Source organism: Leiobunum rupestre, chromosome 1, assembly GCF_980474605.1.
Source record: "Leiobunum rupestre chromosome 1, qqLeiRupe1.1.hap1, whole genome shotgun sequence".
NCBI lineage: Eukaryota > Metazoa > Arthropoda > Arachnida > Opiliones > Sclerosomatidae > Leiobunum > Leiobunum rupestre.
Window position 1 is genome coordinate 82,109,534 of NC_143384.1, and position 141,813 is coordinate 82,251,346.

The 141,813-nt window shown below is 27.5% G+C and overlaps 1 protein-coding gene and 137 non-coding genes across 138 annotated transcripts; all 138 read right to left on the reverse strand.

Annotated features, from left to right (window-relative positions):
• Positions 1-4,334: 4,334 nt before the first annotated feature.
• On the reverse strand, positions 4,335-83,283 carry Naglu (N-acetyl-alpha-glucosaminidase). Its single transcript, XM_090154631.1, has 22 exons — positions 83,195-83,283; positions 80,086-80,149; positions 79,783-79,934; positions 77,765-77,943; positions 76,416-76,563; positions 75,721-75,791; positions 36,189-36,350; positions 36,049-36,117; positions 33,484-33,547; positions 27,909-27,979; positions 26,978-27,052; positions 25,557-25,791; positions 24,236-24,381; positions 22,111-22,183; positions 18,785-18,871; positions 15,952-16,043; positions 15,358-15,462; positions 15,170-15,290; positions 12,761-12,823; positions 11,717-11,760; positions 11,484-11,650; positions 4,335-4,580 (listed from the first exon to the last, which is right to left on the reverse strand). Exons 1-22 carry the CDS (start codon positions 83,216-83,218, stop codon positions 4,402-4,404), a joined length of 2,391 nt encoding a protein of 796 aa, XP_090010757.1. The 5' UTR covers positions 83,219-83,283; the 3' UTR covers positions 4,335-4,401.
• TRNAI-AAU (transfer RNA isoleucine (anticodon AAU)) lies at positions 37,962-38,035 on the reverse strand. Its single transcript has one exon. It is a non-coding gene; the product is annotated as a tRNA-Ile (tRNA).
• Positions 38,256-38,329, reverse strand: TRNAV-AAC (transfer RNA valine (anticodon AAC)). The gene has a single exon. It is a non-coding gene; the product is annotated as a tRNA-Val (tRNA).
• On the reverse strand, positions 38,549-38,622 carry TRNAI-AAU (transfer RNA isoleucine (anticodon AAU)). The gene has a single exon. It is a non-coding gene; the product is annotated as a tRNA-Ile (tRNA).
• On the reverse strand, positions 38,992-39,065 carry TRNAI-AAU (transfer RNA isoleucine (anticodon AAU)). Its single transcript has one exon. It is a non-coding gene; the product is annotated as a tRNA-Ile (tRNA).
• Positions 39,286-39,359, reverse strand: TRNAI-AAU (transfer RNA isoleucine (anticodon AAU)). Its single transcript has one exon. It is a non-coding gene; the product is annotated as a tRNA-Ile (tRNA).
• Positions 39,434-39,507, reverse strand: TRNAI-AAU (transfer RNA isoleucine (anticodon AAU)). The gene has a single exon. It is a non-coding gene; the product is annotated as a tRNA-Ile (tRNA).
• On the reverse strand, positions 39,581-39,654 carry TRNAI-AAU (transfer RNA isoleucine (anticodon AAU)). The gene has a single exon. It is a non-coding gene; the product is annotated as a tRNA-Ile (tRNA).
• TRNAI-AAU (transfer RNA isoleucine (anticodon AAU)) lies at positions 39,727-39,800 on the reverse strand. Its single transcript has one exon. It is a non-coding gene; the product is annotated as a tRNA-Ile (tRNA).
• On the reverse strand, positions 39,874-39,947 carry TRNAI-AAU (transfer RNA isoleucine (anticodon AAU)). Its single transcript has one exon. It is a non-coding gene; the product is annotated as a tRNA-Ile (tRNA).
• Positions 40,169-40,242, reverse strand: TRNAI-AAU (transfer RNA isoleucine (anticodon AAU)). Its single transcript has one exon. It is a non-coding gene; the product is annotated as a tRNA-Ile (tRNA).
• On the reverse strand, positions 40,316-40,389 carry TRNAI-AAU (transfer RNA isoleucine (anticodon AAU)). The gene has a single exon. It is a non-coding gene; the product is annotated as a tRNA-Ile (tRNA).
• TRNAI-AAU (transfer RNA isoleucine (anticodon AAU)) lies at positions 40,759-40,832 on the reverse strand. The gene has a single exon. It is a non-coding gene; the product is annotated as a tRNA-Ile (tRNA).
• TRNAI-AAU (transfer RNA isoleucine (anticodon AAU)) lies at positions 41,788-41,861 on the reverse strand. Its single transcript has one exon. It is a non-coding gene; the product is annotated as a tRNA-Ile (tRNA).
• Positions 41,935-42,008, reverse strand: TRNAI-AAU (transfer RNA isoleucine (anticodon AAU)). The gene has a single exon. It is a non-coding gene; the product is annotated as a tRNA-Ile (tRNA).
• Positions 42,082-42,155, reverse strand: TRNAI-AAU (transfer RNA isoleucine (anticodon AAU)). The gene has a single exon. It is a non-coding gene; the product is annotated as a tRNA-Ile (tRNA).
• On the reverse strand, positions 42,229-42,302 carry TRNAI-AAU (transfer RNA isoleucine (anticodon AAU)). The gene has a single exon. It is a non-coding gene; the product is annotated as a tRNA-Ile (tRNA).
• On the reverse strand, positions 42,522-42,595 carry TRNAI-AAU (transfer RNA isoleucine (anticodon AAU)). The gene has a single exon. It is a non-coding gene; the product is annotated as a tRNA-Ile (tRNA).
• On the reverse strand, positions 43,698-43,771 carry TRNAI-AAU (transfer RNA isoleucine (anticodon AAU)). The gene has a single exon. It is a non-coding gene; the product is annotated as a tRNA-Ile (tRNA).
• Positions 44,726-44,799, reverse strand: TRNAI-AAU (transfer RNA isoleucine (anticodon AAU)). The gene has a single exon. It is a non-coding gene; the product is annotated as a tRNA-Ile (tRNA).
• On the reverse strand, positions 45,167-45,240 carry TRNAI-AAU (transfer RNA isoleucine (anticodon AAU)). The gene has a single exon. It is a non-coding gene; the product is annotated as a tRNA-Ile (tRNA).
• On the reverse strand, positions 45,313-45,386 carry TRNAI-AAU (transfer RNA isoleucine (anticodon AAU)). The gene has a single exon. It is a non-coding gene; the product is annotated as a tRNA-Ile (tRNA).
• On the reverse strand, positions 45,460-45,533 carry TRNAI-AAU (transfer RNA isoleucine (anticodon AAU)). The gene has a single exon. It is a non-coding gene; the product is annotated as a tRNA-Ile (tRNA).
• TRNAI-AAU (transfer RNA isoleucine (anticodon AAU)) lies at positions 45,902-45,975 on the reverse strand. Its single transcript has one exon. It is a non-coding gene; the product is annotated as a tRNA-Ile (tRNA).
• TRNAI-AAU (transfer RNA isoleucine (anticodon AAU)) lies at positions 46,049-46,122 on the reverse strand. Its single transcript has one exon. It is a non-coding gene; the product is annotated as a tRNA-Ile (tRNA).
• Positions 46,195-46,268, reverse strand: TRNAI-AAU (transfer RNA isoleucine (anticodon AAU)). Its single transcript has one exon. It is a non-coding gene; the product is annotated as a tRNA-Ile (tRNA).
• TRNAI-AAU (transfer RNA isoleucine (anticodon AAU)) lies at positions 46,343-46,416 on the reverse strand. The gene has a single exon. It is a non-coding gene; the product is annotated as a tRNA-Ile (tRNA).
• Positions 46,637-46,710, reverse strand: TRNAI-AAU (transfer RNA isoleucine (anticodon AAU)). The gene has a single exon. It is a non-coding gene; the product is annotated as a tRNA-Ile (tRNA).
• TRNAI-AAU (transfer RNA isoleucine (anticodon AAU)) lies at positions 47,076-47,149 on the reverse strand. The gene has a single exon. It is a non-coding gene; the product is annotated as a tRNA-Ile (tRNA).
• On the reverse strand, positions 47,814-47,887 carry TRNAI-AAU (transfer RNA isoleucine (anticodon AAU)). Its single transcript has one exon. It is a non-coding gene; the product is annotated as a tRNA-Ile (tRNA).
• TRNAI-AAU (transfer RNA isoleucine (anticodon AAU)) lies at positions 47,962-48,035 on the reverse strand. Its single transcript has one exon. It is a non-coding gene; the product is annotated as a tRNA-Ile (tRNA).
• On the reverse strand, positions 48,550-48,623 carry TRNAI-AAU (transfer RNA isoleucine (anticodon AAU)). The gene has a single exon. It is a non-coding gene; the product is annotated as a tRNA-Ile (tRNA).
• Positions 48,844-48,917, reverse strand: TRNAI-AAU (transfer RNA isoleucine (anticodon AAU)). The gene has a single exon. It is a non-coding gene; the product is annotated as a tRNA-Ile (tRNA).
• TRNAI-AAU (transfer RNA isoleucine (anticodon AAU)) lies at positions 49,434-49,507 on the reverse strand. The gene has a single exon. It is a non-coding gene; the product is annotated as a tRNA-Ile (tRNA).
• TRNAI-AAU (transfer RNA isoleucine (anticodon AAU)) lies at positions 49,728-49,801 on the reverse strand. Its single transcript has one exon. It is a non-coding gene; the product is annotated as a tRNA-Ile (tRNA).
• TRNAI-AAU (transfer RNA isoleucine (anticodon AAU)) lies at positions 49,877-49,950 on the reverse strand. The gene has a single exon. It is a non-coding gene; the product is annotated as a tRNA-Ile (tRNA).
• On the reverse strand, positions 50,024-50,097 carry TRNAI-AAU (transfer RNA isoleucine (anticodon AAU)). Its single transcript has one exon. It is a non-coding gene; the product is annotated as a tRNA-Ile (tRNA).
• On the reverse strand, positions 50,171-50,244 carry TRNAI-AAU (transfer RNA isoleucine (anticodon AAU)). The gene has a single exon. It is a non-coding gene; the product is annotated as a tRNA-Ile (tRNA).
• On the reverse strand, positions 50,318-50,391 carry TRNAI-AAU (transfer RNA isoleucine (anticodon AAU)). The gene has a single exon. It is a non-coding gene; the product is annotated as a tRNA-Ile (tRNA).
• TRNAI-AAU (transfer RNA isoleucine (anticodon AAU)) lies at positions 50,612-50,685 on the reverse strand. The gene has a single exon. It is a non-coding gene; the product is annotated as a tRNA-Ile (tRNA).
• On the reverse strand, positions 50,905-50,978 carry TRNAI-AAU (transfer RNA isoleucine (anticodon AAU)). The gene has a single exon. It is a non-coding gene; the product is annotated as a tRNA-Ile (tRNA).
• Positions 51,197-51,270, reverse strand: TRNAI-AAU (transfer RNA isoleucine (anticodon AAU)). Its single transcript has one exon. It is a non-coding gene; the product is annotated as a tRNA-Ile (tRNA).
• Positions 51,345-51,418, reverse strand: TRNAI-AAU (transfer RNA isoleucine (anticodon AAU)). The gene has a single exon. It is a non-coding gene; the product is annotated as a tRNA-Ile (tRNA).
• On the reverse strand, positions 51,492-51,565 carry TRNAI-AAU (transfer RNA isoleucine (anticodon AAU)). Its single transcript has one exon. It is a non-coding gene; the product is annotated as a tRNA-Ile (tRNA).
• On the reverse strand, positions 51,639-51,712 carry TRNAI-AAU (transfer RNA isoleucine (anticodon AAU)). Its single transcript has one exon. It is a non-coding gene; the product is annotated as a tRNA-Ile (tRNA).
• On the reverse strand, positions 51,787-51,860 carry TRNAI-AAU (transfer RNA isoleucine (anticodon AAU)). Its single transcript has one exon. It is a non-coding gene; the product is annotated as a tRNA-Ile (tRNA).
• On the reverse strand, positions 51,934-52,007 carry TRNAI-AAU (transfer RNA isoleucine (anticodon AAU)). The gene has a single exon. It is a non-coding gene; the product is annotated as a tRNA-Ile (tRNA).
• Positions 52,081-52,154, reverse strand: TRNAI-AAU (transfer RNA isoleucine (anticodon AAU)). The gene has a single exon. It is a non-coding gene; the product is annotated as a tRNA-Ile (tRNA).
• TRNAI-AAU (transfer RNA isoleucine (anticodon AAU)) lies at positions 52,228-52,301 on the reverse strand. Its single transcript has one exon. It is a non-coding gene; the product is annotated as a tRNA-Ile (tRNA).
• On the reverse strand, positions 52,374-52,447 carry TRNAI-AAU (transfer RNA isoleucine (anticodon AAU)). Its single transcript has one exon. It is a non-coding gene; the product is annotated as a tRNA-Ile (tRNA).
• On the reverse strand, positions 52,522-52,595 carry TRNAL-AAG (transfer RNA leucine (anticodon AAG)). The gene has a single exon. It is a non-coding gene; the product is annotated as a tRNA-Leu (tRNA).
• On the reverse strand, positions 52,670-52,743 carry TRNAI-AAU (transfer RNA isoleucine (anticodon AAU)). The gene has a single exon. It is a non-coding gene; the product is annotated as a tRNA-Ile (tRNA).
• Positions 52,817-52,890, reverse strand: TRNAI-AAU (transfer RNA isoleucine (anticodon AAU)). The gene has a single exon. It is a non-coding gene; the product is annotated as a tRNA-Ile (tRNA).
• On the reverse strand, positions 52,964-53,037 carry TRNAI-AAU (transfer RNA isoleucine (anticodon AAU)). The gene has a single exon. It is a non-coding gene; the product is annotated as a tRNA-Ile (tRNA).
• Positions 53,111-53,184, reverse strand: TRNAI-AAU (transfer RNA isoleucine (anticodon AAU)). Its single transcript has one exon. It is a non-coding gene; the product is annotated as a tRNA-Ile (tRNA).
• On the reverse strand, positions 53,257-53,330 carry TRNAI-AAU (transfer RNA isoleucine (anticodon AAU)). Its single transcript has one exon. It is a non-coding gene; the product is annotated as a tRNA-Ile (tRNA).
• On the reverse strand, positions 53,405-53,478 carry TRNAL-AAG (transfer RNA leucine (anticodon AAG)). The gene has a single exon. It is a non-coding gene; the product is annotated as a tRNA-Leu (tRNA).
• Positions 53,553-53,626, reverse strand: TRNAI-AAU (transfer RNA isoleucine (anticodon AAU)). The gene has a single exon. It is a non-coding gene; the product is annotated as a tRNA-Ile (tRNA).
• TRNAI-AAU (transfer RNA isoleucine (anticodon AAU)) lies at positions 53,700-53,773 on the reverse strand. The gene has a single exon. It is a non-coding gene; the product is annotated as a tRNA-Ile (tRNA).
• On the reverse strand, positions 53,846-53,919 carry TRNAI-AAU (transfer RNA isoleucine (anticodon AAU)). Its single transcript has one exon. It is a non-coding gene; the product is annotated as a tRNA-Ile (tRNA).
• On the reverse strand, positions 53,994-54,067 carry TRNAI-AAU (transfer RNA isoleucine (anticodon AAU)). The gene has a single exon. It is a non-coding gene; the product is annotated as a tRNA-Ile (tRNA).
• On the reverse strand, positions 54,287-54,360 carry TRNAI-AAU (transfer RNA isoleucine (anticodon AAU)). The gene has a single exon. It is a non-coding gene; the product is annotated as a tRNA-Ile (tRNA).
• TRNAI-AAU (transfer RNA isoleucine (anticodon AAU)) lies at positions 55,464-55,537 on the reverse strand. Its single transcript has one exon. It is a non-coding gene; the product is annotated as a tRNA-Ile (tRNA).
• TRNAI-AAU (transfer RNA isoleucine (anticodon AAU)) lies at positions 56,200-56,273 on the reverse strand. Its single transcript has one exon. It is a non-coding gene; the product is annotated as a tRNA-Ile (tRNA).
• TRNAI-AAU (transfer RNA isoleucine (anticodon AAU)) lies at positions 56,494-56,567 on the reverse strand. Its single transcript has one exon. It is a non-coding gene; the product is annotated as a tRNA-Ile (tRNA).
• Positions 56,788-56,861, reverse strand: TRNAI-AAU (transfer RNA isoleucine (anticodon AAU)). Its single transcript has one exon. It is a non-coding gene; the product is annotated as a tRNA-Ile (tRNA).
• On the reverse strand, positions 57,227-57,300 carry TRNAI-AAU (transfer RNA isoleucine (anticodon AAU)). The gene has a single exon. It is a non-coding gene; the product is annotated as a tRNA-Ile (tRNA).
• Positions 57,815-57,888, reverse strand: TRNAI-AAU (transfer RNA isoleucine (anticodon AAU)). The gene has a single exon. It is a non-coding gene; the product is annotated as a tRNA-Ile (tRNA).
• TRNAI-AAU (transfer RNA isoleucine (anticodon AAU)) lies at positions 58,109-58,182 on the reverse strand. Its single transcript has one exon. It is a non-coding gene; the product is annotated as a tRNA-Ile (tRNA).
• TRNAI-AAU (transfer RNA isoleucine (anticodon AAU)) lies at positions 58,256-58,329 on the reverse strand. The gene has a single exon. It is a non-coding gene; the product is annotated as a tRNA-Ile (tRNA).
• Positions 58,699-58,772, reverse strand: TRNAI-AAU (transfer RNA isoleucine (anticodon AAU)). The gene has a single exon. It is a non-coding gene; the product is annotated as a tRNA-Ile (tRNA).
• Positions 58,993-59,066, reverse strand: TRNAI-AAU (transfer RNA isoleucine (anticodon AAU)). Its single transcript has one exon. It is a non-coding gene; the product is annotated as a tRNA-Ile (tRNA).
• Positions 59,141-59,214, reverse strand: TRNAI-AAU (transfer RNA isoleucine (anticodon AAU)). The gene has a single exon. It is a non-coding gene; the product is annotated as a tRNA-Ile (tRNA).
• Positions 59,288-59,361, reverse strand: TRNAI-AAU (transfer RNA isoleucine (anticodon AAU)). Its single transcript has one exon. It is a non-coding gene; the product is annotated as a tRNA-Ile (tRNA).
• TRNAI-AAU (transfer RNA isoleucine (anticodon AAU)) lies at positions 59,435-59,508 on the reverse strand. Its single transcript has one exon. It is a non-coding gene; the product is annotated as a tRNA-Ile (tRNA).
• Positions 59,582-59,655, reverse strand: TRNAI-AAU (transfer RNA isoleucine (anticodon AAU)). The gene has a single exon. It is a non-coding gene; the product is annotated as a tRNA-Ile (tRNA).
• On the reverse strand, positions 59,876-59,949 carry TRNAI-AAU (transfer RNA isoleucine (anticodon AAU)). The gene has a single exon. It is a non-coding gene; the product is annotated as a tRNA-Ile (tRNA).
• Positions 60,169-60,242, reverse strand: TRNAI-AAU (transfer RNA isoleucine (anticodon AAU)). The gene has a single exon. It is a non-coding gene; the product is annotated as a tRNA-Ile (tRNA).
• On the reverse strand, positions 60,462-60,535 carry TRNAI-AAU (transfer RNA isoleucine (anticodon AAU)). The gene has a single exon. It is a non-coding gene; the product is annotated as a tRNA-Ile (tRNA).
• On the reverse strand, positions 60,610-60,683 carry TRNAI-AAU (transfer RNA isoleucine (anticodon AAU)). The gene has a single exon. It is a non-coding gene; the product is annotated as a tRNA-Ile (tRNA).
• On the reverse strand, positions 60,757-60,830 carry TRNAI-AAU (transfer RNA isoleucine (anticodon AAU)). Its single transcript has one exon. It is a non-coding gene; the product is annotated as a tRNA-Ile (tRNA).
• TRNAI-AAU (transfer RNA isoleucine (anticodon AAU)) lies at positions 60,904-60,977 on the reverse strand. Its single transcript has one exon. It is a non-coding gene; the product is annotated as a tRNA-Ile (tRNA).
• TRNAI-AAU (transfer RNA isoleucine (anticodon AAU)) lies at positions 61,052-61,125 on the reverse strand. The gene has a single exon. It is a non-coding gene; the product is annotated as a tRNA-Ile (tRNA).
• On the reverse strand, positions 61,199-61,272 carry TRNAI-AAU (transfer RNA isoleucine (anticodon AAU)). The gene has a single exon. It is a non-coding gene; the product is annotated as a tRNA-Ile (tRNA).
• Positions 61,346-61,419, reverse strand: TRNAI-AAU (transfer RNA isoleucine (anticodon AAU)). The gene has a single exon. It is a non-coding gene; the product is annotated as a tRNA-Ile (tRNA).
• Positions 61,789-61,862, reverse strand: TRNAL-AAG (transfer RNA leucine (anticodon AAG)). The gene has a single exon. It is a non-coding gene; the product is annotated as a tRNA-Leu (tRNA).
• Positions 61,937-62,010, reverse strand: TRNAI-AAU (transfer RNA isoleucine (anticodon AAU)). The gene has a single exon. It is a non-coding gene; the product is annotated as a tRNA-Ile (tRNA).
• On the reverse strand, positions 62,085-62,158 carry TRNAI-AAU (transfer RNA isoleucine (anticodon AAU)). Its single transcript has one exon. It is a non-coding gene; the product is annotated as a tRNA-Ile (tRNA).
• On the reverse strand, positions 62,233-62,306 carry TRNAI-AAU (transfer RNA isoleucine (anticodon AAU)). Its single transcript has one exon. It is a non-coding gene; the product is annotated as a tRNA-Ile (tRNA).
• Positions 62,380-62,453, reverse strand: TRNAI-AAU (transfer RNA isoleucine (anticodon AAU)). The gene has a single exon. It is a non-coding gene; the product is annotated as a tRNA-Ile (tRNA).
• TRNAI-AAU (transfer RNA isoleucine (anticodon AAU)) lies at positions 62,527-62,600 on the reverse strand. The gene has a single exon. It is a non-coding gene; the product is annotated as a tRNA-Ile (tRNA).
• Positions 62,673-62,746, reverse strand: TRNAI-AAU (transfer RNA isoleucine (anticodon AAU)). Its single transcript has one exon. It is a non-coding gene; the product is annotated as a tRNA-Ile (tRNA).
• TRNAI-AAU (transfer RNA isoleucine (anticodon AAU)) lies at positions 62,968-63,041 on the reverse strand. Its single transcript has one exon. It is a non-coding gene; the product is annotated as a tRNA-Ile (tRNA).
• On the reverse strand, positions 63,264-63,337 carry TRNAI-AAU (transfer RNA isoleucine (anticodon AAU)). Its single transcript has one exon. It is a non-coding gene; the product is annotated as a tRNA-Ile (tRNA).
• TRNAI-AAU (transfer RNA isoleucine (anticodon AAU)) lies at positions 63,412-63,485 on the reverse strand. The gene has a single exon. It is a non-coding gene; the product is annotated as a tRNA-Ile (tRNA).
• On the reverse strand, positions 63,560-63,633 carry TRNAI-AAU (transfer RNA isoleucine (anticodon AAU)). Its single transcript has one exon. It is a non-coding gene; the product is annotated as a tRNA-Ile (tRNA).
• On the reverse strand, positions 63,707-63,780 carry TRNAI-AAU (transfer RNA isoleucine (anticodon AAU)). The gene has a single exon. It is a non-coding gene; the product is annotated as a tRNA-Ile (tRNA).
• On the reverse strand, positions 63,855-63,928 carry TRNAI-AAU (transfer RNA isoleucine (anticodon AAU)). The gene has a single exon. It is a non-coding gene; the product is annotated as a tRNA-Ile (tRNA).
• Positions 64,592-64,665, reverse strand: TRNAI-AAU (transfer RNA isoleucine (anticodon AAU)). The gene has a single exon. It is a non-coding gene; the product is annotated as a tRNA-Ile (tRNA).
• TRNAI-AAU (transfer RNA isoleucine (anticodon AAU)) lies at positions 64,739-64,812 on the reverse strand. Its single transcript has one exon. It is a non-coding gene; the product is annotated as a tRNA-Ile (tRNA).
• TRNAI-AAU (transfer RNA isoleucine (anticodon AAU)) lies at positions 65,033-65,106 on the reverse strand. The gene has a single exon. It is a non-coding gene; the product is annotated as a tRNA-Ile (tRNA).
• Positions 65,180-65,253, reverse strand: TRNAI-AAU (transfer RNA isoleucine (anticodon AAU)). The gene has a single exon. It is a non-coding gene; the product is annotated as a tRNA-Ile (tRNA).
• On the reverse strand, positions 65,326-65,399 carry TRNAI-AAU (transfer RNA isoleucine (anticodon AAU)). The gene has a single exon. It is a non-coding gene; the product is annotated as a tRNA-Ile (tRNA).
• Positions 65,474-65,547, reverse strand: TRNAL-AAG (transfer RNA leucine (anticodon AAG)). Its single transcript has one exon. It is a non-coding gene; the product is annotated as a tRNA-Leu (tRNA).
• Positions 65,621-65,694, reverse strand: TRNAI-AAU (transfer RNA isoleucine (anticodon AAU)). Its single transcript has one exon. It is a non-coding gene; the product is annotated as a tRNA-Ile (tRNA).
• Positions 65,769-65,842, reverse strand: TRNAI-AAU (transfer RNA isoleucine (anticodon AAU)). Its single transcript has one exon. It is a non-coding gene; the product is annotated as a tRNA-Ile (tRNA).
• Positions 66,212-66,285, reverse strand: TRNAI-AAU (transfer RNA isoleucine (anticodon AAU)). Its single transcript has one exon. It is a non-coding gene; the product is annotated as a tRNA-Ile (tRNA).
• Positions 66,360-66,433, reverse strand: TRNAI-AAU (transfer RNA isoleucine (anticodon AAU)). Its single transcript has one exon. It is a non-coding gene; the product is annotated as a tRNA-Ile (tRNA).
• On the reverse strand, positions 66,949-67,022 carry TRNAI-AAU (transfer RNA isoleucine (anticodon AAU)). Its single transcript has one exon. It is a non-coding gene; the product is annotated as a tRNA-Ile (tRNA).
• TRNAI-AAU (transfer RNA isoleucine (anticodon AAU)) lies at positions 67,243-67,316 on the reverse strand. The gene has a single exon. It is a non-coding gene; the product is annotated as a tRNA-Ile (tRNA).
• Positions 67,390-67,463, reverse strand: TRNAI-AAU (transfer RNA isoleucine (anticodon AAU)). Its single transcript has one exon. It is a non-coding gene; the product is annotated as a tRNA-Ile (tRNA).
• On the reverse strand, positions 67,536-67,609 carry TRNAI-AAU (transfer RNA isoleucine (anticodon AAU)). Its single transcript has one exon. It is a non-coding gene; the product is annotated as a tRNA-Ile (tRNA).
• TRNAL-AAG (transfer RNA leucine (anticodon AAG)) lies at positions 67,684-67,757 on the reverse strand. Its single transcript has one exon. It is a non-coding gene; the product is annotated as a tRNA-Leu (tRNA).
• On the reverse strand, positions 67,831-67,904 carry TRNAI-AAU (transfer RNA isoleucine (anticodon AAU)). The gene has a single exon. It is a non-coding gene; the product is annotated as a tRNA-Ile (tRNA).
• On the reverse strand, positions 67,979-68,052 carry TRNAI-AAU (transfer RNA isoleucine (anticodon AAU)). Its single transcript has one exon. It is a non-coding gene; the product is annotated as a tRNA-Ile (tRNA).
• On the reverse strand, positions 68,570-68,644 carry TRNAI-AAU (transfer RNA isoleucine (anticodon AAU)). The gene has a single exon. It is a non-coding gene; the product is annotated as a tRNA-Ile (tRNA).
• On the reverse strand, positions 68,865-68,938 carry TRNAI-AAU (transfer RNA isoleucine (anticodon AAU)). Its single transcript has one exon. It is a non-coding gene; the product is annotated as a tRNA-Ile (tRNA).
• TRNAL-AAG (transfer RNA leucine (anticodon AAG)) lies at positions 69,013-69,086 on the reverse strand. The gene has a single exon. It is a non-coding gene; the product is annotated as a tRNA-Leu (tRNA).
• Positions 69,161-69,234, reverse strand: TRNAI-AAU (transfer RNA isoleucine (anticodon AAU)). Its single transcript has one exon. It is a non-coding gene; the product is annotated as a tRNA-Ile (tRNA).
• Positions 69,308-69,381, reverse strand: TRNAI-AAU (transfer RNA isoleucine (anticodon AAU)). Its single transcript has one exon. It is a non-coding gene; the product is annotated as a tRNA-Ile (tRNA).
• TRNAI-AAU (transfer RNA isoleucine (anticodon AAU)) lies at positions 69,455-69,528 on the reverse strand. Its single transcript has one exon. It is a non-coding gene; the product is annotated as a tRNA-Ile (tRNA).
• TRNAI-AAU (transfer RNA isoleucine (anticodon AAU)) lies at positions 69,601-69,674 on the reverse strand. Its single transcript has one exon. It is a non-coding gene; the product is annotated as a tRNA-Ile (tRNA).
• On the reverse strand, positions 69,896-69,969 carry TRNAI-AAU (transfer RNA isoleucine (anticodon AAU)). Its single transcript has one exon. It is a non-coding gene; the product is annotated as a tRNA-Ile (tRNA).
• Positions 70,190-70,263, reverse strand: TRNAI-AAU (transfer RNA isoleucine (anticodon AAU)). Its single transcript has one exon. It is a non-coding gene; the product is annotated as a tRNA-Ile (tRNA).
• On the reverse strand, positions 70,484-70,557 carry TRNAI-AAU (transfer RNA isoleucine (anticodon AAU)). Its single transcript has one exon. It is a non-coding gene; the product is annotated as a tRNA-Ile (tRNA).
• On the reverse strand, positions 70,631-70,704 carry TRNAI-AAU (transfer RNA isoleucine (anticodon AAU)). The gene has a single exon. It is a non-coding gene; the product is annotated as a tRNA-Ile (tRNA).
• TRNAI-AAU (transfer RNA isoleucine (anticodon AAU)) lies at positions 70,777-70,850 on the reverse strand. Its single transcript has one exon. It is a non-coding gene; the product is annotated as a tRNA-Ile (tRNA).
• TRNAL-AAG (transfer RNA leucine (anticodon AAG)) lies at positions 70,925-70,998 on the reverse strand. The gene has a single exon. It is a non-coding gene; the product is annotated as a tRNA-Leu (tRNA).
• Positions 71,072-71,145, reverse strand: TRNAI-AAU (transfer RNA isoleucine (anticodon AAU)). Its single transcript has one exon. It is a non-coding gene; the product is annotated as a tRNA-Ile (tRNA).
• On the reverse strand, positions 71,220-71,293 carry TRNAI-AAU (transfer RNA isoleucine (anticodon AAU)). The gene has a single exon. It is a non-coding gene; the product is annotated as a tRNA-Ile (tRNA).
• TRNAI-AAU (transfer RNA isoleucine (anticodon AAU)) lies at positions 71,811-71,884 on the reverse strand. Its single transcript has one exon. It is a non-coding gene; the product is annotated as a tRNA-Ile (tRNA).
• TRNAI-AAU (transfer RNA isoleucine (anticodon AAU)) lies at positions 72,105-72,178 on the reverse strand. Its single transcript has one exon. It is a non-coding gene; the product is annotated as a tRNA-Ile (tRNA).
• On the reverse strand, positions 72,253-72,326 carry TRNAL-AAG (transfer RNA leucine (anticodon AAG)). Its single transcript has one exon. It is a non-coding gene; the product is annotated as a tRNA-Leu (tRNA).
• Positions 72,401-72,474, reverse strand: TRNAI-AAU (transfer RNA isoleucine (anticodon AAU)). Its single transcript has one exon. It is a non-coding gene; the product is annotated as a tRNA-Ile (tRNA).
• Positions 72,548-72,621, reverse strand: TRNAI-AAU (transfer RNA isoleucine (anticodon AAU)). The gene has a single exon. It is a non-coding gene; the product is annotated as a tRNA-Ile (tRNA).
• Positions 72,695-72,768, reverse strand: TRNAI-AAU (transfer RNA isoleucine (anticodon AAU)). The gene has a single exon. It is a non-coding gene; the product is annotated as a tRNA-Ile (tRNA).
• On the reverse strand, positions 72,841-72,914 carry TRNAI-AAU (transfer RNA isoleucine (anticodon AAU)). Its single transcript has one exon. It is a non-coding gene; the product is annotated as a tRNA-Ile (tRNA).
• Positions 73,136-73,209, reverse strand: TRNAI-AAU (transfer RNA isoleucine (anticodon AAU)). The gene has a single exon. It is a non-coding gene; the product is annotated as a tRNA-Ile (tRNA).
• Positions 83,284-141,813: the final 58,530 nt, after the last annotated feature.

Consider the following 141,813-nt stretch of genomic DNA (forward strand, 5'->3'; position numbering starts at 1 on the left):
AAATAAAAAAAGGACAACCTTTTTAGACTTATAGTTATAGATACTTGCATTTTAGTATAATTTTTGTGTAGTTTGTTTATATTTTTATAAGTTTATTTAAGAATAAACGTTGTTAGGATTTTTTTATTTGTCCGTAGCAGACGCTAGATCATAGGCGTAAAGTCGGAGAAGCTAGCGCCACCTAGACTCGTGTCGGTCACGAATAGAACGGCAACAATATTAATTCGTTGTCAGGAAAACCGTCGGCTCTTCTGTAAAGTTTCGAGGGTGAGATATTGGAAACGGCAAAAACGATATTCGCTAGGTTCTCGTTTTCCCCGAGAGGTCACGAATCCGATCTCGGCAGGCTGTCAGGAGTCTTTCAAAGAGATAAATTGTTTCTGATTGCGCAATGACCCCAATTAAGCAAATAAATCGCTACGCTGCACTGATTGTTTTCGAACTAGAAATAATAAGCTATTAATTATGAAGAATCTAAATTTTTTCAGATCGACAAATCGTAGGTCGCTCTATAGGTGTGGCTTATTTTGGTTGCCACGGTAACGATTTTTTATCGGCCATGACATTAGGACGCTCATGGTGGTCACCTAATTATTTACAAACGGGATCGTGTGGTGTTTTGCTTCGTGATTAGTGAGTAATGACGTAGAATAATTTAATGACGTATGACGTGGCGCCGAATATAACCAAGAGCGACATAAGACCCAAAAGTGTGTCAGAAAGGCAAATCGTTCAGTGGGAGGTTGTTGCACTGACGGGAATGAACTGGGATCGGGGAGTAAGAGTGACGTGGAACTACGTCATTACAATTTGAAAATTTCTCCACTCCCGCGCCGCTGAGTGAGGCGTTTTAGAACGTATGTCTACGGGCGAGATAATCGCGCCAAACCATAGACTAAATATAATGTTGCTAGTACTATTCCTACTAGTAGGTTATGTAGTCTATTGTGAGACTAGCTCTCGCTAGATGTTTTAGCAGGCGCGAAAGTAGGATTGATACGCTTTTGGGTCTTATGTCACTTTCGATATAACACGAAGGAATATTCTCGTTCTAATATTTTCAATTTTTAATGTGAAATTTAAAATACTCAGTTAAATTAATGTCTTGCGTTAAACAATTAATTACTTCCTTCCGCGTCTTGATGAAGGCTCTTAATTTTGGAATTAAATTACTTTTTAATTAAATGTAAATGGTAAACGTAACTGAGTTTGGTTTTAAAATACCAAGAATTTATTTATTGATATTGAGTGAGAATGGGGTGGCGGAGTGGTTAGCCCTTTCGCCTCGCAGCAAGAGGAACAGGGTTCGATCCCAACTTGTGGCACTGGGTGAAAACTCGGAACAACTCGTTCCGCGTTGAGTTTGCAAGTTCTCTCTCCACTGGTTTAAGGGGTTTTCCCCCGAGTTCTTCGGTTTCCCCTTCCATAAAAACTTGTTGAGGTTAACGGTAATAGTTAGTGTAGGGAGCTGTTGGCTCGCGTGGCATGCAGGGCTTGCCACCACCCTCCTACGCATGGTAACCCGGCCACCTGAATTAAAGGCTTTAAAAGTCGCATGATGACTTAGGCCTAAGGTGGTGCCTTGGGTATTAGCCTAGCTGATTATTTTTTTAAAAAAAAGGTTAAGTAGACCTTCATGTACCTCGAAAAGTTGTCAATGGTCATTCGTTTAGCCATGGCAATCAAAAATGTTTTTCACAACTCAATTAGTTTAAACTTTCTCTACGTAAAATAGCATGGCAAAATCATATTTTCAAAAAATTAAAATTAAAAATTTTGGCAAAACAAATTGGGTAAAATTTATAAAATTGGGTAAAATCAATAACATTTCGGTCAAATCGAATGGGTTTACAATCCGTTATTTTGCCATGCTATTTTACGTTGAGAAAGTTTAAACTAATTGAGTTGTGAAAAACATTTTTGGCTGCGATGGCAAAATGGATGGCCATTGAACTTTTCCCTTTAGGAGCTTTCAAGGTACATGAAGTTCTCCTTGACCCGCGAGTTTGAAAACAATCGGGGAGAAACACCTCGGGACGTCTACTTTTAAGTTTAGTTTAGACCAAGGTTCTTACAACTTACAAGCGGCACTATGAGTTTAGACGATCAGCGCAGGCCTCATGGTATCATCCCCCCCCCCCCCCCAGAGAAAATGTCACCGGCGTGCACTTCAATGGCGACCAAAGACGTCAGTTTGATTTGATTATTTTTAGGGCGTAGGAGCTTACTCTTCTCAACGTGGTCATTATTCAGGGGTGGCAAGAGCCAGCCAGACTAGGTAAAACCACCCTGGTTTAACCAGGATTTAACCACCGAATAAATTCCATGGATAAAAACCACTTTTTTAATTAAACAAAATTGAGAAATTAATTTGAAATATTGAAAAAACTAAAACTTAAAATTCACTTTTTGTCGCAAGTAATGAGAGCTAAATATAAGCAACTAGGAGATCTTCAAATTCATTTTGCGCGTGAAAATACGCTGCCGTGTTAGGGTATAAAAGCGGGTATATAAGTCTGCTATACCTCACATTGTAAAGGTACTGTCACTCGCCAAAACGTAATATTGAAATCGGCAATTTGAGAAATGAGGGCTAGATATAAGCAATTTGAGCATTGTTTTATTAATGGTTTTAATCCGTTTAAGCAACCGGTTACAACCGGATTTTTAAATTAAAAAAAGGCGGTTTTTGCCAACTCTGTCATTATTCCTCTGTATAATTACATACATCAATTTCGGTTATCATAGCGAAGTAATTTACATTGATTAAACACTTTAAATGAACTGATTACGTATTAACTATTTAAAATTCGGTAATTTAGTTAACTGTTATTGACAATAGATCTGTACAAGTAACTGTGTATTGAAGGTTTACTAATTGATTTCACTGAATGTTAGCGATATTTAGTTTTTGACGTCACAGTAAAATTAAATATTACAGGGTAAATGCGTTATAACTTACTGAATTCTGGTAAATAAATTGAACAGAAATAGGTAATTGTTGTCAAAAAATATTAATCTATGTACATATTAGCTATTATTGCATAGAATGAACTGAATCGAAGTAAATTTGTTATAACTTTATCTACTTGAACTTGGAATATAATTTCATTATTATTCCAATAATTTAAATTATTTAATTTAATTTCTTACATTAAGAAAACTAATTATAGATAAGGAATATAAGTATTAAATTGGTCATTAAAATAATATATATCGTAGGTTCAGGTATAAATTTACTATACGTGACGTAAGGTATTATGCTGACCCCTTAATCTCCTCCCCCCTGTGTACCAATCACATCCAACATTACGGCTTTACGTAGTTCATTATCTAATTTATAAAGATTTGGTTTAAATTAATTTCAAAATTTAAAAGTATTTAAATATGAAATAATTCCGAATCATCATTTATAATGCTTATTGTAATACCGAAATATTATATTACACATAATACCAAGCTAACATCAAAGTCATTTATCGCACTTTTATTAAAAAAGCAGTGTAGTTCACTTCATTTAAATATATTAAATAAGGAATAGGCGAGTTATTTTATGTTTTGAATTGAAATATTTCCAGATTTTTTTATCGGAGCCATGGTTTTCAGGATTTTTGGCTAATTACCAAAGATTTCCCCTATATCTATAAACTTCTTTTGATTCCAAGTGATTTTATGATTCACAAATAATCTTGGAACTTTAAGATTTCCGTATTTCTTTGTCGAAGCCATAATTTCTAGGACATTTGAGTGATTACGAATGATTTTCATGTTTCCGGTGACTAAAACCAGTGACGGCGATTCCGTGGGGGCTCGAGCCCCCACAGGGTAAAACAAAGGAGGGCAGAGACCCCCCAGAAATAAAATTATTCAAAAATAGCAATCAGGGAAAATTTTATTATCTCACTGGCTTTATTTGGGTTTGAATTCAGTCTTTTTACAGAAGTTTTGAGATTGCAGATGCGAGTAGCATTAAGATGATATATAATTGTAAAATTGATTTCGATAGATTCGACCAAACAGAAAATCACCCCATCGTGTACCCCATTTTACCTAAAATACCTTCGTAAAAATTATATATAGTATTAAACATTTCGAGCTGTACATTTTCTTGCTTAAGTTTTAAATATATGAATTTTTGGCTAAAACACAGAAATGTTTTCCGATCGCCGCCGCCGTCTCCAAATGATTTTATGATATCTAAAATAATCTGATTTTTAAGATATGCAATAAATATTTTCGATTTCTTTTTCAATTTCACAAATTTCTTATAATTTCGAAATATTTTGGAAATTTTATTGATTTTCTTGCGACCGATTAAATAAATCATAAATATCTGAGAAATAAACAGTTTAATCATGATTTAAGATACAATTTGAATTAGATTTGATCGTATTGAAGTTTTTAAGAAAATTCTTGGTTCGGTTTTGGTTTCCTTGCTTTCTTATTTTTCTTCCACTTTCTAGACGCTTTAAGCTTACACACCGGTTTTTTCTTGGGACGAAAATCTGGTTTGATCGATAACAGCGCGTGCAAGCTCTCCTGGTTTCGCTTCATAATACTTCTTGGCAGATCTAAAGAACCTTCACGACGAAAGAAAATTGAATTTCATACCAAGAATGTATATATTTCTACTTAGAGAGAATGACTTTGTTGAGACCAATTTAAGAGTCGTTGCCAATCCCACTCGCGCTGCCAACAGTCCGTTCCTTCCTCTTAAACCGAATCCATCTTCGGACGCAGGAATCCAAACCTCTACTTGGAATGCTTACCCTGCCGTATCGCGTATGGTAAGATCACTCTGATGGCTTTGGCCCCGCCTACGAGAGAAAAAATCCCCTCTGCGCGCTTCCCTCTCACGTTGTTGTTTGGTAAGTTAACATAGTGACATCAAAAAGACCGTCAGCCACATCGAGACGAAAATCTGCCGCGATAAGCATTCCAAGTAGAGGTATGGACTCCTGTCCGACGCCATTGAAGCCCACGCCGGTGACGTTTTTCCACCCCACCCTCTCGTGTCGGGGAAAATAGTCCTTTCTATAAAATAAGCTACGCTTGCTGAACTTATTTATATGTAGCTCCTTCGTAACGAAATACGTACAAGTTCAGTTCAGCTTATGCTTAAAAACAGGGTGCCTCATCGAATTTACCCTTATATCCAGGGCTTTTCGTAGTAAGACGTCATCGATACGTCACCCGTGACGCAGCAGCAACGTCAAAACAAGAAAGCCAATGTTACTAATACGTCACCCGTGACGCAGCAGCAACATAAAAAAAGAAAGCCAATGTTACTGATACGTCACCCGTGACGCAGCAGCAACATCAAAAAAAGAAAGCCAATGTAACTGATACGTCACCCATGACGCAGCAGCAACATCAAAACAAGAAAGCCAATGTTACTGATACGTCACCCGTGACGCAGCAGCAACATAAAAAAAAGAAAGCCAATGTTACTGATACGTCACCCGTGACGCAGCAGCAACATAAAAAAAGAAATCCAATGTTACTGATACGTCACCCATGACGCAGCAGCAACATCAAAAAAAGAAAGCCAATGTTACTGATACGTCACCCGTGACGCAGCAGCAACATCAAAAAAAGAAAGCCAATGTTACTGATACGTCACCCGTGACGCAGCAGCAACATCAAAAAAAGAAAGCCAATGTTACTGATACGTCACCCATGACGCAGCAGCAACATCAAAAAAAGAAAGCCAATGTTACTGATACGTCACCCATGACGCAGCAGCAACATAAAAAAAGAAAGCCAATGTTACTGATACGTCACCCGTGACGCAGCAGCAACATCAAAAAAGAAAGCCAATGTTACTGATACGTCACCCATGACGCAGCAGCAACATAAAAAAAGAAAGCCAATGTTACTGATACGTCACCCGTGACGCAGCAGCAACATCAAAAAAAGAAAGCCAATGTTACTGATACGTCACCCGTGACGCAGCAGCAACATCAAAAAAAGAAAGCCAATGTTACTGATACGTCACCCGTGACGCAGCAGCAACATAAAAAAAAAGCCAATGTTACTGATACGTCACCCGTGACGCAGCAGCAACATAAAAAAAGAAATCCAATGTTACTGATACGTCACCCATGACGCAGCAGCAACATCAAAAAAAGAAAGCCAATGTTACTGATACGTCACCCGTGACGCAGCAGCAACATCAAAAAAAGAAAGCCAATGTTACTGATACGTCACCCGTGACGCAGCAGCAACATAAAAAAAGAAATCCAATGTTACTGATACGTCACCCATGACGCAGCAGCAACATCAAAAAAAGAAAGCCAATGTTACTGATACGTCACCCGTGACGCAGCAGCAACATCAAAAAAAGAAAGCCAATGTTACTGATACGTCACCCGTGACGCAGCAGCAACATCAAAAAAAGAAAGCCAATGTTACTGATACGTCACCCATGACGCAGCAGCAACATCAAAAAAAGAAAGCCAATGTTACTGATACGTCACCCATGACGCAGCAGCAACATAAAAAAAGAAAGCCAATGTTACTGATACGTCACCCGTGACGCAGCAGCAACATCAAAAAAAGAAAGCCAATGTTACTGATACGTCACCCATGACGCAGCAGCAACATAAAAAAAGAAAGCCAATGTTACTGATACGTCACCCGTGACGCAGCAGCAACATCAAAAAAAGAAAGCCAATGTTACTGATACGTCACCCGTGACGCAGCAGCAACATCAAAAAAAGAAAGCCAATGTTACTGATACGTCACCCGTGACGCAGCAGCAACATAAAAAAAGAAATCCAATGTTACTGATACGTCACCCATGACGCAGCAGCAACATCAAAAAAAGAAAGCCAATGTTACTGATACGTCACCCGTGACGCAGCAGCAACATCAAAAAAAGAAAGCCAATGTTACTGATACGTCACCCGTGACGCAGCAGCAACATCAAAAAAAGAAAGCCAATGTTACTGATACGTCACCCATGACGCAGCAGCAACATCAAAAAAAGAAAGCCAATGTTACTGATACGTCACCCATGACGCAGCAGCAACATAAAAAAAAGAAAGCCAATGTTACTGATACGTCACCCGTGACGCAGCAGCAACATCAAAAAAAGAAAGCCAATGTTACTGATACGTCACCCATGACGCAGCAGCAACATAAAAAAAAGAAAGCCAATGTTACTGATACGTCACCCGTGACGCAGCAGCAACATCAAAAAAAGAAAGCCAATGTTACTGATACGTCACCCGTGACGCAGCAGCAACATCAAAAAAAGAAAGCCAATGTTACTGATACGTCACCCGTGACGCAGCAGCAACATAAAAAAAAAAGCCAATGTTACTGATACGTCACCCGTGACGCAGCAGCAACATAAAAAAAAAGCCAATGTTACTGATACGTCACCCGTGACGCAGCAGCAACATCAAAACAAGAAAGCCAATGTTACTGATACGTCACCCGTGACGCAGCAGCAACATCAAAAAAAGAAAGCCAATGTTACTGATACGTCACCCGTGACGCAGCAGCAACATAAAAAAAAAGCCAATGTTACTGATACGTCACCCATGACGCAGCAGCAACATCAAAAAAAGAAAGCCAATGTTACTGATACGTCACCCGTGACGCAGCAGCAACATCAAAAAAAGAAAGCCAATGTTACTGATACGTCACCCGTGACGCAGCAGCAACATAAAAAAAAAGCCAATGTTACTGATACGTCACCCGTGACGCAGCAGCAACATAAAAAAAAAGCCAATGTTACTGATACGTCACCCGTGACGCAGCAGCAACATAAAAAAAGAAAGCCAATGTTACTGATACGTCACCCGTGACGCAGCAGCAACATCAAAAAAAGAAAGCCAATGTTACTGATACGTCACCCGTGACGCAGCAGCAACATCAAAAAAAGAAAGCCAATGTAACTGATACGTCACCCATGACGCAGCAGCAACATCAAAAAAAGAAAGCCAATGTTACTGATACGTCACCCGTGACGCAGCAGCAACATCAAAAAAAGAAAGCCAATGTTACTGATACGTCACCCGTGACGCAGCAGCAACATAAAAAAAGAAATCCAATGTTACTGATACGTCACCCATGACGCAGCAGCAACATCAAAAAAAAGAAAGCCAATGTTACTGATACGTCACCCGTGACGCAGCAGCAACATCAAAAAAAGAAAGCCAATGTTACTGATACGTCACCCGTGACGCAGCAGCAACATCAAAAAAAGAAAGCCAATGTTACTGATACGTCACCCATGACGCAGCAGCAACATCAAAAAAAGAAAGCCAATGTTACTGATACGTCACCCATGACGCAGCAGCAACATAAAAAAAAGAAAGCCAATGTTACTGATACGTCACCCGTGACGCAGCAGCAACATCAAAAAAAGAAAGCCAATGTTACTGATACGTCACCCATGACGCAGCAGCAACATAAAAAAAAGAAAGCCAATGTTACTGATACGTCACCCGTGACGCAGCAGCAACATCAAAAAAAGAAAGCCAATGTTACTGATACGTCACCCGTGACGCAGCAGCAACATCAAAAAAAGAAAGCCAATGTTACTGATACGTCACCCGTGACGCAGCAGCAACATAAAAAAAAAGCCAATGTTACTGATACGTCACCCGTGACGCAGCAGCAACATAAAAAAAAAGCCAATGTTACTGATACGTCACCCGTGACGCAGCAGCAACATCAAAACAAGAAAGCCAATGTTACTGATACGTCACCCGTGACGCAGCAGCAACATCAAAAAAAGAAAGCCAATGTTACTGATACGTCACCCGTGACGCAGCAGCAACATAAAAAAAAAGCCAATGTTACTGATACGTCACCCATGACGCAGCAGCAACATCAAAAAAAGAAAGCCAATGTTACTGATACGTCACCCGTGACGCAGCAGCAACATCAAAAAAAGAAAGCCAATGTTACTGATACGTCACCCGTGACGCAGCAGCAACATAAAAAAAAAGCCAATGTTACTGATACGTCACCCGTGACGCAGCAGCAACATAAAAAAAAAGCCAATGTTACTGATACGTCACCCGTGACGCAGCAGCAACATCAAAACAAGAAAGCCAATGTTACTGATACGTCACCCGTGACGCAGCAGCAACATCAAAAAAAGAAAGCCAATGTTACTTTATAGAAAGACCTATTGTAACAAATTAAATTAAACAAACAAATCCCCAATGTAACACTTAATTGGGGAATGCTTTATGTTGAAATCTGCGAAGAGCAATCTGACCATTTTTGAACGGTTGTATCCTAATGGACCAAATCCCATTGAATCGAACATATTCGTCAGTGGCGTAGCTAGGGGTGAGCGGGGGCGGCGCGTTCGGGGCCGTTTTGTGGGTGACACCCGACCGTGACAAAAATAAAACCTTTTTGACTAGTTAGTAACACACCATGATATCCGCACCGGGTTTCCCCCATGCTAGTTACGCCACTGTATTCGTAATGTATTTTCGTTTCTAACCCAATATGGCGGGATTAGGTTGAATGATAATTTAATATACTGATAACCTTTCGTAGATTTAGTAAATTTTATGCTTATTTTTCCTAATGCATTTCGGTGCGAGTAGTTAGGAAATTGGTTAAAGTGCGTTTGTTTTATAAATGAAAAAAGAAACACACAATCTAAGCGGGACCAGGTTTAAAAATAAGGGTTTTTGGGTGGGAAAATTGTGATTTTAATGGGAATTCAGTGTTTCTCATTGGTTAGTTAGGTTTGGCTAGGTTATATATGATAAAAAATTCAATATGACGCAAACGAAACCTTGCCTATTATTAAATTTAAGAAAAGCTGCCCAAAACGCGGTTTTCGGTCGAATGGGATTCGGCATAATGGTATAATTCGGTCGAATGGGATTCGGTCCAATGGTATACAAACTTTTTGAACATGTAATCTTAACTCCATTCAGTGTTTCAAAGTGAAAAAATCAATGTGACCAGTAATCGTGTGAAATTCTGATCTGGATGAAAGTGAAATTAGTGGCTAATTTGTTCAAAAGTGGTCAATAATTGTTTTTACTACAGTGATGTTTTCTTCTTGGAAAATATTAATCCTAACATTGTTCAGTATAAACTAAGTTATATTCGCAATAAAATGAATTAAAACTTTATTTATTAAACTTAAATATGACTAGTTTTTATATTATATATAACACGTTTGTTGACTTTTCCCACCCATTGAAATAATTATTACCAGAAGTTACCAGATAATAAGTATCCACCTAGGTCAAGCACCGGTGTGTGTATCACGGCCCAACATTTATATTGTTTCGCATAAAGATGTAAAAATTATTCTAAGTAGGCATACTTATCAACCATATTTTCACGAGTTAATAGCATTTCGCTTCGAACAGTTTTTTCTACAGAAATATATATATTTTTTAAATTGACGGGAGCTTACAAAGATAAATGTTCCAAGCGAGTAATATTTGCAGTAGATGGAGCTGATTACTTGGCTGCGTTCAGGAACAAATATCGGATCGAATCTTTTTTATGAAGTTACTATTCGATTTGTTTCAAAGTTCGCTTTCCTAGCGTAGTGTCGTCTGATACATTGGGATAAAATGACAATGCTCCACTTTTGTATAATAAATCTTCTTAATAGCCGGGAGTAGTGGCGTACTCCTATAATCCCAAGCGTCTGGGAGGCAGAGTTTGTGGATAGGGTGTATTCTCGTGACGTCATCATCGCTGTAGTGGAAGGCTAGCGTCATCCCCCTTTCCCCCATGACTATCTACCTTAGTGCAATGGCCGCCATCTCCTCGTGAATACCACCTATGGCCGTGTGAGGACGACCACCAATCCCCCAACGGGTGGTCGGAATACTTCTGCCACGGGTGTCCCTACCCCTGTCCCAACGTATCCCCCCGTTGGCGTGACCGTTACACATATCTCAGGTGGACGAGCGGACTGAATTTGTCCCACACGTTACAATCAAATAAAAAAAATGTTTTCACTTTAAAATTAAATTTGAAGTGGATTTTAACATTAAAATTCCACTCTTACTCAAGAGTGAGAGTGAACCAATTAAAAATCTTCACTCTTTCGCACTCTCGCTTTTCGTCACTCGCCGAGTGCACTCTTCCCCAAAGAGTGACATTTCGCAAGGTCACCAATTTCACTCGTAATCTTAGCGGGAAACTGGAAATTTGAATTCGGTCCAAAAAGTATATTTTAGCCTTCTTTGCCGTTAACAGATGGCACCACGCTCTCCAATAAAGAAATTAAATTCAAATTTCCCGCCTTCTTTTAAAAGTCTTGAAAATCGATGAGAGTGAAAGAGCTGATCTTGACTACCTTCACTCTTTTCACGCGAGCTCACTTCGCGAGTGACGAAAAAGTGAACACTCTACTCGTAAGAGTATCTTTTTATTAGAGAGTGGAGTGAGAAAAGTGAGGGGAAAATCACTCCAAGTTTTGCCCATGTCTGCCCTTGTCTCGTATGCCATATATGACGTAGTTTCGTTGTTACCTGTGGGTGTTCCATCAACAGCGGATGTTCCGTCAGTTTGGTAAACAAAGGGCTCCTCGACAAACCAGAGCACTTTCTTGTTGAAGTCATTTTGGTGGAAGGGAGTTCCTCTCGTGATGCTGTTCGACAGAGTGTCGAAGAAGAGTTCCCACCTCGGTCGGCAATACCTAATCATTTTACGGGTTCATTAAATCTGAGGACAAACTAGACAATTGCGAAATTCGTTACATTACCCAGATACGACGCCGGACCATTGTTTAGTGGCGTAGTCAATCAACTATTACAAATAATAAAAATTCATTTGTAATTAATAAAGCTTGATCATAGTGATACCACTATTGCTTAGTAGCAGGTCTAAAAGCTTTAGAATAATAATAATTGATATTGATTTTAGTAAACCTATGAATAAATTCGACGATATTAAATTAACTGTTTTTCTAATGTGATCAACCAGAGGTGGACAAAGGGGCTAACTAACAATTCCGATTATTATTATTTTTAGTTAATTAAGTGCCTTTCGAGCTAATATTTTGGTCAAACGGTGTTGGTAGAGCATAGTGGTTTTCAACAACACCATTGGATTATTTCTAGAGAAATGGTTGAAAGCACATTAGTAAAACTTCTCTATCATAACCGACAATTAAAATAATTGATGCGAAATAATTGAAGGGATTTTCAACTGGCTTTAACTGGGTTTTAAGCTATAGTTTGAGCGTTGCTTTAGCTAATCCTACGTTTCATATGAAAGATTTAGTAAACTTGCTCTGTCGTAGCTTGTCTCGCGCTTGGAATATTACAAAAACCATTATACCATTTTAACGCAATTAATCTAGATTATTGACTTCACGTTTTCTAAATTTAATTAATAAAATAGTATCTTCTAACTGATGTTGTGACACATATGTTTGTTGGTCTGTATAGAAAAATATTTCCCATAATAATATACTGATAGCAACGTAGAATAGCTCTTTAAATAAAATACGATAGGTCACGTGATAACGTTAGATTCATCGTGCAGTTAAAGTTAGAGAGCGCGCGCATATTTTTGTTTTTGTTGAGCTCGCGCGAAAACGCGCGAAAACGCACGAGACCCTCTACACAGAAATATTAGGAAGCGCGCGCTCCAAAAAATAACACTTTTTATACATGTATGCGTATATATTATTTTATAGAAAGAGCTATTGATTTCATTATCAAATCGTAAGCGCCTCTGTGCATAAAAATACCCAACGAGGCAAAGCTTCCGACAAAACGTTATTAAAAATATGGTTTAATACCTGTCCAGTTGGTCCCCAGAGAGTTATTTGGTTTCTGGCATTGTACACCAGTTGAATTTCCTCCTGAAATGACAAGAAACGATACGTGGTTATTTCATCTCTAACTAACAACATATTCGGTGGTATACGACCCGCGAACATTGGATGCCTGCTCGTATAGCGTCGGACGCTTACATCGTAGCTAAGCCCCGCCTTGAAATGGCCACCATGACATTTCACGTCACACATAAGAAGGCCAAACACCACACGATCCCGCGATGCAAATAATTACGCGACCACCATGGGCCTAAGCGCGATACCATGGCAACGAACACACCCACGAGCCAGCTACGAATGAAATATTTTGACGTATACGATTGCAAGCTATCGGCTGGTAGAACAGAATTTGTACGTCTAATGAAAGCTCATATTTCATCTCCGAGGGGCTAACCATTTCACATTTTTCTAGACACCGATTCCGTTATCAGCAAGCGACAGCCGCGATTACGGAGTGATTATGGAGCGATTATGGAGCGATTATGGAGCGATTATGGAGCGATTATGGAGCGATAACGGAGCGATTATGGAGCGATTATGGAGCGATAACGGAGCGATTATGGAGCGATTACGGAGCGATTATGGAGCGATTATGGAGCGATAACGGAGCGATTATGGAGCGATTACGGAGCGATTATGGAGCGATTATGGAGCGATTATGGAGCGATTACGGCTGTTACAAAATTATTCTGGAATGATTACACTAATGATTTCAACCAGAGAGTACACAGATTACAGTAAGCGGTCAGTCATTCGCTATCTCGTACGTGTAATTGCAACTTGCATTTTGAAGGAGCTGACCTAGAGACTTTTACCAACGCGTAAATCAACTGCCACATAGAGTAGCGTTTCCCAAAAGGTGTTCCGCGGAACCCTGGGGTTCCGTGGAAGAGTCACAGGGGTTCCAAGAATTCGCAGCGTGGCCATCTTTGTTTGTGTCAAGAGTCTTTTAAGATGATTATAAAAAAATGAGTTGGGGTTCCGTCAGAAATAGGTGGATAATTTTGAAAATTGGGAACCGCTGTCATAGGGAAACCTAGTAAACGACAATTTTGGATAATTAAAGTGATTAAATTCCAATACTACACCTACAATGGCACACCTACTGAGAAATACTAATTCGCCAAAATATTCCTGGTTGTGTGATACCAGAAAATACCACTTACGTTACCATAAGAAATAATGTTCATCAATATAAAGAATCTAGAGCAGTGGAGTATCATTTTATTTGGTTTTGCTGTGAAACAGCCGAGCTGTCTACATGTGCTATATCATTAGTTATTTCAATTAACACATTTGAATAAAACTCTGTAACATAACTACTCATTTTAGTCTTAAATCAATAAAGATCGGGTTTCAAATCATATAGGCGCTTCTATAAAACATCTCCAAGGAAATCGCCAACAAGTAATTAATCAGAGAACCAGGACCTGCAAGTTACTGTTTAATTGGTGCTTGAGGAAATTATGGAAACTTTTCACCGGTAAAAAGGCTGTAAACAGAACGTCGTGTTTTTGCTAAGCCTTAAAATGTCAAAAAAAGCTGAAAAGTTTCGATTATTTCAACAAGTACTATATAAAAAATTTTAGTCAGCCCAATGTAGCTTTATTGAAATTTATAAACTCGCTCGGTTTGTGCGCATGAAGTTCAATAATGAGTAGTTTAGAAGAAAAAAAGGTTTGGAAAAATGACCAATAAGTGATCGCTTTCCGAAAATGGAAATCAAGTTGATTAGTCCATGATCCAAACTTGTAGATGCCCCAGTAAAGCTCAACCTGAATTTCAACTATTTTTTCCAATAAACCTGCTTCTTTTATTTGACCATGCAAATTTATTTTAAAACCTGAGTCTACGAGAACTTCATTAATTTGCAAATTAATTTCATTAACAGCACTTGACAGCAGACATGCGCAAAATCGCTAGTGATATTTAGAGTTTCACTCTCACTCAAGAATGAGAGTGGAACTCAATAAAAATCTTCACTCTTTCGCACTCTCGCTTTTCGTCACTCGCCGAGTGCACTCTTCCCCAAAGAGTGACATTTGTCAGGGTCAATAATTTCACTCGTATTCTTGGCGGGAAACTTGAAATTTAAGGCGGGAAACTTGAATTCGGTCCAAAAAGAATATTTTAGCCTTCTTTGCCGTTAATAGATGGCACCACGCTCTCCAGTAAAGTCATTAAATTCCAATTCAAATTTCCCGCCTTCATTTAGTAGTCTTGAAAATCGATAAGAGTGCAAGAGCTGACCTTGACTACCTTCACTCTTTTCGCGCGATCTCACTCGCCGAGTGGCGAAAAAGTGAAAATGTCAATAACGATTTTGCCCAAGTCTGATGTCAGTACGCCAGTGCTTAAATTTGGTGTACATACTTCGGGAGTAGATGCCCATTTCTTGGCCGAAGAGACCCACGAGTCCAGCCTGAAGTGTTCGTCGGCTGAGAGCAATGAATCCAGCTCGTTCAAAATCTGCAGCATCGAGGACGTCGCGTTTCTTTCGTAATAAACATTTCGCGTTCAATTTATTTATTTATTTTGAAATAAATATGAAGTTAACTTACTCTAAAGCGTTGAGGTCTTTTTCATTGTAAGCGTTTCTCAAATTCAAGTACTGATTGGCGAATGCCAGCTGGAAAACTTGCCGACCAATGTCTATGAAGTCGTACCTAAAGGGAAAAGAAGGACTTATTTAAGTTTGCCATAAAATAATTATAATTAAGGTTCAACAGAGACCAACAAAGCCTCAAATAAAAAGCGATCAATAAAAGCTATTTTTCCTGAGTTGAACTTTTGTTAACAATTTTACATAAAACATAGTTTAAAATGGTTTTTCCAATAAAGCAATAAATATTGAAACCCTTCCCACCAAAAACTGTTAATTGACGCCATCTAGTATGAAATAAAAACATCAAGATCAACCCTCTAAGGACTCCGCTTTAAATGTTTGTTTCCCTGAGCGAAATTTGTGAATAGATCTGTTCGAAACTTTATAAACAACAGTATATATGAACCGCAGTTATCTGGACGAACAATTACATTTTTCACTATTAGTTTTCGGAACCAATTCAATAATTTGGTTTTATTACGTCCTGTTCTAAAAATAAATGAAGACCAAACCTCACTTACTGGTGGTTTTAAAAGTAGAAGTAACTCACCTGTAGGTTTCTTGACTTTGCAAATGAGTATCGTTTTCAGATTTTTGGAAGTATATCAAAGCATTGTAAACGTCCATCGGATCATACCACAGCTAAAAGTACTTTTTTTAAGCGCAATATTTATTTCACGTGCAGTATTTAAAAAGATTAGGCCTAACTAATGATATGTGTGCAGTGGTTTACAAACTGTGTATCGTGAATATACATTTTATTATATTTTGTTGAGCTTCTGACTTTTAGTCTAGTCTAATATTTTATATTCCATCTTTCGCGGGTCGTTTAGTACCAACATATTTTTAAAAACCAATAAATTCTATGATAAATAAAACTGCTAATCGAGCTATTCGTTTATAAATAATTCCATATTTTACGCTATCTTGTGTAAATATCTTATTATATTTTGATCGGAGTTTCAGCATTTTTAGTTTAGTCTGAATTGTTGTTTCGTTCTTCGCGAGTTTTTCATTATTTAACGTTTTATAAAACATAAAATTAAGTTGTGTTCGGCCAAGGTTAGTAAATTTTAGGCTCTAAAAAGTTGCCTCGATACGCTGTGGTTGCTAAGGGCTAAGGCTGGTAACTTCGTTGCTAACGAACATCGTGACGTCACTGAGATGAGATCCTACTAAACTTCAATGGGATCTCATCTGGGTGACGACAGCAACAGACGAATTTTGGAGGCAATCCAAAAATTCTTTCAAACCGTTTCTCGATCGAGACCCCGTTGGTGTTAGGCAAACTTAAGAGCACGAACTATGTACAAAACTGCCGAATCTACGATCTTCAAGCATTCGTCTAATTATTAAAACGATTTACATAAATAAGAAGGAAAAACAACTGGTGAACGATTTCCGGATTAAAATAAAGGATAGAGTATTAGAAACTAATTAGGTTAAGCCAGTTAGAGCCATGGCACGGGAACGTGTAGGGGAAACTTGTAGCCGAGTGGATTACATGTATCTTAATTCTGTACAATCTAATCAAGTTCCGCCTACGCGTTTCCGAGAGTTAGCTTAACCAAAGATAATATAGAACTCCGTACCCTAGATTCGAATTCTGAGAACTTACCGATTAACGGTATTGTAACGAAGCGTTTACCTACTTCGGACAAGTGACCTCCGAAAAATCGGCCTCCATCTGTTGCTGCCATAGATTTATCATGGCTAACTTTGATGACGCGCTGTTGCGCGAACTGCACGTCATCAAATTTGGCCGTAGTATTTTTTTATAGTTAGTTAATTACCACGGTCTCTATAGAGCAAATTGTTTCCGAGTTCCGGCAGGAAGTAAGTAAACGCAGGAATCCATACCTCTACTTGGAATGCTTATCGCGGCAGATTTTCGTCTCGATGTGGCTGACGGTCTTTTTGACGTTAACTATGTTAACTGAACAAACAACAACGTGAGAGGGGAGCGCGCGCTGAGGGGATTTTTTCTCTCGTAAGCGGAGCCAAAGCCATCAGAAAGATCTTACCATACGCGATACGGCAGGATAAGCATTCCAAGTAGAGGTATTGATTCCTGGTAAACGGTATTGAATACGTGCGGGGCTGTTTTTAAAAATCTAGGGTACGAGGTTTATATTATTTTGGGCAGCATACAGATTGGGCTTAACCTGTATATTGAAAGTTTTAAATTATAGTAATAGCTTAAAATTCGTCTCCAGGAAAATTATAATATACACGTGGAATCATGAAAAAGCAGTGAATTAATTTATAATTAAAGTAAGGCGATACGCGGGAATCATGGTCAGATTTTCCCCTGGCACGAGTGCAGGAGCGAAGGAAAAACGTCACCGATATGGGCTTCAATAAAACAGCTTCAAGGAAATTGCCAAGATGTAATATTTCCGAAAACCAGGACCTGCAAGGAAATTTCCAAAACCTGCAAGTTACCATTTATATAGTGCTTGTTGAAATAATGGAATTTTTTCACGTGTTCGGTAAGCAACGTTCGAGTGTTTCCTTTTAACCAAGTAGATTTTCTTACATATTACAAGGCTTAACCAAACACACGACGTCCTATTTACATTAGCAAAGTTTCCATTATTTCAACAAGCACTATATAAATGGTAACTTGCAGGTTTTGGAAATTTCCTTGAAGATGTTTTATTTAAGCGAATGTCGCCATCTAAGTTACAGTTTTGTGATGGATTTACGCGACGAAGTGTGAGAGGATAGTACTATAGGCTAATGTTATACTAGTACCTGAATGCACTCTGGCTTATTTATAAATCGAACATTTATAGTTAGGGTAAACAAGTGTAATGTTAAAGGGCCACAGAATCATTTGAAAATTGAGCCTGAATTTTAGGTAACTCCTCCCATTCCGCACCTCGGACTAGCAAGTCCAAGACAATCACATTCTGGTATTAACAGCCCTATTTCCGGAAAGGAGCGCGGGAAACTAGGGAAGTTTAAACGAGTATGTGTCCCTTTAACTTGTAGGGATAGCTATAACGAAAGAACTTACCTACTTCAAAATATGTTAATTTACATACATACAGGTATTTTATATGAATATTGTCTTTCAGTTTTGTGTAATCGAAGGGATATACATGTAAATATTCGATTTAAACATTTGGAGCTAAGCCTCGGTCACTACATCCGGTGATTATTCAAAGCTCGACCAAGAAATAAGTTCCTGTTTTCTCCATGGATTGTCAATCCATGAGCTTCTTATAAAGATTTTAGCTAATAAATGTCTCAACATAGCCATTTTCGGCAATTTCTCCCTAATTTGAAATAATTAAATTCTTACCGAAACTCTCAATTACCGAGTACAAACTTCAATTTAATATCCAAAGAATGAGAACGTGTTAAACGGCTCTTACCAGTGGTTGTTTGTTCAAGCTGGGTCTCGTAACTATGATGTATTGGCCATGATTTATGAACGACGAATTTGCATTGTAGACGCTCCTCTAGGAAATAAAAGAACAAAGTTTAGCTCATTGAATCCAAAATTTCAAAACCACACCAAATAAACACAGTTATTTGTACAACATTAATATTTGGGTCATAATTATCAAATGTCCCGTACTACACCAAAATCCATTTAAGGGATCAAACTCTCTTTAGGGCTCACAATTATAAACCTTTCTACAAATTCTTAGCTTATCAGGCCAAACACTTTCTTTAAGACAACATAGCACTACTTCAGTAGGACTTGCAAACTTATTTATTCTTTGGTTTTAAAAATTCTGCTTATGCACATTCCTATTTGATTAGTTTATCCTGAAGTTATAAAGTTGATTTTCAAAATATAGCTAAGGTAACCTACGTGAAGATAGTATATTTCAAAATATAGTAAATCCATGACTGAACTATTTATAAGAATCAATGCAATATAGTAAATTAACTATTTATAATGGTTTGTATAAAACTATAACCGTTAACTGAGTAGGATTTTGATCAAAAATCCACTATTTATCCAGACAACTAGGTTAGCAGGTTTGCCAGATAATCCTTTTTTGAGCCTCCCTGGTTCATGAAAAATCGGGCCAAACCTTCGGCCTCTCTATACCCAAAAGTAACTAAAAACATAAGTAGTATTTAATGTATTTTATAGAATGGTGTATTTACTGGCCAAATTATACAAGATATTTATTTAATTATAAAACAAATATTTGAATATATTTAATAATAAATATATGTAATTAGATTTAAAAAGTTCCTTTAAGGCTTCCTTTTAGTCCATTATTAACCTTCAACGTTTCACTTTGCATGAACCTTTATTTAGTCTTAAAACGAAATGTGTCAAACGTCCCAATTTTGAATGGGTTTAAAAAGGATCTTAAACATGGTTTTTCATTCATATCTACGTTTGTTTTGAATTATGACATTAAAGGCACGGATATTAAAAAAAAATAAAACGTTTCTATGCAAATTTATTATCCCAGCGATCGTTTAGGCACAATCTCAGTTTGAAAATGGTGTGTTTAGGCATCGCCAAATAAATATTTATTTATCTATGGTTGAGGCGCTTCTCAGGGATAACATTCAAAATGAAATGGCGCGAAAACGATAGAGTGGATGATAAATTTGCGTAGGTTTGATTTTGTAGGAAATTGTCTGATCATTAATTTATAATCGTCGTTAATCGACTGGGTTCATACACGACCTGTAAAACCTGGTAAAGTCAGGGAATTTGAAATGTTTCCAAAGGTCAGGGAAAAGCCAGGGAATTTTAGAAGGTTTCCAAAAGGACAGGGAAAAGTCAGGAAATTGGAAAATGATTCCAAAATATCAAGGAATTATAAAATGACCCCAAAAATATCAGACAAATAAATTTTTTAAAGAAAATATCTTTTAAGATTTTTACCTCAAACCATTCATTTATTCTACAAAAATGGTCAGAGAAAATTTATCAACTTAATTGGTGAGGGAAAACATGGAAATTTCAACGAATTTAATTCCAGAAATTTTATGCGAACCCTGAACGACGATACATTTCTAAATTCATAAAACTAATTTTGGCCGAAATTTCATGCCATAACAAAATTACCGGACTTTTGACACATTACGTTTTAAACCTAAATAAAGGGGGATGCATGAATAACATTAGCAATAAGGATATTCAATGTTTTTAATTTCGTGGTCGGACCCTTTTAACAATCTACTGAATTCACCACTTCAGTATTTATTGTGGCGCCATCTACCGAGAGCAGATACTATTTAAATTTCACTTCTATAGATATACTAAGCTTTAAAGGAAGTTCAGACTATACAACGTTTTAACTTTATTCAACTAATTAAGCAGTGTGAATAGCAAACGTTGGTATACTTTTTGGAGGTCCAACACATGTACGCAACGTTTTTCCGTTTGAGACACACAACTATTTGAAATTCAACCAATGAAATTGAGCTATTCCGTTACGTCACTGACGCGGGAACTTTGAAACATTTGACCCGTCGTCTGCTTATTATATAATATTGTTATTATTGAAAAGCAGTCAAAGTAATTTTGAGAGGTTAAACCTAAATTTCATATACGAAGCATTATAGCAGACGACAATAAACCCAAATCGTTAGCCGTCTTGCGAACAACTGTCATGCTATTGCGTCCCACAAAAATGTAATATAAACGCAATATCTGGTCGAACAGTGTGAAGAGCGTAGGCTTAATTAATTGGTATATATGAACCACTTTTTTGGAACAAAAAAAATTAAATGGTATTTAAGTGTGAATTTGAAGACATTGATGGAAATTATCAAATGAAGCCAGAAGACTCAAAGGGCCACTCCAGCGTTTGAAAAAATCTGGGTTAAAATTGAGTAGCTCCTCTTTTTCGATAACTCGTGATAGCAAGTATGGTAAATCTTACATGGCCTTTAAAACACAATGGGAATATATCCTACGTGGCCTTTAAAGCAAGTGTCTACTCAACCTGAAGTAACTCTTTTTTAAAACAGATGTCGCTAGCGTCGAAATCAAAACAAGATGCTTAAGCTACATTTTGACCCAAAAGGCGGAACATAAAATTATCCCTCGTGTTGATGGGTTTGTTTGTAAATTTGACAATAACTTAAATTATATTTATTTTATATGGGATATATAATTTAGGTTAAAGTCCACCAAGTAGGGTATAAGTTGTCTAATTATAATTTTTATAAATGGTTCTCGGACGACCTTATGGTTTCGCTATTTTGAATTTTAGCTTCCTTTGCCATTAATAGATGGCACCACTCTCTCCAGTAAAGTCGTTTCTTTCGAAGAATCAGATAGATTCATTGCCATCTCTAATATTTTGAATTTTAGCTTCCTTTGCCATTAATGGATGGCACCACGCTCTCCAGTAAAGTCGTTTCTTTCGAAGAATCGGATAGATTCATTGCCATCTCTAATATTTTGAATTTTAGCTTCCTTTTCCATTAATAGATGGCACCACTCTCTCCAGTAAAGTCGTTTCTTTCGAAGAATCGAATAGATTCATTGCCATCTCTAATAACAAGGGCCATATCATAATGGAGGTGGCAATGATAGAGCCGACAGTTGCTTTAAAATCCAAAGGGGAATATATCCTACATGACTTTTCTTTCGCGATTTCTGAAAAGGTACAATTAAAGTTGAATTGGGCTCTCTTTCACTTTAAGGTAACGTATGGGGAAACACAATACGCTATAACAAAATTTTAATGTCAGTTATAGAAATTGCAATTACCCTGAGAAGTTTCCAAGCTTGGCTTAAATTAGGGTCGTCCTGGCCGTAACGACACTTGGCGTAATATGAAAGCCTGTAAATAAAATGGGGTATTACATTGCGTACCATCTCTTCCATTGACAAAGTGTTGCAAAAATTTTGGGATAGCAACTGGTGGTAGTAATTTAATTTGTAATCTCCATTTCACACTACGTATTCAAATCTACACTTCCGTATGGTATAATAGGTATTTTTGTATATAGCAGGATTTTCGTTGATCGAAATTATTTTTCAGTAAGACCCTTAAAGTCAATCAACAGCGCTACTAGCGGGAAAAAATGTGAAAATCGTTGAACCCCACCATAAAAATTTCTACTTTATGCTCCCATAGAATTTAACCAATAAATGATAACGATATTGATGAGACTTTAAAGCAAGTGGCAGCTCTATCAAAATAAGTATAAAAAACGTTTACAAAAATACTTCTAAAAGCGCTTCTAGATGGCAGCACCTTCCAGGGAACCAAAGCGAAAGGCAAGTTGTATGTCATCTATTGGCTTCCCGAAAACACGTGTTTAATAAGTTATTAATTAAGTGTTTCCCAAAAGCCAATCAACGCGAGAAGATCCCAATTGGCCACATCTAATAATAATAGTTAGTGTAGGGAGCTGTTGGCTCGCGTGGCATGAAGGGCTTGCCACCACCCACCTACCGGCCACCTAAGGTGTGCCTTGGGTATTAGCCTAGCTGATTATTATTAGATTTTGATGCTTGCTCAACTTGTTTTGATTAATACGCTGACGACATCTAGGGCGAGCGAATGCAACTAGACAAAAGCCGCCACTTGCTTTAAATGAATTGTATCATTTTGTTCATAATGGTATCATAAGTGTATAATATTTTTACATAAGTGTGACACTTCCTATTCTTCACATGCAACAGTTTTACTGAGAGCTATTCACAAGACAGACTGCATTACCGGCTTCGTCGCCGTTTCGCGTCCACTTGCTAACGCGTCACACGTAGCCGTTGACAGCACCTCGCTAGGGGGAGATTTTCTTCTTGTGATGACGTCGCTTCGTTACTAGCTCTCAGTAAAATATTCCCTAAAGTGACAAACTTTTAAAACAATATTATAGACTTATGGCGGTATCAAAAATGGATTTGTTTCTACTTTGGGATAATGACTATATTAAGACAATCCGCGCGGCCATCTTGGTGGAGACGGTCGGGGGAAACGTCACCGGTGCGTGCTTCATTCGCGTCGGAAGACGTTAGTTTTAGGGAACCATTGAGATTTATTTTTTTTCAAGGAGCTGACTGTTCGAGCGTGAGGACTATTAGGACAATGCGAAAAATATTCATTCTAAATACATTCTTGGATGTCCATGTATTAAACAATATTTACAGAATAATAATGAGGTACTTCAGAGCTTCAGTGTCACGAACTATAACGGAATCAAAAAGGCTTCACAAATAGAACCCACTTTTCATTTGAAAGAAATTTCAACTAAGTACTGAATTTTGTTTTTAATATTCGCAATGCCACCACGCGAGTGGAAGAAATGCATTGTGGATGTTCGCCTTTTTAGACCAATGACGTCACCTAACTATTTGAAAAGAACTAACTGAAACATCTCAAAAAGAGAGACAAAAACCTCTCAAATAGTACACAAAAACAATTCAAAAAGAGAGACAAAAATGTCTCAAAAAGTGACAAAAACATCTAAAAAAGAGAGACAGTACATCTCAAAAAGAGAGACAAAAACATCTAAAAAATAGACAAAAACGTCTCCAAACGAGAGACAAAACATCTCAAAAAGTGAGACAAAAACCTCTCAAAAAGAGAGACAAAAGAGAGACAAAAACATCTCAAAAAGAGAGAAAAACATCTTAAAAAGAGAGACAAAAACGTCTCCAAAAGAGAGGCAAAAAGGTCTCCAAAAAGAGACAAAAACATCTAAAATAGAGAGACAAAACATCCCAAAAAGAGAGACCAAAACGTCTCATAAAGTGAGTCAAAAACATCCCAAAACGACAGACCAAAACATCTCAAAAAGAGAGACAAAAAGCGAAAACCCACAATTAATTTTGTGGTGTCGCTAGATGGCGACTTGTCTATTAGTGTAAGAGAATACTTTCCCACCATTCGTCAATGTCGGAGACAGGTTCCTGGCGCCAGGCCATTTCATTCATGAATTCGAACATGACGTCATTCTTCTCGATGCCCTCGGGAGTGAGCCCGGTCCCGATCATCGTGCTGTTGGCGAAATTCCTGGCCAGAAATGGACCCTTCCAAAAACAAAAGCATACGGTCAGTGTCTTATTACATTGATTATACAAAGTTCAGAGTGAAAATTTTATAGGTAAAATAGGAATTTTAGAGGCGAATTATAGGAAAATATAAGAAATAAAATAGGTAAATTATAATAAAATATAGGAAATAAAATAGGCCAATTCAGGAATCCATACCTCTACTTGGAAAGCTTTTCCTGCCGTATCGCGTTTGGTAAGATCACTCTGACGGCTTTGGCCCCGCCTACGAGAGAAAAAAATCCCGTCTGCGCGCGCTCCCCTCTCACGTAGTTGTTTGTTAAGTTAACATAGTGACGTCAAAAAACCGTCAGCCACATCGAGACGAAAATCTGCCGCGATAAGCATTCCAAGTAGAGGTATGTATACTTGGACTCGAATCAGCTTGCATTTTGATAATTTTCTGTACACTGCTTTCTTTCATTATTTGATCACTTAACGGATTTGCAAAGTCTATGAATTTCCAGATTTGGTTCGAAAGTGGCAGTGTTAGAACTAGATGTTCAATGACACGTACAATAAAAAAGTTCTCTCATTTGCAAAAAATCTTGGAACAGCGGCGTAGTTAGAATCACGGGGACTTATAATGGGCTTTTCCAGTCAATTAGCAAATTACAAGGACCTCAACAACATTTTTATTTGACTTTTTTCTCGCCTTTTGGCGTAGTGATAGATATGTGTGAACCTTAGAGCTAGTAATATGCCGAAATTTTATTGCACTGATCTGACCCAAAAATATGAACGAAATTGTCTAGGGCCCTTCAATTAGTTTTGAAATAGAGGTAACCCTATATTATAGAATTATGGTATTTCTCGCATTTGTAAGCACTATCGGGACACCAGCTACAACGTCAAACTACTTTTATTAAAGTTAATAAAATCTTATAATTTCGAAACTATCAAAACTAGTATTAAGGCAGCAACTTCCACAAAAAAGGGACTACAGCGAATTTTTTGTACTTCCACCTTTTTTAAATTTGATTAAAACTGGTTTATTTTTCAAATCCGCTTTCGTGTTTCGATATTAAAAATCACGACAGTCACGAACACAGTTAAAATGTTTGGTATTTTTATAATTTTTCAGTCAGTATACTGTGTTTTCCGATTTTAAATTTTTCCCACATTCTCGGTCTGCTTTGAAGACGAAGCCTTACCTGATTAACGGGATCAAACGCTCCGTAAAGACCCAAAACACCGCCGAAATTATGAAGCATGCACCAAATAAATGGTTGTCCATAGTAGGATTCGTAGCGTTCATACTGAGGAAAGAATTCAGCTTCCAGATCCAGTATGAGCATTCTTCCTCGAGGAACAGAGGTCAGCAGAGCTTTGGCCTGAGGGGGCTGCCACAACACCGGGTCGTTTACGAAGATCCAACCCTGCATGACCCTAAGGAAAGAGACACCAAAGCCACTATTTATATCATTCAAGAACAGGTGCGTGATAACTTACGCATAGAAATCTCATAGGTAACTAGAATGCTGTCACCTACGGCCGAGCTTGTCGCCAGTTCGTTTTGAACCTTCAGCCAATGAGAGTCCGTAGAGTGGTTCCGCCAAGGAGGAAAATAATCCTCCTTGGTTCCGCTACTATCGCGGGAGCTAGGTGACGTCATTCTCTCGGGTGACATTAAATTCTTGGCAGAACCACTCTTTGAGCTCTGATTGGTTGAGATCTGGCTATCGTCTGCCACGGCGTTTGGTCCATTTGCCAGTTACACGGCAGTATTCTAGATACCTATGAGATTTCTATGAACTTACGTGAGGAAAAAACATTACAGTGTTAAATAGGCTGCGTCCGAAAAAATAAACAACAAAACACAAGGGCGTCGCATGTTTAGTCAATATGTCGCGTTGACTAAACATGCGACACCGTAAGAGTCCTTCCGTGGCAGATTAAGTATCCTGAACTAAAGTTAAAAACGTTTTCACCTTGTGTATATTGATAAATAATTAAAAATTAGAAATCGGCTTTTACACAATAAAATATTTTAATTAAAACGCACTAAATGTTGTGCGCTCAAAATGAAACTCTTTCGGTTTTAAAATTTGAACAAATGAGTATTCGGACATTTGCAACACGTTATGGATGAATTAAATTTGGACAAACGCTACTATCCCTCCAGACATTGGTAATGCATATAATATAATATTATATTATATGCATTACCAATGTCTTCAACCGAATTAGACCGACAAAAATAGTGCACCAAGAAATATACCAAAAGGTAATTTTGCACAAACTATCACCCAAGAAAATTCCGTTAACATTTAAATTATCTGGATTAATTTTCTTAAGTATGCCTAAAGTACAAATTTTCTTTCATGAATCTTTGTTCACAGAATATGACGTAAATTGCGTCCCGCCTGGTAACGGTCACCATGACGTTATTCCACGTCACAGATCACGAGGCCGAACACCACACGATCCTGTTTGTCAAATAATCATGTGACTACCATGGGCGTCTTAATGTCATGGCTGACCTCAGCGCGTTACCGTGGAAACGAACACATCCATGATCAAGCTACGAATTGATGTATGTTACGTATGGTTTTAGAGAGAAAAGTGAGATTACCAGACGGCTTTAGGGTCCACCAGAGTCAAAGAATCGAAGACGGCTTTCCCGCAAGATGCCAGGTACTCGGGGTCGCTGTCACAGAACGAGATAAGCACTTTGTTAACTAAATACTTCAGGAAAGCAGGGCTTCCGGACAATGGTGCTCAGAAATATAAAGGATAATTAAAGGATAAAAATTTCAAAATTGTGGGACAAAAATAGGATAAAAATTAAAATTATGGGACAAAAATAAGATAAAAATTTCAAAATTATGGGACAAAAATAGGATAAAAATTAAAATTATGGGACAAAAATAAGATAAAAATTTCAAAATTATGGGACAAAAATAGGATAAAAATTAAAATTATGGGACAAAAATAGGATAAAAATTTAAATATGGGACAAAAATAAGATAAAAATTTCAAAATTATGGGACAAAAATAGGAAAATACAGGAATTATATAATCTCTGACAAGGAGAGTACCTGGGGTGTTTATTTCCGATTTTGCTCAAAGTCGGTCGTAATGTAGACTTATATGATATATGAAATTTCCCAAAAGGAGACGTTGCACTACCCATTCGAATGTTTTTGACCACTTAATACCAAAAATCTCCATTTAAAAAAGCATAGGATTTTCTCGGTTTCACGAAATGGGTAATTTAGACCACATTTTGGTAAATTTCATAAAGTTAGGGTAAATTGTAACATTTTTGGGTTAAAATCGTTACAATTTTTGGGTAAAATAAGGAAAACATTTTATTTTGGTTTTAAGTGGTCAAACCCATTTTCGGTTGCCATGGCAAATCGAATGGGTAGTGCAACTTCTCCTTTTGGGAAATTTCCTATCTCATATAGGTCTACATTACGACCGACTTTGAACAAAATCGGCAATAAACAGCTCGGGTAATCTCCTTGTGAGTACCGTTGTAAAGTAGAAACGGCACGTACCTCGACGGAGACGGCATTTCGTTGAAAAGATCCGTGTTGTACACGTGGCTCGTTCCAAACTCTTTCATATACTGAGATCAAAATACTTAGTTAATTAAAACCAACTGGAAAGCTAAGTTTACACTTCGGCGTCTTATGCTTTGGTTCCACTAGCACTCACGCCAAAACGAACGTACGTGCTCATGTAATTCGCGCCAGTGGAAACACCTTAAAGGGAGTATAATCCCTCTTGTTAGGTAGGGTGCGCTTAGACTATATCGAGTATTTTCCATAAGCCTTCCTAGCGAGATGTGGCAAGGAGTTAGTTTAGTTAGAGTGCACTGTTAAAAATAAAGTTTTTATTTAAGACCTCTAAAGTGGTTAAAACTTTTTCCAATATTTAAGACAATTCAGGGTTTTATCATAAAACATATTTAAACCTTCTGCTACCCAAATTCAGTTATTTTGTGGAGTGTTTAAGTACTCATTTTACACTCTTTTATTTTATTCATTTTACTTCATAAACAGTAAGAGGTTAATCCTTTATAACTTTATTTTCAGTCCGTTGTAGGCCCTTGATTAATTATTTTTTTTTGTTATTCAATTCGACTCAATATATTAAACATTAACAGGGCCAGATTAGGCTGGTTTTCGTCCGGGGGAAATAGCCGAATGAGCGTCCCTGAAGTCGTTGAACGAAGGAAGTTGGTCACGTAAAGTATCATTTAATACTTTCAGTTTTTGATATACACCTAGCAAGAATTAGTTGGTGCTGATATTTGGGTTGTCATAGTTTGACACCTTAATCAATATTCCCTATATCTAAAATCTGTTATCAAATTTTTAAAGACTTAACATTAGTTAAATATTCCTGGTGATTGGAATTTCTTCGCATTTTGTTATTTTAAAGAAAACATTGAAAAAAGAAATAACTTGAAAGAAAGAACATGACTTTTTTATACCTTTACCACCAGGACTGGAAAAGGTTTATTCTTAGGGCTCGTTCCCTTTCAATACTCCAAAAGGTATTGTATTCAACATGACAGAGTAAAATGGGTCTACAATAATTGATTAGACCGTATTTAGTAACCAAATGGTTTGAAATAAATGGAAAGACCAATTTTGGTCGTTTTATAAACCTTTATTTTTAACAGTGTGTATAACGTTTTTTGGAATTTGTGGGTAAAACCCTATCAAACTAACCCCTTGCCGCCCGTCACTAGGAAGGCCTGTGCAAGCTACTCGGTATGGTCTAAGCGCACCCTACCAAACAAGAGGGGTTATACTTTTTTTAAGCGTAAGTGTCACTGACAATTTTGAGTAAGTTAATTAGAAACCGGACATTCGGGCTTTCCATATTTGAGACACTAGGGGCTCTGTGTTGAGAACTAAACCTTTTTTGCAGAATAACTAATAATAATAAGTTATGACTAATACTCTGATATCGGTGCGGTGTTAAATTTTTCTAATTTTCATAATTATGGTATAAACGTTACCAGGAATCCCTAACGTCAGGCACATGTAACATAATTACTCATAAGTATAACATAAAGATGTTTTCTTTAATGAAACCTTGTTCACGGGGTTTTGACGTCATGTATAGCCATGGTCAAACGAAAGATTTCACCTAAGACATGACTGCCAAATTTTAAGTAGCTTCGCTGAAGGATGTACCTCAAACCATACAGGTAGATCTTTACACTGACGTCGTGAGTTCACGTTTGTTTTATGGCTTACTTTTTACGTTAGAAGTAGATTTCAAACGAGATTGGTTGGTAACTATGGAGATGGGTTCGTTCGATCCAGAAAGCAATCTATTCCTCTAGGGGGCGTTCGCAACATAAATCAAACAAGTCTTCGTTTTGAGGTAAATCCTTTAGTGAATTAATCCATGTACACTCTGTTTGAAAAGTCTTCGACAGCTGAAATTTTTGCCCTCTGTTTAATTCTGCTAGAAAACTATAATAGATAGCTCGATGAAACCAATTGCAATTTTTATTTATTTTCCAATATCTTTCGTTATTTATCGGTTTCGTCCGCCAAAAATTAATAGTTTGGCGGGAACCGTCAAAACTCATTTTTGGCAACTGTTTAAATATTGGTTCTACGGCACTGACTCGCGCGTTTTTGAATTCACAATGGTCGGTTCATATTTAGAAAGTGGGAAAATTATCCCTCTACAACCAACGGTTGAGAAGTTATCGCGTTTCCAAATTGTCGTCGAAGTTGCGTTATTTATAATCGCTTGATGAATTTTAGGTGTTTCCTAGTTTCGAGGAAAGTTTGGAAACGCTATAATTTCTCAACCGTTGGTTGTAGAGGGATAATTTTTCCACTTTCTAAATATGAACCGACCATTGTGAATTCAAAAACGGGAAAGTCAGTGCCGTAGAACCAATATTTAAAAAGTTGTAAAAAATGAGTTTTGACGGTTCCCGCCAAACTATTAATTTTTGGTGGACGAAACCAATAAATAACGAAAGATATTGGAAAATAAATAAAAGTTGCAATTGATTTCATTAAACTATCTATTATAGTTTTCTAGCAGAATTAAAAAGAGGGCAAAAATTTCAGCTGTCGAAGACTTTTCAAACAGAGTGTACGTATAAAGAAAGCTACGTATAAACGCTGTCGTTGTTTTAAAAACGCGTCGCTGTGTCAGAAGCGAGGGGCTAACCACTCTTAGAAAGTCTGTACACCGATTTCGCTTAGATTAGCACTGCCAAAGGCAGGGACTTGGAAGACTACGCATAATCCCATTAGTACAGTCAAAGGTACGGCTCTGTACACCAATTGCGCGGAGTGATCAGCCCCTCGGTCAGAAGCGCTTGAAATGGGCGATGCACCCCAATTTAGATCAAGCTAAAGGAATTAGCTTGAGGTGATTACACTAATGGACGTTTTTCTTGTGGTACGTTTTTTTCCGGATAGGTCATGTCTGTTTGGATTTAATGAGCTACATAGATGTGTCGTTCACAAATTAGCTTCCATGCACGATCTTTTTCTCAAACATATCCAAATATCTAAACAAATTATAGTCTTTATAACAGACGAATGGGTTTAAACCGATTTAAAATTAAACAGATCGTGGGTACTTCCCAGTTTTAGAGGTTTCCCCAGTCCGGTTCGGGTAAGGTACTGCCATTGACCTCTAGTCATGTACACTGTTAAAAATAAAGGTCTTATTTTAGACCTCTAAAGTGCTTAAAACATTTTCCAATATTTAAGACCATTCAGGGTTTTATCATAGAACATATTTAAACCTTCTTTTCCCCAAATTCAGTCCTTTTGTGGAGTGTTTAAGAACTTATTTTACACTCTTTTATACATTTTACTTCATAAACAGTTAGAAGTTAATCCTTTTCACTTCATTTTCAGTCCTTTATATGCCCTTATTTAATCCTTTTTTTCATTATTATTCAATACGACTCAATAGATTAACCATTAACATGGCCAGATTAAGCTGGTTTTCGCTAGGGGGAAATAGGCGTTGAACGAAGGGAGTTGATCACGTAATGTATCATGTACTTTCAGTTTTTGATATACACGTAGCAAGAATTCTGTGGTGCCAATATTTGGGTTATAATAGTTTGACGCCATATTCAATATCGCCTATATTTAAATCTGTTATCAAATTTTTAAAGACTTAACCTTAGTTAAATATTCCTGGTGATTGGAATTTCTTCGCATTATGTTATTTTAAAGAAAATATTAAAAAAAAATAACGTAGTATTCAAATACTAGTCTCGAAATGGGTCCGTATAATTTTTTTCTTCGTTTAAGGGAATTAAATGGGTAGTCAAAAGGATTAAATGTTAGAACATAACTTTTTAATACCTTTACCAAAAGGACTGGAAAAGGTTTATTCTTAGGGCTCGTTCCTTTTCAATACCCCAAACGGTATTGTATTAAACATGAAAGAGTAAAATGGGTCTAAAATAATTGATTAGACCGTTTTCAGTAACCATATGGTTTGAAATAAATTAAAAGTCCAATTTTGGTCGTTTTATAAACCTCTATTTTTAACAGTGTATTTCCATTAAATCGAATCCCATTGAACCGAATTGTTCCCGCATACTTTACCAGATTATAGCACAATAGGGTATTTCGGTGGATTCGTAAATTTGTTATACATTATATAAGGTTTGGTTGGCAGTGGCGTAACTAGGAACTCCGCGCCCCCCCCCCCCCCCCACGAAAAAGGACTCGGGGCCCTTTTACATAGTACCGATTTTGGGAGCCCCTTAGTTCTCGCCGCCCCCGCCGCGGGGCCTGCAGGGGCGCTATTTACGCCACTGGTTGGGCCAAGTAAGGTTAGGTTAGGTTAAGCTAGGCCTATTTTTCTAACTTGTTTCTGTAGTTTGCCTAGACTAATACTTAGTTTCAGACAACCGCATTCCAGTTGAAATTCCAAGCCAGCATAATTTGCCTAACATCCACGGGGGGGGGGGAAATCGGTTAAATGAGCAGCGGTCGAATGGGATTCGTCTTTCATTGAATACTCGCGACTTTATTCGAGAAAGCCGTATTTATGTCGAATTTGTTTTACCAGAAGTGTATAAAGGCCTGATACTCACTTACACAGTAGAATTTAGTGAGTTTAGAGACTAAAAATTTAGAAAAAGTTACCGAAAAGTAACTAAATAGTGACAGAAAATCTACCAAAAATGATAAACAAAATACTGTTTAATGGCGTGTTTTGACTAGTTAAGGCCTTTTCACACGAGCCAACTTTTTGACCCAACTAGATGAGTCAACTTGAGTTGAGTCAACTAGTTGGTTCGTGTGAATAAAAGTTCGATGAGTTGATCCACCAAAAAAGTACGCGAGTAAAAAATGGATCACTGATCCATTTTTGCTGACTCAGCATTTTGATTTGAAAAGTTGGCTCGTGTGAAAAGGCCTTTACACAACCAAAATAGTGACAATTACTATTTCGCCTTAAAAGTGTTAATACGGGATACCCGCGAAATTAAATGAGCGGACGTACTTTTTACTACACCCCCTCTCCCGGAGCTTCTCAAGTACCGCAGCGCCAAAATGAGCAATTCATTAAAAGTAAATTGATTTGGTTTTATTATTTGTAAAAAAGGGTTGTAAGACAGTTTTCTAAGGTTCAATGCTAAGGAAATCTAAAAATTTGAGAAAAGTGATAAATAGTAACTAATTTTGGGAAAAGTAACTTTTAGTGACAGATTTAAAAAAAAGTGATTTTAAGTGAGAAAAGTGACTCAGTATCAGGCCTGTGTATAGTATATCTTCCTATACTTCTCAAGTTGTTCGCCTGAAACATGTACGTTCAAAATGCTTTTAGGAAGAAAAAATAGTGGAAAATGGTTTATTAATTGGTATGCAGAGTAATTTTAACATTTTAAATGGTTAAATACTCGCGGTATATTTGGAGCTGTGTAAGCTTCCGCGATAAGCCGAGGAAATTAATGCCCAATGGATCTCGCGTCCATTTTTATGGCCTAAATGGATACCTCTCTAGGAAGAGGTACATTATAAACTTGTGGTTTTACGCTTTTTAGCATTTCTACAATGGCATGCCTGGGAAGACATGGATAGATAATTAACATTTGAAGGGACCAAATACCTCTGATAAGAACAGGCTTCCAATAGTTACAAATAGCGGATCTTGAGGTTCCAGGAACGATGTACTGAAATAAAGAAAATATTGGAATCGAAATTATTTCATCGTGTTTCGTTTTCCGCCTAAAACACATACACACGCTCCTAAACGTAAATATTTTCTACCCTTCGAAATTCTACCGCAGCGCCATCTCAATGTAGGTAATACAAAACATATACAGGGTGTTTCAAAAGGTTATTAAATTTTTTAAGGAGTTGTAGGGGGTGAGTTGAGAAGTGTGCCTGTTATCTTCCCATTTTCCTACGATGAGTGAAAAGAGCGACAGAGAGCTTCAAAGAGTGGCCTACTAGCCCCTGGAAGTAGGCTGCAACAAGCGCAAAATCAAGCAGTGGGGAAATGCGAACATTAAGGTTTGGGTTCGTGTGATAGGTAAAAAAGGACTTGGTAAACAAATCAAGCTAACCAGCGTAAAAAGGTAACTTAAACAGTATTTAAAGTCCCCGCTAAGAAATTCCTAGAATGATCACTCGTTTTTGGTAGACTTGAGATGAAGTCGTTAGGTCTAATACGTGCACTTTGCCTCTTGGTCATAGAGAGCGCGCTGAGAGCCAGACTAAGGCGTTGGGCCAGCTAGGGCTTATCTTTTTGGGTATGACGTCATAGCTATCCTTTATTATTTAGGCAAATTGAGGCACTTGTACGTAATACAAAAGTGGCATAATTAACAAAAGTGTGTCAATCGGAACTATTTCATAATGAATGTTACGAGCGAAATACAAGTTGGGAGGGGAGAAGGGAGAGTATGCCTTGGGGAGGGATGGAAGTTAAAACCAACAAATAACGCCTCGTAGTGAGGAACGGAGGAACTAAGTAGCACTGGTCAAAGTTAGTGTATTTTTTGATTTTTCGTCGTTCTGTGGAGATGCTATCGTCATCTACCTACGATATAATACCATAGACTAAAGAAAGATCCGGAAAGGCGACAATAAATAGTCTTTTATGTGATCGATCTCGAGTTCGAACATTCATTAAACCTTTTAGCATACGAAAGTACAGGGATTGTCACACTTTTGGTAATTATGTTACTTTTGGTAATACGTATAATCTGTAAAAATTTCAGATTATTGGGTTTTTCACTTACGAAAATGATTCGATCCATTGTCCAAATTTGGATTTAATTGGAAGTTTGACACATTCCAATCCGGTTCGTAAAAGAAAAGGATCAAACCATTTTGATCAAATCGAATTAAAATAAAAATTTATGCACGGTAATTGGATCAATTCTAAAACTATTTTTAAAAACCAATCTCGATCAAAGTCAAATACAGATCTTCCCAAATTCGGATATAAATATTGAACGAAATTTGATGAACCATTTTCGTATGGGCGGGTCGGCCAAAAGAATCTATAGCAAGATGTCACGGACATTTAAGTACACACCATTCCCCCGATTTATTAAAAACATTTCAATATTAAATATAAATTTGGATAAATTTTCAATTATCTTCTACCCAAGAGGAAAGTTGCCTAAAATGAGCGTTTTCTCAACCATCCTGTATGTTAAAAACAATATCTCAATCACCTTGTCGTTTAACATAAGAACATCGGCGCCATTAAAGGTACCCAATATATCATAGCCAAAATTGTATAGCAATCTGACATGGGGAAAATCGTTAGTGATATATTTAGATAAATAAATGAATAAAAATGTTCACTCTTTCGCACTCTTCCCCAAACAGTGACATTTGTCAAGGTCACCAATTTCACTCGTATTCTTAGAGGGAAACTTTAAATTTAAGGCTGGAAAATTGAATTCAGTCCAAAAAGTATATTTTAGCCTTCTTTGCCGTTAACAGACGGCACCACGCTCTCCAATAAAGCTTTCTTCTAATAGTCTTGAAAATCGATAAGAGTGAAAGAGCTCACCTTGACTAGCTTCACTCTTTTGCCGCGCCAATTAACCAGAAATCTCACTTAAAATTTGAATTTGTTAATTTAAACGTAAAAGTAGTTCGGAAATGATCAGCACTTACTAAAAATATAATTTTCAATCAAGTCTAAAATCGCCCAAAATCACTAAAATGGGCAAATAACCACTGCTTGGGCTCCGATTAGAAAAACAATTAATTGGGCTAATTAGGGTTTCATACTGGCTGTCGATTGTGTATCATTTACCACATTCCTTCCAACTTGGCGAGAGTTATGCTCCGAACTTCGTCGGTGGCTACTAAGCCTACGTACCAAGTGAGCGAGGGGCTGACTACTATCCGTAATCGGTGTACAAGCCCGTAGTTTGACTATACTAAACTGATTACGTAATCGATAACACATTTAACACTACCAAAGGCTGTAATCACTGTAATCGGTGTACAGAATTTAAGGAAGTGGTTAGCCCCTGGCAAGTGAAAATAGTACACACAAATCTCTTAGGGATTCTGTGTAAAAACTAGAGAAACAGATTGGACTAAATTTGCCTAAAAGTGTAACTTTAAAGTCTAAAGAAATGCTCATCTCACACAGAAATATGAAATCATAAAATATAATAATTTATATTTATCACATAATTACCAACAGTAAGGTGGATCAAAATTACCCCAATGACCAGTCTCGTTAACAATCAGAGCATCTGGAAATAATCTGAAAATTTCAAAAAATATTTCGTAAAAATTGTAATTAAAAACTACAGGCGCATTTAAAATAGTTCGAACCGTGAAAATGCAGCGGGAACTCTACCAGCGAAAGCTGGTAAGACTGGAATCATCCCGTATTCCTTCATTCGACCCAGGATCTGATGCTGAAGGGCTACTCTCTTCGCGTGCCACGCTTCAGATAGAGGGCCGCCGAAACCCTGCATGTTCCCCATTCTGTTCCTATAATAATCAATTATCAATAAAAATTAATAATAACTATATCAAAATTATTGAGCGGGGCGAGCGAGCGAAGCTCTCATTGCAGCAACTTCTATTGAAATAATGATGTGCGTGCGTCCGTCGCGTTTCGCGGGGAGAAAAGGGTTGTGGCAGGGACTGAAAAGAGCCGTCGCGGTTCGTGGATGGGGGGAGGGGAGGTCTTCAATTGAAGATTGAGGATGGATGGGTCTTCAATTGAAGCTCGTGGGGATCTCAAATTGAATCCCGTGGGTGGGGGTCTGCAAATGAAGCTCGTGAGGGGTCTCCTATTGTAGCTGGTGGGTGGGGAGGTCTCCTATTGAAGCTTGTGGATGGGGAGGTCTCCAATGAAGCTCATGGAGGGGGCCTCCAATTGAAGCTTGCGGGTGGAGGTCTCCAATTATAGCTCATGGGTGGGGTCTACAATTGTAGCTCGTGGTTGGGGGTCTTCAATTGTAGCTCGTGGGTGGGGGTCTCTAATTGAAGCTCGTAGGTGGGGAGCCTCCAATTAAAGCTTGTGGATGGTGGGTCTCCAATTGAAGATCGTGGTTGAAGGGTTTTCAATTGAAGCTCGTAGATCGGGAGGTCTCCAATTGTAGCTCTTGGGTGGGGGTCTCCAATTGAAGCTTGTGGATGGTGGGTCTCCAATTGAAGATCGCGGGTGAAGGGTTGTCAATTGAAGCTCGTGGATGGGGAGGTCAACAATTGAAGCTCCTGGGCGGAGGGGCCTCCAATTGAAGCTCGTGGGTGAAGAGTTTTCAATTGAAGATCGCGGGTGAAGGGTTGTCAATTGAAGCTCGTAGATAAGGAGGTCTCCAATTGCAGCTCGTGGGTGGGGGCTCTCTAATTGAAGCTTGTGGGTGGGGTCTCCAATTGAAAATCAAGGATGGAAGGGCCTCCAAGTGAAGCTCGTGAGTGGGGTCTCCAATTGTAGCTCGTGGGCGGAGGGGCCTCCAATTGCAGCTCGTGGGTGGGGGCCCTCTAATTGAAACTCGTGGGTAAGATCTAAAATTGTAGCTCGTAGATGGGGAGGTCTCCAATTGAATATCGTGGGTGGGGGTCCTCCAATTGAAGCTTGTGGATGGTGGGTCTCCAATTGAAGCTCGTAGATGGGGGATCTACAATTTAAACTCGTGGGCGGGGGTCTTAAATTGCAGCTCGTGGGTGGAAAGGGGTCATATTGAAGCTCGTGGATTTACACAAATCTAATAGCTCGCACCGCTCAAGTCTTTGTTGAAAATACCGTTTGCGGTTTTTGCAACGTCCTAGTAAAATATCGAATATAAGAAACAATATATGATGTGGCAATTTATAATTTATTTAAGAACAATAAATACTAAAAATAAATAAATACAAATACCAAGAATGTATTTATTTCAACATCGGGAAAGGACACTGCTGAGACGATTTTTAGTGTTGCTGCCAATCACCCTCACGCTCGAAGGGTAAACTCCGCCCCCCTTGAAAAAACTCAATACGCGTTATTAGCACGACGCTCTAACCAACTGAGCTAATGGGCCGATGCCTTCGGTTTCGATAAAATCTTTCCCGCCTTCTTAAAAACAGTCGTTTCAATAAATAAATTCTACTCCTTGGCCCATGGGGGGATTGAACCCACGACCTTCGCGTTATTAGCACGACGCTCTAACCAACTGAGCTAATGGGCCGATGCCTTCAGTTTCGATGAAATCTTTCCCGCCTTTTAAAAACAGTCGTTTCAATTAAAGTAATTCTTCTCTTCGGCCCATGGGGGGATCAAACCCTCGACCTTCGCGTTATTAGCACGACGATCTAACCAACTGAGCTAATGGGCCGATGCCTTCAGTTTCGATAAAATCTTTCCCGCCTTCTTAAAAACAGTCGTTTCAATAAATAAATTCTACTCCTTGGCCCATGGGGGGATTGAACCCACGACCTTCGCGTTGTTAGCACGACGCTCTAACCAACTGAGCTAATGGGCCGATGCCTTCAATTTCGATGAAATCTTTCCCGCGTTTTAAAAACAGTCGTTTCAATTAATAAATTCTTCTCCTTGGCCCATGGGGGGATTGAACCCACGACCTTCGCGTTATTAGCACGACGCTCTAACCAACTTATCTAATGGGCCGATGCCTTCAAATTCGATGAAATCTTTCCCGCCTTTTAAAAACAGTCGTTTCAATTAAATTAATTCTGCTCCTTGGCCCATGGGGGGATCGAACCCATGACCTTCGCGTTATTAGCACGACGCTCTAACCAACTGAGCTAATGGGCCGATGCCTTCAATTTCGATGAAATCTTTCCCGCCTTTTTAAAAATAGTCGTTTCAATAAAAATATTTTTTCACTTTGGCCCATGTGGGGGATCGAACCCACGACCTTCGCGTTATTAGCACGACGCACTAACCAACTGAGCTAATGGGTTTATGCCTTATATTTGATGAAATATTCCCCGCCTTTTAAAAATTGTCGTTTCAATTAAATTAATTCTTCCCTTTGGCACATGGGGGGATCGAACCCACGACCTTCGCGTTATTAGTCTGACGCTCTAACCAACTGAGCTAATGGGCCGATGCCTTCAAATTCGATGAAATCTTTCCCGCCTTTTTAAAAATAGTCGTTTCAATTAAATTAATTCTTCCCTTTGGCCCATGGGGGGATCGAACCCACGACCTTCGCGTTATTAGCACGACGCTCTAACCAACTGAGCTAATGGGCCGATGCCATCAATTTCGATGAAATCTTTCCCGCCTTTTTAAAAATAGTCGTTTCAATAAAAATATTTTTTCACTTTGACCCATGGGGGGATCGAACCCACGACCTTCGCGTTATTAGCACGACGCACTAACCAACTGAGCTAATGGGTTTATGCCTTATATTTGATGAAATATTCCCCGCCTTTTAAAAATTGTCGTTTCAATTAAATTAATTCTACCCTTTGGCCCATGGGGGGATCGAACCCACGACCTTCGCGTTATTAGCACGACGCTCTAACCAACTGAGCTAATTGGCCGATGCCATCAATTTCGATGAAATCTTTCCCGCCTTTTTAAAACTAGTCGTTTCAATAAAAATATTTTTTCACTTTGGCCCATGGGGGGATCGAACCCACGACCTTCGCGTTATTAGCACGACGCTCTAACCAACTGAGCTAATGGGCCGATGCCTTCAATTTCGATGAAATCTTTTCCGTCTTTTTAAAAATAATCGTTCAATAAAAACATTTATTCTCTTTGGCCAATGGGGGGATCGAACCCACGACCTTCGCGTTATTAGCACGACGCTCTAACCAACTGAGCTAATGGGCCGATGCCTTCAATTTCGATGAAATCTTTCCCGCGTTTTAAAAACAGTCGTTTCAATTAATAAATTCTTCTCCTTGGCCCATGGGGGGATTGAACCCACGACCTTCGCGTTATTAGCACGACGCTCTAGCCAACTGAGCTAATGGGCCGATGCCTTCAAATTCGATGAAATCTTTCCCGCCTTTTAAAAACAGTCGTTTCAATTAAATTAATTCTTCTCCTTGGCCCATGGGGGGATAGAACCCACGACCTTCGCGTTATTAGCACGACGCTCTAACCAACTGAGCTAATGGGCCGATGCCTTCGATTTCGATGAAATCTTTTCCGTCTTTTCAAAAATAATCGTTCAATAATAACATTTATTCTCTTTGGCCAATGGGGGGATCGAACCCACGACCTTCGCGTTATTAGCACGACGCTCTAACCAACTGAGCTAATGGGTCGATGCCATCAATTTCGATGAAATCTTTCCCGCCTTTTTAAAAATAGTCGTTTCAATAAAAATATTTTTTCACTTTGGCCCATGGGGGGATCGAACCCACGACCTTCGCGTTATTAGCACGACGCTCTAACCAACTGAGCTAATGGGCCGATGCCTTCAATTTCGATGAAATCTTTCCCGCCTTTTAAAAACAGTCGTTTCAATTAAATTAATTCTTCTCCTTGGCCCATGGGGGGATCGAACCCATGACCTTCGCGTTATTAGCACGACGCTCTAACCAACTGAGCTAATGAGCCGATGCCATCAATTTCGATGAAATCTTCCCCGCCTTTTTAAAAATAGTCGTTTCAATAAAAATATTTTTTCACTTTGGCCCATGGGGGGATCGAACCCACGACCTTCGCGTTATTAGTCTGACGCTCTAACCAACTGAGCTAATGGGCCGACGCCTTCAATTTCGATGAAATCTTTCCCGCCTTTTTAAAAATAGTCGTTTCAATTAAATTAATTCTTCCCTTTGGCCCATGGGGGGATTGAACCCACGACCTTCGCGTTATTAGTCTGACGCTCTAACCAACTGAGCTAATGGGCCGATGCCTTCAAATTCGATGAAATCTTTCCCGCCTTTTAAAAACAGTCGTTTCAATTATATTAATTCTTCTCCTTGGCCCATGGGGGGATCGAACCCATGACCTTCGCGTTATTAGCACGACGCTCTAACCAACTGAGCTAATGGGCCGATGCCTTCGATTTCGATGAAATCTTTCCCGCGTTTTAAAAACAGTCGTTTCAATTAATAAATTCTTCTACTTGGCCCATGGTGGGATTGAACCCACGACCTTCGCGTTATTAGCACGACGCTCTAACCAACTTATCTAATGGGCCGATGCCTTCAAATTCGATGAAATCTTTCCCGCCTTTTAAAAACAGTCGTTTCAATTAAATTAATTCTTCTCCTTGGCCCATGGGGGGATCGAACCCATGACCTTCGCGTTATTAGCACGACGCTCTAACCAACTTATCTAATGGGCCGATGCCTTCAAATTCGATGAAATCTTTCCCGCCTTTTAAAAACAGTCGTTTCAATTAAATTAATTCTTCTCCTTGGCCAATGGGGGGATCGAACCCATGACCTTCGCGTTATTAGCACGACGCTCTAACCAACTGAGCTAATGGGCCGATGCCTTCAATTTCGATGAAATCTTTCCCGCCTTTTTAAAAATAGTCGTTTCAATAAAAATATTTTTCACTTTGGCCCATGTGGGGGATCGAACCCACGACCTTCGCGTTATTAGCACGACGCACTAACCAACTGAGCTACTGGGTTTATGCCTTATATTTGATGAAATATTCCCCGCCTTTTAAAAATTGTCGTTTCAATTAAATTAATTCTTCCCTTTGGCACATGGGGGGATCGAACCCACGACCTTCGCGTTATTAGTCTGACGCTCTAACCAACTGAGCTAATGGGCCGACGCCTTCAATTTCGATGAAATCTTTCCCGCCTTTTTAAAAATAGTCGTTTCAATTAAATTAATTCTTCCCTTTGGCCCATGGGGGGATTGAACCCACGACCTTCGCGTTATTAGTCTGACGCTCTAACCAACTGAGCTAATGGGCCGATGCCTTCAAATTCGATGAAATCTTTCCCGCCTTTTAAAAACAGTCGTTTCAATTAAATTAATTCTTCTCCTTGGCCCATGGGGGGATAGAACCCACGACCTTCGCGTTATTAGCACGACGCTCTAACCAACTGAGCTAATGGGCCGATGCCTTCGATTTCGATGAAATCTTTTCCGTCTTTTCAAAAATAATCGTTCAATAATAATATTTTTTCACTTTGGCCCATGGGGGGATCGAACCCACGACATTCGCGTTATTAGCACGACGCTCTAACCAACTGAGCTAATGGGCCGATGCCTTCAATTTCGATGAAATCTTTCCCGCCTTTTAAAAACAGTCGTTTCAATTAAATTAATTCTTCTCCTTGGCCCATGGGGGGATCGAACCCATGACCTTCGCGTTATTAGCACGACGCTCTAACCAACTGAGCTAATGGGCCGATGCCTTCAATTTCGATGAAATCTTTCCCGCCTTTTTAAAAATAATCGTTCAATAAAAACATTTATTCTCTTTGGCCAATGAGGGGATCGAACCCACGACCTTCGCGTTATTAGCACGACGCTCTAACCAACTGAGCTAATGGGCCGATGCCTACGATTTCGATGAAATCTTTCCCGCGTTTTAAAAACAGTCGTTTCAATTAATAAATTCTTCTCCTTGGCCCATGGGGGGATTGAACCCACGACCTTCGCGTTATTAGCACGACGCTCTAACCAACTTATCTAATGGGCCGATGCCTTCAAATTCGATGAAATCTTTCCCGCCTTTTAAAAACAGTCGTTTCAATTATATTAATTCTTCTCCTTGGCCCATGGGGGGATCGAACCCATGACCTTCGCGTTATTAGCACGACGCTCTAACCAACTGAGCTAATGGGCCGATGCCTTCAATTTCGATGAAATCTTTTCCGTCTTTTTAAAAATAATCGTTCAATAAAAACATTTATTCTCTTTGGCCAATGGGGGGATCGAACCCACGACCATCGCGTTATTAGCACGACGCTCTAACCAACTGAGCTAATGGGCCGATGCCATCAACTTCGATGAAATCTTTCCCGCCATTTTAAAAATAGTCGTTTCAATAAAAATATTTTTTCACTTTGACCCATGGGGGGATCGCACCCACGACCTTCGCGTTATTAGCACGACGCACTAACCAACTGAGCTAATGGGTTTATGCCTTATATTTGATGAAATATTCCCCGCCTTTTAAAAATTGTCGTTTCAATTAAATTAATTCTTCTCCTTGGCCAATGGGGGGATCGAACCCATGACCTTCGCGTTATTAGCACGACGCTCTAACCAACTGAGCTAATGGGCCGATGCCTTCAATTTCGATGAAATCTTTCCCGCCTTTTTAAAAATAGTCGTTTCAATAAAAATATTTTTCACTTTGGCCCATGTGGGGGATCGAACCCACGACCTTCGCGTTATTAGCACGACGCACTAACCAACTGAGCTACTGGGTTTATGCCTTATATTTGATGAAATATTCCCCGCCTTTTAAAAATTGTCGTTTCAATTAAATTAATTCTTCCCTTTGGCACATGGGGGGATCGAACCCACGACCTTCGCGTTATTAGTCTGACGCTCTAACCAACTGAGCTAATGGGCCGACGCCTTCAATTTCGATGAAATCTTTCCCGCCTTTTTAAAAATAGTCGTTTCAATTAAATTAATTCTTCCCTTTGGCCCATGGGGGGATTGAACCCACGACCTTCGCGTTATTAGTCTGACGCTCTAACCAACTGAGCTAATGGGCCGATGCCTTCAAATTCGATGAAATCTTTCCCGCCTTTTAAAAACAGTCGTTTCAATTAAATTAATTCTTCTCCTTGGCCCATGGGGGGATCGAACCAATGACCTTCGCGTTATTAGCACGACGCTCTAGCCAACTGAGCTAATGGGCCGATGCCTTCGATTTCGATGAAATCTTTTCCGTCTTTTCAAAATTATCGTTCAATAATAACATTTATTCTCTTTGGCCAATGGGGGGATCGAACCCACGACCTTCGCGTTATTAGCACGACGCTCTAACCAACTGAGCTAATGGGCCGATGCCTTCGATTTCGATGAAATCTTTCCCGCGTTTTAAAAACAGTCGTTTCAATTAATAAATTCTTCTACTTGGCCCATGGGGGGATTGAACCCACGACCTTCGCGTTATTAGCACACGCTCTAACCAACTTATCTAATGGGCCGATGCCTTCAAATTCGATGAAATCTTTCCCGCCTTTTAAAAACAGTCGTTTCAATTAAATTAATTCTTCTCCTTGGCCCATGGGGGGATCGAACCCATGACCTTCGCGTTATTAGCACGACGCTCTAACCAACTTATCTAATGGGCCGATGCCTTCAAATTCGATTAAATCTTTCCCGCCTTTTAAAAACAGTCGTTTCAATTAAATTAATTCTTCTCCTTGGCCAATGGGGGGATCGAACCCATGACCTTCGCGTTATTAGCACGACGCTCTAACCAACTGAGCTAATGGGCCGATGACTTCAATTTCGATGAAATCTTTCCCGCCTTTTTAAAAATAGTCGTTTCAATAAAAATATTTTTCACTTTGGCCCATGTGGGGGATCGAACCCACGACCTTCGCGTTATTAGCACGACGCACTAACCAACTGAGCTACTGGGTTTATGCCTTATATTTGATGAAATATTCCCCGCCTTTTAAAAATTGTCGTTTCAATTAAATTAATTCTTCCCTTTGGCACATGGGGGGATCGAACCCACGACCTTCGCGTTATTAGTCTGACGCTCTAACCAACTGAGCTAATGGGCCGACGCCTTCAATTTCGATGAAATCTTTCCCGCCTTTTTAAAAATAGTCGTTTCAATTAAATTAATTCTTCCCTTTGGCCCATGGGGGGATTGAACCCACGACCTTCGCGTTATTAGTCTGACGCTCTAACCAACTGAGCTAATGGGCCGATGCCTTCAAATTCGATGAAATCTTTCCCGCCTTTTAAAAACAGTCGTTTCAATTAAATTAATTCTTCTCCTTGGCCCATGGGGGGATAGAACCCACGACCTTCGCGTTATTAGCACGACGCTCTAACCAACTGAGCTAATGGGCCGATGCCTTCGATTTCGATGAAATCTTTTCCGTCTTTTCAAAAATAATCGTTCAATAATAATATTTTTTCACTTTGGCCCATGGTGGGATCGAACCCACGACATTCGCGTTATTAGCACGACGCTCTAACCAACTGAGCTAATGGGCCGATGCCTTCAATTTCGATGAAATCTTTCCCGCCTTTTAAAAACAGTCGTTTCAATTAAATTAATTCTTCTCCTTGGCCCATGGGGGGATCGAACCCATGACCTTCGCGTTATTAGCACGACGCTCTAGCCAACTGAGCTAATGGGCCGATGCCTTCGATTTCGATGAAATCTTTTCCGTCTTTTCAAAAATAATCGTTCAATAATAACATTTATTTTCTTTGGCCAATGGGGGGATCGAACCCACGACCTTCGCGTTATTAGCACGACGCTCTAACCAACTGAGCTAATGGGCCGATGCCTTCAATTTCGATGAAATCTTTCCCGCGTTTTAAAAACAGTCGTTTCAATTAATAATTTCTTCTCCTTGGCCCATGGGGGGATAGAACCCACGACCTTCGCGTTATTAGCACGACGCTCTAACCAACTGAGCTAATGGGCCGATGCCTTCGATTTCGATGAAATCTTTTCCGTCTTTTCAAAAATAATCGTTCAATAATAACATTTATTCTCTTTGGCCAATGGGGGGATCGAACCCACGACCTTCGCGTTATTAGCACGACGCTCTAACCAACTGAGCTAATGGGCCGATGCCATCAATTTCGATGAAATCTTTCCCGCCTTTTTAAAAATAGTCGTTTCAATAAAAATATTTTTTCACTTTGGCCCATGGGGGGATCGAACTCACGACATTCGCGTTATTAGCACGACGCTCTAACCAACTGAGCTAATGGGCCGATGCCTTCAATTTCGATGAAATCTTTCCCGCCTTTTAAAAACAGTCGTTTCAATTAAATTAATTCTTCTCCTTGGCCCATGGGGGGATCGAACCCATGACCTTCGCGTTATTAGCACGACGCTCTAGCCAACTGAGCTAATGGGCCGATGCCTTCGATTTCGATGAAATCTTTTCCGTCTTTTCAAAAATAATCGTTCAATAATAACATTTATTCTCTTTGGCCAATGGGGGGATCGAACCCACGACCTTCGCGTTATTAGCACGACGCTCTAACCAACTGAGCTAATGGGCCGATGCCTTCAATTTCGATGAAATCTTTCCCGCCTTTTAAAAACAGTCGTTTCAATTAAATTAATTCTTCTCCTTGGCCCATGGGGGGATCGAACCCATGACCTTCGCGTTATTAGCACGACGCTCTAACCAACTGAGCTAATGGGCCGATGCCTTCAATTTCGATGAAATCTTTCCCGCGTTTTAAAAACAGTCGTTTCAATTAATAAATTCTTCTCCTTGGCCCATGGGGGGATTGAACCCACGACCTTCGCGTTATTAGCACGACGCTCTAACCAACTGAGCTAATGGGCCGATGCCATCAATTTCGATGAAATCTTTCCCGCCTTTTTAAAAATAGTCGTTTCAATAAAAATATTTTTTCACTTTGGCCCATGGGGGGATCGAACCCACGACATTCGCGTTATTAGCACGACGCTCTAACCAACTGAGCTAATGGGCCGATGCCTTCAACGTCGATGAAATCTTTCCCGCCTTTTAAAAACAGTCGTTTCAATTAAATTAATTCTTCTCCTTGGCCCATGGGGGGATCGAACCCATGACCTTCGCGTTATTAGCACGACGCTCTAGCCAACTGAGCTAATGGGCCGATGCCTTCGATTTCGATGAAATCTTTTCCGTCTTTTCAAAAATAATCGTTCAATAATAACATTTATTCTCATTGGCCAATGGGGGGATCGAACCCACGACCTTCGCGTTATTAGCACGACGCTCTAACCAACTGAGCTAATGGGCCGATGCCTTCAATTTCGATGAAATCTTTCCCGCGTTTTAAAAACAGTCGTTTCAATTAATAAATTCTTCTCCTTGGCCCATGGGGGGATTGAACCCACGACCTTCGCGTTATTAGCACGACGCTCTAACCAACTTATCTAATGGGCCGATGCCTTCAATTTCGATGAAATCTTTCCCGCGTTTTAAAAACAGTCGTTTCAATTAATAAATTCTTCTCCTTGGCCCATGGGGGGATTGAACCCACGACCTTCGCGTTATTAGCACGACGCTCTAACCAACTTATCTAATGGCCCGATGCCTTCAAATTCGATGAAATCTTTCCCGCCTTTTAAAAACAGTCGTTTCAATTAAATTAATTCTTCTCCTTGGCCCATGGGGGGATCGAACCCATGACCTTCGCGTTATTAGCACGACGCTCTAACCAACTGAGCTAATGGGCCGATGCCTTCAATTTCGATGAAATCTTTCCCGCCTTTTTAAAAATAGTCGTTTCAATAAAAATATTTTTCACTTTGGCCCATGTGGGGGATCGAACCCACGACCTTCGCGTTATTAGCACGACGCACTAACCAACTGAGCTACTGGGTTTATGCCTTATATTTGATGAAATATTCCCCGCCTTTTAAAAATTGTCGTTTCAATTAAATCAATTCTTCCCTTTGGCACATGGGGGGATCGAACCCACGACCTTCGCGTTATTAGTCTGACGCTCTAACCAACTGAGCTAATGGGCCGATGCCTTCAAATTCGATGAAATCTTTCCCGCCTTTTTAAAAATAGTCGTTTCAATTAAATTAATTCTTCCCTTTGGCCCATGGGGGGATAGAACCCACGACCTTCGCGTTATTAGCACGACGCTCTAACCAACTGAGTTAATGGGCCGATGCCATCAATTTCGATGAAATCTTTCCCGCCTTTTTAAAAATAGTCGTTTCAATAAAAATATTTTTTCACTTTGGCCCATGGGGGGATCGAACCCACGACCTTCGCGTTATTAGCACGACGCTCTAACCAACTGAGTTAATGGGCCGATGCCATCAATTTCGATGAAATCTTTCCCGCCTTTCTAAAAATAGTCGTTTCAATAAAAATATTTTTTCACTTTGGCCCATGGGGGGATCGAACCCACGACCTTCGCGTTATTAGCACGACGCTCTAACCAACTGAGCTAATGGGCCGATGCTTTCAATTTCGATGAAATCTTTCCGGCCTTTTTAAAAATAGTCGTTTCAATAAAAATATTTTTTCACTTTGGCCCATGGGGGGATCGAACCCACGACCTTCGCGTTATTAGCACGACGCTCTAACCAACTGAGCTAATGGGCCGATGCCATCAACTTCGATGAAATCTTTCCCGCCTTTTAAAAAATAGTCGTTTCAATAAAAATATTTTTTCACTTTGACCCATGGGGGGATCGAACCCACGACCTTCGCGTTATTAGCACGACGCACTAACCAACTGAGCTAATGGGTTTATGCCTTATATTTGATGAAATATTCCCCGCCTTTTAAAAATTGTTGTTTCAATTAAATTAATTCTTCCCTTTGGCACATGGGGGGATCGAACCCACGACCTTCGCGTTATTAGTCTGACGCTCTAACCAACTGAGCTAATGGGCCGATGCCTTCAAATTCGATGAAATCTTTCCCGCCTTTTAAAAACAGTCGTTTCAATTAAATTAATTCTTCTCCTTGGCCCATGGGGGGATCGAACCCATGACCTTCGCGTTATTAGCACGACGCTCTAGCCAACTGAGCTAATGGGCCGATGCCTTCGATTTCGATGAAATCTTTTCCGTCTTTTCAAAAATAATCGTTCAATAATAACATTTATTCTCTTTGGCCAATGGGGGGATCGAACCCACGACCTTCGCGTTATTAGCACGACGCTCTAACCAACTGAGCTAATGGGCCGATGCCTTCGATTTCGATGAAATCTTTTCCGTCTTTTCAAAAATAATCGTTCAATAATAACATTTATTCTCTTTGGCCAATGGGTGGATCGAACCCACGACCTTCGCGTTATTAGCACGACGCTCTAACCAACTGAGTTAATGAACCGATGCCTTCAAATTCGATGAAATCTTTCCCGCCTTTTAAAAACAGTCGTTTCAATTAAATTAATTCTTCTCCTTGGCCCATGGGGGGATCGAACCCATGACCTTCGCGTTATTAGCACGACGCTCTAACCAACTGAGCTAATGGGCCGATGCCTTCAAATTCGATGAAATCTTTCCCGCCTTTTAAAAACAGTCGTTTCAATTAAATTAATTCTTCTCCTTGGCCCATGGGGGGATCGAACCCATGACCTTCGCGTTATTAGCACGACGTTCTAACCAACTGAGCTAATGGGCCGATGCCTTCAATTTCGATGAAATCTTTCCCGCCTTTTTAAAAATAGTCGTTTCAATAAAAATATTTTTTCACTTTGGCCCATGGGGGGGATCGAACCCACGACCTTCGCGTTATTAGCACGACGCACTAACCAACTGAGCTACTGGGTTTATGCCTTATATTTGATGAAATATTCCCCGCCTTTTAAAAATTGTCGTTTCAATTAAATTAAATCTTCCCTTTGGCACATGGGGGGATCGAACCCACGACCTTCGCGTTATTAGTCTGACGCTCTAACCAACTGAGCTAATGGGCCGATGCCTTCAAATTCGATGAAATCTTTCCCGCCTTTTTAAAAATAGTCGTTTCAATTAAATTAATTCTTCCCTTTGGCCCATGGGGGGATTGAACCCACGACCTTCGCGTTATTAGCACGACGCTCTAGCCAACTGAGCTAATGGGCCGATGCCTTCAAATTCGATGAAATCTTTCCCGCCTTTTAAAAACCGTCGTTTCAATTAAATTAATTCTTCTCCTTGGCATATGGGGGGATAGAACCCACGACCTTCGCGTTATTAGCACGACGCTCTAACCAACTGAGCTAATGGGCCGATGCCTTCGATTTCGATGAAATCTTTTCCGTCTTTTCAAAAATAATCGTTCAATAATAACATTTATTCTCTTTGGCCAATGGGGGGATCGAACCCACGACCTTCGCGTTATTAGCACGACGCTCTAACCAACTGAGCTAATGGGCCGATGCCATCAGTTTCGATGAAATCTTTCCCGCCTTTTTAAAAATAGTCGTTTCAATAAAAATAATTTTTTCACTTTGGCCCATGGGGGGATCGAACCCACGACCTTCGCGTTATTAGCACGACGCTCTAACCAACTGAGCTAATGGGCCGATGCCTTCAATTTCGATGAAATCTTTCCCGCCTTTTAAAAACAGTCGTTTCAATTAAGTTAATTCTTCTCCTTGGCCCATGGGGGGATCGAACCCATGACCTTCGCGTTATTAGCACGACGCTCTAACCAACTGAGCTAATGGGCCGATGCCTTCGATTTCGATGAAATCTTTTCCGTCTTTTCAAAAATAATCGTTCAATAATAACATTTATTCTCTTTGGCCAATGGGGGGATCGAACCCACGACCTTCGCGTTATTAGCACGACGCTCTAACCAACTGAGCTAATGGGCCGATGCCTTCAATTTCGATGAAATCTTTCCCGCCTTTTTAAAAATAATCGTTCAATAAAAACATTTATTCTCTTTGGCCAATGGGGGGATCGAACCCACGACCTTCGCGTTATTAGCACGACGCTCTAACCAACTGAGCTAATGGGCCGATGCCTTCGATTTCGATGAAATCTTTCCCGCCTTTTAAAAACAGTCGTTTCAATTAAATTAATTCTTCTCCTTGGCCCATGGGGGGATCGAACCCATGACCTTCGCGTTATTAGCACGACGCTCTAGCCAACTGAGCTAATGGGCCGATGCCTTCGATTTCGATGAAATCTTTTCCGTCTTTTCAAAAATAATCGTTCAATAATAACATTTATTCTCTTTGGCCAATGGGGGGATCGAACCCACGACCTTCGCGTTATTAGCACGACGCTCTAACCAACTGAGCTAATGGGCCGATGCCTTCGATTTCGATGAAATCTTTCCCGCGTTTTAAAAACAGTCGTTTCAATTAATAAATTCTTCTCCTTGGCCCATGGGGGGATTGAACCCACGACCTTCGCGTTATTAGCACGACGCTCTAACCAACTTATCTAATGGGCCGATGCCTTTAAATTCGATGAAATCTTTCCCGCCTTTTAAAAACAGTCGTTTCAATTAAATTAATTCTTCTCCTTGGCCCATGGGGGGATCGAACCCATGACCTTCGCGTTATTAGCACGACGCTCTAACCAACTGAGCTAATGGGCCGATGCCTTCAATTTCGATGAAATCTTTCCCGCGTTTTAAAAACAGTCGTTTCAATTAATAAATTCTTCTCCTTGGCCCATGGGGGGATTGAACCCACGACCTTCGCGTTATTAGCACGACGCTCTAACCAACTTATCTAATGGGCCGATGCCTTTAAATTCGATGAAATCTTTCCCGCCTTTTAAAACAGTCGTTTCAATTAAATTAATTCTTCTCCTTGGCCCATGGGGGGATCGAACCCATGACCTTCGCGTTATTAGCACGACGCTCTAACCAACTGAGCTAATGGGCCGATGCCTTCAAATTCGATGAAATCTTTCCCGCCTTTTTAAAAATAGTCGTTTCAATTAAATTAATTCTTCCCTTTGGCCCATGGGGGGATTGAACCCACGACCTTCGCGTTATTAGCACGACGCTCTAGCCAACTGAGCTAATGGGCCGATGCCTTCAAATTCGATGAAATCTTTCCCGCCTTTTAAAAACAGTCGTTTCAATTAAATTAATTCTTCTCCTTGGCCCATGGGGGGATAGAACCCACGACCTTCGCGTTATTAGCACGACGCTCTAACCAACTGAGCTAATGGGCCGATGCCTTCGATTTCGATGAAATCTTTTCCGTCTTTTCAAAAATAATCGTTCAATAATAACATTTATTCTCTTTGGCCAATGGGGGGATCGAACCCACGACCTTCGCGTTATTAGCACGACGCTCTAACCAACTGAGCTAATGGGCCGATGCCATCAATTTCGATGAAATCTTTCCCGCCTTTTTAAAAATAGTCGTTTCAATAAAAATATTTTTTCACTTTGGCCCATGGGGGGATCGAACCCACGACCTTCGCGTTATTAGCACGACGCTCTAACCAACTGAGCTAATGGGCCGATGCCTTCAAATTCGATGAAATCTTTCCCGCCTTTTAAAAACAGTCGTTTCAATTAAATTAATTCTTCTCCTTGGCCCATGGGGGGATCGAACCCACGACCTTCGCGTTATTAGCACGACGCTCTAACCAACTGAGCTAATGGGCCGATGCCTTCAAATTCGATGAAATCTTTCCCGCCTTTTAAAAACAGTCGTTTCAATAAAAATATTTTTTCACTTTGGCCCATGGGGGGATCGAACCCACGACCTTCGCGTTATTAGCACGACGCTCTAACCAACTGAGCTAATGGGCCGATGCCTTCAATTTCGATGAAATCTTTCCCGCCTTTTAAAAACAGTCGTTTCAATTAAATTAATTCTTCTCCTTGGCCCATGGGGGGATCGAACCCATGACCTTCGCGTTATTAGCACGACGCTCTAACCAACTGAGCTAATGGGCCGATGCCTTCAATTTCGATGAAATCTTTCCCGCCTTTTAAAAACAGTCGTTTCAATTAATAAATTCTTCTCCCTGGCCCATGGGGGGATTGAACCCACGACCTTCGCGTTATTAGCACGACGCTCTAACCAACTGAGCTAATGGGCCGATGCCATCAATTTCGATGAAATCTTTCCCACCTTTTTAAAAATAGTCGTTTCAATTAAATTAATTCTTCCCTTTGGCCCATGGGGGGATTGAACCCACGACCTTCGCGTTCTTAGCACGACGCTCTAACCAACTGAGCTAATGGGCCGATGCCATCAATTTCGATGAAATCTTTCCCGCCTTTCTAAAAATAGTCGTTTCAATAAAAATATTTTTTCACTTTGGCCCATGGGGGGATCGAACCCACGACCTTCGCGTTATTAGCACGACGCTCTAACCAACTGAGCTAATGGGCCGATGCCTTCAATTTCGATGAAATCTTTCCCGCCTTTTAAAAACAGTCGTTTCAATTAAATTAATTCTTCTCCTTGGCCCATGGGGGGATCGAACCCACGACCTTCGCGTTATTAGCACGACGCTCTAACCAACTGAGCTAATGGGCCGATGCCTTCAAATTCGATGAAATCTTTCCCGCCTTTTAAAAACAGTCGTTTCAATAAAAATATTTTTTCACTTTGGCCCATGGGGGGATCGAACCCACGACCTTCGCGTTATTAGCACGACGCTCTAACCAACTGAGCTAATGGGCCGATGCCTTCAATTTCGATGAAATCTTTCCCGCCTTTTAAAAACAGTCGTTTCAATTGAATTAATTCTTCTCCTTGGCCCATGGGGGGATCGAACCCATGACCTTCGCGTTATTAGCACGACGCTCTAACCAACTGAGCTAATGGGCCGATGCCTTCAATTTCGATGAAATCTTTCCCGCCTTTTAAAAACAGTCGTTTCAATTAATAAATTCTTCTCCCTGGCCCATGGGGGGATTGAACCCACGACCTTCGCGTTATTAGCACGACGCTCTAACCAACTGAGCTAATGGGCCGATGCCATCAATTTCGATGAAATCTTTCCCACCTTTTTAAAAATAGTCGTTTCAATTAAATTAATTCTTCCCTTTGGCCCATGGGGGGATTGAACCCACGACCTTCGCGTTCTTAGCACGACGCTCTAACCAACTGAGCTAATGGGCCGATGCCATCAATTTCGATGAAATCTTTCCCGCCTTTCTAAAAATAGTCGTTTCAATAAAAATATTTTTTCACTTTGGCCCATGGGGGGATCGAACCCACGACCTTCGCGTTATTAGCACGACGCTCTAACCAACTGAGCTAATGGGCCGATGCCTTCAATTTCGATGAAATCTTTCCCGCCTTTTAAAAACAGTCGTTTCAATTAAATTAATTCTTCTCCTTGGCCCATGGGGGGATCGAACCCATGACCTTCGCGTTATTAGCACGACGCTCTAACCAACTGAGCTAATGGGCCGATGCCTTCAATTTCGATGAAATCTTTCCCGCGTTTTAAAAACAGTCGTTTCAATTAATAAATTCTTCTCCTTGGCCCATGGGGGGATTGAACCCACGACCTTCGCGTTATTAGCACGACGCTCTAACCAACTGAGCTAATGGGCCGATGCCATCAATTTCGATGAAATCTTTCCCGCCTTTTTAAAAATAGTCGTTTCAATAAAAATATTTTTTCACTTTGGCCCATGGGGGGATCGAACCCACGACATTCGCGTTATTAGCACGACGCTCTAACCAACTGAGCTAATGGGCCGATGCCTTCAATTTCGATGAAATCTTTCCCGCCTTTTAAAAACAGTCGTTTCAATTAAATTAATTCTTCTCCTTGGCCCATGGGGGATCGAACCCATGACCTTCGCGTTATTAGCACGACGCTCTAGCCAACTGAGCTAATGGGCCGATGCCTTCGATTTCGATGAAATCTTTTCCGTCTTTTCAAAAATAATCGTTCAATAATAACATTTATTCTCATTGGCCAATGGGGGGATCGAACCCACGACCTTCGCGTTATTAGCACGACGCTCTAACCAACTGAGCTAATGGGCCGATGCCTTCAATTTCGATGAAATCTTTCCCGCGTTTTAAAAACAGTCGTTTCAATTAATAAATTCTTCTCCTTGGCCCATGGGGGGATTGAACCCACGACCTTCGCGTTATTAGCACGACGCTCTAACCAACTTATCTAATGGGCCGATGCCTTCAATTTCGATGAAATCTTTCCCGCGTTTTAAAAACAGTCGTTTCAATTAATAAATTCTTCTCCTTGGCCCATGGGGGGATTGAACCCACGACCTTCGCGTTATTAGCACGACGCTCTAACCAACTTATCTAATGGCCCGATGCCTTCAAATTCGATGAAATCTTTCCCGCCTTTTAAAAACAGTCGTTTCAATTAAATTAATTCTTCTCCTTGGCCCATGGGGGGATCGAACCCATGACCTTCGCATTATTAGCACGACGCTCTAACCAACTGAGCTAATGGGCCGATGCCTTCAATTTCGATGAAATCTTTCCCGCCTTTTTAAAAATAGTCGTTTCAATAAAAATATTTTTCACTTTGGCCCATGTGGGGGATCGAACCCACGACCTTCGCGTTATTAGCACGACGCACTAACCAACTGAGCTACTGGGTTTATGCCTTATATTTGATGAAATATTCCCCGCCTTTTAAAAATTGTCGTTTCAATTAAATCAATTCTTCCCTTTGGCACATGGGGGGATCGAACCCACGACCTTCGCGTTATTAGTCTGACGCTCTAACCAACTGAGCTAATGGGCCGATGCCTTCAAATTCGATGAAATCTTTCCCGCCTTTTTAAAAATAGTCGTTTCAATTAAATTAATTCTTCCCTTTGGCCCATGGGGGGATAGAACCCACGACCTTCGCGTTATTAGCACGACGCTCTAACCAACTGAGTTAATGGGCCGATGCCATCAATTTCGATGAAATCTTTCCCGCCTTTTTAAAAATAGTCGTTTCAATAAAAATATTTTTTCACTTTGGCCCATGGGGGGATCGAACCCACGACCTTCGCGTTATTAGCACGACGCTCTAACCAACTGAGTTAATGGGCCGATGCCATCAATTTCGATGAAATCTTTCCCGCCTTTCTAAAAATAGTCGTTTCAATAAAAATATTTTTTCACTTTGGCCCATGGGGGGATCGAACCCACGACCTTCGCGTTATTAGCACGACGCTCTAACCAACTGAGCTAATGGGCCGATGCTTTCAATTTCGATGAAATCTTTCCGGCCTTTTTAAAAATAGTCGTTTCAATAAAAATATTTTTTCACTTTGGCCCATGGGGGGATCGAACCCACGACCTTCGCGTTATTAAAACGACGCTCTAACCAACTGAGCTAATGGGCCGATGCCATCAACTTCGATGAAATCTTTCCCGCCTTTTAAAAAATAGTCGTTTCAATAAAAATATTTTTTCACTTTGACCCATGGGGGGATCGAACCCACGACCTTCGCGTTATTAGCACGACGCACTAACCAACTGAGCTAATGGGTTTATGCCTTATATTTGATGAAATATTCCCCGCCTTTTAAAAATTGTCGTTTCAATTAAATTAATTCTTCCCTTTGGCACATGGGGGGATCGAACCCACGACCTTCGCGTTATTAGTCTGACGCTCTAACCAACTGAGCTAATGGGCCGATGCCTTCAAATTCGATGAAATCTTTCCCGCCTTTTAAAAACAGTCGTTTCAATTAAATTAATTCTTCTCCTTGGCCCATGGGGGGATCGAACCCATGACCTTCGCGTTATTAGCACGACGCTCTAGCCAACTGAGCTAATGGGCCGATGCCTTCGATTTCGATGAAATCTTTTCCGTCTTTTCAAAAATAATCGTTCAATAATAACATTTATTCTCTTTGGCCAATGGGGGGATCGAACCCACGACCTTCGCGTTATTAGCACGACGCTCTAACCAACTGAGCTAATGGGCCGATGCCTTCGATTTCGATGAAATCTTTTCCGTCTTTTCAAAAATAATCGTTCAATAATAACATTTATTCTCTTTGGCCAATGGGTGGATCGAACCCACGACCTTCGCGTTATTAGCACGACGCTCTAACCAACTGAGTTAATGAACCGATGCCTTCAAATTCGATGAAATCTTTCCCGCCTTTTAAAAACAGTCGTTTCAATTAAATTAATTCTTCTCCTTGGCCCATGGGGGGATCGAACCCATGACCTTCGCGTTATTAGCACGACGCTCTAACCAACTGAGCTAATGGGCCGATGCCTTCAATTTCGATGAAATCTTTCCCGCCTTTTAAAAACAGTCGTTTCAATTAAATTAATTCTTCTCCTTGGCCCATGGGGGGATCGAACCCATGACCTTCGCGTTATTAGCACGACGCTCTAGCCAACTGAGCTAATGGGCCGATGCCTTCGATTTCGATGAAATCTTTTCCGTCTTTTCAAAAATAATCGTTCAATAATAACATTTATTCTCATTGGCCAATGGGGGGATCGAACCCACGACCTTCGCGTTATTAGCACGACGCTCTAACCAACTGAGCTAATGGGCCGATGCCTTCAATTTCGATGAAATCTTTCCCGCGTTTTAAAAACAGTCGTTTCAATTAATAAATTCTTCTCCTTGGCCCATGGGGGGATTGAACCCACGACCTTCGCGTTATTAGCACGACGCTCTAACCAACTTATCTAATGGGCCGATGCCTTCAATTTCGATGAAATCTTTCCCGCGTTTTAAAAACAGTCGTTTCAATTAATAAATTCTTCTCCTTGGCCCATGGGGGGATTGAACCCACGACCTTCGCGTTATTAGCACGACGCTCTAACCAACTTATCTAATGGCCCGATGCCTTCAAATTCGATGAAATCTTTCCCGCCTTTTAAAAACAGTCGTTTCAATTAAATTAATTCTTCTCCTTGGCCCATGGGGGGATCGAACCCATGACCTTCGCGTTATTAGCACGACGCTCTAACCAACTGAGCTAATGGGCCGATGCCTTCAATTTCGATGAAATCTTTCCCGCCTTTTTAAAAATAGTCGTTTCAATAAAAATATTTTTCACTTTGGCCCATGTGGGGGATCGAACCCACGACCTTCGCGTTATTAGCACGACGCACTAACCAACTGAGCTAATGGGTTTATGCCTTATATTTGATGAAATATTCCCCGCCTTTTAAAAATTGTCGTTTCAATTAAATTAATTCTTCCCTTTGGCACATGGGGGGATCGAACCCACGACCTTCGCGTTATTAGTCTGACGCTCTAACCAACTGAGCTAATGGGCCGATGCCTTCAAATTCGATGAAATCTTTCCCGCCTTTTAAAAACAGTCGTTTCAATTAAATTAATTCTTCTCCTTGACCCATGGGGGGATCGAACCCATGACCTTCGCGTTATTAGCACGACGCTCTAGCCAACTGAGCTAATGGGCCGATGCCTTCGATTTCGATGAAATCTTTTCCGTCTTTTCAAAAATAATCGTTCAATAATAACATTTATTCTCTTTGGCCAATGGGGGGATCGAACCCACGACCTTCGCGTTATTAGCACGACGCTCTAACCAACTGAGCTAATGGGCCGATGCCTTCGATTTCGATGAAATCTTTTCCGTCTTTTCAAAAATAATCGTTCAATAATAACATTTATTCTCTTTGGCCAATGGGTGGATCGAACCCACGACCTTCGCGTTATTAGCACGACGCTCTAACCAACTGAGTTAATGAACCGATGCCTTCAAATTCGATGAAATCTTTCCCGCCTTTTAAAAACAGTCGTTTCAATTAAATTAATTCTTCTCCTTGGCCCATGGGGGGATCGAACCCATGACCTTCGCGTTATTAGCACGACGCTCTAACCAACTGAGCTAATGGGCCGATGCCTTCAAATTCGATGAAATCTTTCCCGCCTTTTAAAAACAGTCGTTTCAATTAAATTAATTCTTCTCCTTGGCCCATGGGGGGATCGAACCCATGACCTTCGCGTTATTAGCACGACGCTCTAACCAACTGAGCTAATGGGCCGATGCCTTCAATTTCGATGAAATCTTTCCCGCCTTTTTAAAAATAGTCGTTTCAATAAAAATATTTTTTCACTTTGGCCCATGGGGGGGATCGAACCCACGACCTTCGCGTTATTAGCACGACGCACTAACCAACTGAGCTACTGGGTTTATGCCTTATATTTGATGAAATATTCCCCGCCTTTTAAAAATTGTCGTTTCAATTAAATTAAATCTTCCCTTTGGCACATGGGGGGATCGAACCCACGACCTTCGCGTTATTAGTCTGACGCTCTAACCAACTGAGCTAATGGGCCGATGCCTTCAAATTCGATGAAATCTTTCCCGCCTTTTTAAAAATAGTCGTTTCAATTAAATTAATTCTTCCCTTTGGCCCATGGGGGGATTGAACCCACGACCTTCGCGTTATTAGCACGACGCTCTAGCCAACTGAGCTAATGGGCCGATGCCTTCAAATTCGATGAAATCTTTCCCGCCTTTTAAAAACAGTCGTTTCAATTAAATTAATTCTTCTCCTTGGCATATGGGGGGATAGAACCCACGACCTTCGCGTTATTAGCACGACGCTCTAACCAACTGAGCTAATGGGCCGATGCCTTCGATTTCGATGAAATCTTTTCCGTCTTTTCAAAAATAATCGTTCAATAATAACATTTATTCTCTTTGGCCAATGGGGGGATCGAACCCACGACCTTCGCGTTATTAGCACGACGCTCTAACCAACTGAGCTAATGGGCCGATGCCATCAATTTCGATGAAATCTTTCCCGCCTTTTTAAAAATAGTCGTTTCAATAAAAATATTTTTTCACTTTGGCCCATGGGGGGATCGAACCCACGACCTTCGCGTTATTAGCACGACGCTCTAACCAACTGAGCTAATGGGCCGATGCCTTCAATTTCGATGAAATCTTTCCCGCCTTTTAAAAACAGTCGTTTCAATTAAGTTAATTCTTCTCCTTGGCCCATGGGGGGATCGAACCCATGACCTTCGCGTTATTAGCACGACGCTCTAACCAACTGAGCTAATGGGCCGATGCCTTCGATTTCGATGAAATCTTTTCCGTCTTTTCAAAAATAATCGTTCAATAATAACATTTATTCTCTTTGGCCAATGGGGGGATCGAACCCACGACCTTCGCGTTATTAGCACGACGCTCTAACCAACTGAGCTAATGGGCCGATGCCTTCAATTTCGATGAAATCTTTCCCGCCTTTTTAAAAATAATCGTTCAATAAAAACATTTATTCTCTTTGGCCAATGGGGGGATCGAACCCACGACCTTCGCGTTATTAGCACGACGCTCTAACCAACTGAGCTAATGGGCCGATGCCTTCGATTTCGATGAAATCTTTCCCGCCTTTTAAAAACAGTCGTTTCAATTAAATTAATTCTTCTCCTTGGCCCATGGGGGGATCGAACCCATGACCTTCGCGTTATTAGCACGACGCTCTAGCCAACTGAGCTAATGGGCCGATGCCTTCGATTTCGATGAAATCTTTTCCGTCTTTTCAAAAATAATCGTTCAATAATAACATTTATTCTCTTTGGCCAATGGGGGGATCGAACCCACGACCTTCGCGTTATTAGCACGACGCTCTAACCAACTGAGCTAATGGGCCGATGCCTTCGATTTCGATGAAATCTTTCCCGCGTTTTAAAAACAGTCGTTTCAATTAATAAATTCTTCTCCTTGGCCCATGGGGGGATTGAACCCACGACCTTCGCGTTATTAGCACGACGCTCTAACCAACTTATCTAATGGGCCGATGCCTTTAAATTCGATGAAATCTTTCCCGCCTTTTAAAAACAGTCGTTTCAATTAAATTAATTCTTCTCCTTGGCCCATGGGGGGATCGAACCCATGACCTTCGCGTTATTAGCACGACGCTCTAACCAACTGAGCTAATGGGCCGATGCCTTCAATTTCGATGAAATCTTTCCCGCGTTTTAAAAACAGTCGTTTCAATTAATAAATTCTTCTCCTTGGCCCATGGGGGGATTGAACCCAGGACCTTCGCGTTATTAGCACGACGCTCTAACCAACTTATCTAATGGGCCGATGCCTTTAAATTCGATGAAATCTTTCCCGCCTTTTAAAAACAGTCGTTTCAATTAAATTAATTCTTCTCCTTGGCCCATGGGGGGATCGAACCCATGACCTTCGCGTTATTAGCACGACGCTCTAACCAACTGAGCTAATGGGCCGATGCCTTCAAATTCGATGAAATCTTTCCCGCCTTTTTAAAAATAGTCGTTTCAATTAAATTAATTCTTCCCTTTGGCCCATGGGGGGATTGAACCCACGACCTTCGCGTTATTAGCACGACGCTCTAGCCAACTGAGCTAATGGGCCGATGCCTTCAAATTCGATGAAATCTTTCCCGCCTTTTAAAAACAGTCGTTTCAATTAAATTAATTCTTCTCCTTGGCCCATGGGGGGATAGAACCCACGACCTTCGCGTTATTAGCACGACGCTCTAACCAACTGAGCTAATGGGCCGATGCCTTCGATTTCGATGAAATCTTTTCCGTCTTTTCAAAAATAATCGTTCAATAATAACATTTATTCTCTTTGGCCAATGGGGGGATCGAACCCACGACCTTCGCGTTATTAGCACGACGCTCTAACCAACTGAGCTAATGGGCCGATGCCATCAATTTCGATGAAATCTTTCCCGCCTTTTTAAAAATAGTCGTTTCAATAAAAATATTTTTTCACTTTGGCCCATGGGGGGATCGAACCCACGACCTTCGCGTTATTAGCACGACGCTCTAACCAACTGAGCTAATAGGCCGATGCCTTCAAATTCGATGAAATCTTTCCCGCCTTTTAAAAACAGTCGTTTCAATTAAATTAATTCTTCTCCTTGGCCCATGGGGGGATCGAACCCACGACCTTCGCGTTATTAGCACGACGCTCTAACCAACTGAGCTAATGGGCCGATGCCTTCAAATTCGATGAAATCTTTCCCGCCTTTTAAAAACAGTCGTTTCAATTAAATTAATTCTTCTCCTTGGCCCATGTTGGGATCGAACCCACGACCTTCGCGTTATTAGCACGACGCTCTAACCAACTGAGCTAATGGGCCGATGCCTTCAAGTTCGATGAAATCTTTCCCGCCTTTTAAAAACAGTCGTTTCAATTAAATTAATTCTTCTCCTTGGCCAATGGGGGGATCGAACCCACGACCTTCGCGTTATTAGCACGACGCTCTAACCAACTGAGTTAATGGGCCGATGCCATCGATTTCGATGAAATCTTTCCCGCCTTTTTAAAAATAGTCGTTTCAATAAAAATATTTTTTCACTTTGGCCCATGGGGGGATCGAACCCACGACCTTCGCGTTATTAGCACGACGCTCTAACCAACTGAGTTAATGAACCGATGACTTCAAATTCGATGAAATCTTTCCCACCTTTTTAAAAATAGTCGTTTCAATTAAATTAATTCTTCCCTTTGGCCCATGGGGGGATTGAACCCACGACCTTCGCGTTCTTAGCACGACGCTCTAACCAACTGAGCTAATGGGCCGATGCCATCAATTTCGATGAAATCTTTCCCGCCTTTTTAAAAATAGTCGTTTCAATAAAAATATTTTTTCACTTTGGCCCATGGGGGGATCGAACCCACGACCTTCGCGTTATTAGCACGACGCTCTAACCAACTGAGCTAATGGGCCGATGCCTTTAATTTCGATGAAATCTTTCCCGCCTTTTTAAAAATAGTCGTTTCTATAAAAATTTTTTTTCACTTTGGCCCATGGGGGGATCGAACCCACGACCTTCGCGTTATTAGCACGACGCTCTAACCAACTGAGCTAATGGGCCGATGCCTTTAATTTCGATGAAATCTTTCCCGCCTTTTCAAATATAGTCGTTTCAATAAAAATATTTTTTCACTTTGGCCCATGGGGGGATCGAACCCACGACCTTCGCGTTATTAGCACGACGCTCTAACCAACTGAGCTAATGGGCCGATGCCTTCAAATTCGATTAAATCTTTCCCGCCTTTTAAAAACAGTCGTTTCAATTAAATTAATTCTACTCCTTGGCCCATGGGGGGATCGAACCCATGACCTTCGCGTTATTAGCACGACGCTCTAACCAACTGAGCTAATGGGCCGATGCCTTCAATTTCGATGAAATCTTTCCCGCGTTTTAAAAACAGTCGTTTCAATTAAATTAATTCTTCTCCTTGGCCCATGGGGGGATCGAACCCTCGACCTTCGCGTTATTAGCACGACGCTCTAACCAACTGAGCTAATGGGCCGATGCCTTCAATTTCGATGAAATCTTTCCCGCGTTTTAAAAACAGTCGTTTCAATTAATAAATTCTTCTCCTTGGCTCATGGGGGGATTGAACCCACGACCTTCGCGTTATTAGCACGACGCTCTAACCAACTGAGCTAATGGGCCGATGCCTTCAATTTCGATGAAATCTTTTCCGCCTTTTTAAAAATAATCGTTCAATAAAAACATTTATTCTCTTTGGCCAATGGGGGGATCGAACCCACGATCTTCGCGTTATTAGCACGACGCTCTAACCAAAAGAGCTAATGGGCCGATGCCTTCAAATTCGATGAAAACTTTCCCGCCTTTTCAAATATAGTCGTTTCAATAAAAATATTTTTTCACTTTGGCCCATGGGGGGATCGAACCCACGACCTTCGCGTTATTAGCACGACGCTCTAACCAACTGAGCTAATGGGCCGATGCCTTCAATTTCGATGAAATCTTTCCCGCCTTTTTAAAAATAGTCGTTTCAATAAAAATATTTTTTCACTTTGGCCCTTGGGGGGATCGAACCCACGAACTTCGCGTTATTAGCACGACGCTCTAACCAACTGAACTAATGGGCCGATGCCTTTAATTTCGATGAAATCTTTCCCGCCTTTTTAAAAATAGTCGTTTCAATAAAAATATTTTTTCACTTTGGCCCATGGGGGGATTGAACCCACGACCTTCGCGTTATTAGCACGACGCTCTAACCAACTGAGCTAATGGGCCGATGCCTTCAAATTCGATGAAATCTTTCCCGCCTTTTTAAAAATAGTCGTTTCAATTATATTAATTCTTCCCTTTGGCCCATGGGGGGATTGAACCCACGACCTTCGCGTTATTAGCACGACGCTCTAACCAACTGAGCTAATGGGCCGATGCCTTTATTTTCGATGAAATCTTTCCCGCCTTTTTAAAAATAGTCGTTTCAATTAAAATATTTTTTCACTTTGGCCCATGGGGGGATCGAACCCACGACCTTCGCGTTATTAGCACGACGCTCTAACCAACTGAGCTAATGGGCCGATGCCTTCAAATTCGATGAAAGCTTTCCCGCCTTTTAAAAACAGTCGTTTCAATTAAATTAATTCTTCTCCTTGGCCCATGGGGGGATCGAACCCACGACCTTCGCGTTATTAGCACGACGCTCTAACCAACTGAGCTAATGGGCCGATGTCTTCAAATTCGATGAAATCTTTCCCGCCTTTTTAAAAATAGTCGTTTCAATAAAAATATTTTTTCACTTTGGCCCATGGGGGGATCGAACCCACGACCTTCGCGTTATTAGCACGACGCTCTAACCAACTGAGCTAATGGGCCGATGCCTTCAATTTCGATGAAATCTTTCCCGCCTTTTTAAAAATAGTCGTTTCAATAAAAATATTTTTTCACTTTGGCCCATGGGGGGGATCGAACCCACGGCCTTCGCGTTATTAGCACGACGCACTAACCAACTGAGCTAATGGGTTTATGCCTTATATTTGATGAAATATTCCCCGCCTTTTAAAAATTGTCGTTTCAATGAAATTAATTCTCCCCTTTGGCCAATGGGGGGATCGACCCCTTGGTCTTCGCGTTATTAGTCTGACGCTCTAACCAACTAAGCTAATGGGCCGATGCCTTCAAATTCGATGAAATCTTTCCCGCCTTTTTAAAAGTAGTCGTTTCAATTAAATTAACTCTTCCCTTTGACTCATGGGGGGATCGAACCCATGACCTTCGCGTTATTAGCACGACGCTCTAACCAACTGAGCTAATGGACCGATGCCTTCAATTTCGATGAAATCTTTTCCGCCTTTTTAAAAATAATCGTTCATTAAAAACACTTATTCTTTATGGCCAATGGGGGGATCGAACCCACGACCATCGCGTTATTAGCACGACGCTATAACCAACTGAGCTAATGGGCCGATGCCATCAGTTTCGATGAAATCTTTCCCGCCTTTTTAAAAATAGTCGTTTCAATAAAAAAAATTTTCACTTTGGCCCATGGGGGGATCGAACCCACGACCTTCGCGTTATTAGCACGACGCTCTAACCAACTGAGCTAATTGGCCGATGCCTTCAATTTCGATGAAATCTTTCCCGCCTTTTAAAAACAGTCGTTTCAATAAAAATATTTTTTCACTTTGGCCCATGGGGGGATCGAACCCACGACCTTCGCGTTATTAGCACGACGCTCTAGCCAACTGAGCTAATGGGCCGATGCCTTCAATTTCGATGAAATCTTTTCCGCCTTTTTAAAAATAATCGTTCATTAAAAACACTTATTCTTTATGGCCAATGGGGGGATCGAACCCACGACCATCGCGTTATTAGCACGACGCTATAACCAACTGAGCTAATGGGCCGATGCCATCAGTTTCGATGAAATCTTTCCCGCCTTTTTAAAAATAGTCGTTTCAATAAAAAAAATTTTCACTTTGGCCCATGGGGGGATCGAACCCACGACCTTCGCGTTATTAGCACGACGCTCTAACCAACTGAGCTAATTGGCCGATGCCTTCAATTTCGATGAAATCTTTCCCGCCTTTTAAAAACAGTCGTTTCAATAAAAATATTTTTTCACTTTGGCCCATGGGGGGATCGAACCCACGACCTTCGCGTTATTAGCACGACGCTCTAACCAACTGAGCTAATGGACCGATGCCTTCAATTTCGATGAAATCTTTCGCGCGTTTTAAAAACAGTCGTTTCAATGAATAAATTCTTCTCCTTGGCCCATGGGGGGATTGAACCCACGACCTTCGCGTTATTAGCACGACGCTCTAGCCAACTGAGCTAATGGGCCGATGCCATCAATTTCGATGAAATCTTTCCCGCCTTTTTAAAAATAGTCGTTTCAATTAAATTAATTCTTCCCTTTGGCCCATGGGGGGATTGAACCCACGACCTTTGCGTTCTTAGCACGACGCTCTAACCAACTGAGCTAATGGGCCGATGCCATCAATTTCGATGAAATCTTTCCCGCCTTTTTAAAAATAGTCGTTTCAATAAAAAAAATTTTCACTTTGGCCCATGGGGGGATCGAACCCACGACCTTCGCGTTATTAGCACGACGCTCTAACCAACTGAGCTAATGGGCCGATGCCTTCAATTTCGATGAAATCTTTCCCGCCTTTTTAAAAATAGTCGTTTCAATAAAAATATTTTTTCACTTTGGCCCATGGGGGGATCGAACCCACGACCTTCGCGTTATTAGCACGACGCTCTAACCAACTGAGCTAATGGGCCGATGCCTTCAATTTCGATGAAATCTTTCCCGCCTTTTTAAAAATAGTCGTTTCAATAAAAATATTTTTTCACTTTGACCCATGGGGGGATCGACCCCTTCGTCTTCGCGTTATTAGTCTGACGCTCTAACCAACTAAGCTAATGGGCCGTTGCCTACAATTTCGATGAAATCTTTCCAGCCTTTTTAAAAATAGTCGTTTCAATTAAATCAACTCTTCCCTTTGGCACATGGGGGGATCGAACCCATGACCTTCGCGTTATTAGCACGACGCTCTAACCAACTGAGCTAATGGGCCGATGCCTTCAAATTCGATGAAAGCTTTCCCGCCTTTTAAAAACAGTCGTTTCAATTAAATTAATTCTTCTCCTTGGCCCATGGGGGGATCGAACCCACGACCTTCGCGTTATTAGCACGACGCTCTAACCAACTGAGCTAATGGGCCGATGTCTTCAAATTCGATGAAATCTTTCCCGCCTTTTTAAAAATAGTCGTTTCAATAAAAATATTTTTTCACTTTGGCCCATGGGGGGATCGAACCCACGACCTTCGCGTTATTAGCACGACGCTCTAACCAACTGAGCTAATGGGCCGATGCCTTCAATTTCGATGAAATCTTTCCCGCCTTTTTAAAAATAGTCGTTTCAATAAAAATATTTTTTCACTTTGGCCCATGGGGGGGATCGAACCCACGACCTTCGCGTTATTAGCACGACGCACTAACCAACTGAGCTAATGGGTTTATGCCTTATATTTGATGAAATATTCCCCGCCTTTTAAAAATTGTCGTTTCAATGAAATTAATTCTCCCCTTTGGCCAATGGGGGGATCGACCCCTTGGTCTTCGCGTTATTAGTCTGACGCTCTAACCAACTAAGCTAATGGGCCGATGCCTTCAAATTCGATGAAATCTTTCCCGCCTTTTTAAAAGTAGTCGTTTCAATTAAATTAACTCTTCCCTTTGACTCATGGGGGGATCGAACCCATGACCTTCGCGTTATTAGCACGACGCTCTAACCAACTGAGCTAATGGACCGATGCCTTCAATTTCGATGAAATCTTTCGCGCGTTTTAAAAACAGTCGTTTCAATGAATAAATTCTTCTCCTTGGCCCATGGGGGGATTGAACCCACGACCTTCGCGTTATTAGCACGACGCTCTAGCCAACTGAGCTAATGGGCCGATGCCTTCAATTTCGATGAAATCTTTTCCGCCTTTTTAAAAATAATCGTTCATTAAAAACACTTATTCTTTATGGCCAATGGGGGGATCGAACCCACGACCATCGCGTTATTAGCACGACGCTATAACCAACTGAGCTAATGGGCCGATGCCATCAGTTTCGATGAAATCTTTCCCGCCTTTTTAAAAATAGTCGTTTCAATAAAAAAAATTTTCACTTTGGCCCATGGGGGGATCGAACCCACGACCTTCGCGTTATTAGCACGACGCTCTAACCAACTGAGCTAATTGGCCGATGCCTTCAATTTCGATGAAATCTTTCCCGCCTTTTAAAAACAGTCGTTTCAATAAAAATATTTTTTCACTTTGGCCCATGGGGGGATCGAACCCACGACCTTCGCGTTATTAGCACGACGCTCTAACCAACTGAGCTAATGGACCGATGCCTTCAATTTCGATGAAATCTTTCGCGCGTTTTAAAAACAGTCGTTTCAATGAATAAATTCTTCTCCTTGGCCCATGGGGGGATTGAACCCACGACCTTCGCGTTATTAGCACGACGCTCTAGCCAACTGAGCTAATGGGCCGATGCCATCAATTTCGATGAAATCTTTCCCGCCTTTTTAAAAATAGTCGTTTCAATTAAATTAATTCTTCCCTTTGGCCCATGGGGGGATTGAACCCACGACCTTCGCGTTCTTAGCACGACGCTCTAACCAACTGAGCTAATGGGCCGATGCCATCAATTTCGATGAAATCTTTCCCGCCTTTTTAAAAATAGTCGTTTCAATAAAAAAAATTTTCACTTTGGCCCATGGGGGGATCGAACCCACGACCTTCGCGTTATTAGCACGACGCTCTAACCAACTGAGCTAATGGGCCGATGCCTTCAATTTCGATGAAATCTTTCCCGCCTTTTTAAAAATAGTCGTTTCAATAAAAATATTTTTTCACTTTGGCCCATGGGGGGATCGAACCCACGACCTTCGCGTTATTAGCACGACGCTCTAACCAACTGAGCTAATGGGCCGATGCCTTCAATTTCGATGAAATCTTTCCCGCCTTTTTAAAAATAGTCGTTTCAATAAAAATATTTTTTCACTTTGACCCATGGGGCGATCGACCCCTTCGTCTTCGCGTTATTAGTCTGACGCTCTAACCAACTAAGCTAATGGGCCGATGCCTACAATTTCGATGAAATCTTTCCAGCCTTTTTAAAAATAGTCGTTTCAATTAAATCAACTCTTCCCTTTGGCACATGGGGGGATCGAACCCATGACCTTCGCGTTATTAGCACGACGCTCTAACCAACTGAGCTAATGGGCCGATGCCTTCAATTTCGATGAAATCTTTTCCGCCTTTTTAAAAATAATCGTTCAATAAAAACATTTATTCGCTTTGGCCAATGGGGGGATCGAACCCACGACCTTCGCGTTATTAGCACGACGCTCTAACCAACTGAGTTAATGGGCCGATGCCATCAATTTCGATGAAATCTTTCCCGCCTTTTTAAAAATAGTCGTTTCAATAAAAATATTTTTTCACTTTGGCCCATGGGGGGGATCGAACCCACGACCTTCGCGTTATTAGCACGACGCTCTAACCAACTGAGCTAATGGGCCGATGCCTTTAATTTCGATGAAATCTTTCCCGCCTTTTTAAAAATAGTCGTTTCAATAAAAATATTTTTTCACTTTGGCCCATGGGGGGATCGAACCCACGACCTTCGCGTTATTAGCACGACGCTCTAACCAACTGAGTTAATGAACCGATGCCTTCAAATTCGATGAAATCTTTCCCGCCTTTTAAAAACAGTCGTTTCAATTAATAAATTCTTCTCCCTGGCCCATGGGGGGATTGAACCCACGACCTTCGCGTTATTAGCACGACGCTCTAACCAACTGAGCTAATGGGCCGATGCCATCAATTTCGATGAAATCTTTCCCGCCTTTTTAAAAATAGTCGTTTCAATTAAATTAATTCTTCCCTTTGGCCCATGTGGGGATTGAACCCACGACCTTCGCGTTCTTAGCACGACGCTCTAACCAACTGAGCTAATGGGCCGATGCCATCAATTTCGATGAAATCTTTCCCGCCTTTTTAAAACTAGTCGTTTCAATAAAAATATTTTTTCACTTTGGCCCATGGGGGGATCGAACCCACGACCTTCGCGTTATTAGCACGACGCTCTAACCAACTGAGCTAATGGGCCGATGCCTTCAAATTCGATTAAATCTTTCCCGCCTTTTAAAAACAGTCGTTTCAATTAAATTAATTCTACTCCTTGGCCCATGGGGGGATCGAACCCATGACCTTCGCGTTATTAGCACGACGCTCTAACCAACTGAGCTAATGGGCCGATGCCTTCAATTTCGATGAAATCTTTCCCGCGTTTTAAAAACAGTCGTTTCAATTAAATTAATTCTTCTCCTTGGCCCATGGGGGGATCGAACCCTCGACCTTCGCGTTATTAGCACGACGCTCTAACCAACTGAGCTAATGGGCCGATGCCTTCAATTTCGATGAAATCTTTCCCGCGTTTTAAAAACAGTCGTTTCAATTAATAAATTCTTCTCCTTGGCTCATGGGGGGATTGAACCCACGACCTTCGCGTTATTAGCACGACGCTCTAACCAACTGAGCTAATGGGCCGATGCCTTCAATTTCGATGAAATCTTTTCCGCCTTTTTAAAAATAATCGTTCAATAAAAACATTTATTCTCTTTGGCCAATGGGGGGATCGAACCCACGATCTTCGCGTTATTAGCACGACGCTCTAACCAAAAGAGCTAATGGGCCGATGCCTTCAAATTCGATGAAAACTTTCCCGCCTTTTCAAATATAGTCGTTTCAATAAAAATATTTTTTCACTTTGGCCCATGGGGGGATCGAACCCACGACCTTCGCGTTATTAGCACGACGCTCTAACCAACTAAGCTAATGGGCCGATGCCTTCAAATTCGATGAAATCTTTCCCGCCTTTTTAAAAGTAGTCGTTTCAATTAAATTAACTCTTCCCTTTGACTCATGGGGGGATCGAACCCATGACCTTCGCGTTATTAGCACGACGCTCTAACCAACTGAGCTAATGGACCGATGCCTTCAATTTCGATGAAATCTTTCGCGCGTTTTAAAAACAGTCGTTTCAATGAATAAATTCTTCTCCTTGGCCCATGGGGGGATTGAACCCACGACCTTCGCGTTATTAGCACGACGCTCTAGCCAACTGAGCTAATGGGCCGATGCCTTCAATTTCGATGAAATCTTTTCCGCCTTTTTAAAAATAATCGTTCATTAAAAACACTTATTCTTTATGGCCAATGGGGGGATCGAACCCACGACCATCGCGTTATTAGCACGACGCTATAACCAACTGAGCTAATGGGCCGATGCCATCAGTTTCGATGAAATCTTTCCCGCCTTTTTAAAAATAGTCGTTTCAATAAAAAAAATTTTCACTTTGGCCCATGGGGGGATCGAACCCACGACCTTCGCGTTATTAGCACGACGCTCTAACCAACTGAGCTAATTGGCCGATGCCTTCAATTTCGATGAAATCTTTCCCGCCTTTTAAAAACAGTCGTTTCAATAAAAATATTTTTTCACTTTGGCCCATGGGGGGATCGAACCCACGACCTTCGCGTTATTAGCACGACGCTCTAACCAACTGAGCTAATGGACCGATGCCTTCAATTTCGATGAAATCTTTCGCGCGTTTTAAAAACAGTCGTTTCAATGAATAAATTCTTCTCCTTGGCCCATGGGGGGATTGAACCCACGACCTTCGCGTTATTAGCACGACGCTCTAGCCAACTGAGCTAATGGGCCGATGCCATCAATTTCGATGAAATCTTTCCCGCCTTTTTAAAAATAGTCGTTTCAATTAAATTAATTCTTCCCTTTGGCCCATGGGGGGATTGAACCCACGACCTTCGCGTTCTTAGCACGACGCTCTAACCAACTGAGCTAATGGGCCGATGCCATCAATTTCGATGAAATCTTTCCCGCCTTTTTAAAAATAGTCGTTTCAATAAAAAAAATTTTCACTTTGGCCCATGGGGGGATCGAACCCACGACCTTCGCGTTATTAGCACGACGCTCTAACCAACTGAGCTAATGGGCCGATGCCTTCAATTTCGATGAAATCTTTCCCGCCTTTTTAAAAATAGTCGTTTCAATAAAAATATTTTTTCACTTTGGCCCATGGGGGGATCGAACCCACGACCTTCGCGTTATTAGCACGACGCTCTAACCAACTGAGCTAATGGGCCGATGCCTTCAATTTCGATGAAATCTTTCCCGCCTTTTTAAAAATAGTCGTTTCAATAAAAATATTTTTTCACTTTGACCCATGGGGCGATCGACCCCTTCGTCTTCGCGTTATTAGTCTGACGCTCTAACCAACTAAGCTAATGGGCCGATGCCTACAATTTCGATGAAATCTTTCCAGCCTTTTTAAAAATAGTCGTTTCAATTAAATCAACTCTTCCCTTTGGCACATGGGGGGATCGAACCCATGACCTTCGCGTTATTAGCACGACGCTCTAACCAACTGAGCTAATGGGCCGATGCCTTCAATTTCGATGAAATCTTTTCCGCCTTTTTAAAAATAATCGTTCAATAAAAACATTTATTCGCTTTGGCCAATGGGGGGATCGAACCCACGACCTTCGCGTTATTAGCACGACGCTCTAACCAACTGAGTTAATGGGCCGATGCCATCAATTTCGATGAAATCTTTCCCGCCTTTTTAAAAATAGTCGTTTCAATAAAAATATTTTTTCACTTTGGCCCATGGGGGGATCGAACCCACGACCTTCGCGTTATTAGCACGACGCTCTAACCAACTGAGCTAATGGGCCGATGCCTTTAATTTCGATGAAATCTTTCCCGCCTTTTTAAAAATAGTCGTTTCAATAAAAATATTTTTTCACTTTGGCCCATGGGGGGATCGAACCCACGACCTTCGCGTTATTAGCACGACGCTCTAACCAACTGAGTTAATGAACCGATGCCTTCAAATTCGATGAAATCTTTCCCGCCTTTTAAAAACAGTCGTTTCAATTAATAAATTCTTCTCCCTGGCCCATGGGGGGATTGAACCCACGACCTTCGCGTTATTAGCACGACGCTCTAACCAACTGAGCTAATGGGCCGATGCCATCAATTTCGATGAAATCTTTCCCGCCTTTTTAAAAATAGTCGTTTCAATTAAATTAATTCTTCCCTTTGGCCCATGGGGGGATTGAACCCACGACCTTCGCGTTCTTAGCACGACGCTCTAACCAACTGAGCTAATGGGCCGATGCCATCAATTTCGATGAAATCTTTCCCGCCTTTTTAAAACTAGTCGTTTCAATAAAAATATTTTTTCACTTTGGCCCATGGGGGGATCGAACCCACGACCTTCGCGTTATTAGCACGACGCTCTAACCAACTGAGCTAATGGGCCGATGCCTTCAAATTCGATTAAATCTTTCCCGCCTTTTAAAAACAGTCGTTTCAATTAAATTAATTCTACTCCTTGGCCCATGGGGGGATCGAACCCATGACCTTCGCGTTATTAGCACGACGCTCTAACCAACTGAGCTAATGGGCCGATGCCTTCAATTTCGATGAAATCTTTCCCGCGTTTTAAAAACAGTCGTTTCAATTAAATTAATTCTTCTCCTTGGCCCATGGGGGGATCGAACCCTCGACCTTCGCGTTATTAGCACGACGCTCTAACCAACTGAGCTAATGGGCCGATGCCTTCAATTTCGATGAAATCTTTCCCGCGTTTTAAAAACAGTCGTTTCAATTAATAAATTCTTCTCCTTGGCTCATGGGGGGATTGAACCCACGACCTTCGCGTTATTAGCACGACGCTCTAACCAACTGAGCTAATGGGCCGATGCCTTCAATTTCGATGAAATCTTTTCCGCCTTTTTAAAAATAATCGTTCAATAAAAACATTTATTCTCTTTGGCCAATGGGGGGATCGAACCCACGATCTTCGCGTTATTAGCACGACGCTCTAACCAAAAGAGCTAATGGGCCGATGCCTTCAAATTCGATGAAAACTTTCCCGCCTTTTCAAATATAGTCGTTTCAATAAAAATATTTTTTCACTTTGGCCCATGGGGGGATCGAACCCACGACCTTCGCGTTATTAGCATGACGCTCTAACCAACTGAGCTAATGGGCCGATGCCTTCAAATTCGATGAAAACTTTCCCGCCTTTTTAAAAATAATCGTTTCAAAAAAATTAATTCTTCTCTTTGACCCATAGCACTTCGCTTTAACCAAAGATCTGAGATAATGGGCCTATGATTCCCGGTTTTACACAGTCCTAAGGATTTGTTTGTATTATTTTCAAGTACCGTGTAGCCGTTTCCGATGCCCATGCCGAAGCCGCCGTGTCGCGCATATCTCTTCAACGGTGAGGGCTAGAAGAGTCAATGGTATCTCGTTCGAGTGTACATGAAAGCCTTTTATAAATTTTTGAAATCTAAGCCCAATTTACCGTTTTCGGTAGTTTGGCTTTGTGTGGTAGATATTTTATTTAATATTAAGTCCGATAACGTTAAAAAAATATTACTGGATAGGTTAGGATTCAGCGGATCTTTAACTTCGGTGATATCAGTAAATATTATATTTAAGTATTGTTTTCAGGGTAGTTTACGGGACCCCAATTTTCGTGGTTTTATATTTTCGCCGAAAAATCTACATACAGTTCCTTATTTTAAGTCCGATTTTCATGAAAGTTACATTTTTGAATAGCTATGGTTTCCATATAACCATAAGTAACATAATACACCTAAGTATGACATTAGGAAAATTTTCTACTACATCCTTTCTTCACAGTGTCGTCCAAATTTTTTCGAAATAGCGCCACTTGGTTGCGGCGGCATGAACTAATCTAACCCAACTTCCGCGAACGTGATTCCGCGGTTTTGAAAACCGTCATTTTTAGGCTTAAGGCGTATAGCCGCACTTATTTCGTTTACGCCACGGAAACTTTAACAACGGAAGAAATTAAAGAAATTGTATGTATTTTCCCCAACAATATTAAATCTTTATATCGGGCAAATGGTATTATATTAGAAATTCACCAACAACTCGAAATTTGTGGATCACTAGTGTAGTATATTGAGAAGATCAACCTCATTGATGATTATCAATGTTACGCACCAAATACTGTAGACGTTAAAAAACCTTCAGTTTGTTTCGTTTTTAATGTAAAAAGGTTTCTCATTTAGTTTACGAATATTTGATTACAATTTCTTCCAGATTTTTACTATTATAATTTGAATATACTTGTATTTTGTACCTGGATGAATGCCTGGTTTTGTCCGCTGCGATCAAAATAAAAATGAATTGACGAATTAAAATGTAATAATTAACCTTTTACAAACTTCTGGAATAACTTTTACAATTGCTAATTACGTAATAAATTTTTTTTTAGTCCAAACTTTGAAAATGACCCTAATAATATTTAGTATTTAGGTATAATTTTCCGATAGTGTTAGACCTAATAAGCCGACTACCATAACGGCCATTTTATTTCCTACATTTCGTACCTCATAATATTTTGTAGCGCTATATGATTGGCTAAATTTGAACTCTGACTCCTTTTCGATGACCAATAAAAAAAATAAAATCTCAAAGAGTATTAAACATCCGGGTTACAGAGTTGCTAGTCGTTTTTCTGATTTATCGTTGGTGACGAAAGGATGTAGTAATAAAAATGCATGAGCAAGGCTACAAGTGTCATACTTAGAGGTATTATGTTACTTATGATATAACCTAGAGTGGCAAATATGTTCCTTAATTTTAATTCTAAGTAAGGTTTTTTGGGCAGCCTATACGGACCCCCGCAATTTCCAACATTGTAAATCTGCGTATTTATAGAGGTCTACGCACCCGTTTCCCTCTAGCGTTTTTCAATACCGTTCAGAATGTGCTGCGCTTTGAACATATGACCAGAAGTAACAATTAAGTATTACACTGATCGAACTAGTGTTTGTCGTATAACCAGAAAAATAAGTGTGACATTCAAAGTAACAAATAAGGGTGATAAGAAGTAACAATTAGGTGTGATCAGAAGTAACAATTTAGTGTGACACTGATCGAACTGGTCTTTGTCGTATAACCAGAATCAATAAGTGTAACACTCAACGTCTGACCAGAAGTAACAAATACCTGTGATCAGAAGTAAAAATTAAGAGTGACACTGATCGAAGAAATCTACGATGCTTTCAAAGTATGACTAGAAGTAATAAATAAGTGGAAATACAATTATGTGTGGCCGTGGATATATATTGGTTGTGATACCGGCGTTGCAGGTTGCTGTGAATAGCTCAAACAAACTTAACACATTAGAAGGATTGTGTGTATTCTGACCGTCGTACGTCTTGTTTTATCATTAAATACTTCGTAAGAAAAGAGTGGCGTACATTGTTGACCTATGGGGGGATCGAAGCCACGACCTTCGCGTTATTAGCACCACGCTCTAACCAACTAAGCTAATGGGACGATGATTCCCGTCTTTTTTATAAATATTTCCCGGTATTATTAAAATACACATTTCGTTCATTAATTCACCACATTATTGGAAACAGTTATTTTAATAATAGTGTTATTTCGCGTAGGCTTTTTGTTTTCTATAACTAACCTGTTTATGAACAGCGGTGATCTTTAGAAACAAATAACATACCAGGCTAGAAAAGCTGGACCTGTGAAATATGCATCGATCTCATAGTCCGAAAATCCAATGCTTTTGTATACCTAAAAAAAGCGTGGATTATATTACCATTTAAACGAAAAATATAATTTTGGGCTATTTGTTCGTGTAAAAATATAGTTTAATTAATGAAGTCCATAGGTGGTTTCTTTTAACTCTATATTTTAATTAAATGACTACCACGCGAGTGTTAGGGCCACATAACCGTCCTCTTTCCTTGGGTAGAGGGTTAGAAATAGAAAAATAACTTCAGTGTCTTTGCCCTTTAAATAGATGCCGTTTTTTTATTTAAAACTACGTATTATAAATTATTTCGAAAGTTACGGTCTGGTCATAGATGGAACTTCAGATTAATTGGGTTTGATTAACAATTTGAGTAAGGAAATTTAAAGAAAAGCTCCATGAAGACTATTTTTAAGGGACTAACTTCTTTTGAAATCGGTTTCGATGCTAGTTTATTCGAAGAAGTCCACACGGGCCTTACCAAACAACTAGTATTAATCTTTATGGCGTTCTTGTATTTTTTCACAAAGCAATATAATTTTTGCGTCATTTGCTTCTATTTTGATAAATTGATAAGAAAAAAGTGCTTGAGGGGGTTGGAGAACAAATACATAATATTTATTTAATTTAATAATAGCCAATCAACAAGTAGCCTTCGCACGTACCCTGTACCAAATGGCTTCCTGCGCAGTGAACGCCAGTGGCAAATTGATTCCGTTCAGGGCCATCCAGTCGATTTCGCGCTCCCATCTGTCCCAGTCCCACCAAACCATCGAGTAGCTGGCGGTGCACACGTTCTCGTAATACCGAAACCTAAGAAGAGACATTCAGACACGATCCACTTTGGAAAACCAATAGATCAACACCGAAAGTCAGTTTGTTAAAATTCTCTTCCTTTTGTCTTTAATAATAATAATAATAATCAGCTAGGCTAATACCCAAGGCACCACCTTAGGCCTAAGTCATCAAGCGACTGTTAAAGCCATTAATTCAGGTGGCCGGTTTACAATGCGTAGGAGGGTGGTGGCAACTTGGCAAGCCCTGCATGCCACAATAGTCAACACTAACTATTACCGTTAACCTCAAGACTCACTTCCCAAAAGACACAGCGTCGTCTGTTCCGTCGTCTTCCCTTAAAGGGAGTATAACCCAAATTGAGAAGGTCAAGCTTCTGTAGTTTTTCAATCTACAATGTATTAGAATATTCCAATTTCGTATCTTCCGGCGACGTGGACCAAAATATCGCTAGTAGAATTACGCCCAAACAGCATTTTGTACTACGTTCTTTGATTGTCGGGCTACGCGTTAGTAATGCCGTAAGCTTGGTCTTCCCTGCTAGGGTTATACTTACTTTAAAGGGGTCCACCAGCTGCACTATAGGAGAGAAACACATGCCCCGCTCAGCCAAATTGGACGTTGTTAGTTTCGTTACGTCGCGCCAACGGAGAATGGCGCTGCAGACGACGTTACGACAGCTCTCGTATGTTTTGGATACTTATTTATCATAGACGGTAAAATAAATGGGGTGGCAATTTTAACCAAATTCAGAACCGGACGCTATCTTGGGAAGAAAATCCAGATTGGTTGATATTTGAGCATGCGCAGAGTCTGTTTACTGCCGGTTTTCCGATAAATATATATTTATGTAATCTGACCTAAATCATGATCCTTTACATAACCTCATCTAAGTAAACTAACCGTTATTTCGGAATAAAATTCTTGACAAAATGCTCGTTTAATTATAAATGTTGCTATAATTTGGAACTAATTAAGTATTTACCAAAATTATTAATTGAATAAATCATTATAGACGTGTAAAATGGTATAAATTACGTCAGTGACTGTTGAAGTTGCGAAGCGGTGAGAGTGGCCCAAGGTCCGTCGAGAAAAATACACTATGAGAGTGGCAGCCATGTTATCACGAATTCTTCCCCCAAAATCTAAAACCTTCCGAGGCCATTGGAATTTATTTTACCGTCTATAGTGAAAAGTGGAATAAATTAACGTAACTTACCCATCGTTTGTACTTATTTTAACCGGTTTGGTTGGCAATGGCAAATCATCGATTTCAACCTGGTTCCCCGACCAAGAGACGTGCAGTTGGCAGAAGTACTTCAAATAATACTGAAAGCTCATACCCAGAGCAATCGGAGACGAACCAGTCAAGGAGACATTCCCTTCTTTGGAATCAATCTAAAATTAAGAATGATCCTTGAATGGCATATTCGGAGACATATACTAAAATTAACCGCCCAACTTGTTGTAAACAGGACAAAACATTAAAATCTAATATTTGAAATTACTAGATCTGACCATCGAAGAGTCGATGACATTCATTTTTATTAATTTACGATATCATAACACTTAACTTAAAGCAACTGTCGGCTCTATCATTGCCACCTGCATTATGAAAAGGCCCCTGTTATTATAGATGGCCATGAATCTATCTGATTCTTCGAAAAAAGCAACTTTAGTGGGGAGCGTGGTGCCATCTATTAATCGCAAAAGAAGTTAAATTCAAAATAGCCCAATGAACCTTGTAGAGAACCTTTGTAGAGTATTATATTTAGACTACTTATACTTTATTTAGTGGGCTTTAACCTAAACTATACAGGGTGTCCACTAAAAATGAACCAGGGCGAATATCTGAAAATCGGTTTTATTTACGAATATGAAATTTCCAGGTCACATAGAGTGTGTAGGGGGAACACCTACTATGAAAATTTCGATGACCTTGAACTATGTCTTCAAGGTCATCCAAACATTATCTCGAGAACCGTAAGTGTTAGAAAGTTGGTACCAATTTGAAACGTATTCCCTGTCACGTTTTAGGTCTAGCTAGCTTTGACCCGATCGGATTTGACCAATACTCAGTCGAGAAAATTGTAACTAAAATCACAAAGGTCGTAAGGGAAAATTGAAAGAAAGCGCTAATAACTCGAAAACAAGTCGTTCATTTTTTAGTGAGCACCCTGTAAAAAATATTGTTTAAAATTACTGTAATTTATGTCATTGACCAATTTACAAACGATCCAATCAACGCGAGGGGTACTTATAAGTACCCGCCCTTTGGGTCAAAATTTAGCTTAACGAACTTGTTTTGATTACGACGATCTGTTGCAAAAAGAGCTACTTGACGTCGAGCCGACACTTAACTTAAGTGTATAGATTTTGTTTCCAGCCAAATTTTTAGGCGTCCATTTTTAACAAACCATGACCATTGCTATTAGGGTTGTAAATAACTAATTTACGTAAGGAACAACCAGGGATAGCAGCTTAAAGCTTCGGTGTTATGCTGTTATACCGACGCCCCACTCCATTTCACGCTCCATCTTGATTTTAGATCTAGAGCACCATCTCTTGAACGGAGCCCGAAATGTTTTTCATAAGTATTATAATATTAATGAATTATTATAAGTATATTATTTTTATATACGTTATATTTACTATTTAGCATATTAAATACCTTTCTTTCATATTATTTTGCTGTTTTTATTTATATATATTAAGCAATTTTAATCATTTAAAAATAAAAATACAAAAAGTATTCATTTAGAAAGCAGTGTATTTTCTTTACTTTGGTATGATAACCATCCAGAAGGTCGTTTCTTTGAATAAAGCTAAGATGTCTGCTGAATAGTGACCACCATGCAATAATTTGTGAAGAATTTCATTATAAATTGCAATGGACTGCTCACATATAGGGCACTCTGAATGTTAATTAAAGCTACGATGTCCTACGTGAATAGCGTATTTTTCAAAATATAGTAATATTATAAATTGAATATTTACACAATCAGTAAGGTATCGTTATTTCACTCTATCCAATGGTTTTTTTTTAATTTTTAATTTGACGTATTTCCTTCTAGCCACTAGGAAAGTTCTCTAGCAGAGCCTGTGGGAACATGTGAGCTTTTTTCCAAAATCACCACTTATAATAACTCGCAAGTGATGGAGAAAATGCGGATATAGTGAGTGGAAATGACATTTTAGCCCGAAACAAAGTCTTTAATAATTTTGAAATATGGTTACCACGAAAGTGTCTTTCCCATCAGGTCCGATGTCCTGATCAATTTCGACGATAAACTTGTCGACGTGTTTCGGAAGAATTCTGGTGATCAATCCACGAATCACGGATACGTCCGAAATTCTGGGCCTCAAACTTTTGATATGGCAATCAAAATCTGAAAGAGATTACTTCCGATGTTTCAATTATATTAGACAAGTTAAGCCGCCCCTCAAAAACGTGAGGGGGAGCCTATAAGGGATTCGCTCCAACTGTTTGTTTCCCTGTAAGTAATTTGAAAAACAGTCTATTCACTCCGTTTAACTTACCTTTGCACAAAGGAACCGTTTCTGTCTCGAAATTTTCAATATTCGAAACACACGAGAGAGCAATCTGTAAAAAAAATTATTTTATTATTTAAAAATACCACCAGAGTATGGAGGGAAATATTTCAAACTATCTAGATAACCTGACAATTTAAAGTGATTGTGAGGTCTTTTCATAGGGTGACTCTTTCCCAATCAGCAAGAGACATAGAAGAAAAAGAGTCTGCCTCAAGAGCCCTTCCAAGCTAGCTTCTACAATAGGTTTCCTGAAAACTTTCAACTTCGCCAACCTCCCTCTTACCCCCTGTACCAGCGAGCCAATCATATTGGTCAAATTGAAATCGTTTTTTTTTTCAAAGTAGTACCCGCGACACTAGCGACCATAGTAGGAATTCCGGCGAGCTCACGAATAACGCATTTTCAAAGTGCTACGCCCGTCAAATGTAATCATACGCAAGGGGAGAAAGAACACGACGGAGAAGTTGGACATTTTCATAGCACACGCAGGAAGCGTCGAGGCAGACTCTTTTTTTTCTATGTCTCTGGCCATTAGTCCAGTAACTTTCATCAAAATTTTTGGCAAACTTAAAAACAATTGTGGTGAATTTTTGCTTGCACCTTTATCAATTTATGTATTTATATTTGAGGGGAACCACTATGTTGGGACCGATTTAGCTCTAAAGGTAAGCTCCTTCCCTCCTAAAGAAAACAAATGACTCTGGTATCTCATATGTTCCCTAAAAAGTATGTCTTCCAATTGAAGCACACGCCGGTGCAGATTTTCCTCCCCCCCCTCTCTTGTTGGCGGAAATTTGGAACATGATACCAGTGACGTAGCTGATGGTCCGCAGGTCCCACGGCACGGGGGGGGGGGCTCACCATGCATAAAAAAATTGAAAAGGGGGGGCCCCATTGAGATTTTGCGGAGGGGCCTCTGAGTTATCAGCTACGCCACTGCATGATACCAGCAGACCGTCTCGACACAGTCATTCTCCTTAGGTGGGGTGGCGGAATTAGTTAGCACTTTCGCCTCGCAGCAAGAGTAGCCGGGTTCGATTCCCGCTTGTGGCACTGGCTGGACAACTCGGAACTACTCCTTCTGCGTAGAGTTTGCAAGTTCTCTAACCATTATTTAAAGGGCTTAAAAACTTGTTGGGGTTAACGTTAATAGCTAATGTAGGGAGTTGTTGGCTCGCGTGGCTTGAAGGGCTTGCCACCACCCTCCTACGCATTGTAACCCGGCTACTTGTTAAAGGTATTAAAAGTCGCTAGAAGACTTGGGCCTAAGATGGATCCAAGGGTATTAGCCTAGCTGATTATCATTTATATGTAAATAAAAAAATTACTTTTATTTAGTCTTAAAACGTAATGCATCAAAAGTCCCCATAATTTGGTGGTACGCGTAATTTTTTGTGTGCAAAAACGCCACTAAAAACGGATTTTCCCTTATTACAAAATTAAACACCCTACAAAAAAGGGTTAAATCCAAATTTATCAGCCGAGCTATCGTTATAACGCAATTTCGGTTTACAAGGCAGTAGCTTTAACAGCACTAAAGATTTCGAATTACCGAAGGCTGTAATTAGTATTAGAAGCTTGTAATCGTTCTGCAAATGTTTCGTCGTTAGCCCATCGGAGTTCCAGGTCTCAATTCATGGAATTTTGGCAATCGTTCAAGTCTCTATAGTGCTAAAATATCTAATCTATATAATCATTTATCTTTATTTTATTAAAAAAAAAATACTTCATCTAAACATTTTTTCAAAATTTAATAAACAGCGTTTGCCTTAAGATCAAATGATAGTATATTTTGTATCAACGAATATACATGATTTCGTAATTCATTTTAAACGAATAATAGTCATTTGAAGCTCGCCACCGAAAACGCGTTGGAAGATCGAGCAGCTGCTTTTGAACTCTCATCACGACCTAATTAACTCACAGGGATGTTCCTCTTATTCTCAATTTGATTTAAATCAGTTATTTAAAACGAGTCATTTTTACAAAATCACCTATTGTATTTCAGTGTATGTATGAAAATATTAAAAAGTTGCAATGTATATTCAGAGCAAACTAAATGCAATTTAATTTTAATAACTAATTAATTAAAATTGTATCGTACATAACCGCTGCACACATTATTAATCACTTTGTCAAGAGATTTTCAATCAATTGCAAATCAGATTTAAATCGATTAAATCGTATATATTCTAATTTTTTACCATATGGTTAAAATGTAATTAATTAAAGTTTTAAGAAAAAGTTCTGATACTTCATGGTATGTCTTTTTTTATTAAATTTTAAAATAAAAGACATACCACGAAGTATCAGAACGTTTTCTTAAAACTTTAATTAATTAAATCGATTTACATGTAATCTGACAGTTTTCTTCGTTATCACCCACCATTTTTTTTGCCCTTGTGATTCAATTAAGGAAGTTGAGACGGTCGTAAAATTAACGCTGTCGTATTTTATCATAGAAACCAAGTACACTGTAGGCAAACGACAAAACCCAGAGTTCAATCTCCCTCTTTATTTCCGGTTTTAAATCACTTCTTTGTTCAGTTTTCCCTACAAAACAAAACCCACCTAAGAAGCGTTTCTGAGAGATACATAGTGCAGGACCTGCCTGTTTACGAGTATTATGAACATGCTGTATTATTACATTATAAGTTTGAAATATCACTCTTGAACTGACAAGGAGAGTACCCGGGGTGTTTATTGCCGATTTTGTTCAAAGTCGGGCGTAATGTAGACCCATGTGAGATATGAAATTTCCCAAAAGGAGACGTTGCACTAACCATTCGATTTGCCATGGCAACCGTAAAGGTTTTTGGCCAATTAAAACAAAAATAAGATTTTTTTCCTTTTTGTTATTTTACCTAAAAATGGTTACAACTTTACACAATTTTCGGTTGCCATGGCAAATAGATTGGGTAGTCTAATAGTTTCTAAAACTCAGTATTTCGCTTCGCACAATTTTTTCTTCCAAAAAGTCTTAAAAAAATTAACTGGAGCCGGTTTCAGGAGAAAAACATAAGAAATATAGGCAGGTGAATACTTATCTAGTAAAATATATATGGTACACTTTTGGTAATAATAATTATCTCACCGTGATCAGAAGTGCTGTCTTCATATTTTCGCACTATTCCCGCGTCCCAAACGAGTTCCCTTCTAGACGACAATACATTGGGAAAAACACTGCCACTTATTTTTATACATGTAGAGATTCTATTGTTATTGATAAATTGCGCTTTGATAAGGGGATATAGTTTTATCTAATACAGAAGCATTCTTGAATAAAGAAAATAAGATTTTGTTGCCGAGGCTTAAGGGCTCTCGGGAAATATCTCGTTCACGACTCTCGAGTGCGTTTACAAATTGGCAGAGGCCTAACCATATTTCCCCGTTACAGAAATTACACCCAGGGCGAGGAATAAAGAGTTTCAGCAAACCCATTTCTAGGCGTTTGCAGGAACGTCTGCTGCATTGCTAGGTTCAAGAGATTGGTATACGTTCGCGTAAACGCCTAGAAATAGGTTTGCTGAAACTCTCTATTTACTTTCAGTCCGTTAAGGAGACACTTTTGTTCTTTAAAGACAACATGATTTATTAGTAGTTAGAAAAACATCAACTAAGCTAAATAGCTAATTTAAGAGGGGACGTAATCCCTATGACGCAGCGTTGCCAATCGTCTGATAATAAATAATTTACAAGACGATAAAATCGATTAAATTTTATTGTGGCACAATAACCTTTATGGCGTAACTGGTTAAAATTGCAACGATTAATATTTTCATTATTAATTTGGGGAATTTTTTCAAAGGCCCGAAATTATTTAATTATTTTTAAATTTTGGAGCTAAACAACTGAGGTAGTGAGGTAATGAGCCAATCATAAGTCTACAAAATAGTTCCATAAGTTTGTCACATTGGGGAATATTTTAATGAGAGCTAGTAAGTAACGGAGTGACGTCATCACATGAAGAAAATCTCCCCCTAGCGCGGCGCTGTCAAAGGCTACGTTTAACAGCGGACGCAAAACGGCGACGAAGCCCGTAATGCAGTCTCTCTTGCAAATAGCTCTTAGTAAAACTTTTGCATGTGAAGAATAGGAAGTGTCACACTTATGTAACAATATTATGGTTTTAAAAGACCACAAATCTAAAATCCGGCCAGGCTTAACTATTTAGATAAACTATTATAAAATTACCTATGTACTGAAATATTTGAGGGACTATATATGGAAATTCAACTTAAAATTATAACCAAAGCATAAAGCCTTAAAATAACTATAATTTTGCGATATTTTTATAAATTTCAGTACTATGTATTCATTATGGTCAAGTTTCGCGCCATAGAAAACCAGGTTTATTTATATCGTAAAAGGTCCGGTGGTGGCGCTCCCCGACGGCCGACAGATGTCGCTAACGTTCACACCAAAACAAGATAGTTAAGTGACATTTTGACCCAAAAGGCGATAATTATAGGTAAACCTCGCGTTGATTGGATCGTTTGTAAATTAGTGAATAACATAAATTACAGCAATTATAATATTTTTACATGGGATATATAATTTAGGCTTAAGTCCACTAAACAGAGTATAAGTTGTTTAATTATAATTATCAACAACGGCTCTCTGACGACGTTATCATGGGGGGGGGGGGCAGAATAACATGTAAAAGATTGGTGTATATGGCTGGAAGCCTTCACACCATACACACAGGAGAGGGACTCATTCACTACAATACCATGAAGTAATACAAAAGGCCCAAACAAACGTCCGAAAAGAGTTATAGTCAAGCTTGAATGGTTTTACGTAAAATGTCACAGGTGGCCGCAACGACGTCGGAGAATCCGGCGTGTACCGCACTGACGACGTCTACTAGATTGGTCGGCAGAGCCCTAGACGTAAGTGCCCGAAGAAGAAAAGCCCGAGCGGTCCGTCGCGATGGGCAAGCGAATAAGGCGTGGGACGCGTCATCCACTGCGGCTCGACACCGAGTGCAGGACATTCGCCAAAGCTGTTTTGTAGAAAAACACCGTAGATTAACAAGCGTTGGTGGCTGAGTGTTTAGAGTACATCTATTAAACGAGGCAAACCCGGGTTCGATTCCCGGCCGGCGCCAAAAAATCGCAAATTGATACTAAGACGAATACCGTGTACAACTGGTGGAAACCCTGCCATTGGACGCTGAGAGGTTGCATAACACTCAGCACTCGGTACGTCCCAAAGTCATTAAGAAGAAGTTGGAGAGAAAACGCCCATATAAACACAACAGACTCAACATGCACATCCATCAGAACACAAACACAACAAATTCAACACTCACAACCTACGCATAAACATTACAAAAACGTAATACACCAAACCGTCACGACGGTGAGCGAAAAAACACCATCCAAACCAAACCGCAAAGCAATCCGTTAACGCTCACCGTCACACGGTGGTTTTGCCAACCCTTCGAGTAACTGCGAACGCAGTGAGCCAAGAAACTGCGTACGCAGTGATTACCCTTTGCCCCGAAAATGCGAACGCGTTCGCAGGCCTGACAGACAGACCCACAGACCCACAGACAGACTGACACGGTAGTTGTATAACCCCTCCTAGGGTACAAAGTCCCCTCGGAGAGGTAAAACCAAACGCGCCACCCAGGTTTCGAACCCAGGCCATTCGGCTTGGCAGTCAAGCGCTCTATCACAGAACCACCGATAGCAGTTAAGCTTCACTGAAAATAAGACACTCATCGTAAGAATAATAGGTAATAAAGTCTTGAATTTTTTTATGAATGAATTTATGAAGGCCTAATCTGGTTTTTTTACGAATGAAATTATGTTGATTTAATCTTGTTTGTCTAATCTTTGGTATTGTTGGTTTTTTCTGTCTTATATTTGTATCTACTATTTTTAAGTTTATTTCCTTTTACCCGTAAAATCGTCCAGTCTTAGAGGAACCTTTAAGAGCGTAAGCCATGCCCAAAAGCTTATCCGGTTTCATTATAATAACGTGAAAATCGTATTTGTGAATGGTAAGGTGTTGCGCTTCTTGATATTATATTTTCTATTGCTTGATTTCTAAGTATTTGAACTAATTTATTGCATGACTGCGTTATAATATATATATATTTTTATCGAGTTGAATACATCGTGCGCTTACACTTATGTTGATCTGGATTTTAACTGGGTCGTCGTTACTTCGTAATTTATTTTAAACGTTTTCTCGACTGATTAAGATGTTTAATTTTAAATAAAATGAGCGTTAGAGATGCGACAAGTATTTCGTAAGCGCGAAAAATACAAATATCCTCTATAGATATTTCTTTCATTAAAATTGGCTTCGTATTATATTTAACTGATAAACTTGTACCGTAAATAGGGTTAAATTCAATTGTGCATTGTTTTAGTACGTCTAACTCACTGTTGTAACTACTTAATTTATAATATTCTGAATAAATTATACTCGGTTGTTTCGTCTCAATTATTTTAATTATAATTAAAATTTTATACCGGGCTGGATTGAACCTGGATTACGTTTTTAGTAAATAACTCTGAATTGCGGAGATCTATCTTTAAGGGTCATCTCGAGAAATTAATACCGCTAGGGACAATTCTTCCGAGGAGAGGTATATTTTGGCTTGCCAACTTGTTAAAGTTAACATTTTTTACGTATGAAATTTTAAAGGTCAAATCTTGTTTTAGCGCAGTCAGCAGAGATAAGAGGGTTAAAGGGTAGAACCTGTGCGTGATCGACTTTGTTAGTTTATACAACCAGCGTGTTAGTCTGTGTGTGTGTGGGTGTGTGTGTGGGGGGTGTGTTTGTGTGGGTGTGTGTGTGTGGGGGTGTGTGTGTGTGGGTACGTGTGTGTGGCCTGCGAACGCGTTCGCATTTTCGGGGTAAAGGGTAATCACTGCGTACGCAGTCGAACAACCGTTTTAGCAGTTTAAAGGATGGCAAAACCACCATGTGACGATAAGCGTTAACGGTTAAATTTGCGATTGCGTTGAGTATTTCATTAAATATAAGATTAATATAATTTATAAATATTTCATTAAATATAATATTAATATAATTTATAAATATTTCATTAAATATAAGATTAATATAATTTATAAATATTTCATTAAATATAAGATTACTATAATTTATAAATATTTCATTAAATGTAAGATTAATATAATTTATAAATATTTCATTAAATATAAGATTAATATAATTTATAAATATTTAATTAAATATAAGATTAATATAATTTATAAATATTTCATTAAATATAAGATTAATATAATTTATAAATATTTCATTAAATATAAGATTAATATAATTTATAAATATTTCATTAAATATAAGATTAATATAATTTATAAATATTTCATTAAATATAAGATTAATATAATTTATAAATATTTAATTAAATATAAGATTAATATAATTTATAAATATTTAATTAAATATAAGATTAATATAATTTATAAATATTTAATTAAATATAAGATTAATATAATTTATAAATATTTAATTAAATATAAGATTAATATAATTTATAAATATTTAATTAAATATAAGATTAATATAATTTATAAATATTTAATTAAATATAAGATTAATATCATTTATAAATATTTAATTAAATATAAGATTAATATAATTTATAAATATTTAATTAAATATAAGATTAATATAATTTATAAATATTTAATTAAATATAAGATTAATATAATTTATAAATATTTAATTAAATATAAGATTAATATAATTTATAAATATTTAATTAAATATTAGATTAATATAATTTATAAATATTTAATTAAATATAAGATTAATATAATTTATAAATATTACATTAAATATAAGATTAATATAATTTATAAATATTTAATTAAATATACGATTAATATAATTTATAAATATTTAATTAAATATAAGATTAATATAATTTATAAATATTTAATTAAATATAAGATTAATATAATTTATAAATATTACATTAAATATAAGATTAATATAATTTATAAATATTTCATTAAATGTAAGATTAATATAATTTATAAATATTTCATTAAATGTAAGATTAATATAATTTATAAATATTTCATTAAATATAAGATTAATATAATTTATAAATATTTCATTAAATATAAGATTAATATAATTTATAAATATTTCATTAAATATAAGATTAATATAATTTATAAATATTTAATTAAATATAAGATTAATATAATTTATAAATATTTAATTAAATATAAGATTAATATAATTTATAAATATTTAATTAAATATAAGATTAATATAATTTATAAATATTTAATTAAATATAAGATTAATATCATTTATAAATATTTAATTAAATATAAGATTAATATGATTTATAAATATTTAATTAAATATAAGATTAATATAATTTATAAATATTTAATTAAATATAAGATTAATATAATTTATAAATATTTAATTAAATATAAGATTAATATAATTTATAAATATTTAATTAAATATAAGATTAATATAATTTATAAATATTTAATTAAATATAAGATTAATATAATTTATAAATATTTAATTAAATATAAGATTAATATAATTTATAAATATTACATTAAATATAAGATTAATATAATTTAAAAATATTACATTAAATATAAGATTAATATAATTTATAAATATTTAATTAAATATAAGATTAATATAATTTATAAATATTTAATTAAATATAAGATTAATATAATTTATAAATATTTAATTAAATATAAGATTAATATAATTTATAAATATTTAATTAAATATAAGATTAATATAATTTATAAATATTACATTAAATATAAGATTAATATAATTTATAAATATTACATTAAATATAAGATTAATATAATTTATAAATATTTAATTAAATATAAGATTAATATAATTTATAAATATTTAATTAAATATAAGATTAATATAATTTATAAATATAACATTAAATATAAGATTAATATAATTTATAAATATTTCATTAAATGTAAGATTAATATAATTTATAAATATTTCATTAAATGTAAGATTAATATAATTTATAAATATTTCATTAAATATAAGATTAATATAATTTATAAATATTTCATTAAATATAAGATTAATATAATTTATAAATATTTCATTAAATATAAGATTAATATAATTTATAAATATTTAATTAAATATAAGATTAATATAATTTATAAATATTTAATTAAATATAAGATTAATATAATTTATAAATATTTAATTAAATATAAGATTAATATAATTTATAAATATTTAATTAAATATAAGATTAATATCATTTATAAATATTTAATTAAATATAAGATTAATATGATTTATAAATATTTAATTAAATATAAGATTAATATAATTTATAAATATTTAATTAAATATAAGATTAATATAATTTATAAATATTACATTAAATATAAGATTAATATAATTTATAAATATTTAATTAAATATAAGATTAATATAATTTATAAATATTTAATTAAATATAAGATTAATATAATTTATAAATATAACATTAAATATAAGATTAATATAATTTATAAATATTTCATTAAATGTAAGATTAATATAATTTATAAATATTTCATTAAATGTAAGATTAATATAATTTATAAATATTTCATTAAATATAAGATTAATATAATTTATAAATATTTCATTAAATATAAGATTAATATAATTTATAAATATTTCATTAAATATAAGATTAATATAATTTATAAATATTTAATTAAATATAAGATTAATATAATTTATAAATATTTAATTAAATATAAGATTAATATAATTTATAAATATTTAATTAAATATAAGATTAATATAATTTATAAATATTTAATTAAATATAAGATTAATATCATTTATAAATATTTAATTAAATATAAGATTAATATGATTTATAAATATTTAATTAAATATAAGATTAATATAATTTATAAATATTTAATTAAATATAAGATTAATATAATTTATAAATATTTAATTAAATATAAGATTAATATAATTTATAAATATTTAATTAAATATAAGATTAATATAATTTATAAATATTTAATTAAATATAAGATTAATATAATTTATAAATATTTAATTAAATATAAGATTAATATAATTTATAAATATTACATTAAATATAAGATTAATATAATTTATAAATATTTAATTAAATATAAGATTAATATGATTTATAAATATTTAATTAAATATAAGATTAATATAATTTATAAATATTTAATTAAATATAAGATTAATATAATTTATAAATATTTAATTAAATATAAGATTAATATAATTTATAAATATTTAATTAAATATAAGATTAATATAATTTATAAATATTTAATTAAATATAAGATTAATATAATTTATAAATATTTAATTAAATATAAGATTAATATAATTAATAAATATTTAATTAAATATAAGATTAATATAATTAATAAATATTTAATTAAATATAAGATTAATATAATTTATAAATATTTAATTAAATATTAGATTAATATAATTTATAAATATTTAATTAAATATAAGATTAATATAATTTATAAATATTACATTAAATATAAGATTAATATAATTTATAAATATTTAATTAAATATAAGATTAATATAATTTATAAATATTTAATTAAATATAAGATTAATATAATTTATAAATATTTAATTAAATATAAGATTAATATAATTTATAAATATTACATTAAATATAAGATTAATATAATTTATAAATATTTCATTAAATGTAAGATTAATATAATTTATAAATATTTCATTAAATGTAAGATTAATATAATTTATAAATATTTCATTAAATATAAGATTAATATAATTTATAAATATTTCATTAAATATAAGATTAATATAATTTATAAATATTTAATTAAATATAAGATTAATATAATTTATAAATATTTAATTAAATATAAGATTAATATAATTTATAAATATTTAATTAAATATAAGATTAATATAATTTATAAATATTTAATTAAATATAAGATTAATATAATTTATAAATATTTAATTAAATATAAGATTAATATAATTTATAAATATTTAATTAAATATAAGATTAATATAATTTATAAATATTTAATTAAATATAAGATTAATATAATTTATAAATATTTAATTAAATATAAGATTAATATAATTTATAAATATTTAATTAAATATAAGATTAATATAATTTATAAATATTTAATTAAATATAAGATTAATATAATTTATAAATATTTAATTAAATATAAGATTAATATAATTTATAAATATTTAATTAAATATAAGATTAATATAATTTATAAATATTTAATTAAATATAAGATTAATATAATTTATAAATATTTAATTAAATATAAGATTAATATAATTTATAAATATTTAATTAAATATAAGATTAATATAATTTATAAATATTTAATTATATATAAGATTAATATAATTTATAAATATTTAATTAAATATAAGATTAATATAATTTATAAATATTTAATTAAATATAAGATTAATATAATTTATAAATATTTAATTAAATATAAGATTAATATAATTTATAAATATTACATTAAATATAAGATTAATATAATTTATAAATATTTCATTAAATATAAGATTAATATAATTTATAAATATTTAATTAAATATAAGATTAATATAATTTATAAATATTTAATTAAATATAAGATTAATATAATTTATAAATATTTCATTAAATATAAGATTAATATAATTTATAAATATTTAATTAAATATAAGATTAATATAATTTATAAATATTTCATTAAATATAAGATTAATATAATTTATAAATATTTAATTAAATATAAGATTAATATAATTTATAAATATTTAATTAAATATAAGATTAATATAATTTATAAATATTTAATTAAATATAAGATTAATATAATTTATAAATATTTAATTAAATATAAGATTAATATAATTTATAAATATTTAATTAAATATAAGATTAATATGATTTATAAATATTTAATTAAATATAAGATTAATATAATTTATAAATATTTAATTAAATATAAGATTAATATAATTTATAAATATTTAATTAAATATAAGATTAATATAATTTATAAATATTTAATTAAATATAAGATTAATATAATTTATAAATATTTAATTAAATATAAGATTAATATAATTTATAAATATTTAATTAAATATAAGATTAATATAATTTATAAATATTTAATTAAATATAAGATTAATATAATTTATAAATATTTAATTAAATATAAGATTAATATAATTTATAAATATTACATTAAATATAAGATTAATATAATTTATAAATATTTCATTAAATGTAAGATTAATATAATTTATAAATATTTAATTAAATATAAGATTAATATAATTTATAAATATTTAATTAAATATAAGATTAATATAATTTATAAATATTTAATTAAATATAAGATTAATATAATTTATAAATATTACATTAAATATAAGATTAATATAATTTATAAATATTTCATTAAATGTAAGATTAATATAATTTATAAATATTTCATTAAATATAAGATTAATATAATTTATAAATATTTCATTAAATATAAGATTAATATAATTTATAAATATTTCATTAAATATAAGATTAATATATTTTATAAATATTTAATTAAATATAAGATTAATATAATTTATAAATATTTAATTAAATATAAGATTAATATAATTTATAAATATTTAATTAAATATAAGATTAATATAATTTATAAATATTTAATTAAATATAAGATTAATATCATTTATAAATATTTAATTAAATATAAGATTAATATGATTTATAAATATTTAATTAAATATAAGATTAATATAATTTATAAATATTTAATTAAATATAAGATTAATATAATTTATAAATATTTAATTAAATATAAGATTAATATAATTTATAAATATTTAATTAAATATAAGATTAATATAATTTATAAATATTTAATTAAATATAAGATTAATATAATTTATAAATATTTAATTAAATATAAGATTAATATAATTTATAAATATTACATTAAATATAAGATTAATATAATTTATAAATATTTAATTAAATATAAGATTAATATAATTTATAAATATTTAATTAAATATAAGATTAATATAATTTATAAATATTTAATTAAATATAAGATTAATATAATTTATAAATATTTAATTAAATATTAGATTAATATAATTTATAAATATTTAATTAAATATAAGATTAATATAATTTATAAATATTACATTAAATATAAGATTAATATAATTTATAAATATTTAATTAAATATAAGATTAATATAATTTATAAATATTTAATTAAATATAAGATTAATATAATTTATAAATATTTAATTAAATATAAGATTAATATAATTTATAAATATTACATTAAATATAAGATTAATATAATTTATAAATATTTCATTAAATGTAAGATTAATATAATTTATAAATATTTCATTAAATGTAAGATTAATATAATTTATAAATATTTCATTAAATATAAGATTAATATAATTTATAAATATTTCATTAAATATAAGATTAATATAATTTATAAATATTTCATTAAATATAAGATTAATATATTTTATAAATATTTAATTAAATATAAGATTAATATAATTTATAAATATTTAATTAAATATAAGATTAATATAATTTATAAATATTTAATTAAATATAAGATTAATATAATTTATAAATATTTAATTAAATATAAGATTAATATCATTTATAAATATTTAATTAAATATAAGATTAATATGATTTATAAATATTTAATTAAATATAAGATTAATATAATTTATAAATATTTAATTAAATATAAGATTAATATAATTTATAAATATTTAATTAAATATAAGATTAATATAATTTATAAATATTTAATTAAATATAAGATTAATATAATTTATAAATATTTAATTAAATATAAGATTAATATAATTTATAAATATTTAATTAAATATAAGATTAATATAATTTATAAATATTACATTAAATATAAGATTAATATAATTTATAAATATTTAATTAAATATAAGATTAATATAATTTATAAATATTTAATTAAATATAAGATTAATATAATTTATAAATATTTAATTAAATATAAGATTAATATAATTTATAAATATTTAATTAAATATTAGATTAATATAATTTATAAATATTTAATTAAATATAAGATTAATATAATTTATAAATATTACATTAAATATAAGATTAATATAATTTATAAATATTTAATTAAATATAAGATTAATATAATTTATAAATATTTAATTAAATATAAGATTAATATAATTTATAAATATTTAATTAAATATAAGATTAATATAATTTATAAATATTACATTAAATATAAGATTAATATAATTTATAAATATTTCATTAAATGTAAGATTAATATAATTTATAAATATTTCATTAAATGTAAGATTAATATAATTTATAAATATTTCATTAAATATAAGATTAATATAATTTATAAATATTTAATTAAATATAAGATTAATATAATTTATAAATATTTAATTAAATATAAGATTAATATAATTTATAAATATTTCATTAAATATAAGATTAATATAATTTATAAATATTTAATTAAATATAAGATTAATATAATTTATAAATATTTAATTAAATATAAGATTAATATAATTTATAAATATTTAATTAAATATAAGATTAATATCATTTATAAATATTTAATTAAATATAAGATTAATATGATTTATAAATATTTAATTAAATATAAGATTAATATAATTTATAAATATTTAATTAAATATAAGATTAATATAATTTATAAATATTTAATTAAATATAAGATTAATATAATTTATAAATATTTAATTAAATATCAGATTAATATAATTTATAAATATTTAATTAAATATAAGATTAATATAATTTATAAATATTTAATTAAATATAAGATTAATATAATTTATAAATATTACATTAAATATAAGATTAATATAATTTATAAATATTTAATTAAATATAAGATTAATATCATTTATAAATATTTAATTAAATATAAGATTAATATGATTTATAAATATTTAATTAAATATAAGATTAATATAATTTATAAATATTTAATTAAATATAAGATTAATATAATTTATAAATATTTAATTAAATATAAGATTAATATAATTTATAAATATTTAATTAAATATAAGATTAATATAATTTATAAATATTTAATTAAATATAAGATTAATATAATTTATAAATATTTAATTAAATATAAGATTAATATAATTTATAAATATTTAATTAAATATAAGATTAATATAATTTATAAATATTTAATTAAATATAAGATTAATATAATTTATAAATATTTAATTAAATATTAGATTAATATAATTTATAAATATTTAATTAAATATAAGATTAATATAATTTATAAATATTACATTAAATATAAGATTAATATAATTTATAAATATTTAATTAAATATAAGATTAATATAATTTATAAATATTTAATTAAATATAAGATTAATATTATTTATAAATATTTAATTAAATATAAGATTAATATAATTTATAAATATTACATTAAATATAAGATTAATATAATTTATAAATATTTCATTAAATGTAAGATTAATATAATTTATAAATATTTCATTAAATGTAAGATTAATATAATTTATAAATATTTCATTAAATATAAGATTAATATAATTTATAAATATTTCATTAAATATAAGATTAATATAATTTATAAATATTTAATTAAATATAAGATTAATATAATTTATAAATATTTAATTAAATATAAGATTAATATAATTTATAAATATTTAATTAAATATAAGATTAATATAATTTATAAATATTTAATTAAATATAAGATTAATATAATTTATAAATATTTAATTAAATATAAGATAAATATAATTTATAAATATTTAATTAAATATAAGATTAATATAATTTATAAATATTTAATTAAATATAAGATTAATATAATTTATAAATATTTAATTAAATATAAGATTAATATAATTTATAAATATTTAATTAAATATAAGATTAATATAATTTATAAATATTTAATTAAATATAAGATTAATATAATTTATAAATATTTCATTAAATATAAGATTAATATAATTTATAAATATTTAATTAAATATAAGATTAATATAATTTATAAATATTTAATTAAATATAAGATTAATATAATTTATAAATATTTAATTAAATATAAGATTAATATAATTTATAAATATTTAATTATATATAAGATTAATATAATTTATAAATATTTAATTAAATATAAGATTAATATAATTTATAAATATTTAATTAAATATAAGATTAATATAATTTATAAATATTTAATTAAATATAAGATTAATATAATTTATAAATATTACATTAAATATAAGATTAATATAATTTATAAATATTTCATTAAATATAAGATTAATATAATTTATAAATATTTAATTAAATATAAGATTAATATAATTTATAAATATTTAATTAAATATAAGATTAATATAATTTATAAATATTTAATTAAATATAAGATTAATATAATTTATAAATATTTAATTAAATATAAGATTAATATAATTTATAAATATTTCATTAAATATAAGATTAATATAATTTATAAATATTTAATTAAATATAAGATTAATATAATTTATAAATATTTAATTAAATATAAGATTAATATAATTTATAAATATTTAATTAAATATAAGATTAATATAATTTATAAATATTACATTAAATATAAGATTAATATAATTTATAAATATTTAATTAAATATAAGATTAATATAATTTATAAATATTTAATTAAATATAAGATTAATATAATTTATAAATATTTAATTAAATATAAGATTAATATAATTTATAAATATTTAATTAAATATTAGATTAATATAATTTATAAATATTTAATTAAATATAAGATTAATATAATTTATAAATATTACATTAAATATAAGATTAATATAATTTATAAATATTTAATTAAATATAAGATTAATATAATTTATAAATATTTAATTAAATATAAGATTAATATAATTTATAAATATTTAATTAAATATAAGATTAATATAATTTATAAATATTACATTAAATATAAGATTAATATAATTTATAAATATTTCATTAAATGTAAGATTAATATAATTTATAAATATTTCATTAAATGTAAGATTAATATAATTTATAAATATTTCATTAAATATAAGATTAATATAATTTATAAATATTTAATTAAATATAAGATTAATATAATTTATAAATATTTAATTAAATATAAGATTAATATAATTTATAAATATTTCATTAAATATAAGATTAATATAATTTATAAATATTTAATTAAATATAAGATTAATATAATTTATAAATATTTAATTAAATATAAGATTAATATAATTTATAAATATTTAATTAAATATAAGATTAATATCATTTATAAATATTTAATTAAATATAAGATTAATATGATTTATAAATATTTAATTAAATATAAGATTAATATAATTTATAAATATTTAATTAAATATAAGATTAATATAATTTATAAATATTTAATTAAATATAAGATTAATATAATTTATAAATATTTAATTAAATATAAGATTAATATAATTTATAAATATTTAATTAAATATAAGATTAATATAATTTATAAATATTTAATTAAATATAAGATTAATATAATTTATAAATATTACATTAAATATAAGATTAATATAATTTATAAATATTTAATTAAATATAAGATTAATATCATTTATAAATATTTAATTAAATATAAGATTAATATGATTTATAAATATTTAATTAAATATAAGATTAATATAATTTATAAATATTTAATTAAATATAAGATTAATATAATTTATAAATATTTAATTAAATATAAGATTAATATAATTTATAAATATTTAATTAAATATAAGATTAATATAATTTATAAATATTTAATTAAATATAAGATTAATATAATTTATAAATATTTAATTAAATATAAGATTAATATAATTTATAAATATTTAATTAAATATAAGATTAATATAATTTATAAATATTTAATTAAATATAAGATTAATATAATTTATAAATATTTAATTAAATATTAGATTAATATAATTTATAAATATTTAATTAAATATAAGATTAATATAATTTATAAATATTACATTAAATATAAGATTAATATAATTTATAAATATTTAATTAAATATAAGATTAATATAATTTATAAATATTTAATTAAATATAAGATTAATATTATTTATAAATATTTAATTAAATATAAGATTAATATAATTTATAAATATTACATTAAATATAAGATTAATATAATTTATAAATATTTCATTAAATGTAAGATTAATATAATTTATAAATATTTCATTAAATGTAAGATTAATATAATTTATAAATATTTCATTAAATATAAGATTAATATAATTTATAAATATTTCATTAAATATAAGATTAATATAATTTATAAATATTTAATTAAATATAAGATTAATATAATTTATAAATATTTAATTAAATATAAGATTAATATAATTTATAAATATTTAATTAAATATAAGATTAATATAATTTATAAATATTTAATTAAATATAAGATTAATATAATTTATAAATATTTAATTAAATATAAGATAAATATAATTTATAAATATTTAATTAAATATAAGATTAATATAATTTATAAATATTTAATTAAATATAAGATTAATATAATTTATAAATATTTAATTAAATATAAGATTAATATAATTTATAAATATTTAATTAAATATAAGATTAATATAATTTATAAATATTTAATTAAATATAAGATTAATATAATTTATAAATATTTCATTAAATATAAGATTAATATAATTTATAAATATTTAATTAAATATAAGATTAATATAATTTATAAATATTTAATTAAATATAAGATTAATATAATTTATAAATATTTAATTAAATATAAGATTAATATAATTTATAAATATTTAATTATATATAAGATTAATATAATTTATAAATATTTAATTAAATATAAGATTAATATAATTTATAAATATTTAATTAAATATAAGATTAATATAATTTATAAATATTTAATTAAATATAAGATTAATATAATTTATAAATATTACATTAAATATAAGATTAATATAATTTATAAATATTTCATTAAATATAAGATTAATATAATTTATAAATATTTAATTAAATATAAGATTAATATAATTTATAAATATTTAATTAAATATAAGATTAATATAATTTATAAATATTTAATTAAATATAAGATTAATATAATTTATAAATATTTAATTAAATATAAGATTAATATAATTTATAAATATTTCATTAAATATAAGATTAATATAATTTATAAATATTTAATTAAATATAAGATTAATATAATTTATAAATATTTAATTAAATATAAGATTAATATAATTTATAAATATTTAATTAAATATAAGATTAATATAATTTATAAATATTTAATTAAATATAAGATTAATATAATTTATAAATATTTAATTAAATATAAGATTAATATAATTTATAAATATTTAATTAAATATAAGATTAATATGATTTATAAATATTTAATTAAATATAAGATTAATATAATTTATAAATATTTAATTAAATATAAGATTAATATAATTTATAAATATTTAATTAAATATAAGATTAATATAATTTATAAATATTTAATTAAATATAAGATTAATATAATTTATAAATATTTAATTAAATATAAGATTAATATAATTTATAAATATTTAATTAAATATAAGATTAATATAATTTATAAATATTTAATTAAATATAAGATTAATATAATTTATAAATATTTAATTAAATATAAGATTAATATAATTTATAAATATTACATTAAATATAAGATTAATATAATTTATAAATATTTCATTAAATATAAGATTAATATAATTTATAAATATTTAATTAAATATAAGATTAATATAATTTATAAATATTTAATTAAATATAAGATTAATATAATTTATAAATATTTAATTAAATATAAGATTAATATAATTTATAAATATTTAATTAAATATAAGATTAATATAATTTATAAATATTTCATTAAATATAAGATTAATATAATTTATAAATATTTCATTAAATATAAGATTAATATAATTTATAAATATTTAATTAAATATAAGATTAATATAATTTATAAATATTTAATTAAATATAAGATTAATATAATTTATAAATATTTAATTAAATATAAGATTAATATAATTTATAAATATTTAATTAAATATAAGATTAATATGATTTATAAATATTTAATTAAATATAAGATTAATATAATTTATAAATATTTAATTAAATATAAGATTAATATAATTTATAAATATTTAATTAAATATAAGATTAATATAATTTATAAATATTTAATTAAATATAAGATTAATATAATTTATAAATATTACATTAAATATAAGATTAATATAATTTATAAATATTTCATTAAATATAAGATTAATATAATTTATAAATATTTAATTAAATATAAGATTAATATAATTTATAAATATTTAATTAAATATAAGATTAATATAATTTATAAATATTTAATTAAATATAAGATTAATATAATTTATAAATATTTAATTAAATATAAGATTAATATAATTTATAAATATTTAATTAAATATAAGATTAATATAATTTATAAATATTTAATTAAATATAAGATTAATATAATTTATAAATATTACATTAAATATAAGATTAATATAATTTATAAATATTTCATTAAATATAAGATTAATATAATTTATAAATATTTAATTAAATATAAGATTAATATAATTTATAAATATTTAATTAAATATAAGATTAATATAATTTATAAATATTTAATTAAATATAAGATTAATATAATTTATAAATATTTAATTAAATATAAGATTAATATAATTTATAAATATTCAATTAAATATAAGATTAATATAATTTATAAATATTTCATTAAATATAAGATTAATATAATTTATAAATATTTAATTAAATATAAGATTAATATGATTTATAAATATTTAATTAAATATAAGATTAATATAATTTATAAATATTTAATTAAATATAAGATTAATATAATTTATAAATATTTAATTAAATATAAGATTAATATAATTTATAAATATTTAATTAAATATAAGATTAATATAATTTATAAATATTTAATTAAATATAAGATTAATATAATTTATAAATATTACATTAAATATAAGATTAATATAATTTATAAATATTTAATTAAATATAAGATTAATATAATTTATAAATATTTAATTAAATATAAGATTAATATAATTTATAAATATTTAATTAAATATAAGATTAATATAATTTATAAATATTTAATTAAATATAAGATTAATATAATTTATAAATATTTAATTAAATATAAGATTAATATAATTTATAAATATTTAATTAAATATAAGATTAATATAATTTATAAATATTTAATTAAATATAAGATTAATATAATTTATAAATATTTAATTAAATATAAGATTAATATGATTTATAAATATTTAATTAAATATAAGATTAATATAATTTATAAATATTTAATTAAATATAAGATTAATATAATTTATAAATATTTAATTAAATATAAGATTAATATAATTTATAAATATTTAATTAAATATAAGATTAATATAATTTATAAATATTACATTAAATATAAGATTAATATAATTTATAAATATTTAATTAAATATAAGATTAATATAATTTATAAATATTTAATTAAATATAAGATTAATATAATTTATAAATATTTAATTAAATATAAGATTAATATAATTTATAAATATTTAATTAAATATAAGATTAATATAATTTATAAATATTTAATTAAATATAAGATTAATATAATTTATAAATATTTAATTAAATATAAGATTAATATAATTTATAAATATTTAATTAAATATAAGATTAATATAATTTATAAATATTTAATTAAATATAAGATTAATATAATTTATAAATATTTAATTAAATATAAGATTAATATAATTTATAAATATTTAATTAAATTTAAGATTAATATAATTTATAAATATTTAATTAAATATAAGATTAATATGATTTATAAATATTTAATTAAATATAAGATTAATATAATTTATAAATATTTAATTAAATATAAGATTAATATAATTTATAAATATTTAATTAAATATAAGATTAATATAATTTATAAATATTTAATTAAATATAAGATTAATATAATTTATAAATATTTAATTAAATATTAGATTAATATAATTTATAAATATTTAATTAAATATAAGATTAATATAATTTATAAATATTTAATTAAATATAAGATTAATATAATTTATAAATATTTAATTAAATATAAGATTAATATAATTTATAAATATTTAATTAAATATAAGATTAATATGATTTATAAATATTTAATTAAATATAAGATTAATATAATTTATAAATATTTAATTAAATATAAGATTAATATAATTTATAAATATTTAATTAAATATAAGATTAATATAATTTATAAATATTTAATTAAATATAAGATTAATATAATTTATAAATATTTAATTAAATATTAGATTAATATAATTTATAAATATTTAATTAAATATAAGATTAATATAATTTATAAATATTTAATTAAATATATAATTAATATAATTTATAAATATTTAATTAAATATTAGATTAATATAATTTATAAATATTTAATTAAATATAAGATTAATATAATTTATAAATATTTAATTAAATATAAGATTAATATAATTTATAAATATTTAATTAAATATAAGATTAATATAATTTATAAATATTTAATTAAATATAAGATTAATATAATTTATAAATATTTAATTAAATATAAGATTAATATAATTTATAAATATTTAATTAAATATAAGATTAATATAATTTATAAATATTTAATTAAATATAAGATTAATATAATTTATAAATATTTAATTAAATATAAGATTAATATAATTTATAAATATTTCATTAAATATAAGATTAATATAATTTATAAATATTACATTAAATATAAGATTAATATAATTTATAAATATTTCATTAAATATAAGATTAATATAATTTATAAATATTTAATTAAATATAAGATTAATATAATTTATAAATATTTAATTAAATATAAGATTAATATAATTTATAAATATTTAATTAAATATAAGATTAATATGATTTATAAATATTTAATTAAATATAAGATTAATATAATTTATAAATATTTAATTAAATATAAGATTAATATAATTTATAAATATTTAATTAAATATAAGATTAATATAATTTATAAATATTTAATTAAATATAAGATTAATATAATTTATAAATATTTAATTAAATATAAGATTAATATAATTTATAAATATTACATTAAATATAAGATTAATATAATTTATAAATATTTCATTAAATATAAGATTAATATAATTTATAAATATTTAATTAAATATAAGATTAATATAATTTATAAATATTTAATTAAATATAAGATTAATATAATTTATAAATATTTAATTAAATATAAGATTAATATAATTTATAAATATTTAATTAAATATAAGATTAATATAATTTATAAATATTTAATTAAATATAAGATTAATATAATTTATAAATATTTAATTAAATATAAGATTAATATAATTTATAAATATTTAATTAAATATAAGATTAATATAATTTATAAATATTTAATTAAATATAAGATTAATATAATTTATAAATATTTAATTAAATATAAGATTAATATAATTTATAAATATTTAATTAAATATAAGATTAATATGATTTATAAATATTTAATTAAATATAAGATTAATATAATTTATAAATATTTAATTAAATATAAGATTAATATAATTTATAAATATTTAATTAAATATAAGATTAATATAATTTATAAATATTTAATTAAATATAAGATTAATATAATTTATAAATATTTAATTAAATATTAGATTAATATAATTTATAAATATTTCATTAAATATAAGATTAATATAATTTATAAATATTTCATTAAATATAAGATTAATATAATTTATAAATATTTCATTAAATATAAGATTAATATAATTTATAAATATTTCATTAAATATAAGATTAATATAATTTATAAATATTTCATTAAATATAAGATTACTATAATTTATAAATATTTCATTAAATGTAAGATTTATATAATTTATAAATATTTCATTAAATATAAGATTAATATAATTTATAAATATTTCATTAAATATAAGATTAATATAATTTATAAATATTTAATTAAATATAAGATTAATATAATTTATAAATATTTAATTAAATATAAGATTAATATAATTTATAAATATTTAATTAAATATAAGATTAATATAATTTATAAATATTTAATTAAATATAAGATTAATATAATTTATAAATATTTAATTAAATATAAGATTAATATAATTTATAAATATTTAATTAAATATAAGATTAATATAATTTATAAATATTTCATTAAATATAAGATTAATATAATTTATAAATATTTAATTAAATATAAGATTATTATAATTTATAAATATTTAATTAAATATAAGATTAATATAATTTATAAATATTATATTAAATATAAGATTAATATAATTTATAAATATTTCATTAAATGTAAGATTAATATAATTTATAAATATTTCATTAAATGTAAGATTAATATAATTTATAAATATTTCATTAAATATAAGATTAATATAATTTATAAATATTTCATTAAATATAAGATTAATATAATTTATAAATATTTAATTAAATATAAGATTAATATAATTTATAAATATTTCATTAAATATAAGATTAATATAATTTATAAATATTTCATTAAATATAAGATTAATATAATTTATAAATATTTAATTAAATATAAGATTAATATAATTTATAAATATTTAATTAAATATAAGATTAATATAATTTATAAATATTTAATTAAATATAAGATTAATATAATTTATAAATATTTAATTAAATATAAGATTAATATAATTTATAAATATTTAATTAAATATAAGATTAATATAATTTATAAATATTTAATTAAATATAAGATTAATATAATTTATAAATATTTAATTAAATATAAGATTAATATAATTTATAAATATTTAATTAAATATAAGATTAATATAATTTATAAATATTTAATTAAATATAAGATTAATATAATTTATAAATATTTAATTAAATATAAGATTAATATAATTTATAAATATTACATTAAATATAAGATTAATATAATTTATAAATATTTCATTAAATATAAGATTAATATAATTTATAAATATTTAATTAAATATAAGATTAATATAATTTATAAATATTACATTAAATATAAGATTAATATAATTTATAAATATTTCATTAAATATAAGATTAATATAATTTATAAATATTTAATTAAATATAAGATTATTATAATTTATAAATATTTAATTAAATATAAGATTAATATAATTTATAAATATTTAATTAAATATAAGATTAATATAATTTATAAATATTTAATTAAATATAAGATTAATATAATTTATAAATATTTAATTAAATATAAGATTAATATAATTTATAAATATTTAATTAAATATAAGATTAATATAATTTATAAATATTTAATTAAATATAAGATTAATATAATTTATAAATATTTCATTAAATATAAGATTAATATAATTTATAAATATTACATTAAATATAAGATTAATATAATTTATAAATATTTCATTAAATATAAGATTAATATAATTTATAAATATTTAATTAAATATAAGATTAATATAATTTATAAATATTTAATTAAATATAAGATTAATATAATTTATAAATATTTAATTAAATATAAGATTAATATAATTTATAAATATTTAATTAAATATAAGATTAATATAATTTATAAATATTTAATTAAATATAAGATTAATATAATTTATAAATATTTAATTAAATATAAGATTAATATAATTTATAAATATTACATTAAATATAAGATTAATATAATTTATAAATATTTCATTAAATATAAGATTAATATAATTTATAAATATTTAATTAAATATAAGATTAATATAATTTATAAATATTTAATTAAATATAAGATTAATATAATTTATAAATATTTAATTAAATATAAGATTAATATAATTTATAAATATTTAATTAAATATAAGATTAATATAATTTATAAATATTTAATTAAATATAAGATTAATATAATTTATAAATATTTAATTAAATATAAGATTAATATAATTTATAAATATTTAATTAAATATAAGATTAATATAATTTATAAATATTTAATTAAATATAAGATTAATATAATTTATAAATATTTAATTAAATATAAGATTAATATAATTTATAAATATTTAATTAAATATAAGATTAATATGATTTATAAATATTTAATTAAATATAAGATTAATATAATTTATAAATATTTAATTAAATATAAGATTAATATAATTTATAAATATTTAATTAAATATAAGATTAATATAATTTATAAATATTTAATTAAATATAAGATTAATATAATTTATAAATATTTAATTAAATATTAGATTAATATAATTTATAAATATTTCATTAAATATAAGATTAATATAATTTATAAATATTTCATTAAATATAAGATTAATATAATTTATAAATATTTCATTAAATATAAGATTAATATAATTTATAAATATTTCATTAAATATAAGATTAATATAATTTATAAATATTTCATTAAATATAAGATTACTATAATTTATAAATATTTCATTAAATGTAAGATTTATATAATTTATAAATATTTCATTAAATATAAGATTAATATAATTTATAAATATTTCATTAAATATAAGATTAATATAATTTATAAATATTTAATTAAATATAAGATTAATATAATTTATAAATATTTAATTAAATATAAGATTAATATAATTTATAAATATTTAATTAAATATAAGATTAATATAATTTATAAATATTTAATTAAATATAAGATTAATATAATTTATAAATATTTAATTAAATATAAGATTAATATAATTTATAAATATTTAATTAAATATAAGATTAATATAATTTATAAATATTTAATTAAATATAAGATTAATATAATTTATAAATATTTAATTAAATATAAGATTAATATAATTTATAAATATTTAATTAAATATAAGATTAATATAATTTATAAATATTTAATTAAATATAAGATTAATATAATTTATAAATATTTAATTAAATATAAGATTAATATAATTTATAAATATTTAATTAAATATAAGATTAATATAATTTATAAATATTTAATTAAATATAAGATTAATATAATTTATAAATATTTAATTAAATATAAGATTAATATAATTTATAAATATTTAATTAAATATAAGATTAATATAATTTATAAATATGACATTAAATATAAGATTAATATAATTTATAAATATTTCATTAAATATAAGATTAATATAATTTATAAATATTTAATTAAATATAAGATTAATATAATTTATAAATATTTAATTAAATATAAGATTAATATAATTTATAAATATTATATTAAATATAAGATTAATATAATTTATAAATATTTCATTAAATGTAAGATTAATATAATTTATAAATATTTCATTAAATGTAAGATTAATATAATTTATAAATATTTCATTAAATATAAGATTAATATAATTTATAAATATTTAATTAAATATAAGATTAATATAATTTATAAATATTTAATTAAATATAAGATTAATATAATTTATAAATATTTAATTAAATATAAGATTAATATAATTTATAAATATTTAATTAAATATAAGATTAATATAATTTATAAATATTTAATTAAATATAAGATTAATATAATTTATAAATATTTAATTAAATATAAGATTAATATAATTTATAAATATTTAATTAAATATAAGATTAATATAATTTATAAATATTTAATTAAATATAAGATTAATATAATTTATAAATATTTAATTAAATATAAGATTAATATAATTTATAAATATTTAATTAAATATAAGATTAATATAATTTATAAATATTTAATTAAATATAAGATTAATATAATTTATAAATATTTAATTAAATATAAGATTAATATAATTTATAAATATTTAATTAAATATAAGATTAATATAATTTATAAATATTACATTAAATATAAGATTAATATAATTTATAAATATTTCATTAAATATAAGATTAATATAATTTATAAATATTTAATTAAATATAAGATTATTATAATTTATAAATATTTAATTAAATATAAGATTAATATAATTTATAAATATTATATTAAATATAAGATTAATATAATTTATAAATATTTCATTAAATGTAAGATTAATATAATTTATAAATATTTCATTAAATGTAAGATTAATATAATTTATAAATATTTCATTAAATATAAGATTAATATAATTTATAAATATTTCATTAAATATAAGATTAATATAATTTATAAATATTTAATTAAATATAAGATTAATATAATTTATAAATATTTCATTAAATATAAGATTAATATAATTTATAAATATTTAATTAAATATAAGATTAATATAATTTATAAATATTTAATTAAATATAAGATTAATATAATTTATAAATATTTAATTAAATATAAGATTAATATAATTTATAAATATTTAATTAAATATAAGATTAATATAATTTATAAATATTTAATTAAATATAAGATTAATATAATTTATAAATATTTAATTAAATATAAGATTAATATAATTTATAAATATTTAATTAAATATAAGATTAATATAATTTATAAATATTTAATTAAATATAAGATTAATATAATTTATAAATATTTAATTAAATATAAGATTAATATAATTTATAAATATTTAATTAAATATAAGATTAATATAATTTATAAATATTTAATTAAATATAAGATTAATATAATTTATAAATATTACATTAAATATAAGATTAATATAATTTATAAATATTTCATTAAATATAAGATTAATATAATTTATAAATATTTAATTAAATATAAGATTAATATAATTTATAAATATTACATTAAATATAAGATTAATATAATTTATAAATATTTCATTAAATATAAGATTAATATAATTTATAAATATTTAATTAAATATAAGATTATTATAATTTATAAATATTTAATTAAATATAAGATTAATATAATTTATAAATATTTAATTAAATATAAGATTAATATAATTTATAAATATTTAATTAAATATAAGATTAATATAATTTATAAATATTTAATTAAATATAAGATTAATATAATTTATAAATATTTAATTAAATATAAGATTAATATAATTTATAAATATTTAATTAAATATAAGATTAATATAATTTATAAATATTTCATTAAATATAAGATTAATATAATTTATAAATATTACATTAAATATAAGATTAATATAATTTATAAATATTTCATTAAATATAAGATTAATATAATTTATAAATATTTAATTAAATATAAGATTAATATAATTTATAAATATTTAATTAAATATAAGATTAATATAATTTATAAATATTTAATTAAATATAAGATTAATATAATTTATAAATATTTAATTAAATATAAGATTAATATAATTTATAAATATTTAATTAAATATAAGATTAATATAATTTATAAATATTTAATTAAATATAAGATTAATATAATTTATAAATATTACATTAAATATAAGATTAATATAATTTATAAATATTTCATTAAATATAAGATTAATATAATTTATAAATATTTAATTAAATATAAGATTAATATAATTTATAAATATTTAATTAAATATAAGATTAATATAATTTATAAATATTTAATTAAATATAAGATTAATATAATTTATAAATATTTAATTAAATATAAGATTAATATAATTTATAAATATTTAATTAAATATAAGATTAATATAATTTATAAATATTTAATTAAATATAAGATTAATATAATTTATAAATATTTAATTAAATATAAGATTAATATAATTTATAAATATTTAATTAAATATAAGATTAATATAATTTATAAATATTTAATTAAATATAAGATTAATATAATTTATAAATATTTAATTAAATATAAGATTAATATGATTTATAAATATTTAATTAAATATAAGATTAATATAATTTATAAATATTTAATTAAATATAAGATTAATATAATTTATAAATATTTAATTAAATATAAGATTAATATAATTTATAAATATTTAATTAAATATAAGATTAATATAATTTATAAATATTTAATTAAATATTAGATTAATATAATTTATAAATATTTCATTAAATATAAGATTAATATAATTTATAAATATTTCATTAAATATAAGATTAATATAATTTATAAATATTTCATTAAATATAAGATTAATATAATTTATAAATATTTCATTAAATATAAGATTAATATAATTTATAAATATTTCATTAAATATAAGATTACTATAATTTATAAATATTTCATTAAATGTAAGATTTATATAATTTATAAATATTTCATTAAATATAAGATTAATATAATTTATAAATATTTCATTAAATATAAGATTAATATAATTTATAAATATTTAATTAAATATAAGATTAATATAATTTATAAATATTTAATTAAATATAAGATTAATATAATTTATAAATATTTAATTAAATATAAGATTAATATAATTTATAAATATTTAATTAAATATAAGATTAATATAATTTATAAATATTTAATTAAATATAAGATTAATATAATTTATAAATATTTAATTAAATATAAGATTAATATAATTTATAAATATTTAATTAAATATAAGATTAATATAATTTATAAATATTTAATTAAATATAAGATTAATATAATTTATAAATATTTAATTAAATATAAGATTAATATAATTTATAAATATTTAATTAAATATAAGATTAATATAATTTATAAATATTTAATTAAATATAAGATTAATATAATTTATAAATATTTAATTAAATATAAGATTAATATAATTTATAAATATTTAATTAAATATAAGATTAATATAATTTATAAATATTTAATTAAATATAAGATTAATATAATTTATAAATATTTAATTAAATATAAGATTAATATAATTTATAAATATTACATTAAATATAAGATTAATATAATTTATAAATATTTCATTAAATATAAGATTAATATAATTTATAAATATTTAATTAAATATAAGATTAATATAATTTATAAATATTTAATTAAATATAAGATTAATATAATTTATAAATATTATATTAAATATAAGATTAATATAATTTATAAATATTTCATTAAATGTAAGATTAATATAATTTATAAATATTTCATTAAATGTAAGATTAATATAATTTATAAATATTTCATTAAATATAAGATTAATATAATTTATAAATATTTCATTAAATATAAGATTAATATAATTTATAAATATTTAATTAAATATAAGATTAATATAATTTATAAATATTTAATTAAATATAAGATTAATATAATTTATAAATATTTAATTAAATATAAGATTAATATAATTTATAAATATTTAATTAAATATAAGATTAATATAATTTATAAATATTTAATTAAATATAAGATTAATATAATTTATAAATATTTAATTAAATATAAGATTAATATAATTTATAAATATTTAATTAAATATAAGATTAATATAATTTATAAATATTTAATTAAATATAAGATTAATATAATTTATAAATATTTAATTAAATATAAGATTAATATAATTTATAAATATTTAATTAAATATAAGATTAATATAATTTATAAATATTTAATTAAATATAAGATTAATATAATTTATAAATATTTAATTAAATATAAGATTAATATAATTTATAAATATTACATTAAATATAAGATTAATATAATTTATAAATATTTCATTAAATATAAGATTAATATAATTTATAAATATTTAATTAAATATAAGATTATTATAATTTATAAATATTTAATTAAATATAAGATTAATATAATTTATAAATATTATATTAAATATAAGATTAATATAATTTATAAATATTTCATTAAATGTAAGATTAATATAATTTATAAATATTTCATTAAATGTAAGATTAATATAATTTATAAATATTTCATTAAATATAAGATTAATATAATTTATAAATATTTCATTAAATATAAGATTAATATAATTTATAAATATTTAATTAAATATAAGATTAATATAATTTATAAATATTTCATTAAATATAAGATTAATATAATTTATAAATATTTCATTAAATATAAGATTAATATAATTTATAAATATTTAATTAAATATAAGATTAATATAATTTATAAATATTTAATTAAATATAAGATTAATATAATTTATAAATATTTAATTAAATATAAGATTAATATAATTTATAAATATTTAATTAAATATAAGATTAATATAATTTATAAATATTTAATTAAATATAAGATTAATATAATTTATAAATATTTAATTAAATATAAGATTAATATAATTTATAAATATTTAATTAAATATAAGATTAATATAATTTATAAATATTTAATTAAATATAAGATTAATATAATTTATAAATATTTAATTAAATATAAGATTAATATAATTTATAAATATTTAATTAAATATAAGATTAATATAATTTATAAATATTACATTAAATATAAGATTAATATAATTTATAAATATTTCATTAAATATAAGATTAATATAATTTATAAATATTTAATTAAATATAAGATTAATATAATTTATAAATATTACATTAAATATAAGATTAATATAATTTATAAATATTTCATTAAATATAAGATTAATATAATTTATAAATATTTAATTAAATATAAGATTATTATAATTTATAAATATTTAATTAAATATAAGATTAATATAATTTATAAATATTTAATTAAATATAAGATTAATATAATTTATAAATATTTAATTAAATATAAGATTAATATAATTTATAAATATTTAATTAAATATAAGATTAATATAATTTATAAATATTTAATTAAATATAAGATTAATATAATTTATAAATATTTAATTAAATATAAGATTAATATAATTTATAAATATTTCATTAAATATAAGATTAATATAATTTATAAATATTACATTAAATATAAGATTAATATAATTTATAAATATTTCATTAAATATAAGATTAATATAATTTATAAATATTTAATTAAATATAAGATTAATATAATTTATAAATATTTAATTAAATATAAGATTAATATAATTTATAAATATTTAATTAAATATAAGATTAATATAATTTATAAATATTTAATTAAATATAAGATTAATATAATTTATAAATATTTAATTAAATATAAGATTAATATAATTTATAAATATTTAATTAAATATAAGATTAATATAATTTATAAATATTACATTAAATATAAGATTAATATAATTTATAAATATTTCATTAAATATAAGATTAATATAATTTATAAATATTTAATTAAATATAAGATTAATATAATTTATAAATATTTAATTAAATATAAGATTAATATAATTTATAAATATTTAATTAAATATAAGATTAATATAATTTATAAATATTTAATTAAATATAAGATTAATATAATTTATAAATATTTAATTAAATATAAGATTAATATAATTTATAAATATTTAATTAAATATAAGATTAATATAATTTATAAATATTTAATTAAATATAAGATTAATATAATTTATAAATATTTAATTAAATATAAGATTAATATAATTTATAAATATTTAATTAAATATAAGATTAATATAATTTATAAATATTTAATTAAATATAAGATTAATATGATTTATAAATATTTAATTAAATATAAGATTAATATAATTTATAAATATTTAATTAAATATAAGATTAATATAATTTATAAATATTTAATTAAATATAAGATTAATATAATTTATAAATATTTAATTAAATATAAGATTAATATAATTTATAAATATTTAATTAAATATTAGATTAATATAATTTATAAATATTTCATTAAATATAAGATTAATATAATTTATAAATATTTCATTAAATATAAGATTAATATAATTTATAAATATTTCATTAAATATAAGATTAATATAATTTATAAATATTTCATTAAATATAAGATTAATATAATTTATAAATATTTCATTAAATATAAGATTACTATAATTTATAAATATTTCATTAAATGTAAGATTTATATAATTTATAAATATTTCATTAAATATAAGATTAATATAATTTATAAATATTTCATTAAATATAAGATTAATATAATTTATAAATATTTAATTAAATATAAGATTAATATAATTTATAAATATTTAATTAAATATAAGATTAATATAATTTATAAATATTTAATTAAATATAAGATTAATATAATTTATAAATATTTAATTAAATATAAGATTAATATAATTTATAAATATTTAATTAAATATAAGATTAATATAATTTATAAATATTTAATTAAATATAAGATTAATATAATTTATAAATATTTAATTAAATATAAGATTAATATAATTTATAAATATTTAATTAAATATAAGATTAATATAATTTATAAATATTTAATTAAATATAAGATTAATATAATTTATAAATATTTAATTAAATATAAGATTAATATAATTTATAAATATTTAATTAAATATAAGATTAATATAATTTATAAATATTTAATTAAATATAAGATTAATATAATTTATAAATATTTAATTAAATATAAGATTAATATAATTTATAAATATTTAATTAAATATAAGATTAATATAATTTATAAATATTTAATTAAATATAAGATTAATATAATTTATAAATATTACATTAAATATAAGATTAATATAATTTATAAATATTTCATTAAATATAAGATTAATATAATTTATAAATATTTAATTAAATATAAGATTAATATAATTTATAAATATTTAATTAAATATAAGATTAATATAATTTATAAATATTATATTAAATATAAGATTAATATAATTTATAAATATTTCATTAAATGTAAGATTAATATAATTTATAAATATTTCATTAAATGTAAGATTAATATAATTTATAAATATTTCATTAAATATAAGATTAATATAATTTATAAATATTTCATTAAATATAAGATTAATATAATTTATAAATATTTAATTAAATATAAGATTAATATAATTTATAAATATTTAATTAAATATAAGATTAATATAATTTATAAATATTTAATTAAATATAAGATTAATATAATTTATAAATATTTAATTAAATATAAGATTAATATAATTTATAAATATTTAATTAAATATAAGATTAATATAATTTATAAATATTTAATTAAATATAAGATTAATATAATTTATAAATATTTAATTAAATATAAGATTAATATAATTTATAAATATTTAATTAAATATAAGATTAATATAATTTATAAATATTTAATTAAATATAAGATTAATATAATTTATAAATATTTAATTAAATATAAGATTAATATAATTTATAAATATTTAATTAAATATAAGATTAATATAATTTATAAATATTTAATTAAATATAAGATTAATATAATTTATAAATATTTAATTAAATATAAGATTAATATAATTTATAAATATTACATTAAATATAAGATTAATATAATTTATAAATATTTCATTAAATATAAGATTAATATAATTTATAAATATTTAATTAAATATAAGATTATTATAATTTATAAATATTTAATTAAATATAAGATTAATATAATTTATAAATATTATATTAAATATAAGATTAATATAATTTATAAATATTTCATTAAATGTAAGATTAATATAATTTATAAATATTTCATTAAATGTAAGATTAATATAATTTATAAATATTTCATTAAATATAAGATTAATATAATTTATAAATATTTCATTAAATATAAGATTAATATAATTTATAAATATTTAATTAAATATAAGATTAATATAATTTATAAATATTTCATTAAATATAAGATTAATATAATTTATAAATATTTCATTAAATATAAGATTAATATAATTTATAAATATTTAATTAAATATAAGATTAATATAATTTATAAATATTTAATTAAATATAAGATTAATATAATTTATAAATATTTAATTAAATATAAGATTAATATAATTTATAAATATTTAATTAAATATAAGATTAATATAATTTATAAATATTTAATTAAATATAAGATTAATATAATTTATAAATATTTAATTAAATATAAGATTAATATAATTTATAAATATTTAATTAAATATAAGATTAATATAATTTATAAATATTTAATTAAATATAAGATTAATATAATTTATAAATATTTAATTAAATATAAGATTAATATAATTTATAAATATTTAATTAAATATAAGATTAATATAATTTATAAATATTACATTAAATATAAGATTAATATAATTTATAAATATTTCATTAAATATAAGATTAATATAATTTATAAATATTTAATTAAATATAAGATTAATATAATTTATAAATATTTAATTAAATATAAGATTAATATAATTTATAAATATTATATTAAATATAAGATTAATATAATTTATAAATATTTCATTAAATGTAAGATTAATATAATTTATAAATATTTCATTAAATGTAAGATTAATATAATTTATAAATATTTCATTAAATTTAAGATTAATATAATTTATAAATATTTCATTAAATATAAGATTAATATAATTTATAAATATTTCATTAAATATAAGATTAATATAATTTATAAATATTTCATTAAATATAAGATTAATATAATTTATAAATATTTCATTAAATATAAGATTAATATAATTTATAAATATTTCATTAAATATAAGATTAATATAATTTATAAATATTTAATTAAATATAAGATTAATATAATTTATAAATATTTAATTAAATATAAGATTAATATAATTTATAAATATTTAATTAAATATAAGATTAATATAATTTATAAATATTTAATTAAATATAAGATTAATATAATTTATAAATATTTAATTAAATATAAGATTAATATAATTTATAAATATTTAATTAAATATAAGATTAATATAATTTATAAATATTTAATTAAATATAAGATTAATATAATTTATAAATATTTAATTAAATATAAGATTAATATAATTTATAAATATTTAATTAAATATAAGATTAATATAATTTATAAATATTACATTAAATATAAGATTAATATAATTTATAAATATTTCATTAAATGTAAGATTAATATAATTTATAAATATTTCATTAAATGTAAGATTAATATAATTTATAAATATTTCATTAAATATAAGATTAATATAATTTATAAATATTTCATTAAATATAAGATTAATATAATTTATAAATATTTAATTAAATATAAGATTAATATAATTTATAAATATTTAATTAAATATAAGATTAATATAATTTATAAATATTTAATTTAATATAAGATTAATATAATTTATAAATATTTAAATAATATAAGATTAATATAATTTATAAATATTTCATTAAATATAAGATTAATATAATTTATAAATATTTAATTAAATATAAGATTAATATAATTTATAAATATTTAATTAAATATAAGATTAATATAATTTATAAATATTTAATTAAATATAAGATTAATATAATTTATAAATATTTAATTAAATATAAGATTAATATAATTTATAAATATTTAATTAAATATAAGATTAATATAATTTATAAATATTTAATTAAATATAAGATTAATATAATTTATAAATATTTAATTAAATATAAGATTAATATAATTTATAAATATTTAATTAAATATAAGATTAATATAATTTATAAATATTTAATTAAATATAAGATTAATATAATTTATAAATATTTAATTAAATATAAGATTAATATAATTTATAAATATTTAATTAAATATAAGATTAATATAATTTATAAATATTTAATTATATATAAGATTAATATAATTTATAAATATTTAATTAAATATAAGATTAATATAATTTATAAATATTTAATTAAATATAAGATTAATATAATTTATAAATATTACATTAAATATAAGATTAATATAATTTATAAATATTTCATTAAATATAAGATTAATATAATTTATAAATATTTAATTAAATATAAGATTAATATAATTTATAAATATTTAATTAAATATAAGATTAATATAATTTATAAATATTTAATTAAATATAAGATTAATATAATTTATAAATATTTAATTAAATATAAGATTAATATAATTTATAAATATTTAATTAAATATAAGATTAATATAATTTATAAATATTTAATTAAATATAAGATTAATATAATTTATAAATATTTAATTAAATATAAGATTAATATGATTAATAAATATTTAATTAAATATAAGATTAATATAATTTATAAATATTTAATTAAATATAAGATTAATATAATTTATAAATATTTAATTAAATATAAGATTAATATAATTTATAAATATTTAATTAAATATAAGATTAATATAATTTATAAATATTTAATTAAATATAAGATTAATATAATTTATAAATATTTAATTAAATATAAGATTAATATAATTTATAAATATTTAATTAAATATAAGATTAATATAATTTATAAATATTTAATTAAATATAAGATTAATATAATTTATAAATATTTAATTAAATATAAGATTAATATAATTTATAAATATTACATTAAATATAAGATTAATATAATTTATAAATATTTCATTAAATATAAGATTAATATAATTTATAAATATTTAATTAAATATAAGATTAATATAATTTATAAATATTTAATTAAATATAAGATTAATATAATTTATAAATATTTAATTAAATATAAGATTAATATAATTTATAAATATTTAATTAAATATAAGATTAATATAATTTATAAATATTTAATTAAATATAAGATTAATATAATTTATAAATATTTAATTAAATATAAGATTAATATAATTTATAAATAATTAATTAAATATAAGATTAATATAATTTATAAATATTTAATTAAATATAAGATTAATATAATTTATAAATATTTAATTAAATATAAGATTAATATGATTTATAAATATTTAATTAAATATAAGATTAATATAATTTATAAATATTTAATTAAATATAAGATTAATATAATTTATAAATATTTAATTAAATATAAGATTAATATAATTTATAAATATTTAATTAAATATAAGATTAATATAATTTATAAATATTTAATTAAATATTAGATTAATATAATTTATAAATATTTAATTAAATATAAGATTAATATAATTTATAAATATTTAATTAAATATAAGATTAATATAATTTATAAATATTTAATTAAATATAAGATTAATATAATTTATAAATATTTGTTGTAACTGATAAAGACCATCGTTGGGTCTACTGTACTTTATCTTTTACCTTTCATTTTTTATGGCAACAAATGTTTTTTAGCTGCATATATAAACGTACAATATTCGTTGTCTGTTTCCAAATTGTTGACTTGCTCTGAATAAACTCAGTTCATTATATTTTAATCTTGCGTACTCCATCCACATAACGACAGGTTATGGGCCCAGCACGCTCCCACTGCGCTTAGATTAGTAGCTAAAGTATTTGCATAGGGTTAGTCTTTGTCAGGAAAGAAGTACGCGTCAAGAAGATCATTACAGAAGGACACAAGCTCCTGTTCAGTCATGGCAACTAGTCACAATGTAAGGATCGAGAGGCTCAGTAAAGACAATTACGACACCTGGAAAATGCAAGTCGAAGCGCTACTTGTCAAGAATGACGTATGGACCTACGTGGATGGAAGTAATCCGAGACCAATATTAGTGAACGGTACCAATGGAAATTCGGCGACCGTTGCAGATTGGGACCGGATGGATAGAAAGGCCAAATCCGATCTAGTACTTGCAATCACCCCATCGGAACTGAAGCAGATCAAAAACTGTGCCACATCTCGAGACGTATGGTTAAAACTCGAATCGATTTACCAGTCTCGAGGACCTGCCCGTAAAGCGACATTGCTGAAGAGACTCACGCTCAACAAAATGGTGGAAGGCGAAGATGTACACGAGCACGTGAAGCAGTTCTTCGATACAGTCGACCGTCTGGAGGAAATGGAGCTGAAAATCAACGATGACCTGCTGGCCATCATGCTTCTATACAGCCTGCCGGACAGTTTCGAAAACTTCAGATGCGCTATCGAGTCACGGGACACCCTGCCTGAACCAGACGCTTTAAAAATCAAAATCATTGAAGAAGCGGACGCGAGGAAGTCTAAAGAGAAGGACACGATTCAGAACGCCATGGTTGCCTTTAAGAAACAACCACGCAAGAAACAATACAAGCTGAATACTGAAGTTTTGAAATCCAACAGTCAAGCTGAGAAAGCCGTTTTCAAGTACAAGTGTCACCGGTGCGGAAAACCTGGTCACAAAGCTGCGGATTGCAAGAATAATCTTCCAGATAAAGCTGGAAAAGCCGAAGAAAAAGCTAACGTAGTCACCGAATGCCGAAGAAACCTCGAAGAGTTCGCTTTCTACACCGATCGAAACGAACAAGACGTCTGGTGTTTGGACAGCGGAGCAACTTCGCATATGACGTCGAAGGGAGAGAAGTTCGAAAGTATCGAAGAGGTCGACAAAACGCTTAATTTAGCCAACAATGACTCGACGGAGATTAAAGGCATCGGCACTGTCAAAATCGAAACGACAAACGGCGAAACGGGAAGAATACTAAAACTGAAAAAAACCCTTCTTGTTCCGGACTTGAGAACGAACTTGATGTCTATATCCAAGGTTACGGATAGAGGTTACGAAGTACTTTTTAAAAAGTCAAAGGCCATCATCCTGAAAACCAATGGGGAAGCAATCGCCATCGCTGATCGGATAGGAGATCTATTTTTCTTGAGGAAGGATACGGAAGCAGTCAACGCCGCGCAAGTCGAAATTACTCCAAAGTCTAACTTGGAAGACTGGCATTACAGATTGGGTCACGTCCACGAAAGAAGCCTGAAAGACATGGCCCGGAAGAATAAGGCTCACGGTTTCAAGCTGGCGAACGAGGAAATCCTATCGACCTGCGAGATCTGCGTCATGGGAAAACAATCTCGAACACAGTTTCCAAAATCTGAAGAAAACCGGACATCTGAGCTCCTGGAACTAATCCACACAGACGTATGCGGACCAATGCGGGTTTCTTCGATAGGTGGTTCAAAATATTTCGTCGTCTTCACCGACGACTATTCAAGGTGGAGTGAAGTTTCGTTTTTAAAAACGAAAGATGAAGTCTTGGACGCTTTCAAGGACTTTAAAAACCGAGTCGAGTGCCAAACGGGAAGAAAAATCAAGGCTTTGCAATCCGACAACGGAACGGAATACTGCAACAACAATTTCGACCATTTCCTAAAAGAAAGTGGAATTTCGAGGAGACTTACCATTCCCCACACGCCACAACAGAACGGAATTTCGGAGAGGAAGAATCGCACGTTAGTGGAGACGGCGAGATGCATGCTAATCCATTCTAAGTTGCCACCATCATTCTGGAGCGAAGCCATCGCCACAGCTAATTACATCAGAAACAGATGTCCTTCTCGAAGCATAAATGGTGATTTACCCTTTACAAGATGGACGGGAAGGAAACCCACCCTAAGTTATCTGCGAACTTTTGGCGTAAAAGCACTGATTCTGGATGAAAAAGATACGAAGGGAAAGTTTGATTCAAGAAGCAAAGAGGCGGTCTTCATCGGCTACTCCGCGGAATCGAAAGCGTACCGTTTTTGGCTGCCAAATGAAAGGAAAATAGTAAGAAGTCGAAATGCCAAATTCTTGGCAAAATTTGATCAAAACGACAACTACGAAGATTTCATTAGCCCGGATATGTACGCTGAGTACGAAGTTAAAGAATGTCATGACTCCACGAAATCTGAAACAGTCGATGCTGAAATAAATTCACCCACTGAAACGACGAACGTTGAACCAACTGAAGTTGGAGTGCAAAGCGTCGATTCAACGGAATTGAAGAAAGGACCTGGACGGCCTAAACTAATACGTACTGGAGAGCCTGGAAGACCAAAAAAGCAGTATAACATGATCCCAAACAGCACTACTCTATCTGAAATCCAAAATGAGTCAGCAAGCCTGATTGGTATCCCAGACCCAGCGAACATAAAGGAGGCGATGGCTTCCGAAAATGCAATGGACTGGAAGGTGGCGACCGTAAGCGAATTCGTGTCCCAAATAAAGTGCAAGACATGGGAAATTGTTACCCAGCCGGAAAACCGCAAAGCCATTGGCAACCGCCTGGTTTTTCGAACCAAATATGACGGAAACGGCCAAGTTGAACGACGAAAAGTTCGACTTGTCGCCAAAGGATTTGCCCAGCAGACTGGAGTGGATTTCCAAGAAACATTTGCCCCAGTTGTCAGATCCAGTTCAATCAGACTCTTAATGGCATTATCCGTGGAGCTTGACTTGATGGTTCATCAAATGGACGTCGTAACTGCATATCTAAATGGCGACATTGATGAAGAAATTTATATGGATGTACCAGATGGCCTTGTAGATGTCCTCCAAGCGATCGTTAAAGCGAACAAAGAAAGCGATGAAGTCGTCAAAACTTCTCGCAAATGGCTCTCCGACTTACAAGGATCAAATAAAGTATGTCGCATCAAGAAGGCCTTGTACGGGTTGAAGCAGTCTGGAAGGCAGTGGTACAAACAACTGGACAAACGTCTGCGTGAGATAGGAATGCGCCCCTTGAAGGCTGACCCCTGCGTTTACATCTCGAAGAAAGGCGAAGACATAATGCTCATCGCCATTTACGTCGACGACTTAATCATTGCTTGCAACAATGCCCGATGGATGGAGGAGACGAAATCCGAACTGAAAAAGAAATTTGAAATGAAGGACCTGGGTGCTATTCACCATTGCCTAGGCATCGAATTCCGGCAAGACCTCGTAAAATCAACTATCCGCATGTCGCAATCAAAGTATACGGAGGCAGTACTTCAACGTTTTTCAATGCAAGATTCGAAACCAATATCTACCCCGCTGAACGCCAACGAGAAATTGATAAAACCCGAATCTCCGTCGGAAGAGAGCATGGAAAGTTTTCCGTACCAAAGCCTTGTCGGATCCTTGATGTACTTGGCCGTTTCCACTCGTCCCGATATCTCGTACGCAGTGAGCACCTTGAGTCAGTTCAATACCAACTACAACGAAGAGCACTGGAAAGCTGGAAAGCGAGTTTTACGTTACTTGAGGGGTACAACTCAACATGGACTTCTTTTCAAAAAGAGTGGAGAAGAGCTACAAGGATTCGTTGATGCCGATTGGGGAGGCTGTGTAAATGATCGACGTTCGTACACCGGTCACTTTTTTAAACTGGCAAATGGAGCTGTCGTGTGGGAGGCGAAAAAACAAAAGACAGTCGCACTCTCAAGCACTGAGGCCGAATACATGGCTATGACGGAAGCGACAAAAGAAGCGATGTACCTTAAACAGTTCCTAGGGGAGATTGGAATCTCAACAAATTCCATCTTAATTTACAACGACAACCAAGGAGCCCAAAAGCTTGTCCGAAACCCGATCTTCCATTCCCGCACAAAACATATAGACATCCGTCATCACTTCATCAGAGAAGCGTTCGAATCTGGAGCCATCGACTTGAAATACATGTCAACGAATGATATGCCTGCAGACGTGTTAACGAAGGGACTCTTTGCACCAAAACACCATTCCTGCATCCAGAATTTGGGTATTAAAGATCATCAGTAAATCTGACGCCAAAGCTAAAATATTAATAATCCAGCTCTGGACTTTAAGGGGGACTGTTGTAACTGATAAAGACCATCGTTGGGTCTACTGTACTTTATCTTTTACCTTTCATTTTTTATGGCAACAAATGTTTTTTAGCTGCATATATAAACGTACAATATTCGTTGTCTGTTTCCAAATTGTTGACTTGCTCTGAATAAACTCAGTTCATTATATTTTAATCTTGCGTACTCCATCCACATAACGACAATATTTAATTAAATATAAGATTAATATGATTTATAAATATTTAATTAAATATAAGATTAATATAATTTATAAATATTTAATTAAATATAAGATTAATATAATTTATAAATATTTAATTAAATATAAGATTAATATAATTTATAAATATTTAATTAAATATAAGATTAATATAATTTATAAATATTTAATTAAATATAAGATTAATATAATTTATAAATATTTAATTAAATATAAGATTAATATAATTTATAAATATTTAATTAAATATAAGATTAATATAATTTATAAATATTTAATTAAATATAAGATTAATATAATTTATAAATATTTAATTAAATATAAGATTAATATAATTTATAAATATTTAATTAAATATAATTTATAAATATTTCATTAAATGTAAGATTAATATAATTTATAAATATTTCATTAAATATAAGATTAATATAATTTATAAATATTTCATTAAATATAAGATTAATATAATTTATAAATATTTAATTAAATATAAGATTAATATAATTTATAAATATTTAATTAAATATAAGATTAATATAATTTATAAATATTTAATTAAATATAAGATTAATATAATTTATAAATATTTAATTAAATATAAGATTAATATAATTTATAAATATTTAATTAAATATAAGATTAATATAATTTATAAATATTTAATTAAATATAAGATTAATATAATTTATAAATATTTAATTAAATATAAGATTAATATAATTTATAAATATTTAATTAAATATAAGATTAATATAATTTATAAATATTTAATTAAATATAAGATTAATATAATTTATAAATATTTAATTAAATATAAGATTAATATAATTTATAAATATTTAATTAAATATAAGATTAATATAATTTATAAATATTTAATTAAATATAAGATTAATATAATTTATAAATATTTAATTAAATATAAGATTAATATAATTTATAAATATTTAATTAAATATAAGATTAATATAATTTATAAATATTTAATTAAATATAAGATTAATATAATTTATAAATATTTAATTAAATATAAGATTAATATAATTTATAAATATTTAATTAAATATAAGATTAATATAATTTATAAATATTTAATTATATATAAGATTAATATAATTTATAAATATTTAATTAAATATAAGATTAATATAATTTATAAATATTTAATTAAATATAAGATTAATATAATTTATAAATATTACATTAAATATAAGATTAATATAATTTATAAATATTTCATTAAATATAAGATTAATATAATTTATAAATATTTAATTAAATATAAGATTAATATGATTTATAAATATTTAATTAAATATAAGATTAATATAATTTATAAATATTTAATTAAATATAAGATTAATATAATTTATAAATATTTAATTAAATATAAGATTAATATAATTTATAAATATTTAATTAAATATAAGATTAATATAATTTATAAATATTTAATTAAATATTAGATTAATATAATTTATAAATATTTAATTAAATATAAGATTAATATAATTTATAAATATTTAATTAAATATAAGATTAATATAATTTATAAATATTTAATTAAATATAAGATTAATATAATTTATAAATATTTAATTAAATATAAGATTAATATGATTTATAAATATTTAATTAAATATAAGATTAATATAATTTATAAATATTTAATTAAATATAAGATTAATATAATTTATAAATATTTAATTAAATATAAGATTAATATAATTTATAAATATTTAATTAAATATAAGATTAATATAATTTATAAATATTTAATTAAATATAAGATTAATATAATTTATAAATATTTAATTAAATATAAGATTAATATAATTTATAAATATTTAATTAAGTATAAGATTAATATAATTTATAAATATTTAATTAAATATAAGATTAATATAATTTATAAATATTTAATTAAATATTAGATTAATATAATTTATAAATATTTAATTAAATATAAGATTAATATAATTTATAAATATTTAATTAAATATAAGATTAATATAATTTATAAATATTTAATTAAATATAAGATTAATATAATTTATAAATATTTAATTAAATATAAGATTAATATGATTTATAAATATTTAATTAAATATAAGATTAATATAATTTATAAATATTTAATTAAATATAAGATTAATATAATTTATAAATATTTAATTAAATATAAGATTAATATAATTTATAAATATTTAATTAAATATAAGATTAATATAATTTATAAATATTTAATTAAATATAAGATTAATATAATTTATAAATATTTAATTAAATATAAGATTAATATAATTTATAAATATTTAATTAAATATAAGATTAATATAATTTATAAATATTTAATTAAATATAAGATTAATATAATTTATAAATATTTAATTAAATATAAGATTAATATAATTTATAAATATTTAATTAAATATAAGATTAATATAATTTATAAATATTTAATTAAATATAAGATTAATATAATTTATAAATATTTAATTAAATATAAGATTAATATAATTTATAAATATTTAATTAAATATAAGATTAATATAATTTATAAATATTTAATTAAATATAAGATTAATATAATTTATAAATATTTAATTAAATATAAGATTAATATAATTTATAAATATTTAATTAAATATAAGATTAATATAATTTATAAATATTTCATTAAATATAAGATTAATATAATTTATAAATATTTAATTAAATATAAGATTAATATAATTTATAAATATTTAATTAAATATAAGATTAATATAATTTATAAATATTTAATTAAATATAAGATTAATATAATTTATAAATATTTAATTAAATATAAGATTAATATAATTTATAAATATTTAATTAAATATAAGATTAATATAATTTATAAATATTTAATTAAATATAAGATTAATATAATTTATAAATATTTAATTAAATATAAGATTAATATAATTTATAAATATTTAATTAAATATAAGATTAATATAATTTATAAATATTTAATTAAATATAAGATTAATATAATTTATAAATATTTAATTAAATATAAGATTAATATAATTTATAAATATTTAATTAAATATAAGATTAATATGATTTATAAATATTTAATTAAATATAAGATTAATATAATTTATAAATATTTAATTAAATATAAGATTAATATAATTTATAAATATTTAATTAAATATAAGATTAATATAATTTATAAATATTTAATTAAATATAAGATTAATATAATTTATAAATATTTAATTAAATATTAGATTAATATAATTTATAAATATTTCATTAAATATAAGATTAATATAATTTATAAATATTTAATTAAATATAAGATTAATATAATTTATAAATATTTAATTAAATATAAGATTAATATAATTTATAAATATTTAATTAAATATAAGATTAATATGATTTATAAATATTTAATTAAATATAAGATTAATATAATTTATAAATATTTAATTAAATATAAGATTAATATAATTTATAAATATTTAATTAAATATAAGATTAATATAATTTATAAATATTTAATTAAATATAAGATTAATATAATTTATAAATATTTAATTAAATATAAGATTAATATAATTTATAAATATTTAATTAAATATAAGATTAATATAATTTATAAATATTTAATTAAATATAAGATTAATATAATTTATAAATATTTAATTAAATATAAGATTAATATAATTTATAAATATTTAATTAAATATAAGATTAATATAATTTATAAATATTTAATTAAATATAAGATTAATATAATTTATAAATATTTAATTAAATATAAGATTAATATAATTTATAAATATTTAATTAAATATAAGATTAATATAATTTATAAATATTTAATTAAATATAAGATTAATATAATTTATAAATATTTAATTAAATATAAGATTAATATAATTTATAAATATTTAATTAAATATAAGATTAATATAATTTATAAATATTTAATTAAATATAAGATTAATATAATTTATAAATATTTAATTAAATATAAGATTAATATAATTTATAAATATTTAATTAAATATAAGATTAATATAATTTATAAATATTTAATTAAATATAAGATTAATATAATTTATAAATATTTAATTAAATATAAGATTAATATGATTTATAAATATTTAATTAAATATAAGATTAATATAATTTATAAATATTTAATTAAATATAAGATTAATATAATTTATAAATATTTAATTAAATATAAGATTAATATAATTTATAAATATTTAATTAAATATAAGATTAATATAATTTATCAATATTTAATTAAATATTAGATTAATATAATTTATCAATATTTCATTAAATATAAGATTAATATAATTTATAAATATTTCATTAAATATAAGATTAATATAATTTATAAATATTTCATTAAATATAAGATTAATATAATTTATAAATATTTCATTAAATATAAGATTAATATAATTTATAAATATTTCATTAAATATAAGATTACTATAATTTATAAATATTTCATTAAATGTAAGATTTATATAATTTATAAATATTTCATTAAATATAAGATTAATATAATTTATAAATATTTCATTAAATATAAGATTAATATAATTTATAAATATTTAATTAAATATAAGATTAATATAATTTATAAATATTTAATTAAATATAAGATTAATAAAATTTATAAATATTTAATTAAATATAAGATTAATATAATTTATAAATATTTAATTAAATATAAGATTAATATAATTTATAAATATTTAATTAAATATAAGATTAATATAATTTATAAATATTTAATTAAATATAAGATTAATATAATTTATAAATATTTAATTAAATATAAGATTAATATAATTTATAAATATTTAATTAAATATAAGATTAATATAATTTATAAATATTTAATTAAATATAAGATTAATATAATTTATAAATATTTAATTAAATATAAGATTAATATAATTTATAAATATTTAATTAAATATAAGATTAATATAATTTATAAATATTTAATTAAATATAAGATTAATATAATTTATAAATATTTAATTAAATATAAGATTAATATAATTTATAAATATTTAATTAAATATAAGATTAATATAATTTATAAATATTTAATTAAATATAAGATTAATATAATTTATAAATATTTAATTAAATATAAGATTAATAAAATTTATAAATATTTAATTAAATATAAGATTAATATAATTTATAAATATTTAATTAAATATAAGATTAATATAATTTATAAATATTTAATTAAATATTAGATTAATATAATTTATAAATATTTCATTAAATATAAGATTAATATAATTTATAAATATTTAATTAAATATAAGATTAATATAATTTATAAATATTTAATTAAATATAAGATTAATATAATTTATAAATATTTAATTAAATATAAGATTAATATGATTTATAAATATTTAATTAAATATAAGATTAATATAATTTATAAATATTTAATTAAATATAAGATTAATATAATTTATAAATATTTAATTAAATATAAGATTAATATAATTTATAAATATTTAATTAAATATAAGATTAATATAATTTATAAATATTTAATTAAATATAAGATTAATATAATTTATAAATATTTAATTAAATATAAGATTAATATAATTTATAAATATTTAATTAAATATAAGATTAATATAATTTATAAATATTTCATTAAATATAAGATTAATATAATTTATAAATATTTAATTAAATATAAGATTAATATAATTTATAAATATTTAATTAAATATAAGATTAATATAATTTATAAATATTTAATTAAATATAAGATTAATATAATTTATAAATATTTAATTAAATATAAGATTAATATAATTTATAAATATTTAATTAAATATAAGATTAATATAATTTATAAATATTTAATTAAATATAAGATTAATATAATTTATAAATATTTAATTAAATATAAGATTAATATAATTTATAAATATTTAATTAAATATAAGATTAATATAATTTATAAATATTTAATTAAATATAAGATTAATATAATTTATAAATATTTAATTAAATATAAGATTAATATAATTAATAAATATTTAATTAAATATAAGATTAATATGATTTATAAATATTTAATTAAATATAAGATTAATATAATTTATAAATATTTAATTAAATATAAGATTAATATAATTTATAAATATTTAATTAAATATAAGATTAATATAATTTATAAATATTTAATTAAATATAAGATTAATATAATTTATAAATATTTCATTAAATATTAGATTAATATAATTTATAAATATTTCATTAAATATAAGATTAATATAATTTATAAATATTTCATTAAATATAAGATTAATATAATTTATAAATATTTCATTAAATATAAGATTAATATAATTTATAAATATTTCATTAAATATAAGATTAATATAATTTATAAATATTTCATTAAATATAAGATTACTATAATTTATAAATATTTCATTAAATGTAAGATTTATATAATTTATAAATATTTCATTAAATATAAGATTAATATAATTTATAAATATTTCATTAAATATAAGATTAATATAATTTATAAATATTTAATTAAATATAAGATTAATATAATTTATAAATATTTAATTAAATATAAGATTAATAAAATTTATAAATATTTAATTAAATATAAGATTAATATAATTTATAAATATTTAATTAAATATAAGATTAATATAATTTATAAATATTTAATTAAATATAAGATTAATATAATTTATAAATATTTAATTAAATATAAGATTAATATAATTTATAAATATTTAATTAAATATAAGATTAATATAATTTATAAATATTTAATTAAATATAAGATTAATATAATTTATAAATATTTAATTAAATATAAGATTAATATAATTTATAAATATTTAATTAAATATAAGATTAATATAATTTATAAATATTTAATTAAATATAAGATTAATATAATTTATAAATATTTAATTAAATATAAGATTAATATAATTTATAAATATTTAATTAAATATAAGATTAATATAATTTATAAATATTTAATTAAATATAAGATTAATATAATTTATAAATATTTAATTAAATATAAGATTAATATAATTTATAAATATTTAATTAAATATAAGATTAATATAATTTATAAATATAACATTAAATATAAGATTAATATAATTTATAAATATAACATTAAATATAAGATTAATATAATTTATAAATATTTAATTAAATATAAGATTAATATAATTTATAAATATTTAATTAAATATAAGATTAATATAATTTATAAATATTTAATTAAATATAAGATTAATATAATTTATAAATATTATATTAAATATAAGATTAATATAATTTATAAATATTTAATTAAATATAAGATTAATATGATTTATAAATATTTAATTAAATATAAGATTAATATAATTTATAAATATTTAATTAAATATAAGATTAATATAATTTATAAATATTTAATTAAATATAAGATTAATATAATTTATAAATATTTAATTAAATATAAGATTAATATAATTTATAAATATTTAATTAAATATTAGATTAATATAATTTATAAATATTTCATTAAATATAAGATTAATATAATTTATAAATATTTCATTAAATATAAGATTAATATAATTTATAAATATTTCATTAAATATAAGATTAATATAATTTATAAATATTTCATTAAATATAAGATTAATATAATTTATAAATATTTCATTAAATATAAGATTACTATAATTTATAAATATTTCATTAAATGTAAGATTTATATAATTTATAAATATTTCATTAAATATAAGATTAATATAATTTATAAATATTTCATTAAATATAAGATTAATATAATTTATAAATATTTCATTAAATATAAGATTAATATAATTTATAAATATTTAATTAAATATAAGATTAATAAAATTTATAAATATTTAATTAAATATAAGATTAATATAATTTATAAATATTTAATTAAATATAAGATTAATATAATTTATAAATATTTAATTAAATATAAGATTAATATAATTTATAAATATTTAATTAAATATAAGATTAATATAATTTATAAATATTTAATTAAATATAAGATTAATATAATTTATAAATATTTAATTAAATATAAGATTATATAATTTATAAATATTTAATTAAATATAAGATTAATATAATTTATAAATATTTAATTAAATATAAGATTAATATAATTTATAAATATTTAATTAAATATAAGATTAATATAATTTATAAATATTTAATTAAATATAAGATTAATATAATTTATAAATATTTAATTAAATATAAGATTAATATAATTTATAAATATTTAATTAAATATAAGATTAATATAATTTATAAATATTTAATTAAATATAAGATTAATATAATTTATAAATATAACATTAAATATAAGATTAATATAATTTATAAATATAACATTAAATATAAGATTAATATAATTTATAAATATTTAATTAAATATAAGATTAATATAATTTATAAATATTTAATTAAATATAAGATTAATATAATTTATAAATATTTAATTAAATATAAGATTAATATAATTTATAAATATTATATTAAATATAAGATTAATATAATTTATAAATATTTCATTAAATGTAAGATTAATATAATTTATAAATATTTCATTAAATGTAAGATTAATATAATTTATAAATATTTAATTAAATATAAGATTAATATAATTTATAAATATTTAATTAAATATAAGATTAATATAATTTATAAATATTTAATTAAATATAAGATTAATATAATTTATAAATATTTAATTAAATATAAGATTAATATAATTTATCAATATTTAATTAAATATTAGATTAATATAATTTATAAATATTTAATTAAATATAAGATTAATATAATTTATAAATATTTAATTAAATATAAGATTAATATAATTTATAAATATTTAATTAAATATAAGATTAATATAATTTATAAATATTTAATTAAATATAAGATAAATATAATTTATAAATATTTAATTAAATATTAGATTAATATAATTTATAAATATTTAATTAAATATAAGATTAATATAATTTATAAATATTTAATTAAATATAAGATTAATATAATTTATAAATATTTAATTAAATATAAGATTAATATAATTTATAAATATTTAATTAAATATAAGATTAATATGATTTATAAATATTTAATTAAATATAAGATTAATATAATTTATAAATATTTAATTAAATATAAGATTAATATAATTTATAAATATTTAATTAAATATAAGATTAATATAATTTATAAATATTTAATTAAATATAAGATTAATATAATTTATAAATATTTAATTAAATATTAGATTAATATAATTTATAAATATTTAATTAAATATAAGATTAATATAATTTATAAATATTTAATTAAATATAAGATTAATATAATTTATAAATATTTAATTAAATATAAGATTAATATAATTTATAAATATTTAATTAAATATAAGATTAATATAATTTATAAATATTTAATTAAATATAAGATTAATATAATTTATAAATATTTAATTAAATATAAGATTAATATAATTTATAAATATTTAATTAAATATAAGATTAATATAATTTATAAATATTTAATTAAATATAAGATTAATATAATTTATAAATATTTAATTAAATATAAGATTAATATAATTTATCAATATTTCATTAAATATAAGATTAATATAATTTATAAATATTTAATTAAATATAAGATTAATATAATTTATAAATATTTAATTAAATATAAGATTAATATAATTTATAAATATTTAATTAAATATAAGATTAATATAATTTATAAATATTTAATTAAATATTAGATTAAAATAATTTATAAATATTTAATTAAATATAAGATTAATATAATTTATAAATATTTAATTAAATATAAGATTAATATAATTTATAAATATTTAATTAAATATAAGATTAATATAATTTATAAATATTTAATTAAATATAAGATTAATATAATTTATAAATATTTAATTAAATATAAGATTAATATAATTTATAAATATTACATTAAATATAAGATTAATATAATTTATAAATATTTCATTAAATATAAGATTAATATAATTTATAAATATTTAATTAAATATAAGATTAATATAATTTATAAATATTTAATTAAATATAAGATTAATATAATTTATAAATATTTAATTAAATATAAGATTAATATAATTTATAAATATTTAATTAAATATAAGATTAATATAATTTATAAATATTTCATTAAATATAAGATTAATATAATTTATAAATATTTAATTAAATATAAGATTAATATAATTTATAAATATTTCATTAAATATAAGATTAATATAATTTATAAATATTTAATTAAATATAAGATTAATATAATTTATAAATATTTAATTAAATATAAGATTAATATAATTTATAAATATTTAATTAAATATAAGATTAATATGATTTATAAATATTTAATTAAATATAAGATTAATATAATTTATAAATATTTAATTAAATATAAGATTAATATAATTTATAAATATTTAATTAAATATAAGATTAATATAATTTATAAATATTTAATTAAATATTAGATTAATATAATTTATAAATATTTAATTAAATATTAGATTAATATAATTTATAAATATTTAATTAAATATAAGATTAATATAATTTATAAATATTTAATTAAATATAAGATTAATATAATTTATAAATATTTAATTAAATATAAGATTAATATAATTTATAAATATTTAATTAAATATAAGATTAATATGATTTATAAATATTTAATTAAATATAAGATTAATATAGTTTATAAATATTTAATTAAATATAAGATTAATATAATTTATAAATATTTAATTAAATATAAGATTAATATAATTTATAAATATTTAATTAAATATAAGATTAATATAATTTATAAATATTTAATTAAATATAAGATTAATATAATTTATAAATATTTAATTAAATATTAGATTAATATAATTTATAAATATTTAATTAAATATAAGATTAATATAATTTATAAATATTTAATTAAATATAAGATTAATATAATTTATAAATATTTAATTAAATATAAGATTAATATAATTTATAAATATTTAATTAAATATAAGATTAATATAATTTATAAATATTTAATTAAATATAAGATTAATATAATTTATAAATATTTAATTAAATATAAGATTAATATAATTTATAAATATTTAATTAAATATTAGATTAATATAATTTATAAATATTTAATTAAATATTAGATTAATATAATTTATAAATATTTAATTAAATATGTGACCTTGATGTGTGGAGTACCAATAATGGTCTTCCATTTAATCCTATAAAAACAAACGTCATATCATACACTAAAAAAACAACTACATAGAGTTCAATTACAAAATCGCTGATAAAAGTATTACGCGATGTAACTAAATTAGTGACCTCGGAATATTGTTTGACCATAAAATGTTGTATGCTAAACACATCAACAAGCTGAAGGGCGACTGTTCACGTGTATTATACGCAACTTGCAGAATTGCTAGAAATTTAAAATCTAAAGTTGTATTCGTAAATCTATATATAAGCCTAGTAAGAAGCAAAATTGAGTATTGTCTGCAAGTATGGGAAGGATGTAGTAATTACTTACTTAAAATGGTTGAGAGAATTCAAAGAAAATTCGTTCATTTATATCATTACTATTTTTTAAAAAACAAACCTGACAATTACATTGAGATTTTAAATAGTTTAAATTTGCAAACAATATATAATCGATTTTTTAGAGCAGACGCTTTATTTTTAAACAAACTTCTCACTAACAAAATTGATTGTATAAACTTACTTAACAATGTTAATATCAGAATTCCAAAGAAAAATACCAGAAGTATTTCATGTTTCTACATCCCAAATAAATATATAAACCCTCTAATTAGAATACAAGATAAATGTAACAGGCTAGTTGAAAATGTAGACTTCTTTGAAACTAACAACTCAAAAATTGCAATTTCTTTAAATGTATTAATACCTAACAAGGATTTTGATGTATTTTAATTTTAATTCTAATTTTAATCGAAAATATGATACCACATTTGTTATTTATTTATTTTATTTTTGTTATTTTCTATATGGAATTTTTGAATGTAACCGGTAATTTATTTTGAATGTAATCTGTAATTTATTTTGAATGTAACCTGTAATTTATTTAATTTCTTTTTTTATATACATTGTTATATATTTTTATATATGAACAATGACTTGACTTAATTTAAAGCGTGTTAGAATATGGAAAGTACTATGTATGTTTTTTAGCAGGTAATAAATCCAAATTATCTATCTATCTATAAGATTAATATAATTTAAAAATATTTAATTAAATATAAGATTAATATAATTTATAAATATTTAATTAAATATAAGATTAATATAATTTATAAATATTTAATTAAATATAAGATTAATATAATTTATAAATATTTAATTAAATATAAGATTAATATAATTTATAAATATTTAATTAAATATAAGATTAATATAATTTATAAATATTTAATTAAATATAAGATTAATATGATTTATAAATATTTAATTAAATATAAGATTAATATAATTTATAAATATTTAATTAAATATAAGATTAATATAATTTATAAATATTTCATTAAATATAAGATTAATATAATTTATAAATATTACATTAAATATAAGATTAATATAATTTATAAATATTTCATTAAATATAAGATTAATATAATTTATAAATATTTAATTAAATATTAGATTAATATAATTTATAAATATTTAATTAAATATAAGATTAATATAATTTATAAATATTTAATTAAATATAAGATTAATATAATTTATAAATATTTAATTAAATATAAGATTAATATAATTTATAAATATTTAATTAAATATAAGATTAATATGATTTATAAATATTTAATTAAATATAAGATTAATATAATTTATAAATATTTAATTAAATATAAGATTAATATAATTTATAAATATTTAATTAAATATAAGATTAATATAATTTATAAATATTTAATTAAATATAAGATTAATATAATTTATAAATATTTAATTAAATATAAGATTAATATAATTTATAAATATTTAATTAAATATAAGATTAATATAATTTATAAATATTTAATTAAATATAAGATTAATATAATTTATAAATATTTAATTAAATATAAGATTAATATAATTTATAAATATTTAATTAAATATAATTTATAAATATTTCATTAAATGTAAGATTAATATAATTTATAAATATTTCATTAAATATAAGATTAATATAATTTATAAATATTTCATTAAATATAAGATTAATATAATTTATAAATATTTAATTAAATATAAGATTAATATAATTTATAAATATTTAATTAAATATAAGATTAATATAATTTATAAATATTTAATTAAATATAAGATTAATATAATTTATAAATATTTAATTAAATATAAGATTAATATAATTTATAAATATTTAATTAAATATAAGATTAATATAATTTATAAATATTTAATTAAATATAAGATTAATATAATTTATAAATATTTAATTAAATATAAGATTAATATAATTTATAAATATTTAATTAAATATAAGATTAATATAATTTATAAATATTTAATTAAATATAAGATTAATATAATTTATAAATATTTAATTAAATATAAGATTAATATAATTTATAAATATTTAATTAAATATAAGATTAATATAATTTATAAATATTTAATTAAATATAAGATTAATATAATTTATAAATATTTAATTAAATATAAGATTAATATAATTTATAAATATTTAATTAAATATAAGATTAATATAATTTATAAATATTTAATTAAATATAAGATTAATATAATTTATAAATATTTAATTAAATATAAGATTAATATAATTTATAAATATTTAATTAAATATAAGATTAATATAATTTATAAATATTTAATTATATATAAGATTAATATAATTTATAAATATTTAATTAAATATAAGATTAATATAATTTATAAATATTTAATTAAATATAAGATTAATATAATTTATAAATATTACATTAAATATAAGATTAATATAATTTATAAATATTTCATTAAATATAAGATTAATATAATTTATAAATATTTAATTAAATATAAGATTAATATGATTTATAAATATTTAATTAAATATAAGATTAATATAATTTATAAATATTTAATTAAATATAAGATTAATATAATTTATAAATATTTAATTAAATATAAGATTAATATAATTTATAAATATTTAATTAAATATAAGATTAATATAATTTATAAATATTTAATTAAATATTAGATTAATATAATTTATAAATATTTAATTAAATATAAGATTAATATAATTTATAAATATTTAATTAAATATAAGATTAATATAATTTATAAATATTTAATTAAATATAAGATTAATATAATTTATAAATATTTAATTAAATATAAGATTAATATGATTTATAAATATTTAATTAAATATAAGATTAATATAATTTATAAATATTTAATTAAATATAAGATTAATATAATTTATAAATATTTAATTAAATATAAGATTAATATAATTTATAAATATTTAATTAAATATAAGATTAATATAATTTATAAATATTTAATTAAATATAAGATTAATATAATTTATAAATATTTAATTAAATATAAGATTAATATAATTTATAAATATTTAATTAAGTATAAGATTAATATAATTTATAAATATTTAATTAAATATAAGATTAATATAATTTATAAATATTTAATTAAATATTAGATTAATATAATTTATAAATATTTAATTAAATATAAGATTAATATAATTTATAAATATTTAATTAAATATAAGATTAATATAATTTATAAATATTTAATTAAATATAAGATTAATATAATTTATAAATATTTAATTAAATATAAGATTAATATGATTTATAAATATTTAATTAAATATAAGATTAATATAATTTATAAATATTTAATTAAATATAAGATTAATATAATTTATAAATATTTAATTAAATATAAGATTAATATAATTTATAAATATTTAATTAAATATAAGATTAATATAATTTATAAATATTTAATTAAATATAAGATTAATATAATTTATAAATATTTAATTAAATATAAGATTAATATAATTTATAAATATTTCATTAAATATAAGATTAATATAATTTATAAATATTTAATTAAATATAAGATTAATATAATTTATAAATATTTAATTAAATATAAGATTAATATAATTTATAAATATTTAATTAAATATAAGATTAATATAATTTATAAATATTTAATTAAATATAAGATTAATATAATTTATAAATATTTAATTAAATATAAGATTAATATAATTTATAAATATTTAATTAAATATAAGATTAATATAATTTATAAATATTTAATTAAATATAAGATTAATATAATTTATAAATATTTAATTAAATATAAGATTAATATAATTTATAAATATTTAATTAAATATAAGATTAATATAATTTATAAATATTTCATTAAATATAAGATTAATATAATTTATAAATATTTAATTAAATATAAGATTAATATAATTTATAAATATTTAATTAAATATAAGATTAATATAATTTATAAATATTTAATTAAATATAAGATTAATATAATTTATAAATATTTAATTAAATATAAGATTAATATAATTTATAAATATTTAATTAAATATAAGATTAATATAATTTATAAATATTTAATTAAATATAAGATTAATATAATTTATAAATATTTAATTAAATATAAGATTAATATAATTTATAAATATTTAATTAAATATAAGATTAATATAATTTATAAATATTTAATTAAATATAAGATTAATATAATTTATAAATATTTAATTAAATATAAGATTAATATAATTTATAAATATTTAATTAAATATAAGATTAATATGATTTATAAATATTTAATTAAATATAAGATTAATATAATTTATAAATATTTAATTAAATATAAGATTAATATAATTTATAAATATTTAATTAAATATAAGATTAATATAATTTATAAATATTTAATTAAATATAAGATTAATATAATTTATAAATATTTAATTAAATATTAGATTAATATAATTTATAAATATTTCATTAAATATAAGATTAATATAATTTATAAATATTTAATTAAATATAAGATTAATATAATTTATAAATATTTAATTAAATATAAGATTAATATAATTTATAAATATTTAATTAAATATAAGATTAATATGATTTATAAATATTTAATTAAATATAAGATTAATATAATTTATAAATATTTAATTAAATATAAGATTAATATAATTTATAAATATTTAATTAAATATAAGATTAATATAATTTATAAATATTTAATTAAATATAAGATTAATATAATTTATAAATATTTAATTAAATATAAGATTAATATAATTTATAAATATTTAATTAAATATAAGATTAATATAATTTATAAATATTTAATTAAATATAAGATTAATATAATTTATAAATATTTAATTAAATATAAGATTAATATAATTTATAAATATTTAATTAAATATAAGATTAATATAATTTATAAATATTTAATTAAATATAAGATTAATATAATTTATAAATATTTAATTAAATATAAGATTAATATAATTTATAAATATTTAATTAAATATAAGATTAATATAATTTATAAATATTTAATTAAATATAAGATTAATATAATTTATAAATATTTAATTAAATATAAGATTAATATAATTTATAAATATTTAATTAAATATAAGATTAATATAATTTATAAATATTTAATTAAATATAAGATTAATATAATTTATAAATATTTAATTAAATATAAGATTAATATAATTTATAAATATTTAATTAAATATAAGATTAATATAATTTATAAATATTTAATTAAATATAAGATTAATATAATTTATAAATATTTAATTAAATATAAGATTAATATAATTTATAAATATTTAATTAAATATAAGATTAATATAATTTATAAATATTTAATTAAATATAAGATTAATATGATTTAGTAATATTTAATTAAATATAAGATTAATATAATTTATAAATATTTAATTAAATATAAGATTAATATAATTTATAAATATTTAATTAAATATAAGATTAATATAATTTATCAATATTTCATTAAATATAAGATTAATATAATTTATAAATATTTAATTAAATATTAGATTAATATAATTTATCAATATTTCATTAAATATAAGATTAATATAATTTATAAATATTTCA

Coding starts and splice junctions, on each gene's coding strand:
- Naglu (XM_090154631.1), bottom strand. CDS start 83,218: ATGAAGACAGCACTTCTGATCACG. Junction 76,564..77,764: donor AAAATAAGTACAAACGATGG/GTAAGTTACGTT, acceptor GTCTCTTCTTAG/GTTTCGGTATTACGAGAACG. Junction 16,044..18,784: donor GCTTGAACAAACAACCACTG/GTAAGAGCCGTT, acceptor AAGTACTTTTAG/CTGTGGTATGATCCGATGGA.